Raw genomic sequence first — 129,393 nt, forward strand, 5'->3', positions numbered from 1 at the left:
GTTGATCAGTGGAACACTAATGGTTTCTTATTTCAATAAATTTTTAGAGAGGATAACAAAGCTCATGAGACACCGCTGTGAGGTGAGCAGGGATAACCTTCTCCACAGTGAAAGGCAGGGAATGTTGGGATGGGATATTTAAGCTGAACCTTTATATACAGCACTCCTTTATAAAGGGCAAAATTCTGTAAAACCTTTTAGAAAGAAATTACTTTATTCAGGAAGAAATACAGTACCATGGGGAAAGAAAAGGAACAAGCAAACAAATGGCTTTTGATCTTCTCCAACACTTCCTAAGAGGCTTAACTGAAAATTTCTAAACATATTTTTCTCAGTATATATCCTCTTCATTTTCTATTGTCTCTGATAAGATTAATTTCTCATTCAAGGATTCCAGCAGCCTCCTTGACTAGTTTTGCCTATTTAACAAATATTTTCATCCCACACCATGGCTGTATTTAACACCTTCATGCAAGTCTGGGCTGAATAGCCACAATGCATTTAGAAACCAAGAGTGCCTATAAAAACTTCACTGTGTAAGATCTGAAATTTCAGGGAAATCCCCCAACTTCAGAGGTCACTTGTAGTCATTCATGACTTAAATTTTGCAACCTTGTCTTTGAATCTTGGTCTTGTACTGAGGGGCAAGATAGCAATGACAAGAGTGAAACAGTTTTACTCACAAAGATATAATTTTTAGTTCCTCAGTCACAAATGTATGGAAATCACTTTGAATACATAGAACGGTTCTTCCTTCTTCAGTCTTGGCTTTAAATATCTCTTACTGGTCTTTCCAGGAGATAAATATTATGTCAGATGGACCTTTGTTCTGACCTAGTACAAAACCTACATGGTTGTAGGACCAAGACTTAGCTTTCCAAAATCTTCCAGGTTTGGAAGCACTGAAAAATAGAAAAGGAAAAGAAAAAGGAATGTCATCAATCTAGTAACAGTTTTAAGTTTTGGTGGGTGTTACTATTATTAATATTATCCCCTGCACTATTCATAATAACCAGGAAAGTATTAAGTAGTTACAGGGTGACAAGAAGAAAAACAAAGGAAAAGAAAGAAATCCCCAGCCACTTATTTTTTTTCCCACAAGTCAAAAAGAGATGAAATGAGTATTAAATTTATCTTAAGAAGTGCAAAGAAATGCTAAAAATGATTAGCTAAAACAAAATGCTGCTTCCTTTCAAATCTGCAAGAGAAAAACGTCTATTTTTAAAAAGTATGAATTATTAATTAAATTAATCCCATTCATTCATGAAGTAACCTCTTCATTTCAGTTTAACCTCTCTGCATCAGAGTGCCGGATGAAGAGGATGTGGAGGGAAAAGAAGAGGGAGCTTCCTGGAGTGCTTTGTGCTGAGCCTATTTTGGGTTGCGTAGCAGCTGATGGGCACTGTGGGCAGCATCCATGAGCTATGGCAACGCTTGGGGGGATGGTGGCAGCTGTGCCAGCCCTTGGATCAGTCCCCAAGCCCAGAATGCAAAGACATCATGAAGCTGTTTTCCTCCCTTGTCTTGTGTTGAGCCTCCTGCGAGGCACGAGACAAAACCTGGCACTGGTGTCCTTCTTGATCTCTGCCAGCCAGAGCTTCCACACCCAGACACATCCAGCCCACAGAATTGGACCAATGCGTGTCAGAGAGCTCCTCTCACAGTCAGGACCACAACAAATTCCACATGGACATCAGCTCTTGGAATAACTGCTGGAACCAAACTGGTAGGCAGGAAGTTTTAGGCCAATAAAGCCTGGCTTTCAAACCCGGAGAAGTTTGATAGCAGTATTCCTGTAGTTTGCTGCAGAAGATCCCTTTTGCTAAATTTAGGCACTAAACAGCATTGTTGACCTATTCTCTTTGTAGGATGCCTGGCATGGTGCAAAAGAACTTTCTAGAATAATCTGTTCAACACAGCTCCACAGCTGCTGCGCACACTCAAGGATACACCACGAGCTGGTACTTGTGCAATCACTGACATTTGCTCTTGAGCCAATTTGTATTGTCAGTGTAAATATAAAGGTGAACAGGTTCTGGGAGGTACAATGCAAAGTCAGCACCACTGGTACCAGAGCAGGCAGCACAGGCCCATGACAGGCAGCAAACGTGCATTTCAGCACAGCCCCTGCTGGAGAGAGAGGAATGCAACCATCAGTCCCTGGCTTCTGGCTAACTAAACACAAAATACTTGTCAACAAAAAAACCAACAAAATCAATCTGGTTTTTAAATGGCTACCAAACCTGATGTAGCCAAAACATCAAGCAGGTGAAAGATGCTGCATTTTCCCCTGCAAATTTCTGCCCACAGAGAGCACTTGGACACAGATCTCCCCAGATTAACAAGGTCAGCAGGTCCCATCAAAGAGCAGTCTTTGCTCTGCAGCTGCAGCCTGATACCTGTCAGCTTAATCAGCTGGATTTGAAACCTTCCCCAAACCCACCACCTCCATCTGGGAGCAGGCAGCCCAAGTTGAGTTCAGGCTGGACTCACTCAGAGCCCAAGGCTGATTGATAAATGTGTTTCCTTCCACTGGCATCTGCCATCTGGCACCTACACTGAAGGGACACAGCACTTTGCTGATATGTCACAGGTCTGCTCCAAGGGCTCTCTGTTACTGCCACCACCCTGGGAGGTGACAACAGCGGCCAGGAGAACCAGTGAGCCTCAGCAGCAAAGCCCCTGCCATGCCTGCCATGGAGCTCTGGCCAGGTAGAATCATGGTGAGGCTGGAATTTGAGTTCTCATGGCAAAGCACCTGGGGTGAAATGACCTCACTGGAGACTTAGTACAGGATTTCTGGGTGATGCAGTAAAGCTGATTGTAATGCTAATTGTCTTACACACCTGAGCATGATGGTTGCAGGATCTGTCCCCTCCCCTTCAGGGAATTTGCATCCTGCTTTAAGTCATCAGTTAAAGTAGGATTTCACTAATTCCCGGTTGATTGTCACAGGAGTGTTACACACACACACACACACACACACACACACACACACACACACACAGAGCATCTTCTCCAGAGAGAGCTAGAGCAAGGATTTTGGGGCTATGAGGAGGTTTGGGGGGCAGCTTGTGATGGCTTTAGCATTGGCTGCTGCAGTTACAGAATCACAGAACAGTCTGAGTTGGAAAGGACCCAGAAGGATCATTGAGTCCCACTCTTAAGAGAATGGCCCACACAGGGATCGAGTCTGTGACCTTTTTAGCACCATGCTCTAACCAAGGGTGCTAATCTCAGTTTTGCTCAGCTCTTATAAATTCTTATAATTCTTATAAATGCTCTCATAATAAGCATAGTCCCCTCATCCCATGGCAAAGGTAAATGATGCTTCCAAAATAACCTTAAATGCAGCAGGTTGAATGTGGCTGGGCTGTCTGGAGCTTTTGCAGTATCGTATGCAATAGGACAATGCTCTTGCTTCAGTCTTTTGATTGACACTGGACTGTTGAAAATACAAAGAGGAAATGGAAATTTCATTTTTTCACCCCTGCTTTGGAAAGACAGGAAATGAAGACTTCATTTCCATCAAGAGCTTCACTTCCCATTAAAGCCAAATTAAAGCATGCTTCCACAGTTGTCATTCTGAAATCAGAACACCTGAACAGTCAACAAGCAAAGAGCCGTGCAGCCAGTTCTGCTCTTGTCCCTGGGATTGTCCAGGGATGTGGAGCAGGGACACTTGCCTCCCAAGACCCAGCTGCCACTGTTCTCCCTGGACAGCAGGACACAAAGTCACCAGTCTGGACCGCAGGTGCTTCACAGTACAGTATCCCTACAACCTTCAAATGGACATCTCTAGTCCTCTGGAGCCTCTCAGTTCATTCCCTTTTCTTGTTTTAAGCAATGAGAAAATGGTGGAAAATGGATTTTTCCTAAGAGGCAGAACTAAAGCTTGTTCCATATTGTTAAGCTGATTTTTAATTGTCTGGGAGCTACTGAGAAGAATTTTCATGGTGTTTTGTGGTTGGAGGATGAAAAGTGTTCCTGTCTTGAAATATTTTGTCTAAGCTTAGTTTCTTTGTCTAAATAGATCAGTAAACTAATGTGTGACCCAAACATAATGACTTCCTTTTTAGATCTGTAAAAACTTCAAAGGAACACGTTCACTGCAGACTACAAACCTGTCCTAGAATATTCACTGAGATACTCTGCATCAGGAAACATATACATATTCATTAGCAGCTTTTATTTATCTTCAAAACACTACAGTCCTGAAAAAACAAATCAAACAGAAGTCTAAAAAGCCTTTGTGTTCAGCCAAGACTACTTGGGAAATGATTAGTATTACTGCAGTTGTACTGAGTAGACAGGGTTATTAATTAAGACATACTGGTTTGCTCTGGCTCACTCTATCCTCAGCAGAAGATCTGTCAAGTTACTGTGGTTTGTACAAAAGTTTTCTACACATACCATTTCTCATGTTTTCTAAAATAAAAACAACTACAGTCCTCATGCTTTCAAATTTCTCAGGGCTCGATTCACTGAAAGCAATGTCAAAAATCTTACCCACCACAATCCTAATAGACTCAATTTAGAAATGTATTTGCTACAATTTAAAAGTATCTTTCTGTTCTCTCAGTAAATAACCCCATAATTTGTTTTATGGGCCTTCAAGTCTGGGAACAACTGCCAGCAGTCTGTGTTCTGTGGAACAACAATCTTCTGGAGATTTGTGTTTGATTCGCCACAGAAATGAAATCTAACCTCCTAAGAGGGGAACAATGACCCAATAGTCCTGTATGAGGCTGAGAATTAGGGCAGAGGAATTCAGTTTTGCCATAACATCAAACTTGTGTGATCTTGGACAACATCCTTGTGAAGGTCCATGCTGCTGTGCCTGGGAAGCAGCGTGACTGTGATGAATTGGTGTATCTGGAGCTGCACGTCACTGCTCTGCTCCTGGCTCCTGAGCCAGGTCCAAACAGCCATGCTGGTATCCCTACACTGACTGCATGGTAGCCCTGGGAGTATCTGTGGTCACAGACCCGAGAAGTCTAGAAAATGAGCTTTGATTCCTGTGACATTAGGCTTCAGCAATTTCTGACATAGCTCATATGTCTCTATAGACCCTTAATTCTCCTGTAGCATTTTATTCTTAATTTTAAAATGGTAATAATAGTAGTGAGGAGAAGAGCCTGGCCACCCTCTTCTGGGGGTAACAAGAGTTCAGTGAGCTGGACCATTCATCCTGGGGACCAGAGGGTGACTTCTGATGTCGTCTCTTTACAGACATAGGTGTAGCCATTCTCTTAATATAATGACTCATTTGCTTTTTAAATAATGGTCCTGTGGTGAGTGGTGTGACCTGAGATTGTGCTGACTGAATAAATGGCCTGGGAATATGTCATAATAACACAGTACTGATGTCTAACAGAAGGAAATCTGTATTTTCCCTAAACCAAACTGCAAAGAAATATAAGCAAATTTGATCCAGACTTCAATAAAAGGCAGTACACAAAATATTTCTTCTGTTCCTTGAGCTAATTTTGCTGGTAGCTGCTCAAAGTAGAACTGCATACTGATTCCTTATCTTCCTCAAGTTCTGACCAAAGTGATGCTCTTTTTAGATCTTTGTGTTTCTTTCTCCTATTGAGATTAGGATCTGCCTTCTAGCTTTTGTGGGCGTCCCCACCTCAAAGAACTCACAGACTAAACATACAAAGTAATAAGAACACACAGTAACAAGGATCATAAAGGATCAGAGGGGCAACTATGGGAAGTGAAATGGCCACTGTCACAGCACACCAACTCCACAGAAAGCAAATTGTATGGTTAATGTCCTACAGTAGGCACAGCCACCTGAGCATTGCATGAAGGTGCTCTGAGATAAGCACAGCAACTCTTTACCCCTCACACACTCAACACACAGTCCAAGGCTGCAGAATGCACTGGCACGAGCCTCTTTTTTCAACTCCTATTCAAACTGGCCTTTCTTAAAAAGTATTCCACCTGGAAATTTAAGAGATAATACTTTGTCTGAAAAAAATCATCAAATGCCTTCTGGAGATGGATTTTTTCATTCTTCCCTCAAAGTTAAGAAGAACATTTCAGTCTCAATGAAATTTCAAAAGGTTTCATTGATATTCTTATCTTTTCTCTGACAAGTAGACATTACTGGATTCAGCCCAAATCCCTGTGTCCAGCAAAGCCTGAATTATCATCAGCAACCTGACATGACTATCTATTGTTTAAGTTCTGATGTGCTTAGCTGGGGATACATTTTCTTCTTTTTACAGGTTTTATAGTTCCTTACCTTTTTTATTTTTCAATTCCTTACTCCACAAGTCCTTCAACTGCTTTTGCTTCGGTCAGGTTCTCTGTAAGAGACTTCTCATGCCCTACATTAGGACATACACAAAAGTGATACACCTTCAGCTTCTCTGAGTCTGGAAGTTCCCTCTGCAATACAGGTCATCTCTGAATGTGAAAGCTTTAGCCTAGATGGATGCTGTCAAATACTCCATGGAAAATCCTATGACTATTCCAATTAAGATGGGTAGTTTTCATACACCATCTAGCAGATGGAGCAAGACCCGATCTTTGAATTTACCAAAAGGCTCTTGGCAAACATTAGTGGATTGTCTGTGCTGAGATAACATGAAATTCTTCTACTTCAGTGGATTTGGGGTTAAGCTGTCAAAGCAAAGCAACCATGTGGAGCCCACCACAGAGCTTCCTACAGTGAGCAGCTCGTTGGTTTCTTCAGGAGTCTACCAGGTGAGATGTTAAAGGTGCTAAAGATTTGTGCACACACACACACATACACACAAATCAGTGCTTTGAAACAATGAAAGCATTTAAAATTCCTTTGGATGGTAATATTATGAAGAGTACACAACATACACATGGAGGATGGGAAGAAAATAAAAGCAGAGGAAGGTGTCATATCTTGAGGAAGATCATGGAAAAGGCTGGTAGCAAGACTCAGAACACAAAGGAGATGTTCTGGCTGGGGTATTTGTTACAAGAAAAGACTGCCTCTCTTCTGATAGGGATCCCTCATCTTAGCATAATGCTGCAATAACTGCTGCAGGGATCCCACAAACACAAGCAGCAGCCAGCCACCTTTTCCAGAACATAAACTCTAAGAAATTTTGGTAGGTATCAAATGATCTCTTCCCCAGAACTCAGCACCAGCATATGGCTGTGACACATCATTGTATGTGTATCATGGCATTGTATCAGCAATACCTGGCAATGCTCTTTGAAAAAAATCTCTGGCATTAGATGGCCCATTCAGATGCACACAACTTAAAAACCAGTAATAACAAAGGTAACAGCTGTAGAGTCACCCCTGGTGGACTGGACATTTCTATCAGAACTGTTTTACCTGCAGGCATGTTTTTCCTTCAATTCTTGTTTAAAGATTAAAGGACTTTTTCTTCCTTGTTTTCTCACATTATACAAGGTATTCTAATTACTGTTGGATGATGACTGTAATGTTAACAATATATAATTAACAAAATTTATGCCCATATTGACACCAAAATAAAACCTGAGATTGCATCACAGTTCTGTGGTTTTATTATACTGTAAGTACAGTTTCAAACATAATAGGATTTATTCATTGCATATTTACTCTGCTGAAGTGAGCATAAATATGTAAATATCTAAGGCTTAAACTGGGAATTGCATACTGCTGCTTTCAAGTCATGCAGCACTCTCTGCACTCTAAATACAGGCTGACAGCAGAAACAGCAGAACTGTACTTCCAAGGAAAGTATTACAGATGGATCAACCTTGCATATCATTACCTTACCCCTGACTTCTAACACAGAATGACAGTGGACACACAGTTGTAGCTTTCACACTACTTTAATGGAACAACTACAGAGAGAAAGAGAGCACACTTTGCTGATTGGGGCAGCTCCTGCTGGAGTGTGATTTCAAGGAAGAAATATCCATTTTTATAAGATACCATTCAAATGTACTAAGCAAAATAATTTTCATTTTTAAATACATGTAAGTGAAGGAGTGTTGGATTTGTTCCCACGTTGTCAGGGAAGAAGAGGACAGCAGAAATGCCTGTGAGCAACACTCAGACAAAATCTTTTTCTGAATGAAATAAACATTAAGTGTGTGGTGGGAAAGTTATTCTGCTGAAGCCAGTGGATGCAGCTTCATTGGCTTCTCTGGAGTGTGAGGCAGCAAAAACCTGTTTCAAAGACTTGAGGTTACACCAACATGAAGGAACTCCATGTGGGGTATATTAAAATGAAGGGACCCTACTTATAGCTTTCTCAGAGGCAGAAAGCTCAATCAGTTTTCAAAGCTGCAAATAAATAAATAAAAATACACAGCAGAATTGCTCATGGGGCAACTACTGGAGGGTAGTTGGAGTGACAGCTTTGCAGCTGGAATTTCAGATCTAAGCAAATACCTGAGTGATCATATTTAGCCATGTACATATTTTAATTCACACCTTTCCACTCACTTATTGCCTCTGTGCCAGACAGTTTTTAAGAATGGGAATCAATTGCCCAGAAAAGGTGTCATATTGTCAACAATGGAAATGAAATCCCCTGGTTCCTGAACAAACAGGCTCAAAGCACCACTACAAACTTCTGCTCACCGCTGAGGCAATTTGCCTCTCGTGTAACCTGGAGGGTATCTCTCATTATAATTGCTACTCAGTCCTGGCTTGAATTGCTCCAAGCTCTTCTAATACAATCTGATCCCTTCAGACTCTGCTTTACTGCCCTTGTTCAAGCATGAAGAATTCAAGCTGGAACAGGTGCAGAGCAGGATGATTAACAATCTGGGGAACAGGGGGTCTTTCACAAGCAGAGCTGCCAACACTATCAATTTATGTGGTAGACAACTGCTTTGGGCAGTAACCTACTGGATTTCCAGTATGTGGCAGCTTAGGTTCTTGGATGCCTGGAAATTCAGGAGAATTTCACAGAGCATACACAAAGCAACTTGAGGTGGAACAAACAGTGAGTCTGATACGTCCCTGGTCCCAGAAGGGGCACAGAGTCAATTGGTGGTTGTCACTTCTGGACCAGCAAGGACAGAATGGTCCAAGGTACTCTGTTCATGTACTGTGGTAAAGGCTAACTGATGTCTGGGCTTACATGGGGATGGGAATGAAAAACACTGGGAAGGAAGACTTGTCACCATGTTAAAAGATAGCATCAGCAGGGAAGAAAAAACAAGTATGGACCAGCCAGGGATACAGTCATACTGTAAACTGGAAGGTGCCAGGTAATTATGAGTGTACGGATGTTGCTCAACAGCCTTCCTCCAAGGAGGGGAGGCAACAGCCCAGCTACTCCCAAAAAGAGCTTGAGCCTTTATGAAACAATTCTATTTAAAAAGTGTCTGTAACATTAGGGATTAAATCAGCTAAATCCAAAGATCCTGTCCTGTTTTCAACCATGCAGTGGCCCTTATGTGCGCCTTTCTCATAAAAAACATATGCTCCTCTCTCCTTTCTCTGGAATTTACTCTGTGTTTTTCTCTACTGAGCATTAGAAGTAGTATTATTTTGTGTTTTCCAGGGTGTTATTTTCCAGTGGTATTATTTGTGTGTTTCCAGTGCCAGTTCTTTGCATTAGCTTTAATTTCTTTATATGTTTTCTGCTTACATATCTTTACATCACATAGGTAAAGGACTAGCCATCATGACAACACAATCATTAAAAGAACTGTCTTTAAATTGTTTTTCTTCCATTTTTGTCTATTGTGAAATCACAATTTTTTTCTAAACTTCACAACATAATCACAATTACGACTCTCTGAAATTGTCAATGAATTAATCTTTTTTATGGCCATGGGATCATGAAGTCACTGGAAAATCTCCTGGAAATCAGAGGCTGAATTTCTACTTAATCTGGGAGCTGGTACCTAGTGAATAAAAATGACATAAATCCTATTAATTTCACACAGTGAAGGCAATTGGTAACATTCCTCCCTAATACAACCTCTCTTACAAAAATCCATCTGAATCTTTAATACTAAGTAATGAAGAAAAACAACCTAGAACTTAAAAAAAAAAGGTCTTTTCAATTAAAGATTTAAAAGTAGAAGGCACCTTATGTACCTTTTTCTTATCTTTCAGATAAAGACCTCTTGGGTAAGCTTGGTAAATCCTTATCTGCTAGATAAAGGGCCACTATGATGGGTCTTATCGCTTAATTAAATCCTAGTACTATGTACAGTGAAGTCAATAATTTGTTATACAAGATAGCACTTCAACCTGTGCATTGGATAATGCATCTCTATAGGTTCCCTGTACCTCAGCCCACTGTAATGGGTCATGTTCCATAACCTGCTCCTGGGCTGCCAGGAATTCATTACAAAAAGGGGACCCAGCTTAACATGGACAGGCTGTGATAAATAAATCTGTTAGATCAACTAGATAAATTAAAGTTCCCAAATCAGACTGATTTGATACGTAAGCCCTAATTCTATCATTCTTCCTTGTAAGGAATTCAGCTGAATGTAAAAAATTTGTGGATTTTGGACCAAATAAAATACTGGTTCTGCTAATGAATGTATTGGAAAAAATAGTATAACCAAAATTAATGTTAGAAAGTGTTGCAAAACCTGTGGACCAAATGTAGCTACTGAAAGAAAAACATGATAAGGTCTAAATCCTGAGCATCTTTGTGTTCATTAAGGCTCACATCACTCATTACATTTGAATCCACACATATCAGGATGAAAAGAGAAACTGATCAATAACAGCTATAGCAACTATCACCACATATCATACTGGCAAGGTCTTCCTGAATGTAAAACCCAGTTCAAATGATTCTATTTTCCACACAAACATATTTGCATAAAGCAGTCTAATACTTGCAATGCTTCATTTCACTAATTGGCTTATTAGTAATGTGCTAGAGTGATTTGTTCCTGAGTCTGTTTGGCAACAACACTTTTGTACATATGGAAAACCCATAAAATCAGGTGCATTGTATCTCTGAGTCTTTGAAGGACCCCATTATAGCCTAAACCCATTACCCATTAGGCCCAGTAAACACAGAAATGGCATGGTTCTATAATACACTGAAGCTCTCCAAGCCAGGAGTCTTGCCCTGGTAAATGTGGAAAATGTTGGAAAATCTGCTACAGCACTAACCTTGCTCAGTTCTGTAAAAATTGAGACTCTGTGGCTAGGATTTATTCCCCTTCACTTTGACCAAGAGAGGTCTCCCACAGCTAAGAGGCACCATTCAGCCCATCTAATATAACTGAGTGAAGGAGGTTACACAACAAGCCTAGCTCTGACCTTTACACAGCCAGAGGCAGAGAACATTTATCCTCCTCTTAGAAAAAAGCCCTGAGGAGCATCTGATCATGGAGCTATACCAGGCCTACAAGGCAAGATGTGTGTCCATGAAGGATGGGACATTAAAATTCTCAGGTGCACAGTAAGACAAAAGGTCCAGATGAGGACGTGGTTCATGCTGAAGATGCTGAGAGCTTTGGAGTGTATCTTTACTAATTCATGTCAATGATGTGCTCAGACCTGCACTCTCAATGTTAAGCAGAGACAATTCCTAGCCACTGGGATAAACCATAAACCAACTCTTGATTATGCCACTCCAAATCACCCCTATTAGAATTATTCTGTATATTTAGCATCTCCATACATTTGCAGGGTTTATTGCTATCACATTCTGCTTTCATAAAGCTGAGGGTGCAAAAACTGCTTCCAGGAACCGCTGGTATTGACGCCAGGCTAAATATGCTCTAAGTTGCTTGAGCTGTGTGCAGGAGTTCCTGGATTTCACAGCTGGCTACTTCTAGCAAATTGTACTCCTTTCTGCGCATAGTCCCAGAGGATTTACCCATAAATGCATAGACCTAGTTCTTGCATGTCTGGCAAACTCTTCTTGTATGCTTGCCAAGTTTTAAAGGGCAAAGAATCAACAGCTGATAATTTATGCCAGGAACCTACAATGATCCAAACTCACCCCTCGTGTAATTCTGGTAAAGACAGCAGAGTTCCAGGGGAGAAGTTGTTGGCTTAGCAAAGCAAATTTTCACTGACATTTGAGGAATACACAGTATCAATTAAAGCAGAGCTAATTATTGCTACTATTATTTGCATTGCAGCAGTTCCCAGAGGCTTTTAATGGGATTATAGCCTTCTGGCACGAGGAGTTCTTAGGAACATGAGCTCGTATCTGGAAGTTCGTACACGACTGCTGACATTTGGTACCTGTGCACAATGTTCAGTGGGGCTCCACAGAGCACTGTGCTTTGCTCACAGGTATGGGTCACAGGAATCTGAGCCACAGGAGCTCCTTGTGATGCCCTGAGGTTTGCCTAGAGCCATCACATGTCCTTCTGCTCTTTTACAGCCTGGCCTGTGTCCAGAGAAAGCAAGCTCTTCCCAAAGCTCTGCACTTGGGGAAGGCCAACAATGCTGTACATTGGCTCCTTGTCAGGAAGTCTTGGGAATCACTCCTAACCTTGATTTATTCTGATGTGTTTATCATGGGGTACCCCTCCCTTTACCTAAGAATGGGGGATCTTAGACATTATCCACTACATTGAGTTATTCTTGAAAGGAAGGACTCCCCTACATTTGTCAACTTCACCCATCTAACACCAGATGGAATCCTGGTGAAATCAAGCAAAGCTTAGTAAGATTTCCAGCATCCAGCATCCAGCATCTTATCGTGGGGCTTTTTTTGAAAAAAAAAAAAAAAAAAATTAGAAATAAACCACTGTGAAACATTTAACACTTGGATTTCCTTGGGGTTTCTTGATTTCTTTTTACTAGATTCCTAAAATATATTGCAAACACTGGGGTCCAGAGCACTACCCAGGCTTCTGAGTGCTGCTCTCTGTTCAGAACCCAAAGTACAGCCCAAACCTCCCTGCAGCCAGTTGGAGCTGGTAAAAATGTATATATTTTACACTACAACAAGGTATGTGTTCTGTTGAGATTTTGATCTTTGGTGGTTGACCAGCTCTCTAGGGACTCCACACATGACACATCAATAACACACTTGACACGTTGCTTGCTCAGGCCATTTCTCAGCCCACAAGCTCTCCTGTTCTCCACCCTTGCAGCTGCTTAAGGGATCACAGGGTCATATTGCTCTGAAGAAATTACAGTTGAAATAAGATGCATCAAGTGGGTTGCAGACTACAAGGCAGATAAACTGCAACATGGGGATAAATATGTATCAAGAAGGCAGGAGGGAACAGAAAGAAAAATGACAGTGAAACCAAAATTGGATACACATCCACACTGCCCACAGCTCTGAAACTACAGCTAGTCATGGGACTATAACACGCTCAGAAATGTTTCTGTTCAAAGTTTATCACCAGTGTTTTTCATATATTTTGTTTTAATCCTCATACTGCTCTCTTCCCTTAAGTAAGACATTTATTAGTTTTTAAGTCTTTGCAATTTCCTAATCTGCTTTTGCCCTTCCAGGGATTGGCCCAAAGGGAAAGCACCTTTCACCTGTGTCTCTCTTTCAAGAGGTACTGCTGCCTCCTATGATTGCTGTCACTGCCAACAGGTCATAGATCAGGACTAGTGACACCTAATAGAGAGCAAATTTGCTTTTGCACCCCTCATTTGTACATTTTAAATAAAAAATTTCCTGTCAGGTGCGACAGAACATTTGCTGCATCACAGGATATTTCTGAAATAACCCAAGGACTGTTAAGTGTCTGGTTTGGAGGATTTCACCCAAAGACAGGTTTAACTTTGGATGGAAGATGTCAGATGTCACTGAGAGGTTCAGCACAAGGAGGTTATGAGCCAAACCCAGACTGGATCATCCATCTGGCCCAGTCTGCCATGCTATGAAAACTCAGTCTGGTTTTGCCAGACTAGAAAGCAAGCACACAAAGAGGTAACTGTGGTTCAAAAGTAAGTTAAAACTATATTTTGTCTATGGAATTATGAACCATTTGCTGTTGATAACACTGTTCCAAATGCCCTCATATTAATTCCAAGTGTTTAATGGAATTAAACTTGGAAGGTTGCTGAACTGGATTTCTGACTGATTTTTAACTATTCTAGAGTCAAAAATAAATAATGATTTAAATATTAAAAGATTTTTTAAAAAGATTATGTCTCCAGAAAAAAAGATTAAGGCTCCAGAAATAAGTTACAAATTATTTTGAAAAGAAAATGTTAACATCCAAACCCACTGTAAATAAAAGTGATAATGACTATTACTGCAGAAATGGGTTAATGTAGAGAAGTTAGGACACAACAATTTTTACTGAAAGGTTTAAAAGAAATCCGAGGCAGGAAATGCAAAGCAACCTGCTCCAGTAATGCAGTGAATGCAGAACCAGGATTATTGGATCTTGAATTCTCTCTCTGTCATTTACTTCATCCCCTTGCAAGACAAGCTGTTGCATTCCTGACTGCAATAGGATTTGCTTGAAAGATGCACAGGCAAATATGCTATTTATGCAGAACTTCCAAAAGTATTCTTTAAACTGATGATGATTAATTCACATACAATAATTTTAATTCATGGGTTCTAGAAGCTGTATGTTAACTAACTCACTGAAAAGACACGAGCACATTTGCATTTATAGCATGGTGTAGGTAGTGCATAGGAAAAGTTGGAGCTTTTTATACAGAATCTAGATAGTTCCTGGAATTTGAAAATTCATACAAAGTTCTGAGTGAAGATGAGTAGAGTCACCACACCTGTCTCTGTCATTACAATTTAGGTCCCTGTTTCACACCTGCAGAAGTTCAGAATGGCCACTTGGGAATGGCCACTTTTTTGTACCAGAGCTGTGCAAAGTGGCTAAAGTGTTTATATATGACCAAAATAATAGATAAGTGTTCTGTTATTCTTCTTTAACATTGAACTGGTCTGTTAAGAAAATGGTAAATTGGTTTCTGTTTGGACTGTCAGTCAAAAACATTTGCTATTAAAATGGGCAAAAATATAGAGCATAAAATATCCATAAAATGCACTCTTCTACATATCTGAATTCCACAAAGCTGCCCATTGTGAACACTGCTAATGTTTAACAATTTCCCACCATCAAACAAAAGATATACAGATAATTTTGACAGGAGAGCTGTGAATTGTAACAGGCTGCAGCAGAGCCTGGCTGAGTTGCCCCACCCAGCCTTTAAAGGGTCCAGGAAACTCCTTCCCTTGCCAGGAAACCCTTTTGTACTGCAAACCAGCTTCAGGAAAGAAAGATCAGTACCAAGAAGCAATTGGTGAACTCCTGGCCCCTCACTGAAATCCTCGTGGGTTTTTACCATTGGTAGTTGTTGTATTCACTTATCACCCCCATGTCAGGCAGTCAGAGCTGGACTGACGAACTACACATTAAATTATCAGCAAGCATCACCTACTGATGGCCTGTTTCCCACATTAAAGCAGAATCTGGCAGTGAGTTTGTAGGAATACATAAAGAATAAACCTCTATCTGTATGGTTGTGAAGAAAACCTGAAAAATGAGATCAAATGCAATGTAGAGACAAGTCTGCGGGGAGCACAGAACAAAGTGACATGAGAACTTCCCTATTCTCCTAGCGAGGGTTTAATCAGATAATGCTGATAATTTAAATACTAACATTGTTAATTATTTCCATGAGGACTTGTCCACCTGGGAAAGTTTTGCCGTTTACTTGAACTAGTCTTGTTATAGTAGGCTCCATTAAATTGTTTTAGGTCAGATTTGGTTTCCTTATGAGTAGTATAACCTAGAAGTTTGTTTTATAACATGGCATAATTTTATATTGCATTTAACCTGGCCTGTGCAAAAGTCTGGATTTCCCTGCTAAAACTTGGAGAAGTCAGGAAGGAAAAGTCAAAAGGAAAACTTTTTGGTAATTACTTTTCTGATCAGTGATCCAAACTGATATACTCAGCAGCCACAGTGAGTCCTTTGAAAATGAGAGGGGGGCAAGCAGCCAAGCAGCCAGGAGGGCAGTGCTTGGAGTGCCAGCAGGAAGGGATTTGCAGCTTGCAGTGAACTAAACTGAGCGTGTTGTAACTGTGAACCATAAAGGGAGATGAACTCAGGTAAGGTTTGAGTGGGGAATCACAAACCACATGATCTGAACTTCTTCACTTCAATTAATACATGTGTTAACTTCCCTGCATGCTCAAGCCTTGAAAGATGGGGGACCACAGATCTACCTAACACACCTGGAGCCATCCCTTTCATGGTGTATTTAACTCATTAACTCATGAGGATTTTTGTCACCCAACAGGCAGCTGAACTCGGTGGTTCAAGCTGGACCTGTGACTCCTAAAGCCTCAATACAGCCCCATGTGTGCAGCTCTGGGACCCTCCACTCAGGAAGGACATTGGACCTGCTGGAGCGGACCACAGAAAGGAAACGGAGCCGGTGCAGGGTCTGGAGCACAAGAATGACAAGGAGCAGCTGAGGGAGCTGGGGGTGTTCAGCCTGGAGAAAAGGAGACCTAGGGGGACTTTATCACTCTTTACAACCACCTGAAAGGAGGGTGTGATCAGCGGAGAGCTGATCTCATTTCTAAAGCAATCTGCGATAGGACAAGAGGAAGTAGTCTTGAGCTGCACCAGGGGAAGTTTAGGTGGACAAAATGTGCGATTAGAGATTGGAATGGGCTGCCCAGGGTGGTGGAGGAGTGGAGGAGTCACCGTTCCTGGAAACGTTTAAGGAAAGACTGGACGTGGCGCTCAGTGCCGGGCTGTAATTGCTATGCTGCTGTTCCGTCATGGGCTGGCCCCGATGATCTCAGAGGTCTTTCCCAACCTAACTGAGCCCGTGATTCAGTGCGGGCCGCGCATTTCAGCGGTGGTACGAGGAGTCACCCACGTCCGCAAGAGACACGTACAAACCCCCATGAAGGAGTCTCTCCCTCCCATTCCCCCTGTTTGAGCAGCCCAGGGAAGCCTGCACCAGCACCGGCTCAGCCGCCCCGCACGCAGCCGAGACATCTAACCCTGCCCGTGTCGTGGCGTGCCCCGCCCCGGCCGCCATTCCGCCCTCACGCCGCCCCCGCGCACGCGCCCCGCCCGCCGCGCACGCGCACCGCCCTCCCGCCCCGCGCACGCGCGGGGGGCGCCGGCGTGACCAACCAGCGGCGCGCGCTGCCCGCCCGCCCCCGCCGCGGAGGGAGGGCCCGAGGTCCGCCGCCGTCCCAGCATGCAGCGCGGCGGCGACAGCGGTGGTGGCCGCCATGTCGTGCTAGTTTGTTGTTCTCCGGCGGCGGGAGCGGGGCCCGCCGGGCGCTGAATCCGAGCCCTTCCTGGCCCCTTGCCCGTGTCCTTCGCCGCGGTACCGGCACCCGCCGCTCCGGCGGGCGGCACCGCGGCGCTGTCGCGACCCGCCGCCGCCTGGGCCGGGCGAAGAGCCATGGCTGCCGCGCTGGGAGGAGGCGCAGGTGGGTGCTCGGGGCCGCGCCCGGGGGAGCGGGGCCGGCTCGGGGCGGCGCGGCCGACGGGCTGCGGGGACCGCGGGCTCCTGAGGGGCCCGCCCGGGGAGGAGGCGCCGCCGCTGCCGCGGGACCGGCTGGGGGCGGCGCGTCCCGCGTGGTCGGGGCTGGGGGGCGCGGATCGGGGGAGCGGGAGCGGCCCCGGCACCGCGGAGTCCCGGGAGCGCCGCTCCGGTCCTGGGGGCCGGCGATGGGAGGGAGGGAGGGGCTGCGGCCGCTCGGCGGGGCAAGGCCCGTAGGGACAGCGGCCTCGCCGCGGGTGCGGGGCCTTCGGGGGACGTGGGTGGGTTTTTCTGAAACACATTCACAGGATCACCAGGATCACAGGATCAGTTAGGTTGGAAAACATCTCTTAGACCATCCAGTCTAACCTAGGGCCGCACACCACAGTATCAGCTAAACCACGGTACTAAGTGCCACGTCCAGTCTTTCTCTAAACACCTCTAGGGATGGTTGGTATTTTTTCGCATAGTTTTTACAGGTACAGGTGTGTGGCTTGAGTAGCACGTCTTTAATCTGCGATGTAGTTATAATTTATTTCATAGACTATCTAGAAGTAGAGGATCTCACTTGAGAAGTGTAAAATGAAGTCAGTGTTTGACTCCAAGACTCTCAGGTGTTTGTTTCACTGTGCTTCTGCATGAATTCGGATACTTCTACATGCAGAATTTTAATCGACAGCTCTGTAGTTCTGATTAAGCAAACTTTAAAATGGAATATTTGGTTGGGTGATTGAAAGAGTCTTTCAGGGCTCTCTCTGGAGTCTTCAGGAGAGATACAGTTAAAAAGACTTGTGTGTTTCTGTACTTGCTTTCATTAGGAGTAGCAGTTTTTATAAAGACTGATCAGAGTGGTCAGTTGACCCACTTGTCCTTGTCTGTACAAAAGTTTTTGGTGATTTAGTCTCTGTAAGTTGTTGTCTAGGAGGAGAGGGGTGGTTGGTTCAGTACTCACTCAACTGAGGGGTCTGAATGTGCTCCATGGTTGATTTGATGGGTAACAAGGTGTATAACCATAATTACATTTTTATGTGAAGTCTTGCCATACATAAAGGTAAATGTTACAAAGAAATTCCCAAATTTAGGAGTTGAGTTTGGGAAGAAGGCTTGGAAGGACAGCACTACTGGTAAAACAGCAAATAGTTTAATACCTTGAACATTGTTAGAATACTGTTAAATATTCTGCGATATTGGAGTTACTTTTCAAAAGTCTTTGTGCTAATTTCTGTGGTTCAGGCCAGTGGTTCCACTTGTGATGTGGAAGTAAGGTTGCCATTCATGTACTAGATGGAAGTTTTAGTTTTTGTGGTATTGTGAGGATAGAGTAATTAAAGGAAAGTTTCCCGTTTGAAGCATTTTGGTTCTCATGTTTAAAACCAATTCAAGTTGAATGAGCGTGCTTTCATGTGCTGCAGCAGACAGCCTTCAACAAAGAGGTGAAACTGCCATTTCAAGGCTGATTTTTGTTGTTGTGGAGTTCCATTTGTGTCCAAGGGTGAATTGGGATCCCTTTGTTTTAAGTGGGTACAAGCAGTTGTTTGTTCAGCGTTCACACTGTGCTCATCAGTAAATGGTGGCCACTTAAATATGATCCCTGCCCCATATAGACAGTGTTTGTTTACTCTTGGTGCAACACTTGCTGAATGGAGGAACCCACAGGTCACACACTTATGTGGTCCATGTGACTACTCAGGGAAAATTCCTGGTTGGGGTTGTTAAATACACTTTTAAAACCCAGTCAAGAAAGTTTAGAACTTAAAGAAATGGAATATCCAGCTGTTTTTGGGAGGGGACTGCAATCTAAAGTCAGTGGTGGTAGCATGTGAAAGAAGCCCCAAACAAAGTGATTTTGGTCATTTAAAATTTTAACTGTAGAAGCTAATTTTTGGGATTTAGTTTTTGAATTTTTGGGGTGAGGAAAAGACTTTAAAATATGGGCATAACAGCACCCCACTGTTTTCTTAAAAAAAAAAAAGACTAATGATTGGTAAAATAGTACAAAGTAAGTATTAGGAGTATAAATTAGTGTTAATTTGACATTGTATCATAACAGCTAACAAAATTAGATAGCTTTGGTTTTGAGGATGCAGATTAAAGTTCAGCTCCTCTGTAAGGGTATGTTACAGGACTGAGAATGAAATGTGGAATGTCTGTGTTGGCCGAACATTTAAATGTTTTTGATGGAAGGAAGGTGATGTGTCTTTTGGACAGCATTTATGGATTCTTCGCTCATTTATAGTTTTTAAAGCTTTGGGGAAATACTGGTGTGATTCTTTAGAATAAATCACTCACAAGTACTTTTGTGACCAGATGTGTTGGTGCAGCAAAGCTTTCTAAGGATGAAGGTTAAGGCTCTTTTGGTGTTGGGTTTCACAAACTAGAAAATTTTGAAGTGATGGTCTGTGAGGTCTCTTGGAGTAATTAACAGTTTCATAATAGTTTGCAAATTCTTTAGCTAATCAGCCTGATCCAACCTGCTTGAAGTTGTAGAATGGCTGCATGTTGAAACATGAAAAGTTGAGGTGGGTGTGCTAGTGATGAGGGACCTTGAGGGCTCCTAGTTGCTCATTGATAAGGCGCTGGTTCCCAAACTTTGTTCCAATTTTACATACAAAAACAGAACCAGAGAAAAGACTGGATATTGAGTAACATGATCGTAAACAGTGAGTACAGAGAGGATGGAGGCTTTCTCTTCACAAGGATCCATGCAGAGCAGGCAAAGGACAATGGCTACAAATTGTACCAGGAGAGGCTTTACTTGCTGCAAGAAAGACTCTTTTAACAGGGAGGATAATCAGTCACTGGAAAAATTTCCAAAGGGACGTGATGGAACCTCTGTTTCTGGAGGCTTTTGGGATATGTTTGGACAAGGTGCTAGGTAAATTATCTCCTCTAGGCTCCCTTTTTCATGGGAGATCAGGTGGTGTTGGAGGGTCCCTTCAAACCTGGACTATTACATGGTTTAATGATCATATAAGGTAACAACCATTTTGTATAAATGCTGACTTTTTTTCTTGATATTTATCTTGATATTTCTGGAGTCAGTGTGCAGCTAGATATTAGTCTCATTTAGGGAGAGATGGTTACAGGTTAAACAACAAACCATGTTCAAAACAAAGCAAGGAGAATCTTTTCAGTGTCTGCCATACTGCAGTAAGGGAAAATTATTGTAAATTGTCTTTTTGGATTAGTTTACTTCTGATGAACATCAGTGGCCTGGAAGACTTTGGGTGGAGATGTGTTGGGGTTGTGAGTCATGACATGGGATGGGGTGGAGGAGGAGTTGGAGAGGGTCCTATTGACAGATGTGTCCCTTCCTGCTGGAAGTCCTGCATGGAGAGTAGCAGAATGAGTGTTTCTTTACCTCTGTGGCTGTCAGCAGCTTCATTTCATTTGAGCATGTCTGAGGTCTGCTGTTGCACTCTCAGCGATGTCAGGGCTTTAAAAGCCTCTTGTGAAGCAGTTGACAAAAAGTGGAGCAAAGCTGATCTTGCTAGCACAGCATGTGTGGTACATTCTGTGTGTGGTGGATCACGGTCCAAGGATGCAGTAGAAATCGTCCAGGGTGACAAATTCAGTTGAACTTGTGCTTCAGGCTATTCAGCAGTGGCCTCCAGGGACTGGAAATAGATTCTACATTTGTGCCTGGGTGATGCACACATTAAAACTTCTCAAAGTCTTAGAGGTCTAAAGAGTTTACAGTTCATTAAATAACATGCTCAGGGTGTACCAAGAACCAGTGCACTTGTGTTGTATGTAGCATTGTACTAAGAGCTAGCGCCAAAAAACAGTCCTACTTCAGTGTGCTTGAGGCAGGGAGATGTCCTTTAAACACAGCAATGTTTAATCTCTGCTTTTTTGACAAGGTCTCACTCTTCTGAATGTCTTCTCTTTTCAGGTCAACTGAAATAAACATAGCCTTAGTATCAGTTGTTTTTACAAAAGCCAGGCCAAACTTTTTTGTATCAAATACTAAACCTCAGATTTTAGATCACATAGAATTTGTTGTCACATTATTTAAGAGGATGGCTGTCACAGTTTTGACCAAAAAAACTCCAAGTGACATGATTCATCCTGTTATGTTGTGCTGTAATGCAGCCTCAGTTTTAACTATAACTTTTGCTTGCTGTGAAAGATACTGGAGAGTTTCTGGAGAGTTGCAGTTTCTCATCAGTGTCCAAATCCATTTGGGAGCCAAGCTCATGTGGATTTCATTTAAGATCTCAGTTTTCCTTCACTGTTCAGCTTTTTTAATACAAAGACTATGGCACTTTTGGTTTTCCAAAGGAAATTTATTTTCTAGTTAATCAGACTTTAAAAGTTGTTGGGTTTTTTTTTTTTTTTTTTTGTGACTTGATGGTTTTGGGTTTAGATATAGTTTATTAATTTAAAAAGAAAAGGAAGAAGAGGCCCTGTTTCTTTTAAGCATTGATTAGAAAATTTCAATTCCAGACAGCATAGCATAATTAGTTCTGATCTTACATACTGCTAGTGACTTGCTTTGCATGCAAACTCTATTAAAAAAAAGTTGATTATAAGAAGATAAAAATAATTTCTCTCCTAGAACTTTCTTTTTGGTTTATTTATTTGAGGAAGCTAAATTTTGTCTACAGAAATAATTGGGAAACAAAACATGAAGTACACTAATTGAGGAACATGTTAGGCAGTTATTAGGTTCTTATACTTAGTCACCAAGTACTTAAAGCTTCTATGAGTAATTGTTTACCAATATCAAGGCTGTCTGGTGTCTGTCCCTGAACAGATAAACTAAACTGTTTGTGTTTGAGTGTGATGTATTTGTGCATAATGTGGTAGTAAGACTGAACGTGGTTTTTGTCATCGTGTAGAAATGTTGATTATTTTGTAGTAAGTGGAACTGAATTTGTAGTGGGCTTCATGAAGTGTTGGGTTTGTGGCATGCAGTTGGATTCGGAAATTCCTGTTGACCTCATGTTTTTTTTCCTGCCAGATGCTGTCAGGATTTGTTACCAGAAGTTTTTGTTAAACTGTTGCTTATAGTACAGTTACATTGCCAGATGTGCTGCAGGCACAGAGGTTGCTCATGAAACCTGTTATTTTGTGTTGCATGGCAAGAGATACCAAAATTCAGTTCACTGTTTAGCTGTTTTTACATGGTGTACTCAGGTGTGGAAAATCAAGTTTTTACAATTCCTATGTGTTGAGTAACCTTTAACAATGAAATATGAAGAAAAATATTTTGTAGAAATATGTTATTACATAAAGACAATCTGGTAAAATGTTTTTAAGCTGGAGTCTTGCTCTTGAAATGTTGCCAAGTTGTCATGTTTAGTGTTTTGAATGGGATAGAGCAAGATGGCCTTGTTATATTCAGTATTATTTGAAGAACAGAGAAATGGTGTTTTTCATGTGGTAAATGACCTTTTCTCCTCCAATTTTCTGTTATTTTCTTTTTTTTTTTTTCTTTTACTAGCTCCCTTACCTATCAAAGAATCATGCTGGGTTTATATTTATTTTGTCCCAAAGCAGTGAGTTTTAGTTACTTCATTGAGAGACCTGTTGGATAGAGTATGTAGGACTTTTTTATCCATTGAGTTATTGGATCATTGTGGCATCTCCATCTTGTTTTCAATCAGGAGAAGTCTTCAGTGACTAAAACTACAATAATAATCTTTGTGTTCGTGAAAGTGTAATGCTGAAGCAAACCAGAACACAGAATTTTGAAGTGTTCAGGTTTGTGAGACAGCACCTGGTTAGTGTTCCAGAAAGCTTTTAGGTGTAGGTCTGGGAGGACTAAAAATGCAGTTGTCGAATGTTTTCCTTACTCCAGAAGTCTTGGCCATGTCACTGCAGTAAAATACTCCATCGTAGCAACAGTTGCTATGTGTGACTACCTTTTTAGGCTCTTAGTACCATTTTAAGATGTTAAGAGCTCTGCAGTATTCTGCTGATTCACTTCCTACGCTTGTGAGACTTGACTGTGCAGCTTAAGACTTCCATTTTACACAAAAAAATTAGTGAGGACTTTATTGAAGGGGTATCCACAGAGTTAGAAACTGCCATCAGCACAGCCAGAGAAGAAATGAAGCTTGTATTTTGTGGATTTCTGGTGTGGATGATCTGTTCTCGTAGAACAGGAAAAAAGATACCAGTTTTGACCATATAACCTAAAACCAGAACATAATCTGTATAGAACAACTTGCATCACTGCTGGTGCAGCACCAGAGTAAATATCAACAAAATAGGAACCTTTTAGTGTGGGGCCTCTTGTATTTGCTGGGAGATGCCTCGACGAAGGCAGGAATGGAGGATTTGACTCCATGTTCTCAGAAGGCTAATTTATTACTTTATAATGCTATATTATATTAAAGAATATTATACTAAACTATACTAAAGAAGGGATACTTACTAGGTGCTAAAAAAATGATAATGAAAACTTGTGACTCTTTCCAGAGTCTCGACACAGCTTGGCCCTGATTGGCCAAAGAGTGAAAACAACTCACTCCAGAGTCCAATGAAACAATCACCTGTGGGTAAACAATCTCCAAACACATTCCATATGTGAGCACAACACAAGAGAAGCAAGTGAGATAAGAATTGTTTTCCTTTTCTGTGAGGTTCCTCAGCTTCCCAGGAGAAAAATCCTGGGCGAAGGGATTTTTCAGAGAATGTGGATGCCACGGGGGCCCAAGTATGTTTGTGTTTATTGTGCTTCATAGCTGGCCTTGCATGGCAGGCTGGTCTGACAAATCAGGCAGCATTAGTCCATCTCTGCAGCATCCTGAAACTTCCCTGCCACCTTAGGAAGAGCCAAGTGGTGAATTGCTTTGGTTTTCCCCTCTATAACTGGCCTGTTCTGCTTCCTTACTCAGTTACTGCTTTTTTTGGTGTTCAATAGGTCTCTCTTGGTTTGCTCTGGGTTTTTTTTTTTTTTTTTTTTTGTTTTATTACTAGTTTTGCCTGGAAATCGGAGGGGGCTTAATGTGTTTAGTGATCACCTATCAGCATCTTCCAGCTGGTACCCAGCTGATGCACAAACATCATCTTGGTGAGCTTTGCTGGAGGAGGAACCCTGGCCAGTGCCTGGCGTGTCTTAGCAACAGTTGCTGTGTACGACTGCTGGAAGAGATACAGAACTTCTTCCCTACCATAGGGGTTTGAATGCTTTAAAACCTTATTCTCATGGATTTCTACCATCTATTTTTTTCCTACTATCTTCCACACAGTAATACTGAGAATTATACAAAAAAAAAAAAAATTAAACTTTGGCTGTTGCTCTCAGTGGTTGTGAACTCTGCTGGTGCTGAATGGTTTTATTTCTGTACAAGTTAATGTTTTACAGGCATTTAACCACCCATGACGCAAACATTGACTTAGAAGTTTCTCAAGGAGAAGCAGCTATAAATGTTACATTGATTGTTGTTTACTGGTATTTTACAATGTTATTGCTTAGGTCAAAGAAAAATAAATGTCTGTGTGGTTTCAGAAATGGAGAGAAAATGATGAGAACTGTTAGGTATCACAGCACATTGCAGGTGCTAGGCCTGAGTCCATTTCAGAGCTGCTGTCTCACAAATAAAGCTGGCACAGAAGGTTGTTTGTAGGTGTGTAACTGTTGTGACCTCCTTTTTTAAACGAAAGCTACAACGTGCTCTGGGCTCTGACAGTCCTTAATGTCAAAATGGCATAATTTGTGACGCTCCTTGTCAGCGTCAGCTGTCACAGAACAAATAAGCATGAAGAAGGAAAGCTGTCTCCTTCTGTCCCAAAGATCTTTATATCATGTGTGTTGGGATGGGGAGAGAAGAGATGAGAACAGGGAGGTGAAGGGGATGTGTGGAGCAGTTCTTGCAAGGTGTGATCACTACAGGCAAATGAACCAGTAATTTTTGAAGATTTTGTGTGCATCTTGCTAGAGGGCACTTGGGAAAAGAGCTTTGCTGGATGTGATTCAGCTCTGAGTTTTGGTAGAAGTTACTCATAAGTAAGGAATGAGATGTGAGAAATTTGGAGGGCTTGGAAGGGCTGGAGCATGGAGGTTCATGATGCTGGCTGAGTGGTGAGAGAGAGTTCAGGTCCACACTTGCCAGGTTCAGAAACTTGGGCTATCTTTTGCTATAATTTCTTCACTAGCAGCAGTAATAGGTTGAAACATTTTTATGGCTGTGAAACTTTGATGTCTGAGTTGGAAAAGTCAACCATGAGTTGTATCAAAAAGTGTTTCACTGTGCTGTGGAGAGATTATATGTGGACAGAAGAAGGGTTTGGTGTGTAATTTTGTGTTGTCTAGATTTAAACCTGGCTGATGTGAAGGTCCACCTCTGGAAGGATTGTGTGCTAAAAGCTCAGATCTTCAATTCTGGTTTATAATGCAACTCTAGTGCTAAAGGGGTGCCTGAAATGAAAAAAATATATCTGTCTTGCAAGCAGGCATAGCTTAAAAAGAATTTACAGTCTTCCTGATGGTCGTCATTTTCTTGAGCTGCGTTAGGCAATATGTGGACACTTGTTATTTAGGTTGCTGCCAAGCCAGTTATTTTACCTTAAAAAATAATCTTTGGTGGTGGTTACATCAAGTCAGTGTATTAATGTAATCCAGCTGTAAGAATAGTGTCACTGTAGGATATTTGTGCCCTTAAAATGTCAGTGCACTAAGACAGGCATTGCAGCATGGTTTTGAATGACCATAAAGAGAGCAATGCGGTCTTTTTTTTCTTTTCCCCCAGAGACCACAGAATTATTTAATTTAGTGTTCAAGAGGAAGATGAGAAATACTTGTGTATTTGTTTGGTTTGCCTCTGTGAATGAAATAGGAATTGGAATAGGAGGTTGCAATATGTAGATGTTTGAGCAGAGAAATGTAAAACAACTGTTTTCAATGGTTTTAGCTTATGCAAGTCAGTTAAAATATAAAGGATAAATTTAAATATAGACATATCTGTTGATAGTAAAGGAGAGAAGCTCATCAAGGAAAATTATTTCTAGCTGCTATTTCAAAATAAAAGAGATGCTACACTTGCCTCATGTTGTATCATAATTCTTACTGAGCCCTCTTTCTTTCATAGCTATTTATGCTTGAAATTTCTGGTTTGAATATTCTTAATATAGTGATGTTGCAAGATCTGGATTTTCTCTTTTTAATGTTTTTATCTTCTTTTAAACTTCCATCAGTCACCAACACTGATATTTTGATAAGATGAAGTGAGGAGTGAATAGATTTGTCATTGCATATGGGAAATATTCACTTAAGGATACTGGGTTGAGTTTAAAAAGCTGAAGACAGATATGGTTTTGGAGATTTTTTAAAGAAACCAACCAAACAAGAAACACAGTTCAATAAAACAGTTGTTCCTTGGCAGTGTACTTGGTCAGAGAGTTGAATGCAAATAGACTCAGAAGGGTAAGTGGATTTATGGCATTTTAGCAGTCCCAGTTCAGTGTCAGACTGCAAGGACTGCATTGCTTGACCTGCTGTATTTTGGAGGGCATTCCACTGCAGCAGGTTTCCCTCCATGTTGAGCATAGCTTTTGTCCGCTTGTTTGATTCTTACCCAAGCTGTTAAAATGTGTGAACAGAGAGTGAGTCCAGGTGTGCATTCTCTGTTGATCTGTAGTCAGAGAAGGGAGTGGAGGTTGAGTGTATGTGAGGGTATGTGCTTCCAGTTTCCTGGTGACAAGACATGATGTCTGAACAGAGCAAGTGACCTTTGCATATTCTTGCAGGGAAATGGAAGTTTTTACATTTTTAAGTAGCAAAATTGTCATTTGCGAACTAAGCTATGCAAGAGGAAGTGGTGGGCTAAATTAGGGTATTTATTGAGAGAAATATGGAGCAGCAGTTGTTTCTTGGAAGGCAAGTGCATGTTTAGGTACAGAGTGTAATCTGCTTCAGTGGCTTCTGGTGGTTTTACTGCCCCAGTTGAGGAGTGATAGTTTTTCCATCTGACTTCTCTATTGTGCTGCATTGCTGCTGCTGACCTGCCCTGATGTTTACTCCTATTTTCAGAGTGCCTTTGCAGGCTCAGTGTTAGTGGTTGAGCTTGTGGCCTCCAAGGCAAGCAAAGATCCAGCAGATGATGTTACCTCCATCTCAGTTCCATGCATTTCTGGGGAGCTGCTGTTTCTGGAATGACCTTCACTGGCAGATTTTGCCGGTGATTTAGCTCATGCTCTCTTTCCCTCAGGAGATCCTTGTCACAACAGTGAGAAGAGGCAAAGCTGTGTAGTACATTCTGGGCTTTTTTTATTGTTGAAGCATGGAGATGTCAGTTGGTAGTGGCTGACCATGAGCCAGAAGTGTGCCCAGGTGGCCAAGAAGGCCATCTTGGTTTGTGTGTGTGGCCAGCAAGGCAAAGGCTGTGATCATCCCTTTTTCCTTGATACTGGTGACCCACACCTCAAATCTAGTGTTTAGTTTTGAGCCTCTCACTACAGGAAAGACACTGAGGTGCTGGAGTGTGTCCAGAGGAAGGCAGGGAAGTTGCTGCAGGGTCTGGAGCACAAGTCTGTCAAGGATCAGCTGAGGGAGCTGGGGAGTCAGCCTGGAGAAAAGGAGACTTAGGGGACCTTATCTCTCTGAGAGGAGGCTGTAGCTAGGTGGGTCTGTCTCTTCCCCCAGGTAACAAGGGACAGGATGAGAGGAAAAGTTCTGCCAAGGGAGGTTTAGACTGCATGTTTGAAAGGAGTGTAAAGCTTAGGAGCAGGCAGAAGTGAAGTCATCTTCCCTGGAAGGGTTCCAAAAACATATGGATATGGGCACTTGAGGACATGGTTTAATGGTGAACATGGTGGGGGAGCTGAGTTGGTGGTTGAACTTGACAATCTTACAGGTCTTTTCCAACCTTAATGATTCTATAATTTTATGCTGGTATTTGTCTGTTTTCTTCATGCTAATTGAGGAGTAGAAAAAGGTTTTTTGCATCTTCTAAATAACGTGCACACTCCTACACCCACCCAGAAAATGCCATCTGTGTGGTTGCTTTGGCAACCTTTCATTTTGAATCAAAGGTTTAAAGAAACTGAAAGAGTTAAGAGTTTAGCTGGATTTAGTTAGGAGGATAAAAACAATTTATAATGATTAAGAGTATACCAAGAAGAGTAGAATTAATGGGGAATAGTTAATTATTAGCAGATAGAGTAGTTAAGGCTAAGATATAAATCACTTACTTGTCTTAGTGTGTTTGAAGAAGCAGGATAAATATTTGGAGCTATTGTGAAAATGAAGAAACTGACCCTGCAGCTGGGCCCTGAAACTTGAGCTATAGCCAAGGGGTCCAAAGCCTGCCAACAAGGCAGAAGTAAAAGGTCACTGTGATCTCAGAAGACCACAGACCCATTTGGAAGCCCACTGACTTAATTCAACCAAGAGACAGGTGTAAAAAGAGCTTTGGACTCCTTTTAATCCATTTTAATAGGAAACAGGGCTGGGGGGGGTAGGTAATGTATTTGTATTGGTGTATTGGGTAATTATATGAATTTATAAGACTTTTGTGAATGAATGAAGAGCCAGAACGCTGAATTTTTCACATCTTTGGGAGGTTACTCCCCAAGTGTGCCCAGTGCTGTCAGTGAACACACCACTTTCTAACTATTTGGAGAGTTCTGTTCTGTGCTTCAGTTTCAGTAAGAATTATTTAATGTAGTCACATTTTTTTTTTTACAGATGATGACTTTGATCAGTTTGATAAGCCTGGTGCAGAAAGGTCTTGGAGAAGAAGAGCTGGAGATGATGACTGGGACAGGTAGGTAGAATATTTCCATGTTCAGTTCTGTATGCTGAATTGCATTGTTCTATGTTCCCATTCTGGCATTTTGTACTCTAACATTCAGAGCAGTGCACATTTAGATTCTAATGAAGATGTTGGTTGTTTTGCATGTGTCAGCCAATGTTAGATCGTGCCAAACATGTGCTTGCCTTGAGGAATATAGAGCATTGTGAAGAGATGCCTTTTAAAATTGGATAAATACAAAGTATTTGTGGTGTGTAATTTTGCAATTAATGTTTTGGTTTTGCTTTTAAATATTTAGTAGACCTAGGTGGTTTAAATGTAATTTGCTAGTACTTGAATTTGCCCAACTTAATTTTTAAAATCTTTCTTACTTAATGTTTAAATTCCTATCCTCCAAGTTCTACTTCAGTTTTAAATTTGGGAAGAGCAGGAGAGCTTAGACATTGGCTTCTTTAACAGTATGACTGTTCTAAAGGTAGAGAAGTGTGTGTGCTCTGGGTTATTTTGAGGGAGAATGTGTGCTCTTTTATGAGACAGAAATCAAGCTGCTAGCTACACTGATATGCTCTTTCTGGGAGAAAAGATTTCACTTATTTCTGTTATTTTTCTATGATTCCTTTTTAGAAATAGACTTGTTCAGACTTTGCCAGTGGTTTTTTTACTCAAAAAGGGAGAAAAAAATATTCCAAGTAGATTTCTGTCTTCTCTAATAATCACTCAAGTGATTGTAGTAAACAAATTTTACTGTAAGTAGTTTTCCACTGAGCTGAGCCATTGGAGTAAATTAACTGCTCTACTGTAATTTCAGAGGCATTAGTTTCCTCTTCCTTGGTGTTCTGCTAGGTTGAGTGGGTAGTTTTCATTGCTGCAGGAGTGTGTGACTGAGGAATTTGGGCAGTAGCTCTGGTGTGCAGGGTGTTCTGCTGTTTGCTGATGAGCAGTGTCTGCTCTCTGTCAGGCCGGTGCAGCTGTTGGAGGGTTGGATGCTGAGGTACACCAAGGAGCTGCTCTGCTTTGAGAGTGTAGTTAAAATAACTTGCTCAGTCTGGGTCCCTTTTGTGCTGCCTCCTGTCCCCAGGATTGGCTATTCAGAAACCTTACAATCAGTATTGCAGGCAGAATGTTTTGTATTAGAATATTTTCTGAACTTTTGGCCTTTGTTGCATAACTGGGTAGGCTCTTAGCTGCTGACTGGTCACATTCAGGTTTAGCTGCCCTACTCATCGCTTGATAAGATCTGAAAGAGTCAAGCAGCTGTTACATCAGAAGTTGGAAGCTTTTGCCCAGTGGTAAACTGCTTCTGCAAAGCTGGTTTTAATAGGGCTTGACAGTAGTTTTAGAGTATTTTCACTGAGCTGAGACTTTGAAGTATAAAAGCATTTAGTTTTAGAAAAAAGTTTTAATTTCTGTGTTTATTATTAGCTGTATTTAATTAAAGAGAGATTATCAAAAATTCAGTAGTGAAATTGTGAGGGAAGTGGTTTCAGTTGCAGAGCAGAAGATTCTAGAGTTTCATCTTGCTGATAATTTCAGAAATCTTATTTTACAACCGTATCTAATAGAATACTGTTTGTATGTGTTGGAATTTTTTTTTTGGTTAATATTATTCTCTTTGAATTGCAAAGCTCTCTTTGTAAGTGTTGAGTTCTGTGGGTGTCTTGGCAATTATAAATGCTGTACCTGGATATGTTGCTAATGTAATTGCTTGGGGGTTTTACCTACTGGCCTAATTCAGTGTAGGACTTGAATAGTTTCTTGACGATGGGAAAAAGGCTGGATGAACACAGTAATCTTGGTTTTAATCCTTCATGTGTTGTTTTCAATTGAAGCATCATTTGGGAGGGGGAGATGAAGGAGTTCTGATAGTCACACATCTTCATCAACCATCAGCTCCTACTGTGTTGTTACTTGTCTGAGTCCCATCCCCCAGTCACTTAAAAAATTAAAATAATAAGATTTTGGATATAGAAGTAATAGATTTATTAGTAGTATATTTATTTTATATATTATTAAATGTTGAATTTTCAGATCTCTGTCCTTTCTCAGACCCTGGAGGGTGTTAACTGAGAGCTGGAAGGCCCCAGTTATTTAAAAGTACAGATGTAACATTGTTCTTGGAGACTTTTCCCCATTTTTTCCAAGTTCTTTTCCTGAAACATTTGTGTCCTTGCTATTGCTCATGTTTAATGAAGCATGCTTATGAAATTGGAGACTTGAAAGGGCCAGTCTGACGTCTTTATCATGTTAATTTGTACATTTATCTCATTAAGTAGCCCAGAGCTTGGGTTTGGGAAAAACCTGCATTTCTGGTGCTCTCCTTCAAGATGACAGGGCAGATTTAGTAGCTGATTTTTGTTGAAATTCATTTGTTCAGACCCTTCTTTGAGATTACTGATTTCCCTATGCTGGCTGAAAACTTTCCACTTTTTATTGTCTGCTCTTTTTTTGTTATTTTTTCGTATTTGAGAAGGCTGAATTTATTCAGTGAGGGAAATATTGGGTATTGGGAGTTGAGGAAGGGGAGGAAAATCTGTCTCTTTCTTGTGAGAGCAGCAAACACAAAATTATCTTAAATCAATATTTCCTGATATTGTGGTTTTGGAAAGACTTGTGTCTTGATGATAGCAAGGGTGAGATGCTTTTGGAACTAGCATAGGTGTGTACTTTTATTCCAGTTTATGTTGATTTATGTGATATCAAATTGCAACCATTCATTTTTGTCTATTTCTCTCAGCTGGCCTAAGATCTCTTAGTGTCAGAGGGTTTTCTGTTTGCTTTCTTGGTGGTTCTTTTGTTTGTTTGCTTTGTTCTTTAATGGTCAGATTTAGTCCTTGTGGTCCCTCTTTTTTCTATAGACAATTTCAGATTTGGCTGCTTATAAAGGAGCTTGAGATAGTTCCACTTTACTGTGCAGGTTTTTCACTGTTACTTTGCTTACTCAAAAAGTTACTCATGGTCATTTTTCTTCTAATTTGTCAATGAAAATACTGAATGATGAATATTTTAATAGGTTTTGAAGGGCACCCTCTGAACTACTTTTTGCTTCTGATACAAACTTCATTTATATCCTAGTGTTAATTTTTTTAACTGTCAAGCAATAGGTCAGAGTTTCTGAAAATCTAGAATATGTTTGTAGTTAATTCTAGAGATCAAATGTTAATTTTTTTCTAAACAATCACATCAAGGATGCATTTTAGTAATGTGGTAATTAGGCCTAGGTATGTTTAGATAATTAAATTATTCTTTCACTTTCTTTTGCATTCCTTTCCTTAATCTGAATTTCTTGCTGCCAAACTTGGTTTTTATCTCTGAATGCTGCTGCAACATATGCTCTTGCCGTCTCTTGGAATTTCTCTAGTGCAGTTTTATTAAAAGCTGTCAATGGTGGGCCATAGTGCTGGAAATATTTTCAAATATTTTGGTGCATTTGTCAGATTACTGACAGTTGAAAAGATTAGTGGTTTTTTTTTTTTTTAGAGACAAAGTTGAAGTAGGAAATTCTTCTTCAACTGTTTCTGTTCCATAGAGTCTCCTGTCTCTGAAAGAAGAGGCTGAAATTCTAGTCAGTTTGGTTTTTGGAATGTGTGATATGTCTTATCTCCCAATTTTTGTTTAATATTACATTGAGCACAAAACAGTTGCTATTTGTTAATGTTCAGTCATTCCTGGAACTATTTGAGATCAGTAACAGTGGATAAATTCTGTGTACCGATGTTAATGTCCTATTTAGGGCTTATTTGGTGTATCATTTGTTCTTTCCTAGCCCACAAGAGTTTTATAACCCTCACTACCCCTTCCCTCCCTTGTTGTCTGTACAGTAATTGGCTCTGAAAGAGATTGATCCATCTGAAAACCATCTGATCTACATTTTGGGATTGTCTCCCCATTTTCAAGCATTTGCCATGTAGTTCTAAGGAGCTCTTACACAAATTCTTTTTCAGTTCATATAGGCTATTCTCACTTGGGATGATTTGGTTTTTATGTACTCCCTGAGGTGCAATGGGTTTTGTTTCTCTTTGTTTTTTTTAAGGTGTGCAGGTAGAAATAGTCTCCTCTGAAAGTACAGCTCATATTTCAAATCACTGGCATCTCATTTTAGTATTGATATGCATGTTCTAATACATGTTTTTGTCTGTAACAAGTATTTGTTACTGAAGGGGAATCTGGTCATCCCTGTCACTAAATAATTCTTTCACTGAAGGAGGAATGAAATTGAGCAGTTTTTCTGAAGTTTAGCTCACCTTGAATGTACTTCCTTGCACTGAATTGTATTTATGGGGCAGTTGCACTGTGATGGCAGAAGTGTTGTAAGCCAGTATTTCTGTGCTTCCTGAATTCTTGGGCACAAATACAGAACTGATGAAACATGCATTTGATTTTGTCACCCTACAAATGTGTGTTTGACCTTACCCTCAACTTGAGGAGGAGGAAATAAAGTATTTATAAAAGATCAAGGCCTAAGCCTGGCTTTCAGGACCAGGTCCAGGCTCCCAAACCAGCCAGCTTCCCAGCCTCCCAGCTCCTTGCTGAGTGCAGCTCGGGCCACATGGGGACCTGTAGACTGAGTCTTGGCCTCAGGACATTCCTGTCTCATGTCCTCGCTGGGGAGCTGGAAATCAGCAATTTGGAGTTTGGACAATATGTCTAAACAGCCTTGGAGTGAAGGATCTAGGATGGCTGTGTTTTGGCTGGCTGTGGCCTTGGCTAGGTTCCTATGTTGTGTTTAGTTGAGGGAATATGGAAAGGAGAGCATTAGGAATGAAATGCCTGTGCAATAGCAGACTTATTTAATATGTGTGATGTGTTGTTTCACTGAAAAGTAAAAACTTTTTATTCCCTGAATGCTTTGCTAAAATAGGCTTTGTGCTGGCTTGGCAACAAATCTCCTTGAGGCAGTTTTTTAAGGCATATGCCCTGTAAGGTTTTTGGTTTTATTTTGTAAAGTTCAGTTTCTTAAATTTGTTACTGTTTTACAGTGAACTTGATGATGACTTGCTTGGAGAGGATTTGCTAACTGGAAAAAAGGTAAGAGATGTGCATTAAAGTGAATTGTTGCAAATATTAAAATGTGCATGTTGTTCGCCTTAGACAGTTCAGGTGTTTGGTTTGACTTCATGTATTTTATAGTCACCTCCCCAAAGCCTGACAGCCACAGATTCCTGAGGTCTGCCTTACTGACAGAGCATTCTGCACCCAATGCTTTGTTTCCTGTTGTGAAATACCTCCAAATGTGGCTTTTAAAAGTAAAACTTAGAGAAAAATTTGTTTTCAACCCAGTTAGGTCTCCTGAATGCTAATTAGCATGATGGAAAATTTAATCCAAGTGCCACTTTCCTGGCTTTTAAAAATCACTTGTCAAAATACCAGCAGTATTTACCAGAGAGGAAATAAAAAAGCAGTCATTGTGTGTGAAAGTTCACACTCAGTGTGCATGATCTGCTACCTCATTGTTGATGAATAAACAGAGGATTTCCCCTTTTAAAGTGAGGGGAAAAATATGGTAGCAGCTAAAACTGGGGCACATCAACAAGTTTTCCTCATGTCTGCTATAGACTCTCCTGCTGGTACCTATTTCCAGGATTGAACTCTGGGAAAAGAGCTAAATGTATCTTTGGATTTGCCAGGTATCAGTAGGAGAAGACAGGGTTTAAGTTTGAGATGTCAGATTGACTGGTCACCTCTTTCTATATTTTATCTTCTAAATGAACTAATTTTTAAGGTAGTTTTTGAAGTTTTAGTTGGAGATCAATAGATTGTTAAGAAACCTAGCTCTATTAAGAGTTGAATTTTATTTGTTGTATTTTTTTATAACCATCCTCTAAGTGTTGGAAATTAAGCTTCTTGAAATTATTACAGCTTCTGTAACCATTTCCTATTAAAGATAGGAAGTTCCTTATTCTTATGTGCTGGTTTCAAGAGAATAAAATTCCAGGAGGATAATGACTGCAGATGTTTGTTACACAGTTACCAAAACCAGAAGCAGTTAACATTGAATGGAGGTGATAAAGTTACTTACTTATATTTAAAAATGATATGTGTGAATACTAACAAGTACTTGATTCTTCAGTGTATTATCATTTTTTGTGCTTTTTCTATTCTTCTTTTTAATTTGCCATGTTATAGGGCAGTATCTGTGGGTATGGACTCATGTGATGGGGTAATAACGGATTTCTCAGAAAGTTATTCCTGAGTTACTTAGGCTAAACTTCCTTCTACTTAATCTCATCCCAGTACTTTTAGATAAATCTATCTTTGTGTAACCTTTCTGGCCTTACTTTGGAGGTTGGAAATGTTGCTCAGCGGAACTGAAGTTCTCTCTCCCTAGAGGGTAATTATTTAAAACAAAAAAAAACCCAAAAAAACAACCAAAAGTTGTTTATTTGAGAGACAAACTAGGTGACACAGTATTTTCTTATGTTTTTTTTTCTTCTCTTACAAAGTAATAATGATTTTTCAGTTTTCTTTACCATATCCTTTTCTCCAGTCTCCTATCTCTTCTCTCTAGAAATTGCAATTCATTTGTTTTCTTGACTTGTCTAATGCATCAAGGTCACAAGGCTGTGTGCAAGAGCTAACCTTCCTTCCTTCCTGGTCTGTCTTAAGTGAGGTGTCACCTTTGGCTGTTGGGAATGCATCAGTGAAAAAGCAGCTTTGATAGGCAAATTTGAGTTCTGCAAATTTCCTTAGGATTGTCAAAGATGTATTTTAAGATTTGTGATCTTGTGTGTCATTGAATTATGTAATTTCTTTGAAGATATGTTCTTAGTTTGGGATGTATTATTCATAAAAAATATTTAGCCTTCAGTACTTAGTCAAGTTTGTATCTTTTTTGTTCATGATTGACTTTTTTTTAAACCTAGAATCAGTCAGACTTGTCAGATGAAGAGCTGAATGATGATCTTCTGCAAAGTGACAATGAAGAGGAACAAGAATTTCGGTATTTCTTTTTTGAATCTTGTCTTGGATAACTCAAAGCTATGAATGACTCCTATTACTGATAACTAATAACTAACCTAAAGTTATTGGTATAAACTTAAAATAGTTTTCTTTTTACCTAGCCAGCCTACCTAGTGATTAGTAGCATTGTCAACATTTCAGTAAAATTATTTTTTGTTTATTTTGATCTAATAAATTTATTCAAATATCTTAAAAGCTTATAAGAAGAAATAGTGTCAGCTGCTGTGCATATAGAGTTAATTATAAGCACTTAGAGCTTTCTTTACTGCTTCAGTACTGCTTACTGTGGTAAGCTTCCTTCTCCTGATGCCAGATGATTTTTTTGCCTTTTCTTTTATATATCTTATCGCTTTTATGTGTCCTCAGTACGCTTAGCATGCATTCTTGTAATTCCTTAAATCTGATAATTTATCATAGTCCTAGTGTTGTGTTAGGCCAGGAGACCAAACATCCTAAAGGCCTTGTAGTAGGAGGCTGGAAAACCCTACACTATCTTGGAAAGCCAAGGTCCTCTCTCGAATTCATCCTGTAAATTGGAGATTGGGCCCAGCCAGGGGGGAATTCCTCGGGGTGGGAGGATATCACACTATTCATTCAAGCCTCTCATTGGGGCATCTTTGTTAGATATGCTGATCTGTAAGGTCTATAAATTGTATATGGGATCTATCATGTGTTGTGTGCATTTTGGTACATTCCACCTTGGTGAAGTGGTGCACCATAAGGATCCTTATTAAATACCAAGGTAAAAACCCTTTATCTCTTAACTGTGTATTCTTGCTCTTAATTTTTAGGACCAAAGGCATGGACATCACTCCATATAGTCCTTTTCTGCCATCTTTCTTCTAAAAAAAAATCTATCTTACCTCCTAAGACTCCGAGGAGGGGAATTTGTGACTTAAATATTTGTCTACAATCACATAGCAGAAAATTCTGAACAGACTTAATAGGATTAAGATATTTCCACGGGAGTTTACTGAGGATCCTGCCCTGTGAATACCCTGTGGCAATACAGTTTCTCAGCTGAATTATGGGCATTGCAAGTCAAAATGAATGTCTTGTTGCTTTTACTTTTCAAGCTGGACTGAAGTAGGAGAAAAGTTGTTTATAAGGCCAGAGTGATGCAGTGCCATTGCTGCTTTTACTGGCCTGTTTTTCCAGCTTTCCCTTATTGCATGCTGTGCAGGGCATGTCATCTGGAGGTCTATCAATATATGTATAACATACATAGGTGTATCTCCATCTCTGAGATCTCCTGTATTAGCTGTAATTAAGATAAGGACTCCTGTCCTTATGTTGGACTGATGAGGGTGTGATAAAATGTTCCACCATCAATCTCTTCATTGGCTGCCATTTTCTTCCCTAGGGGAGTGAGGGTTGGACTGTTCCTTCAAGAAGGGGAATCCCAGTTTTGCTGTATGTTCTTGAGACACCTGAGTAGCAGGGATGGCTGTGTGACCAAACACAGTGGTGATAAAACATCTCAAATGTGATGATAGTGCTCAGTGGAAGCAGGTTTCCTGTAGACAAGTTGTGCATTTTTAGCAGTTTTCTTGCCAGAGAGAGCCTTTCCCTTCCCCTTATGTTTCCAGTCAACCTTGTGTTTCTGTGGTTGTGAGGATAATGATAATCCTGCATAATGTCTTCACTTTTGTGTTAAATCTTCTCTCTCTTACAGGTGCAAATAGCTCAAAGCTGCCTGGGTCTTGTTCCCCCAAACTTAGGAAAATAGAGAATAATAGGAATGTTATTTAAATAGAAAAATCCTTTGTGTTCCTTATACACAGAGCTCTCAAATCAAGAACTAGTCTGCTGTTGATTAGTTGCTTTTTTGTGTTGATGGCACTGGCTTTTGTAAACAGTAAACCATGAGCTTTGCATTGCCTGCCTGCAGATTATAAACTTGCCAGGTTTTTCTATTGATTGGTTTTTTTCAGTGTCTGTGCTAGTTAAGAATGTCTTAATCATTTACATTACAGTTTGACTGTTTGTTTTATATTAATTAGAACATTGAATCTATCATAAAAATTCAAGTTCGAATTCAAGATAATCAAGAATGAACAATGTTAATACATTTAGTAAAAAGTATTTTACTTCTATATTCTGAAAGGTTGGGAAAACAGATGCAGTTATAGTCATGTTGTGTGGGTTTTTTGTTAGTCTTGGAATTAAAATTGAATCTGGTCTGCTTTGGTTACCAAGCAGGACTTTGCCAGTTTGAGCTGCTAAACCATCTGGTTGGTTTGATTCCCTTGGTCAAATAGCCTGCAGCTGGTGATAAGCTGCATTTTAGTATGCATTATGAGAACATGGCATGGAGTCAAATAGTGTATGGGATATAATTCTGTCCACCAACTTGGAGATTTTACGTTTGCTGGCTTTGTTTTGCTGAATCTTTGTGAGTAGTTGCCAGTTAGACTTCAGCCTCTGAATTGTCCCCCTATCCCACAGCTCTCCAGGTGTCACAGTGAGCCTCAATGCCACATCTGGCATCCTGACATCGTACGAGTCCATCAACGATCCCTCACTGGAACACGAGTCTGAGTATGACCAAGGGGAAGATGAAATTGGTTATGACAAATCTGAAGCACCTGAAGAGTATGCATCAGAGTATGCAGAGGAAGGACATTATGAAGGCAATGATCCTGAACTGACAGAAGACCAAATAGAATATGGGGAAGAGCCTGGAGAAGAAGATGAAGTGCTAGACCTTGAAATCAATGAACCCCTAGATGAATTTCCAGTGAGTTTCCTTCTATTGTATCTTCAAAGATAACATTGCTTCACGTGCATGGGGTTTTAGACTGATTTAAAATCTGTTTACCTCCCTGGGGAGGAGGGGAAATTAGACCTATTATCACTGTCTGCCAGTTTCTTTATCTAGGCTGTGACAAAGTTTGTGTTGACAGCTTGTTTGGCGGTAGGTAATGCTCCTTTGTCATGCTGGAAAGCAGTTGAGAATCATGACCTTGAGGGTTGTATCCTTAAGGAAGAAAACTGCTTTGTGTGGTGGAGATACACTGCCAATTGTTAGAAGTACTTAATGCAAAAGCTTTTATCCAGGCTTTAGACAAGATCTGATAAAGTCCTTCCAAGGTGAAAAGATTATTGACCTGCTAAAGACATCTTTAAGGTGCTAATATCCCAAAGTGATTGATGTCCTGCTTGTTCATCCTTTTTGTAACTGAGAGCTGTCTAAACCTGAATAAAGAGATTGGAGGTTAGTTCAGAAAATGTCACCTGCATAATTCAATATAATTTAAGCAGCGTATTAGAGAACATGCACTGACTTTAATTGTTAATGAAATGATTTAATCAAAACTGTATGTGATCAGTGAGGTGTTTGAAAATACAAGCAAACTTAAGCAAGATTTTGCTTTTGTTCTAATGTTTATAATTTTTCAGAGTTGAACCCACTCATATGTAAGCCCTTGCAGAATGCTTTAAGAATGTTTATATTTGATGGGGTGAAATCTGATGTTAATGTATATGTGCTATGGCCAGAAAGTCCTGCAGTGTTTGCTTTGTGAATTTGTAATCAGTTAATGCAGATGTATAGAAGTAGTTGGGACAAACAGTATTAAATTGGATATTTATGATGACATTGCTGTGATATGAATGGAAACTGTTTTGGTTTTGAGAATTTTGGAATCACTGTCTAGTTAAAAGCCTTGCTAATTATGCTGTATGTGTGCCACATCACTTATAGTTGACTGTTCCCAGAGATGCAGTACTTCTCTTCCACTCTGGAAGCTGCAGCAGTGCAGCCAGAGCCCACCTCTTCATTGGCCTTGTGTCTTTTCACCTTCCTATTTACTGCTTTAGGATGAAGATTACATGCAATCATATAATGAGCAAGCAATGGAAGAACAAGGAGAGTATGCAGCTGATGAGGAGTTGGAAGAATCCCAGACAATGGCTAATGAATCAGAAGAGGTATGTCATGAATTTAATGGAAATTTTAAGTAACTAGTTCTGTAACAATTTTGTAGAATTGTACATACTGTTGGGTAAGAATTGATGCAGCATTTCCACTGTTGAATTATTGGTGGTAGTATGGTAGTACTCTGAATAAAATTAATTGTGATAACATCTATATTGTCAGATACATCAGATCCCCTCTACCCCTTTGGATTAGAATCATAAGGGAATGGCAAAAATGTGCATATTTAGTTTTGGCTTCAACATTAGAAATTTCTGGGGCCCATTTGGGTAGGAAATGACAGTAATACTGCACAGTCTGTTAAATCTCCAAGAGCTGTGGTGCTTCCCTTTCCAGATGGGTCATTATTGCTGTTGGGATGTACATGCAGTTCTTGGGTATCATCCTTTGAGGAGGAGTGTAAGCATGGAAGGTTTGGTATTTTAGACAAAGAGATGGTTGTTTTGAAAGTTGTGTTGAGACTGAAATTCCTGTGAGTTTTTATCTTCTTCAGTGGGGAAAATTGAGAGTTCCTTCTTTTGCAATAAGAAAGCTTATGCTAAAGTCTGCCAAGTATGCATTCACTAATTATAGCCTGGTAGTGATGCCTAGAAGTTTTTTAGCTTTTTATATATTTTTCATACATCTACAGCCTTGTAGATTTTTAATACATATCTGTGTTGGTTCTAGTATTTTCCCTGCCCTCCCTCACAGTTAAACAAACCTTTACTATGCAGTCTTGAAATTCTGTTTAGTCTTATTCTTAAGAAGAGAATTCCTGACAAGGACATCTTATGTTCTACCAGAACCTAAGAGACATAACAAGAAAAAAGGGAAAGAAGCCCCTGGACCAACTGAACCCAGGGCTGGGTTACTGGAGTAACTGATTTCTTATTGGATGTACTGGCTAGATAAACTGATTAATTAACCTTGCAAAAATTACAGGAGTCCTGTATCATGCATGTGCAGTGTCATATTTTGTGCACCTGCAAGCTTTCATAAAATAATTGGTTTTTTATCTTACCACTTCAACTGTGTGGCAAGGTTTTTCCTTTTGTTATTAGGCAAGAGTATCACAACCATTTTTAATTTACAGCAAGTTTTTGATGTAGGATTTTTTTTTCCTTTCCCCACCCGGAATCTGCTTTAATATTACTTTTATTCCAGTTCTTAATTAAATAGGATTGAATGGATTACCTGCTGAGAAGTGTAGTCAGAGTATATTTCCTCTTTGGAGCTTTAACTCATCAGGAAATTAATTCCTCAAAGACACAGCAGCATTACTGTATGAAGTTCTCACAACTGGGTGTGCTGTGATGCTCCAGTTGTATGAAACCTATCTTGGTAAAACAACATTTCTTGGTAGGTGGAGATCTGCATTGAAAGGGACCACCTGCATCCTTCAGCCTCCACTGCTGCAAGCATAACATCTTGTACCAAATACACATTCCTGTCATTAATTTCCTACTTCCCAAGTGTTAAAATCTGCCCTTCAAAAGAACTGTGAAATTCTTGAATGCTTTTTATTCCTTCAGTGGATTGATGATACACACTTTGTTTTGTTGTTTTGGAGGTGAACTGATGCGTTTGTGGTGTCTGCAGCCACAGTCTGAGATTATGGACACAATGCACATCATGTAAAGTTAAATACATAGCTGGGACTCCCTGCCAAACTTATTGCTGTAAAAAAACACAGCTTCATTTTGGGAGTATGAACTTCAGAGTGAGAATTCTCTAAAAATCAAATTGTCTAAATTTGTCAAATTCAGAATTAAATTAGTGTCATTCAAGAGGTACCATCAATGCAAGTTTTAAATTTGTTTTGTAAAGGAAGCTTTTATGGAATTTGTTCATCATATATGGTGAATGTTTTGGCCATACCTTCAGTTACTCTACATTTTGGCTTTATTCTGATGGTTGGTAGATTTTCCAAAACGGTACTATCTTTTTGTTCCTTCATGATTTTGTATGGATCTTACTTCCATTTGGCAGTAGGCTCACAGTTGCACTCTCCAAACAATACCACCATGGGAGAGAACCTTTGTAGAGTATTCACTTCTGTTCATTGCGTGGTTAGATACCTGCCTCCAGCTCTGAAGAGTTTTGTTCTTCATTCAAGTGTTATTTAACAGCATTTTTCCTTAAATCTCATAACATTCAGTGCTTGTAAACAGGGGTAAGGGTTGGCATTCTCCTGCAACACAAGAGTGGAGCAGTAATGGATGTGGTACAAAGAAAGAGCATTATTATCTCTTGGTTGAAATTTGGCATCTGAATAGCAGAGAAGGATGTTGGGTGGTGTTTTGTTTTAAACAGTTACTGCATTAAAACCAGCTAAAGCCCCTTAATATATTGCATGAAGAAATCTTTTTGTAAACTAAGAGAAAAGCTGACTTGATGGGGAATTGAAACATGACGGGGGGAAACAAGTGAATAAGGGAGTTGAGACAATTGTTACAAGTGGCACTCAGGTGGGAGAAGTGAGGAATAGGCAGGTAAACTTTGTTTTTGAAACAGTGCTTAAAATTTGAGAACTTGAATTAATAAATAAACAACATTCTGTGTGGTTTCCTTGAAAAATGTAGCAGTGCTTCAGAAAAGTTTTTTGCCTTCCTGAGGTATAAAGCAAAACCCAACACCCAGAAGTTTCAGCAGCAAATAGGTGTGACAGAGCAGCCATATGATGTATCATGTCCTAAATATTTTAGAGGGAAAATAACACTAATTACTTCCGTGAAGTGTTCATAAAAATTAAATCTCAATAAATTAGAATTCATAATGTCTTTGTTTTATATTGAAAGTAATCTGTGAAGTCAATGATAGAGGATTTATGATTGCATAATTTAAACTGTGTCTTGGGTTATGCTGATAAGAAGTGAAGAGTACTTTAGTCAAGAAAGCATTTCATGAAGAAGTGCTGCATACTGCTTTTATTTTGATAGAGTAAAGGCTTGGGAAAAAAAGACCACTTTGTCTGATGTGTTGCATCTGTGCTTAGCCACAACTTCTGCATTTTAGTTCTGTTGTTCAGGTTTGAAAACATGACCTGGCAGCCTAGAGGAAAGTGGTGAAAAGAGTGCAAATCAAAACAGCCAATTTTTAAACATATTTTAAGGCACTTAGATTTGTTTTTTGGTTCCACTTTTCATCTGTGGAATTGAGGTGCCCTTGGAATAGGTATAATCTCCTCCTATCTGCTCTGTTATTTCTTGATCCCTGGGATTGAACAGTTGCAGCTTCTTCAGTGTTAACCTTTAGCAGATGTCTCCACTTCCTTTTTTTATGGCTTGTTAGTTAAAGTTCTTTGTCTCACCATTAATTTAGTTGTTTTTGCACATCTTCTGAATGTCTGGCACAGAGCTCTCCTGGACCGTGTCTGGGAGGGTCCCATGTCTTGGGGGGATCATGCTGTCAGTGTTTCTGCAGCTTCCCTTGGGCTGTGTCTGTTACCATTCCTGCAGCTGTCTGTAAGCTGCTCAGGGCAGGAGCACTCAGCCCTTCTCCACAGCCATAACCCAGGGTGAGGAGTCCTGCTCAGTGGCTGGGGTTTAGGGCATAGTTATTGAATGAGGATGGCAGGAGCCCCTGACCTCGTGGCAGAAGAAAGGTCATTCTGTTTCTATGCAAGGGTCAGCAAAGCTCTTTGGTAGCTTTGTGCAAGGTGTCATAGTGGGAAATGTAAAGCTCCCTTTGGGAAGCCTGGGCTGGTGAGTCCAATCCAGTGACCTCGAGTGGCCATTCAAGGACTGTTAATATCTGTGCAGAGATATTCATGATTAGCAGGTATTAAAGCAAATCCTGTAAGTAATAATATGGCTTAATTCTGTGTCTGCAGTTGTGTCTTTTAGAAACATAGAATCCATTCATGCTGTAATCTTGGCAAAACAGCTTCTTCTGTTCAGCTGGAAGGTGGAAAAGATCATGTAGGAATCTTGCATTTTCCAGCTGCAGAACAAACTGCAGGGGAAGGGTGTGTGCTCCTAACCTGCTCAGCCAATCTTTCCTGGAGCTGTGTGGAAAGAACATATGGGTGACTGTCAGACATGTTTGTGTCTCCATTGCATAAATCCCTCAATAAAAGGTGTAATCAGATTTGGACATGGGTCAGTTACCATTCTCCAGCACTGCCTTGTCTTGGTGCCTGCTTTTTCATTAGCTCCTTTGATTCTTTTTTTGTCTTTGATATTTAATGCTTGTATGGCTGTTGCTGGTTTATGGGTGGCATGAGCATTATGCTGATGAATAAAGTGAGTCAGACCAAGACTTCAGAATTGGTATAAGTGGGTAAGAGTAGAATAATGCTAGTCTAGAAAAGTTTGGAATTTTTTTTATTGTTCTGTGAGTAAGTAGTTGTGCGATAGTCTGTCAGAAATTGGGATGTTTTCTTTTTAGAATGGATTTTTTTTTTCCCAGAATGAATAATTGTCAAAATGCAACAGAGTTTCAGGGTTTTGTAACAGCATTTAATTAAAACAGCAGAAATTTTCAGGACAGCGAAAATTGTCATTACCCTTTCTAGTTCTGATTCTGAAGTTTGAGCTACACATAGAGCCTTGCATGATTAAGTTTAGCACTCACAGATGTGATTACATGACTGAGACTAGTCTTTGATTAATAAAAACCAGAATTCCGATGTAGATTTTAAGGGCCTGGATGTGTCTGGGGTTTTGTGCTTTAGAGTAAAGCAGGAGGCTCAGTGTAGAGTAAGCATGTCTTGCAGAACAGCTGCTCCAGTTCTGACTTCCAAATCCTGATCCTGAAGGAAAGGTTTCTGAAAAGAAGAAGGGAGACGGTAAAATTGTGGGGTTTGTGATATTTATGAAAACACAGATTTAATAGAGATATTGCTACTCCTTGCTCTTTTGGGAGTCCCTCTTTTCAAAGTAAAATGCCAGCCCTGTCTTTCTCTTGGTGTTGTTTGTTTTCATTAAACCATGTTAGCTTCTCTTTCCTTGCTAACATCCCTCCTCTGTTCCACAAGTATCAAATGCTTGCCCTCAAAGGTATTTTGATTGTATGTGGATATGTTAATTAGACCAGTTGTGCTCAGTTGGGTTTGCTTTTGAGGTTTGGATTTCTTTCAGTCTTGTTGAAGGTGGTTTTTTTGTCCTGCTTTCCCTGTTGTTTTTACCTGCTTTTTTTTTAATATGATGAAGTTGTTACACCAAAATAAATATATTTATAATGTGAAAGCCTTAAAACCTTTTGTAAAATTTGACGTTCTTTTAGCTATATATCTTAAAGCAGTTTTGTGAGGTCACGAAATGGAGTGCTTAAAAGTTTCTCTGGAATGGATAACACACAACTTGGGATCAGTAGCCCATTAAAGCCCTGTAACTAAGTCTACAGATCATTTATTCACCTGGCCAAAGCTGGAGTAGATTGGAGCTTGAGTTCTTCAGGATTGCTGTCTTTTTTAAAGCAGAAACTGTTTTGCCAGGTCACCGTCTCTGATCTTGCTTCACACATTTTTATTTTGGTTATGGATGAAGTTAGGCTGCTGGATAGGGAAATTTGCAATTTCTTGCACAATTATGGCATTAATTCTTTCTTGATTTGTGATTTAAAATCTGTCTGCCTGACTTTCACACTTGCTGTGCCTTTCTCTATAAAAATTTCTGCACTGATCTGGTTAATTAGAAGATTAAACCATTTCTACATGTTAGATTTGGCTCATTTTTTAACTGTCTTCAAGCAGCATTAAATTTATGATGTGTTTAGTAGCTTTGCATTGAATTAAAATGCATGTGCATTTTAATTTAACAGGCTCTAAGAAATTAACAAGTAGTCTTGTACGAGAAATAATCAAATACACAGTAACCAACATTTTTTATGTGACACTGGCATTTTCACCAGGCCTACATGTGAAAATGGAAATTTTTTTTAGTTTCTCTTCATTTGAAGGAGAGGGACCCATTTTCATGTGGATCATTGTTTTATTTAAATAAATGTTTTCTGTTTTAGAGAGAACTGGAAAATAAATTCTAGAAGCATTCCAATAGCATCCAGAATACAAATATAGTATTTTCAAATTTATCCAATCCTATTCTTATTCTCCTCATCAGTTACTGAATTGAAACTGGGAAGTATTTGAGGAGCAAAGTAAAGGCACACATACCTAGAGGAATGGGATTGAGATACAAGGTTATCTTTGTTGTTGGTTGGTTGGGTTTTTTTAACAGCATGGTACTGACAGTTGTTAAAAGATGAAAAAAAAAATAGGATTTTGCTGTTCTTTTTATTTGAATTTGGTAGTAACCAAGGTTTGCATCATAGTCAATTCAGTGATAAAAATCTGTGTGCAGAAGTACCTACTAATCAGATGGAGGTTCTAACTGGACTTTGAATAATCCCTTAAATATTACAGCAAATTTATTTTCTAAATATATTTTACTTTATTGCTTATTATGTAGTACATATATTTTTATTAAAAAAAAATTACCCTCTCTTAAATGTTCACAGAATTCTGTATGAGCACCATGTATAGTGTCAGCCAAATTTGTAAAAGGGGCCTTTTAAAGAAAGCTTTGCTTTTGATACTGTTTACAAGAGACTTGGTTTTTTGAGGCTGCATGTCCTCTGGTTTTTGTGATTTAGGCAGCTATTGGGTCTCTGGAACTTCAAGAAGAAACAAAAGAAGAGTCTGATGAGGAGGAGGATGATGATGAAGAGTCTGGACGATTACGTTTCAAAACCGAACGGAAAGAAGGAACGATCATCAGGCTCTCAGATGTGACAAGAGAAAGGAGAAACATTCCAGAAACTCTGGGTGAGGTTTTGTGGCATTGGATTGTTTTGCAGAGCTGTAATGAATGGTAGTGAAAGCAAAGGGTGTTTTAGCTGAGGTGCATTCCAAATGTGTTTGCAACCGTAAGACCATGTTTCTACAAACCACATAGAGACTGCATCTTGTTTATACAAAAGGTGGCTTGACAAAACAGAATATTTTTGGAACAAGAGTGCACTGGAATAACTAAATTTCTGCACATAATTGCAAGGTAAAGGACAATTGCATTTGTTTTCATCTATCTGTGGGTTTATTCTTTAGTTTAATATAAAAACAAGACCAGCCAATAAGGAGAAAACCTTATAGTGGAGCTTGACTGTTAAAGGAACAGTGATTTGAATTAGACTTTTAAATGTAATTCTAAATGATCTGGGATGCAGCTCTGAGACATAAAGAAAAGATGAGTGCACATGTAGATGATTCTATAAAGAGGTTTTTAAACTAATGTTTGGCAAAACCACAATATTGCTGTTGTGAAATGGTTTCTATTCATACTAGTTTTTCTTAATAATTTGTTGATAGAGACCAGATAACTGACCATGTGGTAGAAGGTTAAACCACAAAAAATTCTGTTTGCATCTATAAATATCTGATTCCTTTAAAGATTATAGAGCAAATTTTTGCAGCTGCTATGGTTTAAAAATGAAATTTCATTGCAGACCTACATCTCCTTACTCTAAAATATGAACATAGTTCAGAAAACACTTAAAGTGGAATTAACATTTCAGTTGAAGTTACAAACGTAATTTCCATCCTGTCACATTTTGGTGACCTTTTGTGACAGCTTGTCTCTATTGGAGGAGTGCATTCTTACTTACTGATTAAAGATGTCATTTGAAACCATTTTATTACCAGCAATAGTGAAATTAATCTTGACACTTAGAGACACTAGAAAAATAATTGCTGATTCACTGCATTAACTGTGTGTGAGAATTGTACGGTCAAGATGAGACCAAGTTTGTGCTGGTAAAAAAGCTGTAAAAATACGGTGTTCTCAGTAATTTTGCTAAGATATTTCCTAAACATTTCTTCGTCCAAGATAATGTAAAGAATGGATTTTCAAAGTTCAGAAGATGGGTGTTGTAGGACAGCCCTGCAATTGATTTCTAGCAATACCAAGTTTGTCACCTTTGATAAGAAGTACATATCTTCTTTCAGTGCCTGTAGATGAAGCCTTCTCAGAGTGGGAATTGTTGTTAATCTCTGGATGTAGTTAGATCTTAAAGAATGTGAAGAGGAAAAATGTCTTTGGTATTACCAAACTAAAGTATTCCCTTTCTAGCTATTAAAAAATACACAATTCAAACCCTTAGACTTCTCCAGAACCAATTGCAAAGTGCTAACAAAGGTCATTTGACTGTGGCAGTACTTCTTGTTATTCCCTGCTTAGTTGGCTTATGTTCACTGTGATGCCTCATGTCTGAGATTTCAGGCAGGGCTGGGAAATTGAAGTGAGTGTTCTAAATTTGTCCACTTACTCTGTGTCCAGAATCACAGAGTAAAATCAGTTTGCAGATCTGGATGATGAGGAGACATGACAACATACTGCATATATATGTAAATTAATATGTGCTTGTAGTTGTGCACGAGTTCTCAGCCAGAGAGGAGCTGTATTCATGACTGAATACCTGCCTGTGCTTGGAAGAGCCCAGAGAAGGAAAGAGAATCTCTTCCTCTGCTCATCCCCTCTTTTCTTGAGCAGTCTGAGGTTGCTTTCAGGGAAGCAGGGACTGTTTCTGTTGCTTCCCTCCTTGCAAAACCATCTCCCATGCCTTCTCTGCTTGATCTCTGTGTGTGGGACACAGTGCTCTCAAATTCAATATGCAGCCCCCTTCATAGTAGAGCTGATTATATTTTGCTGTGTGGTGATGTGTGGCTACGTGCAGCACTTGAGGTGCTTATGGCATCAGTCTTCTGCAAGAGGGTTCTGAACCTGCACTTATGTGTCTAAGCAGAATTCTTCACAAGTTGGACAGTTGCCCTCATAGGCATGTTGTGGAGGAAGTATGCTTGATGTAATCTTATTTTTAAAATCCAGTGGTTATATTATACTTCTGTGGTCATAGATGTAGAATGAATGTGAATTTGTGTGTGGTTTTGTTTGGAATTTTTTCCCAAAGTTGGTCCCTACTCTGGCTGAAAAACTGAGGGTGTGGACTGTGCCTTTAAGGACATGGCCTTAAAAATTTGAGAAATTTTGTGTAAAGTGAGGAGAAAAACAATTGATGTATTTTAAAGAGAGTGATGTTCCACATCCAAGATTGACAGACTTGACTTTGCATGGATGCTGTCATCCCTTCCCCAAGCTTAATCAGCAGTGTTCTGAACTAATTGTGTTTGGAGTGGCCCATCCTTTGTTGGATGCTCAACAGGCTGAGAGACTTGGCCATAGTCTTGCTTTTTAGGAAGCCTAGATCTGTTCCCAGGTTCATTAAAAATTGCTTTCCTCACATATGATCTAAGCTATTTAATAGGGACTTGCTTCTTATTTTGCTTGACCATCATTGGTAGGTACTTCTTGCACTGACTGAACTTTATTTTCCAGACTACAGCCTTGCTGAGTTCAGGGTTGTAGTGTGGAAAATGTCAGAGAAATTACCCTTCCTGTTCTATTCCTGGGAAAACAAAACAACTGTCCAAGCAGCAGAACACCCAGGATGCCCTGCAGGACTTGGATAATTTCTGGATAAGGGATGGAGAGTTACTCATTTGCAGGGGATGGAGAGTTCCTCTTTTGCAGCATAGTGGCACTATTTTCCCCCTTGGGTGTATGGAGAGTAGGGGTCTGTCTTTCAGGCAGGTCAGGTCAAAGCCCACATTTGCCCTTCAATGTTTGTGGGTTTCTGAAGAAACACAACTTGTTTCAGGTGTGGAGAGGAAGAAGACTTGAAATAAAAGCCTGGATGGTTTTTCCCATTTAACCAACATTTTTGATCCCTGGCAGCCAAAGATGGCTATGGCAGATCTTTTACTTGAATCTAATGCTTTTAATTGCTTTGGGCAAGAGTACATTTCTCTTAATTTTTGCCAGAAATGCACATTTCATACTAAGACTTGAGGGACTGTGGTTCCTTCCCTCATTCTAAGCATTCTGTAATATTTTCCTGATAAAGCCTGATTGTCTTGGGCTCTGCTTTGCCTTGAGGGCAAAGGCAGCATTTCATAAGAGTATTTGTTAAGGCTTTATGCCATTCAATTGTGGTGTCAGAGTGGAGACAAAAGGAGGTAGAGAAACTTGTCTCATCACCAATGTGCAAAAATGAAACAGGAAACTCGGGCAGATCCTGGGCTTTTAGAAGTCTGTCATGTTTGCTGTGTTCTTACAGGCCATAAGTAAGTTCAGAACTTTTAAAAATTGAAAAGCTCCTGCTTTGGAGGTGCTGAATACTTCTGAAAACTGGGACGTGCAAATTTACAATCTTTGCAGCTTGGTCATGCGGGTAGTTTTTGTAGCAAAGTAAGAACAACTGCTGCAGAGGGAATGCTCAGTGCTCACCCTTTTCTGCCCTACTGTCAATCCTCAACTTCAAAGACTAAGTGAGATTACTTATGAAGATGTTTAAGATGGTGGTGGTTTAAGTAGCTTTGGCCTTTAGACTCACAAGAAATTGTTAGAGTTTTCTAATTGATTTAGTTATGTATTCTTGGGAGAGGATATCTCGTTGTGTGGAGACAGAGTAGTAATGTCTCCTGCCAGATACTAATTACTTTAATTCTGATAATATGGCCACTGTGTGTAGTATTGACAAGTAAATACCATATTAATTCAAAATATGCTTTTATTTGTCACGAGTGTGTTTGGTTTTAGTAATTTAATTTTGCGTTGTTAGAGGCAGCAATCAATACTAGGGGTAACAAAGGATCTGACTAGCACATGGCAAAAGATTCAGCTGCATGTTTGATTTAAAGTTTATGTAAGTGAGTGAAACCTGGTGAGTGGTTCTGCTTATGCTTTCATGGTGCGTTTTCTGAAGTCTGTTGTAGACCTTTTCTGTGTTTTCAAGTGATTTCATTACCTGGGTCTATTACTGCATCATTTCTTATTAATGTTGTCAGCATTTGTCCAAGCAAATTTGGACAAATTTGTCATCTTTGCTGAGTACCATGTGTTTTCTGGTGTTTACCTGTGTTGTGAGTTGGGTGGGTGTTACCAGCAGCCATGGGTTTGACTAGACCTGAGCACAGATTTTAATGTGTGCTCTCTCTTCAGTGGAATTACCACTTGTGAAGTACAGTTGGTTCTTGAACCACGTAAAGTAAAACAAAAATTAAGTAGTTATGTACTAGAAACACTTCAGCAAGCAGAAATTCCTTCTTTGGAATAGACTAATGTGCAGAAGAGTCTGGTGCATAAAATCTGTTTATATGGAAGGCTCAACAGATACTTTACTGTAAAGTTTACTGCAGATTCATTGTCTTGCATGACATCTGCAGATAAGTGAGATGTTAAAGATAACAATACTTTGAGGGGAGCCACAGCCTCCTCTTAGAGCATAAGGCAGACTTCAATACCATCTTGAAAAGGAAAACAACCAAACCTTTTTGTTCCTGTTTGTTTCGTTTATCTGCTGCTTTTTGCCTGTGCAGAGGACAGAAGTATCTGTGCTTTTTCCTTTTAAAGATGTCTTTAACAAATTGTTAACATGCCACCTAAAGGAGATCAAAGTGCCTGCAAATTTTATGTTAGTTGCAGGGATTCTTCTGTAGTTCTAGCAGTGTTTTATTTGTCATTGTGTTTTCCACATTTTCAGCACAAAGCTAAAATAATTTTCCCCATTTCTTTCTTGACAGAGCTTTCTGCAGAAGCCCAGGCAGCACTACGTGAGTTCGAAGAGAGGGAAAGGCAGCTTAAGCAGGGGCGATACGGCTCCAGGAGAGGAGGGAGAAGAGGAGGCTCAGTTATGTGCCATGGAATGGGAGAACAAAGGAGAGACAATAATGATAGGGGAAGAATGAAGGATCACAGGCCTGCACTGCTGCCAAACCAGCCATCAATGGTACCTTTCAATCCTTAGTATTCTTTGAGCATCCTTACAGGAAGTTGTGGAGAAATGCATTTTAAATCACGAATCTTTGCAAAAATGGAATGTATATTCCAGTGTAGACCTGCTTTTTCAGGGCACTCTTAGGCAGTATGGGCTTTGTGTGACATGATGATTGTAAAGTATGTGCTAAGTCCTGTTACTGGCTTCACCTTGAGCAATCTTAAGACCTCTAAATGAAAAGTGCTTTTTGACTGATGAATCATAGTCAGACTTATCTGCTGGTTTGCATGAGGATGGAGGAAAAACTGAATTCCTCTGAGAAGTCTGCATACAACATGGAAACATGTTCAGTCAGTATTATTTATAATGCAGTTTAAAAAAAACGATTCTGAAAAATACTTCTTGGGTTCTGTCAGGGTAATATTTTTGCTGATACTTCTTTAAAAAATGTATTTGCATATAAGCTATGTTACTGTGGAGGTAAATAAAACCTAAGGACAGTAATCAGCACTTCACTACTAGATAAATTATTATTTTTGGATTTCAAATGAAATTTAGCTTTTTTACTACTTTCTATTTCTCTGCTGTGCTTTGTATCATGATATTAAAACTTTACTTTTTCCATCAAAAAAACCTTAAAAAAACCAAAACCATCTCCAGCAAGTGATCAAGAGGTCAACACTTATTTTTGTTCACTGTCATAAAATATACTGGAAGCTGAGATTGTAGAGCAAAGTCTTTATATATCTTTGCAGGACAAGGTCATCTGTGTTAAACAAAGGTGATTTTTTCTAACAGCAGTAAGTAGGTGCTGGTCACTGCAGGAGTCAGTGGATATCTCAGTGCTTGGGAGCCCTGCAGTAGTAAATTTTGTGCTTTTTAAGCAGTGAAAGTTGAATATTTTTTTTCTGTTTTGCTACAGTCCTTGCAAGCTCTTTTGATTTTAAATGTAAATATTTTTGTGTTCATCACAGTGTCTTGTGCATACTATGTAGCTGCTTTGCTTTATGTATACTGAAAGAAACAAGAAACAGTCTGTTACACCTTTTGTTGCTAAAAGGTTGCCTCTTTGGGTCTCTTCTTGCACTGCCCCTTGGAAGTTGCTGGTCTAGGACTGAGCTCCGTTAACAGTGACTTGAGAGGCAGAAGAACGTCACTGAGAAGAGACACTATTATTTTTTTTATTAGCACTGATTTTGGCCATTTGATTCTGAGAGTTGAGCAGCAAGAGACTTTTCTGTGTTTGGAAGGATACCTTTGAAAGATATCTTCAGATGAGTTTTTTCTTCAAGCAGTATGGATAGGTGTGCTGCACTGATATTGAATAGTATTTAATTTGTGCTGCACTGATATCTGAATTTGTATTTTGACTCTTGTTGCTAGTTTTAGGTCTGTTATCTGAGAGAGGCTCTTGTATACATGAGACAAAAGGTAGTGGATTAGTTTTGGTACTAGCACTCAGGTTTATGTGGAGATCACTAGAAATCTTATTGCAGTTAATAACACTGACATATGCAGAGCCCTGACTATGTATGAAACTAGTCAGTTTCACTGTTAAAAATGAGTGAATGTGTCTGCATTCCCTGTGCTTCTTTGCTCTTTGTTGCTTTCTCTTTCACATGAATGTTTTTGATTGCTCCTTTGCTTTCCTGTGCTGATGGTTTTTAGTGGATCCAGTTGATTATAAGGAAAAGAAGTTTCTCTGTTCATAATTGGCCTTAATTGTTCTCCAGAGATGTCTTGGTTTTGTACTCATTTATGTCAGGATATTTTAACTTTAAAGCCTAGTGACTTTGTTCTTTTGTCTGACTTTAGACTCACTCACAGAGGTTAATTCCAACACACCAGCAACCTGTTATGAGTCTGTTCCAGCAGCAACAGCAGCAGCAGCAACAACAACAACAGCAGCAACAGCAGCAGCAACAACAGCAGCAGCAGCAACAGTTACAATCTCTGCTTCCTTTACAGCATCAGCATCATTCTTCTCCTCCTCCAGGGCTACATATGCCCCCTCAGATAGAAACACCTCGAATAATGATGACTCCCCCTCCAGTGACCCCTCAGCAGCCGAAGAACATCCACATCAATCCGCATTTCAAGGGGACGGTGGTGACGCCTGTACAAGGTGAGCTTTCTGAACACCTTGCCAGTCATGCAAGTGTGACTCATCTCATTCTTTGCCAGAGATGGAACAATTTGTTTGTTTATCACTTCATGGAAATGTGCTTCAGGCTGCTGGTTTTTTTCTTGAAGCTTGAAACAAATGTTTTGCCTGAAGTAAGACATAATGTTGTTGGACTGTGGCCAACTGAACAAGCAAAGCCTTTTCAGCTTTTACCATCTTTGCTATTCTAATGTAAAGCCTGAGAAGAGCAGGAAAAATGGAAACTGAAAAGGGATTGTGCTTTTCAAAAAACAATAAATGTCATTTTTCAAAACTAGGAAAGTACTGCAATTTGTAAATTTCCCAGGACTGTCTACAGTTTCAGTGAGAGGGTACTGAGGCATTCCTTGCAATGTAATTGGCCTGTGAAAGATACCAGTTGCTGTCCTTTCTTGACAAGATACATGCCCTCAATTCTTTCACAGAAGCACATCTCTAATTGTTTTGATTTGCAGACAGGTGTTTTCTCTAAGTTAACACAAACATTTGGGCTGTGCTTCTTAGGGTAGCTCTCAGCAAAGCTGTTCATGGTACTGCTTATATAGGAAGTGTTTAATCCCAAAGAGGGTTAAAAAAGATACCTGCATAGCACTGATTTTTGATTACGTTGGGACACGACAGACTAAAGAAATACATAAATATTTATACATATTTGCCATTAGGTTTTCAGTCTTTCCCCTCCCCCCCCTTCACATCAGCAGAACTCCAAGCCAGTGCTATCTTTGCTTCATTGATTTGACCAGTGAAAAGCAGGAATTTGGCAGGGAAGAATATTGCTAGTGTATGGAGGTCTGTTTTGCTGCTCACATATGGCTTTGTCAGAGAATTTATTTTGCTTTTCCCTGTGGTGCTTCCCACAAAATTATGCATCAGGACAGATTATCTGGAAACACTCCAAAAGAATCTTTACTTTTGCATTTGTACCTTCTGTGCAGTTTTCTAGCACCACCAAAGAAAGTTACTGTTTAATGAGAAGCAAAAATCGCTTTTAGACTATTCTAGATGCCTTTTCTTTGTCCCTATGAAACAATATCAGATCTTTTCTATCTAGGTAAGCAATAATGTGATCATAATCCTGGGAATGGCTGCTGAGGGTTTGTGCATTTGTCTAATGTCAGAAGTATCCCAGTGTATTTTCTTCCTTTGTCTGAGGAGTCCTTTTTTCACATTGCTGGGCAGCTTCAGGCTCTTCTCAGCTTTACCACTATGTCTGTGGCACTGTAGCTTGCAGGTCTCTTGCTTGATCTTGTTCACAGTCTGTTTTTCAGTCTTTATGCACATCCTCATTTCCAGAAAGTTGTGTACCTCCTGCAGGTTAGGAGATCTTCAGTATTGGATTTGTAAAGGGGAGGGTGTTCCTGGGTTTTTTTTGAGATCTTGCATCTACCGACTTTATGTGCACATTCATTTATTGGCTTGTAAATGTTCAGGTGTTCTCTTAGACTGAGCAGCCCTGGAGAGTGAGTGATCAGTTGTTGAATGGTGTTAAAACCTGCGTTCAATAAGGACATTCTTTGCTCTGTATTGATGGCAGCTGCTTCTTATGAAATCCCTTTGTGCCATTCCTTTTACTGAAAGAGTCCTTGGCAAGACTACTGAATTTTTCTGCTAATAGGTATGCAGAGTACTATTAAATACGATCTTTTAAGTCACTGTAGAAATTTCATCTTCTTGATTAGCGAGCATGTATTGGAAGCTGAGTTTCCTGCAGTGACTGAGAGTAGTGGCCATCTCAGTCTCAATTTGTAGCAGTACAGTTCTGTTGCATGAAAGTAAACACTTGCACACGTTAGGAAAATGTGAAAATGTGTTGGAAATTAGGAGCTTTCTGTAGATAAATGAGCATAATTCTAACATCTTCAGTGGTTTTTGCATTTAAGGTAAATTTTAAAGCAGTCACTGCAGGCAAATGGTAGATAGAAATTCCAGTGTAAGAAGTGCTGTTCCAAGCTTCCTCTTAAAAAGTCTTCCTTTAATCCATCTACTTGAAGCCCCAGTAGGCAGAGACTGGTGGTTGGCAACAAAAGGATGCGTTTCACTTGCAGCATCTTTCTTTCAGGCTCATGGGAAGGATGAGAGATCAGATTAACTTTGTGTTCTTGATGATGGCCTGCCCCTTCTTGGCTGAACATATTTCCAGATACATGAGGGGCTTTACACATTGGAGAATACAGTCAGATAGGTGCAAAGTTTATTGGGATTCTCTTGTTGAAAATGTGATGCCTGGAAGCTAAAAATGCCATGTCTGGAAGTGCATGATATGCATACTTAGGTTCTGGTAATTTTAATGGTGTGCTGTCATGTTTTAGTGTAGACTGGCATTTTTTCCTCTCTAATTTTATGGCAGGATAAAGCTCACGCACTTCTAATTGTCAGCACCAGGGACACTTCCTAACTGCAGATCATAGAAATACACTTTTTAAACATCTTTTTGGTTTGAGTTAGTCTTGAAATGCATCGACTGTATCAGTATTTTCTAAACCTCCTGTAAATTGTTATGAAATTTTCATGTGAATAAAATACCATGTATAAGAGCTCTGAGTAGACAGCTACTTCAGCCTGAAAAGGAGTGGAAATACTGTTGAAGAATCCTATCATTGGCTTATTCCTTTGATGTTTCAAAGGCACATCTCTTTACAGTGGCCACCATCTCCCTGCCCAGCCTTGAATCCTGATTTCAAAAAAGTAGTTACTTTCAAGTCAGTTTTGTTTCAAGTGGATTGGTACTATTTTTAGTCTTTAAAGCTTCATAAATGATTAAGGACTTGGTCTATCAAACCCCTAAAAGATGAGTCTCCTTGGATACCTGCTGCAGGTACTGTGCAGTTGGTGTTCAGCTGTGCCTCCTGTGGCATTTGAATCCCATATATTTTAACTTGTCTCATAGTTTTATCTTTTCTTCCTGTCCTATTCTGCAAATTATTTTTGAGTTGTAGGTAGTAATTTTTGCTGAATGTGTGTCCAAACTTGAGTGTGATCAATTTATTAGTGCAGGAGAACTGTACATAGATGCACTGTGAAGTACTGATTTAACCTGTGATAATAGGTGTTGCATTTTTCCCCTTAAATGTTTATACCACAAGTAGCTATTTCAGGGATCCTGTGGTGCTGCCAAAATTGACATGAACTAATGAGCAGTTTATGGCAGCTCACTTTGCCATTTACCTTTTGAAAACTGTTTGGTGTCTTGGGAACAATCACATTGTAACTCTCCTGAATAATCAGTGTGGGAATTGCTTCTTCATCTTTTCCAGTATAGTGTTGGAATTTATAGCAAGAAGCAATTTAATCTTCTTAAAATAGTGTCTTACAACATGCTGTGTATTATTTTTGAAACATACTTTTCACACCGATGGAATATTTGACATCAAGAAAATGAGGGCTTGAGACTTCTTTACTGCTTGAGCAAGTGTCCAAGGATTGAAAGGGCACAGAGTTTGAACTGCTATCTTTCATGAGTATTAAATTAATTTGTTGAAAATATATAAATATATGAATTTATATGCTACTGCTGGAGGCAGGATACTGAAATAGACTCCAGTTGACATTTCTCTACATTTCCCACCTTATGCTATTTTTCTCAGTGCCTCTTTGACCTGTAATACCTGAACTATTTCAGGACTAGGTCTGTCAAGAGCATCTTACCAATTTTTTTCTGTGTGGCCATGGCTGTTTGATACTGACAGATGTTCATTAGAAGCCAGGATGAAAATATTCCAGTCATTTTCTGGTGTAATGTGATACAAAGCTTGCACACAGTCCTCCCGTGCTGAAAGATTGCTGCAATTAGTTTACCCCATCAGTCTCTGAACCAGCAAACCACAAGTTCTTAATGAAAGTGGATAGAAGCCAGACATGGACATGAACTGAAAAAAACCCCACTAATGCATTAGTTCTTGTGCCTTGGTTACCAAGGGAAAAGGGATTTTTGAGGCATCTTAGCCAACTTCTGTGTTGGGAAATGCACCCAACTACTCTCTCAAACTAGAAGCATTTCTTAATATCTTTCCTGCTCTGAAGTGTGACACAGTAGCTGTCTGCAAAGTCAGTGTTTAACCCTGCCTTGGAAATGTTTCCCTCTCACTTTCTGAAGTGCTCAAAACAAACTGGAGAGGAATCTTACTAAAAGCTTTTGGTAAATGAGCAAACACATTGTGTGGTTGAAAATGCTTTATTGAACTTCTCTTGGCCTTTCATTTAGCATGGAAATGTTTGCATCTTTAACCACTTACACAACTGTGAGAGGAAATAAAAAGTGCTCTGGAAAATAGCAGAGCTGTTGTTACACTTTGTATTGAGATTGGAGTATAAGTTCAGTTCCCAAGATGATCCAGCTGTAGCACTTTGTGCATTTTGCTGTAACATTGAGTAAATGTTTTGGGAAATAGCTTTTTGTGACTAGCATTTCAAAGTGCAGTTGTAAGGACAAATCATCCATGTTAATCCCCCTGAAATACTAGTTTTAGAGGTTATTTTTTCAGGAAAAGGTCTCTTGATTCTTCTTGGTATCCCTATGCAATCACTGTCTTTCATCTGAGATCAGCAGTTCTGTGATCACAGTTGCACACACCACTGTCTTGGCAAGGCCAGACAGACTAAGTAGTTTTTGTCTGCTGTTAATTGCAGCTGCCTGCCTCATTTTACCCTCATGAGCAGTGATTTTTACCAGTTAGTGTCTCTCATGTCCATGCTTCTTGTGGTAGTTTGGTGGTGAGACTGGGAGATGCCTAGGAAATGTTGAGTGGCATGAAGTTGAGAAGGCAAATTAATCATGTATCCTTCTATTTGAAACGTGAAATTATTGTTAGTGTCTCTGTCAGCTTTGTCTAAGGGATGTCTTTGGCTGAATAACTATTCTAGTTTGCCTTCCTGCAACAAGGAGCAATTTAATTCTGGAAAAAGCAGAACTAAATTATGTAAATTAACTAGGAGAATCCTAATTGCCCTGTTGCATGTTGTAGGGGAGGGAACGGTTGGTTAAAGTTAATTGTAGGAACTGTGACATGTGAGAGTAAAAGTAGCAGATTTTAATCATGGCTTTTTATTGCAAATGCTTTTGGAAATAACTACAACAGCTCTTAGGTAAAACAAATGGTGTTAAAAGGTGCCTTCTTGTTTCAGTGCCCTTGCTGCCAGTTCCTGCCCAGCCAAGACCTGCTGTAGGACCCCAGAGATTTCCTGTGAGTAGCAGCTGTTTCTTCTTCTCTGATATGGATAAGCATACATTTGCAAGGAAATATTAATATAGCAAATAAAAGCTGTTCTAGTGAAATATAATTTTAAGGATTTGTAAATATTGACAATACACTCTGCAGTTGAAAATGTTTGTTAAAAGCTTAAGGTCAATGGATTTTTGAGAATAGAATTAATTCTGTTTAACTGTAAAATTGTTGAACCAGTCTCTCCAGTGGGAAAGGCATGAATGCATCTTGTCTTAAGGAATATGGGCTTCATTTTATTACTTGACTCTTTCTGTATAAATAGAATCCTTATTTTATTTGATATAATAAAAGGCTATTTGAAATAATCCCTAAGCTTAAAAAGCAGTAATATGTATTTATTGTAAAATGCAGCAGTCATTTTTATCATTACTAAAGGTATTTCAACACTCTCATGTTTTTTTATATAAAAGAATAGAACTGGCATTGCATGACTTTGCTTTCTTTTATGTTTCTAATTTTGAAAACAAATCAGACACTTAGCTGCTTCACTAGGCTAAATACACTTCATAATTTTTTTTAAACTCTATAAATGGAAAGAGTATATGCTTCTAGAACTTATCTCATCATTTCAGTTTTGTTATACTAAATTTCTAGTTGAAATGGTTAGCATGGTATCAAAATAAGCAAAAGACCTAGGTTGCAATATTACCTAAAGTATTTTCAGGTAAAAACCTGTGTATTATACTTCCCAAATATATAAAACACACAAAAAATGTGTTGATGTGTGCAGTGCTGAAGGAGAAAAATAGATGTCTGAGCATCTGTGTAGTATCTCTGGCATGGAGATCAGATGTGCTGGAAAGAAGTGTATTTCAGAAACCTGCTGTGACTTTTGATTGCCCAGTGCAGACTTGGTTGTTTTTAATGCAGAATACTTTTCATACAGGACTTATGGCTGAGGAATTGTGATATCTGTATTTTGCAGAGAAACAGTCTTTACACTGCTGCATTTCTTCTATGAAGTCTTAAAAAATTAAGTTGTAAACCTGCTGTTTAATTAAGTATATTCATGTTATATCTTCAAGAAAATATTTTTGAGCTTTTTAAAAAATATTGTGGTTTTCAGAGGAAATAGTTTCTTCAGCAGTCTTAAGTATTATGGGGAGACCTTATTTACATTTTGAAAGTAGTTTTAATTGTTATTTTTATGAAAACAAGTGTCTTGCATTTGTTTTTCTTTGATACTAAGTTGATTTGCCAGTAAACACAATTTGGGATGGAAAATAAATTGGAGGATAAGGAATATCTGTAAAGGCATTGTAATTGGCATCTTTGAAGTGTGTTTACATCAGCGTAGAAAAATTGGAAATTAATTTTTATTTAAATTGAGTGTGAAATTAGATTTTAGTTCTGTTCACTTTTGGGGTTGCAAGTTGAGAAGTATTGCAAACCTAACTAATCTAAATACAGCAGTTTTTAAAAGGGAATAAAGTAAACTGAACATTTTTTGGTTGGATTCTTGCTCCTTTAGCCTGCAGGAAAAACTTGACTGCTTGCTGTCTTTTTATTTATATAAGCAGTGCACCAGAAAAGAGTCAGTGTAATTAAATTTTCATGAGGAGGAGGGCTGACTTAACTGCAAGGGTCTGGCATTGTCACTTGGTTGCCTTGTTTTTTTTCTACTTCAGCAGTAACATGCTGCATGACCCTGAGAAAGTTGCTCCATCTTTCCATGGCTCACTGACTTATACAGTGGACTTCCCCTATGAAGTACTTTATAAATTTTGCATGGGTTATCAGTCATATTAGGATTAGGAATTAAGTGTCACTGTGTACATATCTCATGTTTGTTTTATTAAATGTAGTATGTTAGCTCTTGAGCTGAAGACAAATTTACTTTCTGACTAACGTTTTATCTTGCAGAACTACCTTTTTTGCTGTTACATGTCAGATGCCTTTGTGCTATTATAATTCACTTGTTTATGTATAAATGTTGACTTAAAGCAATGCAGCAGTGGTTAGACAATTTTGACAAGCCATTTGAAAAAGATCAAAGACTTACTCCTGACTATGTACAGTTCATTCAGCCTTTTCTTCTACCTATAAAGAATCTCGGGATATGTAATAACTGAATTTGCTCTTGTTTTTAAGATTGCATAATCAAATGATAATAGTTAACTGATTTTTCTGATTGCTTTGCTTCTAAAAGATAGTGGGGTTAGAATTAAATATTTGCAGTCTGCTTTCCCCTTGAACTTTGAACTGGATGGTTTCTTTTCATTGAATGTGACAGAGGTGGAAACATGCAGAGTAATTAAATTCTTGCAAGAAGAGACCAGAAGTGGGCAATGCCATAACTGAAGGAAAAATTTGTCTCTGAGTTTCTGTCTTATCTAGGAGAGAAACCTCTCAGTGCAGAGAGACTGTGTGCTCCAAATATGGGAAGAGCTTCAATCAGAGCTAATCAATTGCCAGTCCTAAATCTATTGGAAACCAGGTGTTGTTAATTTAGAGCTGATGAAATGACTTTGTAACCATGTAATGGTTAATTCTTACAACCTTCTGCAGAAGGATGTAATTGAAGGGTTGAACAAAGTTGTAATGAGCGTGTTAACATATGGTGTGAGACCTAAATTGTAGGAAATAATGTAGGGCTGTGTCAGGCAAGTGTTGATCAAGACTAAACCTGCTTAGAGTGGGGGCTGATTAAATTCCCTTAATCTTGAATCTCAATTTTAGTATTTCAAGGTAGAGCTCATTGTTCAGTTATTTCTTTCTTAAAACTTAACTCCTGGAATGTTTGGAGTACTGGAAAAGATAAAAGAGAATGAATCTGTGTTGTGTACAAAGAGTTATTTTAACACTTACAGTAATGTTGAATCAAGCAATCAATTTGTCTTACCTGTTACTCTATAAGCATTTGAGGTGACTTGGTGTGAATGGTGTTTGAGAGCTATTTATAACTGACAGGGACTGAATAAATGGTGCATCTGAGGTGTGTAACAGCTGAGAAACACAGTGCACTTGTGGGATCTGGGAGTTAAGGGTGTGAATTCTGTTTGTCTGAATTGAGCAGTCGTGGCTGTAGTTCATAGTAATCCTGTCTAAAAGCATGGTTTGAATTAACCTGGACCTAAGCAAGTGCCAACTATATATTTTCTTTAAACAGTTGAAAGAATAGGTTAAATAACCTCTTTGGCAGAGTCCTTCTGAAGGTCTGGCTTTATCTTCTGCCTTTGCTTTAAAGTGGTTAAGAGGCCTTTTCCAGAGTTCCTGTCCCAGTGTCACAATTGGTATTTCACAAACTGCAGTCTACTTTGCAGACTGGTCCATTTACAGAAAGATCACAGAAGACTTTATCCACAGACTGCTCATATGCCTCTTCTGAACTTTTCATGCGTTTTCTGAGCAATTTACTAATTCTTGTGGATGCCCCAGTGCAGAGGAAGGAGCCTGGAGGGTTTTATATTACACAAGAGGGACCACTGTGATTTCTGTCCTTCATCCAGTGTTTGTTATCTTGGCTAATTTCTCTTTTAATTCCTGTGTTCTGTGAAGAAAGATGGGGTATAACAAGGGAAAAGGAGATTAAATAGAAAATGGAAGAGGTATTTCAAAACATTTTATATAAAGGCTGCTGCTAACTGACTATTACAGAGGCCAGAGCATTAGTGAGTGTGAAGCTGGAAGTTAAGGGATGAAAAAATCTGGACCATCAGCTTATCTGAGTCCACCAGCACATTCCATGTCTGAAATATTTCAGTGTTTGCCTGAAGAAAAATGTATAGAAGCTTTTGGCTTCAGACATCATTTATTTAAGTTATGGACACCGAAGTAATAATACTACATGACACATATGTGCAGTATTTTATGGACATACAGAAGTGAAAGAAGTGTTGTCATGCCCACTTTGGGATGGAATGTGGCAGAGGGAGGGTGTCAGTGTTCTTCAGCCAGAAATTGTGAGGTATCCCTAGCATCCAGATTTGTGGCTGGAGTGTGGGGCCTTTGGAGAGAAGAGGGAGCTGGGGAGAGCCTGCCTCTCACTGCTGAAGGCAGAAGAGAGGGATTCCTCTGGTCTGAGGCCATTCCCCCTCTGTCCATGACCTGGATCCTCCTCTGCAGCTGCTGCAGAGAGAGCAGAGCCTGTTAATGGAGCTGTGTGCCTTTGGCCAGGAAAGCTCTCAGGAACTTGGGATGAATTCTCATTCAGCTGTTGTCCTTAAGCTGTCACCCTGGGTGTGGTGTGAGCTGGGCAGGTGCTCAGCCCACAGACACCTTTGGTCCGTTTTGGTCAACTTGAGTTTCAGAGCTGAAGTTGGGAACAGTCTGAAGTGATACCAAGCACAAGATGAAGTGGCACCAGTGTCTACCCGACTCATTTGTGCCAGGAATGCTTTGCTATTTTTTAGTGCACAAAGCTTTTCTCTTTTGATAAAAGCCCTTAGTGCACTGGGTGGGTGTCTTTCAGATAACTCTTGGATTCATGTCTGAAGAAGCTGAATTGTAAAGCATAAATGTTTTATTTAGTATTTTTAAGACTAAAAATACTCAAATGGATGGTGTCTCAAATGGATGCTGTGAAGGGTAGTTGAATTACCTTGCTGGGATGGTAGTTTTGGTTAATTTTTCCATAATTTCTGGAATCATTAGTTTGATCTCTGAGTTTTCAAGTGTTGTTTGTGTTCCAGACACTGTTTTTAAACACTTCTTTTATTGATTTCATCTGTGAGAGGTTTTTAAACATGTGACTAGTCATTGCTCAGAACAGAAGTTGCTGTCCTTCATAGTCAGTTGTTTGAAACATTTCTTTTAAAAAAGCAATATATTAGTGCTATACAAATTAATTATAAAAGGTACATTACTTATTTTTTTCCCCAGGTGATCCTTGGACTGACATGTATCACCCCACCATCATTTTAGCAAACATGGGTTGGCTTAGTGGTATTACAGTGGACCTGGGTCTGTAGCTGCACCACCTCTTACAGGATTTAGGGGCAGAAATTTGCAGTGCTTTTGAAAACAAAACTCATTGCAAACGTCTTTGTAGTGTGTTGTGGGAAATGCAAATAGGGACGGAATTTTTTCCCCATTTTTTCAAATTCAGTCATGAGTTGCTACACGTGAGTAAAGGTTTTTTAGCAATTGTTATTAATGTGGACTCATAGTCCACATAGTAAGGACTAATTATAAAGAGTCCTGCATCTGACCATGGGCAGTCATTTAACTGATATTTAGTACATGTTTGCAGCAGTATGTGTGTAGGAGACAAACTGTTAGTGGAAATAAAAAGCCACTTGTGTAAAAGATTCTCTTACTTCCTCACAATTATTTTGCTTTAGCTATGGCTTCACTTTAATGAGTAACAGTAAATGAAATTTTCCCTCTATTGCTGTGTAGTAGTGGCAGATCACAGGTAGTGTAGAAAGCATTTTGTTTCCATTTAACAGAATACATGGTATCAGGTGGTGTTGATTGACATTTCTTGGATACTGCTTTACACAGCATTTCATGCAAATCATGTTTGAATGAGACTGCTGCATCAAATTACATTTCTTTCAGATTATAGCCCTTGCAGATGTGAGACAGAGCTTGTTCAGCAGCTAGCAAAAGGCTTTGGCTTTTAACAGGTACAGGTAACTTGACTGCAAAGCTCTGTAATTACAACACTTGAGATAGTGAAGGAATGATGGGCACTTTCTCTTATCAGATCTATAAGTAGTAGCAAGCAAATGCAGCATGAGATCTCTCCAGCTGTCAAGTATTGTCAGGCTGCCATGGAGGGAAAGCAGTTTAAAATGCAGGTGACATAATACCCAACATCCTCCATTTGCTAGTGGGCTTCTGATTAATCACGATTACCATACATTATCATACCATCAAATTTAATCATATCAATGAATTCCCATCTGCAGGACGAGCAGCAGCAGCTAAACATGATGGTAACAGCTATTAAATAAGAGAGAAATAGCTAGTTTCTAAATGCAGTAACCCTTTAACTTGTCATGTTGGCTCCAGTGTGCACGTGCTCTGTAGGCAGTAAAGTGGAGCAGAAAACTTGTGCATTTATATTTTACTGTCATTTATCTTTCTGTAAGGTGATTGCTGTTTAGCACAGCCAAGAAAAAGCAGTGTTGTTGATTTTTTTTTCCCCTGTGTTCATGATGGTAGATTTTCTTCAATCTCAGCTTTAGTACCTGCTAAACACAGAGTCACAGGATGGCTGAGGTTGACAGGGACCTCTGGAGGTCACCTGGTCCATCCCCCTGCTCAGGCAGGGCCACCTGAAGCCAGTTGCCCAGGATCATATGTGGATGGCTTTTGAGTATCTCCAAGGAAGGTGCAAGTGCTCAGGTGCCCTTACAGTAAAAAAGTTTTTGTTTATCTGGATATATAGGTTGTACTTTGGTTTTTGTATATTTCTGTGAATGAAATGTGAAACTTTTAAAAAAGCCTTTGTAAACAAAGCACAAACTTTTATCAGTGCAAAGAGGGAAAAGTGGTATGCATGTGCTGTTTTGCCATTAATTAGACACAGTTAGAGTTACTTTGCAGAAATCAGGACTTATAAAGCAATCCAATTAAAATATACAGTCTGCTGGGTACAATACAGTAAGAGTAATCTAGAGCTTAAACACTGAATAGAGAACTAAAATGTATCTATTGTAGTACTACAGAGTATGACATGATAGTATACTTACCTTAAGCTATTTCACTGAGATGAATAAATGTCCTTCTAAAAGAACTCAGTACCTTTGTGTCATCATAATATGAAAAAGAGTAAATCTGTAAACTGTTGTTCACCTTCTGTGCCTTCAGTTCTTGCTAATTCTTTAGAAAGTTAAAAGGAAAGTGCTTCATTTTATTATGAAGCAGTAAGTCACTACTGTTACACTAAAGTAAGGCCATTCAGAGAGATATTATGGGTTGACTTTAAAATGATGAAAATATTCAGGTCTTCTTACCCAATGCATGAATAGTACTTGCAGGCATATTGGGAGCTCTGAGTATGTAAAGTTCTCACATCAGTGTGTTTGTAAGGTCAGAGATGTGCAGAACATCTCAAAAATGAGATTTCCTAACAGAACTAAAAACCATCAATCCATTAATTTGATTACTAACTAATCAGGTCCTTTTCAAAGTCCAGGTTAGCAGCAATTCTCATTTTTGTTTTCTGGAAGGCTGCCTGCTTCTTGACTTTTTTTGTAGCAACCTGACAATTTTAGTTAAAGAGAGAAGCATCTTCCCCAAGTCCCATTGAAGTTCTGAGATTGTTTTTAAGTAAATTGTAACTGCAACTTCAAGCTTGGAGTGTAATGTAGAAATTTTGAATTGATATTCATAATACAGTTTAATTTTAGCCTAAAGTTGTTCTGATTGTTAGTGACTTGCAGGCCACCAAGATACGTGTAAATACCATGATAATATTTTGGAATAGTTTCTGCAAAGTCCGAGGGAAAGATCTTATCTCATTAGTTCTGACAACAGGAGGGGGTTCCTAATTCTTTACACATCCATAAACTGTTAGCTGTCAGCACAAAATGTGTGCAGAAGGATTTTACTGTCTTTTACTAAATGATGATGAAATCCTCATCTTTCAAGGAAGGGTTCATTGTTCTGAATGACATTGTCTCTTACACTCTTTCCCCAATTTGTTCTGTTGTACTTAACCTTAAAAGTTAGAGGGTACCAAACAAAAATTATCATGGACTCTTCTACACCCCACTCCAGCAGAGGATTGCAAACTTAAGTGAAACAGAATCTTCCAGATTAATTAGTTTAACAATGTAGTGTTGAAGAACTTCCTTGGGTTTGTGGGTTTGAGAGGTTTGGGTTTAGTCTTCCCTTCAGTCTGTGCAAGTCGCAGCAGCTTGTCTGTCACACTATTTCTCATTATGGCCTGTCTCTGCTGGGGGCACTCTTCCTTCATCCATACCAAGTAGGTGGATGGGAGTGTGGTTTTTTTGCACATCAGCACTTTAAATTAGGAATTTAAATCTAGAGTTGGGATCTTGTTACCAGTACATTTTCTCTGTCTGTATTTCATTTAGGAGTCTCTGAAGCAGAAATTCTCCTTTGGAGAAGTGGTTGCTAATGGGCCCATCTGCTTTGGTGCTTCTCTTAGAAACACATTGAAGTTGGAAGTGGTTTTGTCTGCATTTGCAACATGAATCTCTTCCTGCTGGATGTATTGCAGGGATGCCCTGAAACTTGCTGAAAAGGGACAGTTATTAGTATATAATACAGTTATTAGTATATAATAGTTCTAATTTTTAGGTTTAGTCTCCTGAACCTGTTAGGGATTGTCAGTCTGCTGGGAATACCCATCTCTGTCTGCATTGCCTGTGTTACTTATTTTAGCTATTTGATCATGAGTTGGCTTAAATAACAGGGGATTCCATGCCTCTCTCTCCTTGCTTGTACTGGTTTACCATGTTGGCTGACATGGTAATTCTACTTTGAGACCCTAAACAGTGAAATAGAGCATTGGTGATTTTTCTTACAGATGACCTGGACTTCTGCCTCAGCCTCCTAACGCTCTTTCTGATCTCTTGGAGTTGTGTAGTGTCAGAGAGGAGCTTATCCAAGTTGTGTGGTACATTTTAATATTAAAAATTACTTTTAGCTCAGTTGAAAATACCAACCCATTCTCTCTGACTCAATCTGCCTGTAATGCCAGGATCTGTGCAGACTACAGACTTGAACCAATGCTTGGCTATCTCCATATGTTTTCCCCTCAGAAAACATATTCCAGAAACTTTGAAAATATTCATATATGGGTAGCATAAAACTGTTGTCTGGACTTTTATGGGCACCTGAACTTTTTCTGTCCATGATTGGGATCAATTCAAGGTGTATCTTTCATATTAGGTGATGTTTTCCTAAGTCTTTTGAGAAAACCGTGGTGCTTGTTAGGTTTTATTTCACCTTGATGGACTTACATGATTGTCATAGACATCAGAAGAAAAATACTGAACCATTGAAACTGTATTTAAAAAGTATCAAAATTATTTTATAATAAAAATTTTCCATGAGTCATTCCTTTCTGTATGCTGTGCAAACTAAAAGAAAATACTGTGAAACTTGAAGACCCATATTTCCTGGAAGATACGGATACATATTTCTTCTTGGAAATTTTTGAACCATATCCAAGATATATGAGCAGGGTTTCCTACACAAGAGGATAAAAAGTCAGTTTCTTGCACAGGAGGTAGGCAGTTTAGGAAAGCTTTTCAAAAAGTCTGGGGGCTGCTGAAATAAGAGGATTAACATCTTGTGACAGATGGCTATAGTTTTAATTGTCATAGGTTATAGTGGTCATTATTCTTTGCATTTAAACCATATAAGAAGAATTAACTGTGTGGCCCTGCTTAACTGTCAATGGGGTTCTCCTAGCTCTTTGCATTTTAAGTGAGATTAATAAGTGAAAACATGTTGTACAGGCAGGGTGTATTTTATTGAAAGATTCATGACGTTTCAATGACATTGTTAAGGTATTTAATTAGTCTCATGAAGAAAGTGGACTGACCCTTTTAGAGAAGCTGATAAATCATATAATAGCTGTTAGATCCTCTTTATTCCTTGCTTTATAAGATTAACTTTGTGCTAAGCAATTTATGCTAAGTTTTCTCTTTTATTGGTAACCAAAGTTATCTGTGCTTCATGAATAGATTATTGGAGATAACATCATGTAATTAACAAGAGATGCAGAAAAGTAAAAGTACAATTTGTGTAAGAATTGTATGAGAGAAAATGTTAATTTCTTAACTAGGAAGGATATTTAAAGGGATAAAAGGAAGGCAAAATAGTGCAGTTCTTTGAAAGGATTAAAGTAACCTTATCTCGTGTTCTTTCAGAAGGTGGGATTGCATGAGTGTGTGAAAGTCATGTTCAATGAGCTATTCACAACTCTAATGAATTGTAGACACAAGTTTGCATTGCCTTTTTTTTTTCCAAAAGTGATTGATAAGGTGTAGGTTATGCCTTAGCTATACTGAATAATTGAAATTAGTAAAAGGGGAAATTGTACAACATGCAGTTATTCAGAACTGTATAAAAATGTCAGTCTGAAGTGCAGTAAATTATGGTGTGTGTGGGAGAAAGAGTGGGTACATTTTTTGGTAAGAGCAAACATCACCAAATCAAAGATTTAAGACAAAATACCTGTCAGTAGCACTTCACTGTGGTGTTATCTTCTCTTTTGAAGTATTTCTGAAATGTCTGTGATGGTGTTCTCTTAAGAAATCTTTACAGAATCCTATTTCCAGTGTAATTTCCTTCTAGACCTCAGGTCTTCTATTCTTAAGCACCACCTTTTTTCTTCTTGAATTTTCAAAATAAAATTGCATGAGGATAAATTAAATTACGGAGTTCAGAGATTTCCTTAAAAACAGGAGAAGATGCAGTTGTCAGCTGGGTCATTCTTATGGACATTTGGTAGCTGTCATGGTAACCATTTCTGTATGAATGTGAACCTACATAGTGGGATCTCACTGGGAAGGCACATAAATTTTTGTCCTTTCCCTCAGTGTTAGAGTTGGCCCCAGTGTTGGACTGAGATGTAGAACCTTGGCGCCCTGGCTGATTGTATGAATTTGCAATTTTCTTTTTTAAGTTGGAACCTGTTAGCTTAAAAATAGGTGTTCTGAACACTGAATAAGGAAGTTTCCTGAAAGGTTTAATAATGGTGAAGTAATAGTTAAAATGTTTTTTGCAGGGACTCCTGCTGATGTGTGTACTGAATACTTGGGTGTAATTTGAAACTGTCCGGATAGCAAAACCATGAAAAATGGGAGTAACTACTGTGCATATAAAGATTTATTATGCATCTATGTTACAGTATGCTTATTTTATCAAAAAATAGACCATTATGAAACCTGGCTTTTGCACCTGCTCTTCATTAATTTTTGAAGTTAAATAGCTCTGAGTGGTCTTTTCCACCAAATACCAGAGGGCACTTGGGGGTTATTAGCCACAAATACTTGGTGAATGTAGAGTTTAACATTAATGGTAAAATAATCCACTACTAAAATTGTAGTTTAACTACTGTTAACCCCCCCCCCAAAAAAAAAACACCAAAAAATAAGCCCACACTCAAAAGCTTTAAATAATGGAGAACTGTTATATTACTTTTTAGGACAATTTGAATTTGACATAAGTAAAAGTGGAAGTGGTAGTGCTGTTGTATTTCTATTGAATTGGAAAAAAACATAATGCCATGTGAGAATAATAGACAAAGACCTCATAATTAGAAAAATACCCATCATAGTTTGTGTATTTTCTTTTTTAAAAAGAGTAATGTGTGTCTGGAAGTAGTTGAATGTTAGAGTTTTCACATGGAGTGTGTGATATGAATCAATTGCACAACTGAATTCCTATTGGAATTATCCTGGGAGCTTTTTCAGAAGAAAAATCTCGGCAATGTAAGATATGAAAATAAAAGCTTCCCCCTCCCTGTTTATACTGTTATTTAGCAGAGAAGTTTTTATCTTTAGGGATATCGAAGCAAAGCTGGTTTAGGAAAGAAGTGGAGGTCAGTCTGTCATGTCTGTAAGAAGGGAAAGAATCAACCTAATTTTGATTTTTTTTTTTAGAAGCAAACATTTGTAATTCATTTTTCAGCAAATAACAAATGTCTTTGCAATTAATTTTGCGTGATTGGCCTTTGGTTATCAGCCAAGAAATGTGATCAGTCATAATTTAGTAGTTTTTCAAAATGTCAGACGCAAAGTTAAAATCTGCTCAGCAATCAAATAAGTAGATATTTGTTAGTGAATCTGGAATTTTAAAAAGTGGAAAAAGCCCCAGAGTTCTTCACTGCTAGGGACAGAAAAAAAGAGAGGCCAATAGGAAGAGTTCCAAATTTCAGATATTTCCTTCTTGTTCTTTCTTGGACTGTTTTAAGATTTATTTTGACCCAAACTTATGTTGTGTCATGTACTTATATGACATATACTGCTACCTAGAGGAAAAAATTCTTAATCTATCTTAGTGAGCATTTTTGGGGATTTTTTGATACCAGCTTTTGGATAACAGTTGGATACCTGTTATTTTGTGTTAAATCAATGCAGATATTTAGAGGACACTAAATGTTTTGATTCTTGAAATCTGCTTTGATTCTTGTTTAAGCTCCCTGTGATATTCTGTACCAAAGGCTGGACACCTGTGGTACAGAAGATTTACAAGGAGCTTGAAATCAGTATTGCTACTATTTTTAATAGTAAAATGTCTTGCTGGTTATTGGTTTGTGGGTTTTTGGGGTTTTTTTGGGGTTTTTGGTTTTGTTTTTTTTTTTTTTTTTTTTTTTTTTAAAGTGTGAGCTTCTTTGGACTTAAAATGACCTTGTATTACTCAGTTCTAAAATTTACCTAAAGCTTATTTCATAAAGGTTTGTTTCTTTATGAAAGAAATAAAAAGCTGCTCTCAGTGTGTGTAATACTAACAGACTTTGGTGGCTTAAAGCAAGATGTTGTGCTGGTTGCTGGCCTCATTTTGAATCATTTTGGTTGAAATTTTCCGAATATACTTTCATTCCAAAACTGAAATGGTGAAAAAATACTTTCGTGCCCATGTGAGTTATTTAGAAATGTTTTATTGTTGCTCATTTTCCAAGGAAGAAAACTGAGTTTTGCTGCACTGAGGATGTTTCAGTACATAAGGGCTGTGTGAAATTCAACGGGACTTTCCATGCATTTGCAATTCAGGGGCTGCCTTAGGAGGAGACAAATCTGGGCATAATAATGAGGGTACAGGTTGGCAGGAGAGGGAAGGCTGGTACAAAGAATTGTTTATTTAAAATAAACATACTGGATTTTTTTTCAACCTGTGCCTGCTGCTTCCCTGGCAGGAAAAAGAGAGGAGATGGCCTGGTGTAAGTGTACAGACAAGGAAATCAGGGGCTAAGTGGGGCAAGTAGGAGCTCTTGACCAGCTGCCACAACACAAGACCACCAGCTTGGAGTCTGGTAGCTGGGATCTGGATCCATGCTGGGATTAGGAGCCAGTGGCCAGAGTGAAAGACGTGATGGGGATGAGAGAATGTATCTGAAGGAGTGAGCAGGTTTAGGAGAACAAAAAGGCAGATTGGGCAAAGGAATTAATATTGAGGAAGATGCTTGAGACCAGCTTACAAATGTGGTTGAGAAGCAGGATGGTGCTTAGTTTGTAGCCTAAGCCTCTTGCCTTTCAGCCTAGCACTTAATCTGAAGTCTGGGAGTGAGAGACTGATAAGGATCTGTTACCTCAACCAGGGCAGAATACATGGAGTTTGGAAGAAGCAGGTAGAGGAGACGATGATCACTGCTCTGCCATTTGGTGCTTGGAACCAAGCCCAGACAGATCATTGCTGCTGCCAGTTCTTCAGCTCGGGTGGCAGATATGTGACACTTAAAATTTATTAGCCCAGGTTTCAGTAAGTTTCCACGTAATTTGTTTTTTGCTGGCTGTTTTACAAATTACTAAGATATGTGTAGGCATATGTCTAGAGAAAACTATGAGGAATTTGAGAGCTTCTGAGTCAAGCTCTCTGAAAATGGGGAAAAGAGGTTGTCAAGACCATGCTCTGTTCTGAGATGCAAGATGAGCATGTGACTACGTGCTGTAAATCAGATGCAAGGTTAAAACCATTTTGGGTGCAAGTGCCCTGTTGAGCTGGGTTCTCCCACGCTCCTGTTGCAATGACCTTAGGCATTATCCACTGGTAAACTAATAGCTAAACAGCTAAATTATAAATAGCTAAAAATGAGTGGGTCTGCTGGGTGCCTCCCTCAAGGATGTGCAGCATGTGGAAGGGCTGTGTGTGTATTGCCTGGGATTGCTGTAAGAGCAAAACTTTGAGAAATAGGCTTTTGTCACCAAAGCTTCTGAGCTGAGGGAATGCATCTAACCTTATTTTGAAAGTAGCTCTGGCAGCTCCTATGTGCAGTGATGCTGGAGGTGTGGTTTGGGATCGAAGGGTCAGGATCCTCAAGGTTTGTGTTCAGCTGATCTTTTGGCAGGCAGCCAGTGCTGTCCTGCTCAACACCAGGGAAGGGCAAAGCAGTTCAACATCCTTGTTCAGCTAAACCTGAAGGTTTTTATGGAACAAATAAATGTCACCTTTTTCCATCCCAAACAGCTCTATTTTGCTTCAACTGCTGTTGTTTGCAGACAGTCTGTGAAATTCAAAGGCAGTAGTCAGTTCCAAGGTGGCAGGAATATTGTGTGTTGTGACTGTTCACTTGCAGAAGTGTAGAGCTCCACCTACAAACAGTGTGTATGTTATGAGGACTGTCATGCTTGAGTGTAATTTAATGTTTTTTCACTGAATGAAATACCCACAGGAGACTGGCTGACTGGAAACAAGGGGATATAGACCCTTTAATCTCTAGGAATGATAATGTATTTACAGTTGATGGCTGTATAATGACATAAGTAGTCACAGTCTTGGTCCCAAATAAGAGGTTTCAGTATCTCACATATCCCCATTCAGGTGTTTCAGGAAGGCCAGAGATTTAAAATAATGGATCTGATCCTTGGTGCTTCTCATCTACTTATTTGGGCCTTGCCAATCCCAGTTGTATTGTGCTGGTAGAAGGCTGTAAAAGCAGCTCTGTCTTGTGCTGCATTGATAGTGAGTATGCTCCAGGGCCATTGTTGCTGTGTGAGAAATTCTTATCCTAAAATTCCAGTCTTTGTGCAGTACAAATATGATGGGGTGAGACTGTGCATACCCTTGGTGAGGTCAACTCAAGAGATGAAAGATAAGCTGTTGCAGCTTAGTTGCTTGGCCCTTTCCTGATGACAATACTTCAGTCTAGCAGGGAGCTTTCGGTCTGGAATCTGTTTTGAAAAGCTTGTCTTCAGCAATGCAAGTTTTAAGCCTCAAGGTGAGCATCACATGTAGACAGAACAGATCCCACCACTGATTTCAGAATCTTTATAGAAAGCAAGGATGTTCACAGATTATTTTCATTACTTACTTGATTTATTCACATAATAAGGAAATGGTTGAGAATATAATTTATGCGAAGCAAAGCTTACTCTGTATATCACAGGTTGTCAAGGTATTTTGTCAACTTTTGGTATCAAAGGAAAAAAATTATAATGTGAATTACTCAATTAAATGTGTCTTCTGCAGAGTTACGGTTTTGTATTTACATACTGTTTCCTGCAATATGCAAAGGCATTAAATAAAAGAAAAAAAAATCCAGTGCCTTACTGGAAGAAAGAAAATTTTGTACTCTTTTCTTAAAGGGTTCAGATGCTAAATAGCCAGAAATGTTACTCTCTTCTTAATTCTTTTAGAAAGATGATTTCTTTAATTTTCTGCATGTCATAAATTGTCCTTCCCCCTCTTTTTTTTTAAGTAAATCTGCTCCCTCCTGTAGCTTACATTGTGCTAAATTGACGATGAAGAATAGTATGGTTTATGAAGATAAATGTCAGGAATGTCTTCTAAAGTAGACAGTCAGATTTTTTTGGATTAATGGGAAAGAAGGTCAATAATAATTGCATGGATTTCAATAAGCTTGAGAAGAAATGGCATTCCTGTGGTGCTAGTGATTATTAAAACATTGTGAATTCATTTCAAGATACTGTACTCAGGTTTAATATATCTTCCATTGTGAAGGAATGACTCAGTAAGGGCTGTCAATTTGTACAGGTGATAGGAGATAATTCATACAGGAATTGTATTTTTGAGAGAAAAAAAAGTTATAGCAGACAATACATAAATTTCTGGATGGTAGCCTTAATTTTAATTCTGCCTTATTAAATAGGGCCCTCCAGACTTCCAACAGCATACACCTGGACCAGTTCCTACCAACTTCTCCCAAGCCCCGAGGCTTCCAATCCAGGACCAGTGGAGAGGGCCACCCCCACCACCTCCACCACTCCCTCCTCCACCTCCTCAGGACAGAGATCCTTTCTTCTTAGCAGGTGAGCATTTTTAATCCCATTAACAATTAATACCCACCTGTTGTAAAGTGGCTGCACTGTGACTGCATGTCCCGCAACATGAAGTGTTCAGAAGAACCTGAAGGCTGGAAGATCCCATTTGATGTAGTCAAACTAGACCATGCCAGAAATTCTGGTTGTCTAGTATATTTTTACTTCTTTTGATGTGGATTTTTACTTTTTTTTAATATGTCTTCACCTGTAACTGCCATGAATCCAGATATTTATATAGACACAAAAATAATATCTATGTGAATTTGGATAACAAGTACTCTCCATACACTTGGGTTTCTTGTAACTCTTTAAACTGCCGGGACCGTGTGTGTTATACCACATACATGTAATTTGCGTGTATATATATATATATATATATATATATATATATATATACACAATATTTTGCAAATATTTTACACATGTACAGTACGTAAAAATGTGCTAAATACCTGGTCAGCAAATGGTGTCCATGCTTTATGAGTTCTTCTGTGGTTTAAACTGTAATCACTGGAATCCTTCATTGATTTTATTAAAGAAGAATTTCCAAAAGGTTTTGCTGATTCCAGCAGAGTACCAGTTGTGCTGGTCTTTCAAGGATCGATTCCTTTTATACACAAATGACAGGAACAAGAGAAATATAACCTTGAGGGTAGCTGTTTTAATTAAAACATCCCATAGAGTTTTGCATTCTGCAAATTTCAGGTTACTTTCCAAATCAGACTAGAGCTTTATGTTTCCGAAATGTTTGTGTCTCCGGAAGGTTGGGCAAGGAATTAATATTGAGGAAGATGCTTGAGACCAGGTTGGATAATTGAATCAATCCTCTCATTCCCACAGATCCGAGGTTCCCGGGTCATCCCTTGTTTGAGCAGCGCAGCCCCCCACCGCCACCGCCTCCCCCGCTTCTGAACAGCGCCCATCCCGTTCCTACGCAGAGCCCGATGCCGTTCAGCCCGCCCGGGCCCGCCTTTAACCAGCCGGGACAGCAGCCGGTGTATCCCCGGGAGCGGCCGGTGCGGCCCAGCATGCAGCCCCAGGGCCCGGTGGGGATCCTGCACTTCAACCAGCCGGGCTCTGCCACCCCGCGGCCCTTCATCCCCCCGCGGCAGCAGTTCCTGCAGGCGCCGGGACAGCCCTTCCTGTCCCCGCACACGCAGCCCAGCATGCAGGTACAGGGCTGGGGGAGTAACGGAGCCGAAGCGTTGCAGCTCCGAGGGGGATGGCCCTGCAGTGCCATCGCTGCTGTGCGTGGGGAGTGATGGATCTTCTGGATCTTCTCCCCGCCGTCGTGTCCGGTCTCGCTCTGTGCCGGCCCGGGGCAGCGCGGGGCGGCAGCGCCCTCTGCCGGGCGCGGAGCCGGGCCGTGGGGCTGCGGCCGCTGGAAGCGGGGCAGCGCTTCGGGGATGTGCAGGGGGCCGCGATGAACCTCATTAGAAAACAGGGGAGAGGACAGCAACCCTTGAATTCGTCTTTTTCTTTTTACTTCAGCTATTGTCTTACACAGGTTTAAGAGTAGAACGACCAGACACCTCTTCAGTCGGTCTGTTCTTTCCTTTGTATGATTTTAGTATAGCCTGCTTCATAGCTGCTTACAGTTCTAAGAGAGACTGGAGCTGCTTTTCTGGAGTTTATTACCTTGAAACTAAAATATTTTTTTTTCGTGTGAAGGGTCCCATGCATCCTCCATTACAGCCTCAGCCACAACCTCAGCCTCATCAGCAGCATCACCAGCAGCAACAGCAGCACCATCACCAGCAGCAGCAGCAACATCACCATCTCCAAGGGCCTCCACAGCCCTTGATGCCCATGAACCAGCCACAGTTCAGGCCTCACATGCAAGCCACACAGCAGCAGCCAAATAACAACAGGATGCAGTGTCAGCCACGACAGGGTCCAATGAAGCCAAGGCATGTAAGTACCACGTACAACAGTGTCCTCCGTGAGTAAGCACAGGTTTCAAAACTCACTAACGTGGGTTTTCAATTCTGTTTATTCCTATCCTGCTCTTTCCCCTCCTTTTACCATTTCTTGCTCATTTTCTGCCTTGATCATTTTGTAAGCAACATTAAAAAATACCATGTGTATCTTTCTTTTCTCCTCTGGTCTTCATTGTTTTTTTTTATTTGGTCCAATAGGAGATGTTGCAGTTGCCCAAGAACTAGCAATGAAGGGGTGGTGAAGGAGAAGTTTGCTTTATAAGGCTTTACAACTGCTGGTAGTCTGTGATTGTGTGGGAGGCCACTTTTGTGACACTCTTTTGATTTGAAGGCCTCTCTGTACCGCTGGTGATCAGTTTTCTGGTTCAGATTATGCCTCTCCTGTCTTGTGAGTTTCCTCCAATGCAACATATTCTGCTGCTTGGGAGGTTGGGTAGGACAACAGCCTGGAGCAGTGCTCAAGACAATATAACTATAGTTTAGCATAATTGCTTTGATTAGGAAAGGAAATCACACAGTGAATCCAGTTTCTGAGAATGGTGTTAAACAAGTGAGATTAAGTTTTGCTTTTAATTAGAAAGAAAGGTTATTAAAATATTCTCATTTCTCCTGACATTAAAAATATTGTGCCTTTTCACAAAGCTTATTTTCCTAAGCTGAACTAAATCAGGAAAATGTGAAACCAGAATCACGTCAGCCTGGTTTGTGCTGGAAGTCAGTAATTCTTTTCCTTTGTTCATTTCAGAGTACCCCATCCCAGAATATTGTCAAGCGTTCCAATCAGCAGCTGCAGTCGGCCGCTCCCAGGAACAGCAACCTGCGCGAGCTGCCCATCGCCCCGGCCCACGCCATGGACATGGGCAGCGCCCGCCGCAGCTCCGCCCCTGCTGCCCAGGTCAAACCCATTCCCAGCACCCTGCCTGCCACCAAGCCTGGCACTGCTGCTGCCAACTCCCAGGGAAGGCCTGAGATGAAAGCTAAAGCAATCACCCCAGTGGGCCAGGCAAAGTCGGAAGGAAAATGTGAACCAGAGGTAAGGGATTTTTTGTTCTGGTTAAACAAAAGTGTTGGGGAAGATGAAATAGGAAAGCCTTATTAATATGATTGCCTGGCAAAAGATTTTGAGAATACAGAAACTATAAGCGAGATTGACATGAAAGCAAGCTTTGAGATACCTTAGTTACTGAACCACTGGAAAACAATGGTGTGGCTGGCTGAAGGTAATCCCCTTTTGATGAAACAATACCCTCTGCTTGCAGACAAGTCCAAAGGTCAGAGCAGACCCTACTAGCCTAGCAGAAGGAGTCCAAAAAGTAGTTTTTAGAGTTTAAAATGTAACACAGTATAGTAATGTAATGATTCTGATAAGCTGTATGTAAATGCCATGAGATTTGTATATTGTACTAAATTAGTTAGTGAGAATTAAAATATTCCACACAGAAGATTTATTGTATTGTAAAGAGAACCTCGCTCTCTTACACTCTTATCCTCTCATCCTCTCTCTTTCTCTTATCCTCTTTACCACTCTCTTCTCTCGGGCCTGCTCCGAGCTGTGGCTGGCAGCTCCCAGCAGGGCCCCTGCATCCACACCCTTTACAATAAACCACAAGTTCCACGACCTGGCTTCAGAAATCTGTCTCTCCATCCATCCTTGACGCTCCTACACAAAAGGTATAAAAACCAAGCAACGAGAAACAAGGCTCCCACCACAAAGTTCCCACCTTTAAAAGACGTTTCTAGTCTGATTTATGAATTGAAAGCACACTTAATGTATTATCCACCAAATATTTTAGGTGCCACTAGAGGCCTCCCTTCTGAATTGCACTTGTATTTTTTATTGTAACAGCAGAAATAGTCTCCAATGACATAAAAGGTCTGGAAGGTTGGCAAGGCTGTGGTGAATTTGTTTTGTGGGAGAAGGAGTCATTTCTACTAGGAAAAGGCAGAATTTGAGTAAAGGTGATCAGTGATACAAGTCTCTGAAATACTCATTTTGCCCATTTTCATCTTTGGGAATTATAATTTATTTTCAGGTGATCATATTCTTCTAAGTCTGAAAGCCTCTTCTCTGTTGTTTTGTATGATGCTGTATAGCTCAAAGGAAAAAAGAAGGCTATTTGGAGAGCTGTCTTCCTCATGCTGTTTTCCTTTAGGCAGTTCAGTCTCTACTAGGCCTTGAGCATTCATGCAGGGGATCATAGCTGTGCTGTCCATGGGAGCTTCTTGCTCTTGAAAAAGACCATCTCTTTTTTATGAAACCTTTTCATGTAAGGGAAAAGTGGAGATGCTTTTAAGTTTTCCATTTTGGAGAAATTGATGCTGTTTGCTCTGCTGGTATTCTGCACAATTGGAAAAATCAGATGCCAGTATTTTCAGCTCCACTGGATCGTGTCATGTGAACAGATGACCTGCACAGATCTCCTGGAAGCTAGAGAAGACTCTCCAAGAGCTCTGTTACTTTGAGAGAGAGGGTGGGATTGGAATGATGGTGCTCTTTAGATCCTGAGCATAATGGCTAAATGCATCCTGTGTGCTTTGTCAGGCTATTTTGTGAAGAACTGTAAATCTTCATAGTTATAGTTAACCATGAATCTTGTCTCAAGGACCAGGTTTTCTTCAACAGCCATTGAAAGCTTTAATTGTGATAATACTGTCTTCCTTTTAAGCTGCTCATGATTAGCTTTTCATCTTGTTCTTGAATTAGGGATGGTCATAACTAATTTCCATAAATGAGGCACAAAAGAAACCTAAAGCTATTAGTGTTTGACCTCCTGTGCACTTGCTTTTCAATGGAAATGGAAAAAAAATCCTTTTTTAGCTTTTAATTTTCACCTTTTTTGGAAAAAATATTTAAGTAATCTCTTTCCCCTCAATTCAGTCTCTTGGAATAATCTGAGTCATAGAAAATGCAGAATGCAGTGCTTCATAGAGAAGCCTTGTCTTTCAGGCCATTAGTAAGGTAAGTCTTGAAAAATCAGCCACAGGCCTCCCCATCTAAAACATCTTGAAGTGATTCTGTAGTGTGGCCATATAAAAATTAAGGCATTAGTTCCGAAGTATCTCTGGCAGTATTTAGAAAAAAGATAAGAATTTTAAAAATTTCTTTTAATTAAATAGAAAACTAAACAAACAAACAACCCCAAAGCAGTCAACATGTCTCCATTTTAAACATGCTCTAGTTGGTTATCAAATCACCTAATCTTACCTGTGTGAATTCTAGATGTATTAGAAATAAAACTTTATTTTTATTTCTCTGTCAAAACTGTCATTGATGAAATTCTGATCCCTGTTTTATGCAAGTTTTTGCAAAGCAGGATAAAAAACCAGGGTTGTCTTGGAACCAATGAAGTCTCCTAGTAAAGCCCTTGTAGTTATACTTGGCAGGCATTAGGAGAGTGTGGCTGTGTGCTCACAGAGCTTTGTCCTTCCAAAGCACACCTGGAACAGAGCCTGGTGCTGCAAACAGTGTAGTAGCAGTTGTCCCATTTCTGCTGTGCCACTGCAGTGGTCTTGGTCACTGCTGCTGCTTATTGTCACTTACAGATGGGAATGCTGTACTAAAATTGTTCATTTACAAGCATTTAATAATTTCCTTCACTGTTTTTGTAATGTTGGTTATTGCATACCTCTCCTTAGGCAAATTGTAATGTTTTGCAGTCTTTTTTGTGTGTTTTTCTTGTAATTAGCTGACTTCATCCTGTTCTTTTGCTTTTGATGATGAGAAAGAGTTAAGTTCTGTCACCTTTTCTAGCTGTATGGCACATAACTGAATTGGGCAGGTTATTTTGCAAGTGTCTTCAACTGGAAAATTAAGACTTTTCTTTGCATCTTTCTTCCTAAAGAGTCAGTGGCTGTATTTATGAGTGGCCTATCATTGAGGATGCACCAAAAAAATAGCAATAGTGGCTGTTAGAGGTTTTGCTCACCCTAAATATAGATATTTGAAAGGTTTGCAATGTGAGCGAATGGAAGATTAAAAACTGTATATTGATGGAATGCTTGTGTTCCTCTTCCTGTGAGGCTGCAAAATACTCACCTTAAATGCCTGTTCAGAATAGCTTTTACTCCCCAGGATTTAAATTGTATATCCTTAGTCTGAAACATTTTGTCATTGAAATAGGAAAGTCTGGATGATGTGGGCCTAATTCTGCTCCTGTTGAAGTCAGCTTAGGATTAGAGGAATTAAGGCAGTATTAAGCATTTTTGAGTTTAAAGAAGAGGGAGAATGGAGAGAGGTGATGTGTCTGTAGGAGAAATGGATATTGGAGCTCGGAACTGGAGGGAAATTAGTAGAGTACTGTGTAGTCATCAGTGTATTGATGTTAGTACTTACACTGGGGATCATGTCCTTGATGTGCTGAAAGAAAACCTTTGTACTCCTTCTTCCAAATCCAATAAATTGTAAATTTTGTTGGATTTTACACTGCTGTCTTTTCTAACAAGGCTTGCAATATTCTCTTCCAGATTTTTGTAATGGTGCCTCCTGTCTTGTGCTTGTAAGAGTCTTATCACAGTTGGAAGTTAGCAAGAGGGCAGTGTGCTTCCTGGAGTAACTTGTAACCTTGTTCTTCACCCTCTCCCTGTTTGTCCAAGATGTACAGCACCTCTGCTTTGTAGGGTGTCTCATACCTTCCTTGGGTTTAGGAGCTGATGGTACCAGCAATGTGAAATGTACAGTGTGTATATGTAGGTATCCTTTAATTCAGATATTTTGTGGATTTGAACACAAGCATCCAAATGATGCAGTTTGAATCTGACTATGCCTTTTGCAAACAATTGGTATGAATTTTTAGACAAATTATTCTAGTTTCTTATGTTTTTAATGTTACAGATTAAAAAAATAAAGACAAGCGTGCTGAATAGGTTTGGTTATGCCACAGATCAAATCATTTTGATTGCTCTGTTCTTGCACCCATTTTACTGAGACACATAAGTGATCCTGGTTGCATGATTCCTTTTTTGTTCCTTGGGAGCTAAGCAGAACATTAACAGTGTCTGGTTCTTATGACTCAGCATTTAGTTCTATTAATTGGCAATTAATCCTGCAGACTTCTGAAAAGGTACGGGTCTATTTCTTTGTAATTCACTACATTGTGAAAAGCAAGCTACTGGTACTAGGACTTAAATTTCAGTAGAAAGTTTAATCTCTTGATTTAGAGTGTGTCCTTGCTGTCTTTTCCTAAGTCAACAGTGCCATTCCAGGATCCCCAGAAGGATGTGGGACTGCTGCTTCTCTTTCTTGCTGGTGCTCTTCAGCTAGATTCAGGAAAGCAGCCTGTAATGTTTTCTTTTGGTGCTTCCCATCAAAACTGCCTTGGATCTTAAGGGAGAAAAAAAACCTGCAGCTAAGGCTCAGTCTTCCCTCAAACCTCAGTGAAATGCATTGTGTTAAAGCTGTTCAAAGATGGATGAGAATTTCCATTTTAAAAAGAAAGAAAACAAACTCAAAGCCTGGCAGAAGAAAGCCATCCCCACAAAACCAAGTGCATGTCTGGCCTTTTGTACTCTGCAGCCTCCTGTAAAAGGAGGAGCCATATACGTGTACAGGGTACCATTTCTTCATGTTGGGGAGTTTTCTACCCAAAACATGTGAAGCTTAATAGTTATCTAGGGAAAAGGCTGCTCCACGTTTTTCTGCTTTTTTACCTACAGATAATGTTGCTTCCAGTCACAGGATGTGAAAGTTACAGTGGTTTGAACTTTGGAGGATATGTACTTTCTCCCAGTTGATTCTGTAGGCAAAATGTTTCCTTGCCTTGCCTATTTCTTTTTTTCCTGGGCAGTGCTGTTGCTTGTTGGAGAAATCTATACTGAGCTTACTAAACTAATGGGATGGAAGTCATTAGCAATAGGCTTTGTGTCCTGTGTTCTTCTTGAACCTGTCTTGCCTGTTCCATATGCTGAATGTCCTTATTACATACTCTAGGTCATTTATATGTACTATACATCTCATATATACCCCCAGTCTCTAGAATGGTGTATACAAGGTGCTCTTAAAGCTGAGGAGAAGGGGATTTAACTGCCCCTGTTTTCATCCTGAGGAGGAGTTTGCTGTCCTTCTCAATCGGTACTGTCGGGCCATTGTACAACTAAATTGAGTTAAAGCTGATTTCTAATGGAGATATTCTGTTAATCATCACAGGGTCTTTATATTATCTTCCTTCAGCTGTGGGGGTATTTTGTTTAGAATTTAACAGTAGTAGTAGTACCTTGCTTTTGAAGGATTTAGGTCTACCTCTAGCCTGTTAACAGACTGATCTGCAGTTGTCATATAACCTCAGTGCTCCTGATGCTTGATTTTAACCTTTAAGAAGGGATTGACTTCCTAGGATCATTACTAATTTCCTTAGTCTAGTTCCTGAAAGGAAAGTTTCAGATTATTTTTGAGGTCAAAATGCCTGAATATTCTACTAGGCATTCTTTGAACTGCATGTGTGTTGGTAATAGAGTTTATGTCTAGTTTATGTCAGACATCTTTCTGTGTTTAATTCTGGCATAGCTGGAATCAGGGCATGGTGTATCTGTCCAAGGGCTGTTGCAGGGATGTATTAGTCAGAGTCCCTTGGGATGTTCATTCCTTGTGTGCTGGCAGGACTCATTTGAGTGTGCTGCAAAGCACACATCTCTGTGCTATGTGCAACCTTTGAGTTGGTGTTCTGAGCCTGCTGCATTGTGATCTCTGTCTCCCAAGGCCTTCAGAACTTGTTAGGTGATAAAATGAGCAGGCAAATCCCTCATAATAAAGGGCACTGGTAGAAGTGGTGGTCTCCTGAAGACTCATGCTGCAATGTTCCAATTGAACATAAAGGAAAAAAAAATTACAGGACTGCCTCCAAAAGTTAACTTGGTATTGGTTTATGGCATCCATCAGGCTTGTTTAGATAAATTGTAGAATATTACAATCTAAACCAAAGCAGGTGAATAAACTAATTCATTAAGTGAAACAAGTTTTCCCTCTGAACAACTGTGGTAATTGTGATACTTAGCATCTTTGAAAATTACTGAAAAGTTTATTAATTGCATCAGGATCTGCATAACAACACATCCTCCTCCTAGCAGGAGCTTATGTGTTTTCCCATCCTTTGCAAACTATTCTTAAGGGTCTTAATCTTTCCCTGTATTTCATAAGGGAATCCAGCATTTCCAGTAGTCAATACAAGATGAGGTATCTGAGTTTCCTCTAGAAGTATGTTTCTGTACCATCTATCATCATAGAGCTTTAATTTAGTTGTCACAGTGATTATTAATGACCACTATCATGTTCCACAAGTATAAAGATATGAACTTTGGGGTGGATGTAGCATTCTCATGCAAAGAACTGTTTGATCTCACCCCTGAACTACAACTACAATTAAAAAATAAATACAGATTTCAAAAATGCAATTTGGTTAGTCTTATTTAGCCACTGTTTTGGCTTCTAATTAGATTGCTAATTAGATGCTTGTAATTGGACTTGTGATTTGAGACAATGAGCTGGTTTTTAGTAACTGTGAGAATAATCCATGTCAATACCTGCTCAGGGAAGAAGCAGCTACAGCTGAAGGAAACAAACATTCAGGATTTGTCCATCTGGGTGCTGTGATTGCAAATCTGACTCTGCTGGGCTCTCACATCCATGAATCAACATTATGGCTGAATCTGTTCTGCTGGGTTTTTTCTTGTGTTGGGAAGGATTCTAGGTGCACTAGGATTAAAAGCTCTTAAAAAATCCCAGACCTTCAAGTCACACATTTGGGTCACATGTTCAAAAAATGATTGTGTCAAAACCAGTTTGTACCCAGTTGATGCAAGATACATAAAGGTTTGTCACAGATTCCCAGTTTTTAAGAAATATTTTAGCACTCTTTATGCATTAATTTACCAGCATGCAAAGTATCATTACTTGAAGAGGCTGTTGTTTGGAGTCATTGATACATCTTGAGTAGAATGTTGTGCTCATTACCATTTGTAAGCATTCTCTATAAGTCTAACTTAATATTTCAAATGGTTAAAAAAAGAGAAATAATATAATAAAAAGGTATGCTTCCTAATTTTGAAAAATATATGTGATTTTATTGCAAGAGCCATTTGATTTCTTTTCCAGGATGATGAGAATCTGCATTTCCTTGACTCTTGTCCATTTTTATACAGCTTTTTATAAGAACCCATTCTGCCAGAGTTGAAGAATCTTTAGGAAGGTTATTTGATGGTGTGTAGTACTTTCAATCAGAGAGGCCCAGGGCTGGAATATTAAAGGCATTCTCTATATACCATTAATATTCCAACACTGCATTTGGCAACATTTTGATTCTGAAGAGAGTGCATGAGTTCAAGGTCAGAGAGATTGACTTGTGCTGTTCATTATAACCAATTATTGTGTGACAAATGAGTTTGAGATCAGGCTTAAAATTCTGTGAGAAAAATCAATAGTTCTAATCAGGGCCTTTCAGGTCATTTACCACCCTACCTTTTGTTACTTTGTCAGAAAAGAGCAAGATAAAACCTGTGTGACAGTGGGTTGCCTCTGTATTGTTACCTTCCATTTGAAACATATTTTGATATCTTGAATTATATTAATAGTTTAATTGGTTTTGGAAACTTTTAAATTAATTCCAATTTGTCAAACTTTTTTTATTAATTTTTTTTTGTGTTCTGATCAGATTTCTCAAGTGGTATTAAAGCTTTTCTGTCTAGGAAGTAGTATATCTAAGTCCTAAACCAGATTTGAGCTGTTTGTCTGTAATGAATAGCAAATAAACCCTAGCAGCAGATACCAAAGCAAGGCTATTAGTGGAGTGTATGAGGGAAAGTTTAAAATGCTCTACATCTGAAACAATTTTGTGTTGTTTTGAGCAAGCTGGGCATCTGTTTAGAATTTTATAAATTCATTTGGTTTTTCCTTTGTAGTACCCAGATGAAGATGAAGAAACTCGGTTGTACCGTTTGAAGATAGAAGAGCAGAAGCGCCTGAGAGAGGAGATCCTGAAGCAGAAGGAGCTGAGACGGCAGCAGCAGGCTGGGGCCCGGAAGAGAGAGTTGCTGGAGAGACTTGCCCAGCAGCAGCAGCAGCAGCAGCAGCCCGGCTCCCAGCAGTCCTACATGCAGCACGAGGAGGACTCCTCCGAGTTCCCCACCAACGGCAGCCCCTACATCCCCCACTCCGGCTTGCAGACCAGGCACAACGTGAAAAGCAGACTCCTTGTTAGAAAGCAAGACGCGGTAGTCGCAAACATCCACCCCAAACCCACAGACTTCCCCCAGGGCGCAGGGGACGGGCAGTACCAAGGACAGCAGATGAAGCCAGTGAAGCAGCTGAGGCAAACTAGAACGATCCCTGCGAGTCAGCCTCAGGCAGCCCAGAAAGTGTTACAGAGCAAAGCGGCCGCGGCGGCGCTGCCCACGGCGCAGGCGGCGCGCGCGGCCTCGGTCCCCGGCAGGCCCCAGGAGCAGAAGCCGGGGGTGAAAAGGACTGTGATGCAGCGGACAAACAGTGCTAGTGATGGGCCCCATGGCGGCAGCAAAGTCAGGGTGATTAAGTTGTCAGGAGGGGTAAGTGTACAAGGCTCATCTCATCTCTGTGTCTCCTCGTGGTTTGTTTCTGTGTGGTTGACTCTGTGTAATCCCGAAATAAAAGATGGGCCTGAGCTGGTGAGGGAAGTAACAGGTTTAGCATACCTAATAGTCCATATATTTTATTTTCAGAACTGTAATTTATTAGCAGTTATTAAACAGTTAGTGTTTCCTGTAATGCTTTACTGCCAGGCAGTTACCAATGAAATCATATTGAAATACTCCTTTCTTTTAAGTTGTAACTTGGAGTCTGAAATCTGAAAGAGTGCTGAGTTGAGCTCCTTTTGCTTAAGGTTGATAGGTCTGATAATTGCTCAGAGAAAAGAATGTAGGTGACTTAACTATTAATTATTAAGGTTTGGTTAAAAAGGACCTGCATATTTGGTAAGTGAGGCCACCTGATTTAGTTGTGTGCAGTTGCTGGTCTAGTATGGTTTCTACTCAGTGGAAGGTGGTTTTTATTTTCTGAGGAGGGATGTTATGAAACTAATTGAAGCAGTGTGTTGGAGGGGGCTGTTTTCTGTTACAGGCTGGGTTTAAAATGTTACCATTTCACTTCTGCATCTAAATGAGATTTCCTTATCTCTTGATGAGGGGTCTTTTATCTGCAGTGTGTCCCTTGAGCACTGGTGTGGAGGACTCACAATGATGGTCTTGAGGACAGTGTGCCTATTTAAAATCTGGGGGTTTTTTTGTGAGAAAGTCTCTCAATCAAATTTCTTCTGTCTTAATGAAAAGACAAGTTAACTGTTAGGGCTCTAAAGAAACTAAGATGAGGGGACATGGAGATCATGTTGTCAGTGTCTGAAGTCTGTCCTTGGGTTTATGCTGAGGAGGAAAGAATGATGTGATGTAGCAGTACATTGGAGGTGTTTTTCTGGAAGAATGCTTTTAAATTATTTGGAGAAGTTTATAGGGAAAACAAAACAGTGTGTAACAGGGACTGAGCAAGGCCTTGGAGTCTAGGCTTTATTCTGTAGAAATGGGGAGGAAGTTAAATGACAGAGTCTTAACTACTTTTTATGAATGTTTTTCTACAGTTCATAAAACTTAATTGTACTCAGAGTTGTGAGTTGCACAATGACTGTATGGTCTTTCCAAATATTAACATACTGGGCATTATTGACTACATAGACATCCTGCATGTCAGGTTGTTGTCAATTCTAATTCCTCAGACATGGTAACTTAAGTACAGAAGAATAAAGTACAGGAAACTGAAAGGAATTAACTCTGTTGAGCTAAAAATATTTATATATAAGTATGTCTGCAGGAATCCCAGTGGCCTGGAAGAGGTACGACAGGTTTGTGATTCATGCATAATTGAATAAAGCAGTCATGCACAACTTTTTATTATGTGATGAAACAAAACAATGCCAGTCACAACTGTATACAGCTCCTCATAACAAATAGTTATCAGTGCCCACAGCAGCATTCACAATGAAATTGGTTTTATCACATGCTCTATTTCAGAAGACCATTAATGATTTGTTTCCGATAAGTGTCATGGTAAGCAAGAGCAATTAGCTTAATTAAATGCATGTGTAACTCCTCTTTAATTGTGTACAGAAGCAGATTTACTTTGTCCTCCTTCACTCTCAGATACTGAGGTTTCAGCAAGGTGAAGCAGGTTCTTTACATGTAGCCTTTGTCACTGTTTTCATGTTCTTCTTAAGTTTCCTTCCAGCTGTGGGAGAGTGAAAGCAAGCATTGCAATTAGCTGTTAACACTGATCAATATAATTGATTAATTTTTAATCAGTTAGTGACAAACTGAATCGGTGACTTTCTTTCTTTGACCACACAAGGAAAAAAAATATAAGTTGAACAGCAGGACAGACAATCATCTAGTCAGTTTTTGACAGGATTTAAAATAAGAGTTAAAAGGTGCTTGGGCTCCAATTACTACCACAGTTGAAGATCATACTTAGTTTCCACTGCTTTAGTCCTGCCACATGCTTAATTTGTTTTCACAACTTTTGCCTGAGCATTAAATACAAAAGCCAAATCTAATTTTCCCTAGCCATTCTCCTTAGCATGTAATAGTGCTTCTTCTTACTCCTTGCCTTTGACCAAAGGGTTGCTGGTATCTCTTATCTGTATGCACTGGCTCTATCCTGCAGCTAAGCATCCCTGGCCTTGCTCTTTAATTCCTTGTACTCTTCTCCTTTCCTGGGCTCTTTTGTGCAGAGATGTTTTGAATATACTTGTACAAGTGAGATGGCTCATGATCAGACAGAATGCAGGTTCCCTTTTGGAGCTTCCTGGGTTCAAGTAAAGGCCTGGCAAGTCTCTCCTGTTGCACAGCACCACCGGGGAGCTCTCAGCTGAAGGAGCTGCTCCAGCCCAGAGGTGTTCCAACTCACTCTCTCTAGACTAAGCTGGCCTAAACCAGAACCAGGTAACAAGGACTGTTACTAATTCAGTAGGGCCATCTGTAGAACCAGGATTCAGTGGTTTGGTGTTGCTGCTGATGTTTTTTTGTGCAACATTTAAGCAGTGTGGTGTGTTGGTGAGAACTGTGGAGTACAGACACTGTCAGAAGAGAATGGCTTCTTTTCCTGAGGGCAGTGTCTTTACTAGGCTGAGCTTTTGTCTGTTTGTGTTGCTGGGCACAGCAGTGCTCCTGAAGATCTCTGACTTGCAGGTAGAAATAACCCTTGGGTCTTTAGAAGATAAAATGGTCTTTCATGTTTCCCCAGTATTCTTTTGTGAGGTTTTACTTTTGGAATTTTAAGAACTACCATATAAATTCCAAGAATATTTTAACTTGTTCAGCTTTTCTGATACATAAGATGCCTTAATTTACAATATCTCTTCTTCAGGAAAATGAAAGTAGAAAATGATTCAGCATTTTCAGTATGTCAGACTAAGTCTCTGTATCAAGGTGACACGTTAGGTACTGTCACTAATGATTTTGTCTGTTAATGCTTTTTTATTTTTTAAATAAATCCCACCCTTCACCTCCCCCCCAGTACTTTGCCCATCCCTTTCTAATATGCATATAATTTATACAGGAATGGCAGTAAAGTGAATAGTTTTCCATTTTAATTACTCCTGTAAATGTTATGTTCCTGGAAAAATAGGCAGTGTTTAGCACATGGACTTAGAATATTTTTGTTGCTGGTTTGGTTTTGGATTGGGTTTTTTTTGGGGCGGGGGGGAGAGTGAGTTTTGGGGATTTTTGAGGGTTTTTTTTTTTTAGTTGTTGTTGCTTTGGTTTTGTTCTTGATTTTATTTTTTCCAAGGAGGCCCAGATATTTTTCAATTAATCCTGTGTGCTTTGTTTTTGTGGCATTTCCTCAGAGCTGTCCTTTTCAGATACAAGAGCTCAGTGTATTCACTGAGTATTCATACTTGTAAATTTTACTGATAAAGCATCTGAGACTTGCTGGGCTTGCTGAGGAGCCTGAAGGCAATCCTAAAGTTACTTGTAAGTATAAAGTCAGTGAGAGTGTAGGAAAGAAACACTCTAATAAATTACTTGAAAATGTGATCATAAAATTATAGAAAATAAGGGTGAAAAGACTGTTGAAGTAATTTGTCTTGAAAGGAGGGGATGAGCTCTGTAGTATTCCTGACAGATTTGTCCAACATTTTTCTGAGATCTTATTATTGCAGATTTCCTAGGTCATCTCTTCCAATATCAAATGTGTATATTTAGAAGAATTTTCTTAGTGACCAAATTACATTTTCTTGCTATAATTTTGAATTTCTGACTATTTGTATTCTACTTGAAGAGAGATGGGGAAGAATTTCTCCTTTTTCAGGATATCTTAACTGTTTCTGAGCTCTAATATCTTTCATTCTCTCTTGATGAGTCATGTTTTTTAACACCTTGGCTGTTTGTGGTGCTCTTTGGGCTCTCTGTTATCAGTCTGTCTGTTAAGAATTCTAGTACCAAACGTAAATGAATTCCTTACGTCAGTATATTCAGAGTTGTTTTAGTCCTGGAAGAGCAGGTTTGTACCAGCTATAACCTTAGATATCTAAAGATCATATGAAATATGTACTGAACACGTTTTATATTTAGTTGGAGGTTCTGTGGTAAATTACAATATCATAAAATCTCTGTGTTATTGTCATCTTATGTTGTTGTTGGATGATTTCTCTCTTAGCCAGAAAATGTCCTGCCATGCTCAGAGAGCTGTGTGTCTGTCCCAAAGACCTGAAAATGCTGGTTCTTATGCTGCACCAAGAACACACCAATCTTTGTCTCTGTGGAAAGCTGCACAATGAGGGTTTTTTCATAAATACATATATAGATAAAAATACGTTAAAATCTTGGTTTTCCCTGTTGCATTACAAGCAGTATCTTGTAAGTGATCCTAATTCCTGAAAACCTGAAATGCTTCGTATGAAGAGCTTGAAAAAAGAGCTGGCAAGTTCTTCTGTTTGAAAAGCCTGTCACAAAAAAATGTCCTTGGATTGCAAAAACAAGATGGAAATGGAAGATAGACAACTTCAGTCATGTTTCAAGCAACTGGGAAGTGTGAGATGAATATGGAGTTCTAAATATGGAAAAAAAATTCTGATTGAGATGATTGTTGTTTGATAATGTAACCTTATCAACCAACTTTGCTTAATGTTTGTACTTGTTTCTACTTGCATGTATGTGTTCAAGTTTAATTAAAAATATTTGACTTGAAAGCTCTTTAGCGCCTTTCATCTAAATATGTCAGGAATTACAAACACAAGAATTGTGGCATTTGTGTGGGAAGTTCATGAAGCCCTTTCCCCAACCCTTGACAAAGGAACTCTTGCCCTGTATGGTCCTTTTTAAGAAACGGAGAATGACTTTGGTGTTCATTTGTATCCCAGAGTTTGAAGGAGGCATGGATAGAGCCCACCTAGGAGTGGGCTGGGGGAGCTGCAGGAGCCATATCTGAGTGCCCAGGTACCATGGCAAAATGAGCAAGGCCTCTGAAGCAGCATTAATGTCAGTGCTGTTGAAGAAGGACGCTGCCTGCCATCACCTGCAAGATTTCACTCTGGAAATGTTTCACAAGTGGACATTAATTTCTTGGTTGAAAGGAATTGTTGATATGTGTCCAGAGGAGGCCACAAAGTTGGTAAGGGGACTGGAGCACCTCCCTTCTGAAGACAGGCTGAGAAAGTTGGGGCTGTTCTGCCTGGAGAAGAGAAGGCTCCAAGGAGACCTTACAGAACCTTCCTAAAGGGGCTGCAAGAGAGCTGGAGAGGGACTTGTTACAAGGGCATGGAGTGACAGGACAAGGGCAATGACTTCACACTGAAGAAGGGTTGATTTATATTGGATATTAGGAAGAATTTTTTTCCTGTGAGTATGGTGAGGAACTGGAACAGGGTGCCCAGAGAAGTTGTGGATGCCCGGTCCTAGAAGTGCTGAAGGCCAGATTGAACAGGGCTTTGAGCAATTTGGTCTAGGAAGGTGTCCCTGCCCATGGCAGGAAGATTTGAAATTGAGTAATAAGATGTGTGCTCCCAGACCTCCAGTGAAGATGGTCCCTGTAGAGACAGAGTCTCTTATTTCATGCATTGGGGTCAGGAGGTGGGCTGTGCTCTACTCTTTAGGACATATTCCATTACTGGGAAAAGGAAATAAAGGGACATGTGTGGGCACACTTAGAATGTGAGAATTGAGGTGACAGCCAAACCAGACACAGATAATACATTTTATGGACTTCCCATAAATTGTGTGAAAGGGGGAAGAGATACTTACCTAAATTGAATCTGACTTTGCTATTCATAACATGGATCTAAAGTGCAGTAAAGTATTTTCTGCTGTAGACTGCAGAACAGGTTTCTCCTTTTCCTCAGGAGACTTTTAAATTGTATGTTGAAGAAGAGTGCAGCTTGCTCCTGAACACCCAGAAAGCAGAGCTTTGTTGCTTGTCACTCTTGTTAAGTCTCAAAGGAGAGTTTCTCTGCCATGGTAAATGTTACAGTGCAGAATTCATGTCTGTGTTACAGAGTGTCTTGGTGTTACAGAGTGTCTTGGAGCCCAGTTTCCTGATAAAGATAGCTGTGACACCACTGAAGTGCTTTACAAAGAGAAAGTCAGATTTCATATAAAAATGCAGTCTCAACTTGGGAGGCAAGCTTGCAGAGTTGTAGAGTTTAATATTTTGAGAAGTCGCATCCCTCTGTCGAGAAGTTGGACCACTTGGAATAGGCCTTTAGGGCAGAGGTTTGGCTCTTTGAGTCAGGAGTGTTTAGGGTGGGAGGGAGTGGGGGTTGTCTTTATTAAGACTTACCAGGAGCTTCAGGGAGGACACAAGAGGAATTTGACTTGCCAGTAGTTTCAAGGAACATGAACTAGAAAGGCCAGACACAGCACAAGAAGGGAAGTTCTAATTGTACAGGTTTCTGATATCCAGTACTGGCTTTCTTTGCCAGAGCTGCTGTCCAGCTGGGAAGTGCTCCTCTTGGAGCTTTGGGCCATCACAAGTTTTGTATCATTGATGTTTTCCAACAGAAGCTTTTTCTCTTGGTCTTTCTCTGCATGTCCTGTGTTTGCTAAAATTCCCAGTTCAAAAACCTCTCAGACTGGCAGCTGAAAAGTGAACCAGGAAACCTTGCTTAAAACATTGTTTAGCTTTGTCATATATCTTGCAGATGACACATAAAACTGAAGGTATTTCTGAGAGTATTAGACATGTCCATTCAGAACCTTGATTTTGCTCTAGGTTTGACATACAGTTTTTTCTTTTTTTTTTTTCATAATGAGCAGGTGGGTACTTTAACTAAAAACCATGTAGTTGTGATTTAACACTGATTTGATGTGACAAAAGCTGTGCTTTTGCACTCCCAGTGAAACTTCATGCAGCATGGGTGTATGGCTGGGTCTCTCTTTGGCCAGTCCTTCTCCATGCCTTAGTTCTTCTTTCAGGTGGATGAGAGGCTACTTCAGTTAAGAATTGTGTTAGTACATGGGATTAAGTGGAATTAGCTGCATTTTCTGCAAGACGTTTCTTCTTCCTGTTCTGGCTTTTCATACACCATTAGGCACAGAAGATGCTCATCACATCATGGCTCACTGAAGCAGTGTAGCAGTGTCTTTTTATCACAGGAAGGGAGCTATTTCTGCATTATAGTTGTTTATTGCTTAGTCTGGGTGCTCTCGATTGGGTCAAGTTCAGCCTATACAAAAATTTTCAGTTGGGAAAAATAACTGAATCACTGACCAGCATCAGAAGTGTCTTTTTTCTCTGGTGTGAACTGGGAATGATTTGGCTCTTTCATCACTTCGGTAGTCTGATGTAGCTTATTGCTGTGTGTACTTCGAGTCAAAACTAGCCCATTAATATGTCTTAAACCAGTTGTTAATGATGAGTTGTCTATTGATAGAGTGGCATTTTCTAGCCTAGTGGGAGAGCAGTTTTCATAACTACTGCTATTCTTAAGGAAAAAAAAAGAACCTTTTAAAGGTCCTAGAATGCCTGGGAAAAAAAGAAAAGGTCTCCAGGTGTTTCTCATTGGCATTTGACAGATTGAAAACAGATCGTCAAGTGTTCAGAAACAGTGCTTGGTCATGTCACTCGGTTGTGGGATATTTGGCAAGTGATTAGGCTTCCTATTCCCAGGTCCCCAGTCTGTCAGCCAGCTGTATCAAAGTGGTAAAGCATTTGGAGCAACAGTCAAAGAGAAATAGCTCATTATTAGGAGTTTGCTTCTAATATGTGTTCCTGATAATTATAGTGAAAAAATACTTGTATATATTGGATGAAAGTCGCTGTTGTTCTGTGTGGTTTTTGCCTTACTTTTCTTTCTCTTTGTTATGTGGAGATCACAGCTGTCTTTGTAGATGTCTGTTTCATTACAGTCAGTTGAAGTATCAGTAAAATTCAAGTTTACCTATGCAAACCTATGTAGCTCTTCTCCTGAAAGTAAAGATGAATTTAATAACCAAAAGGATGTTTTCCTTCCCCAACGACTGTGATACTTTAAAGGTGCTAATTTCTAGAAATACTGACTTAAACTGGTAACAGATGAGGGGTTTCTCCTTTCTTACAAGAAATCAATCACAGTACAGTTTTGGACTGAGATTTCCCTACAAGATTTAAGTCTTCATCGTGCTATAGAGAATTTGAGTTGTAAAGCATCTCAGAAAAGCTGACAACATTTTGCTTCTCTGTGTTATTTTTACACAAATCAACCAGAGTTTATTTATTCCCTTATCCAGCATGCACATCCCTTTGCTATTGGACGATTTTGAATTAGCTTTACAAAGATTACATGGATAGAGCCAGCATTGTGGTGGTTAATAGAAACCTGTGCAGTGAGGTCTGTGGGCTGCAAGATCACTAACAGTGCCAATGACAGTGAAGTATGGCCTTATCGAAAGGAGAATTCATAAGAGGCTGCCCTGGGACACTGCACCACTGTCCTTCTGTGTATCCTGACAATGTTATCTGTCCTCTCAGTACGGAGTATCAAATGTCTGTCACGAGTACAGAAATTAATTTAATGTCACCTGAAGACATGCAATTAATCTTTTAGAGGTTTTCATAATACCTTTACAGAAAGAGTTGCCAGTTTGGCGGATTTGGATTTTGGGGTTTAGCAGAAGATAAGGAAAATTAATTTTTCATCAGGGTTAATACAAGCTAGCAGGGCCACAAAGGCTGAGAAAAATGGTTTGGGAATTTGTCAAGTGTTGTCACTCTAGAATAATGCTGCTTAACGTCTGATAGGTGTAATCAAGAGTTGAGATTTCTATAGAGGGGGATTAATCAATTTGCTCACTACAGAATGCAAGTTGGTGATACCATTCCTTCTTGGGGTTTAAGAATGAAAATAAGATTTGATCTGTCAAATTGCAAGCAGCTCTGACAGTATCAATAGGCATTTTTATCAGTACATTTTAAAGCATTTGTTATAAATAAATTTGTCCTGCTAATGTTGGTGGCAAATAAACTTCATCATAAAACTGTCATAATGATTATGACAGAGGCTCCAGCTTGCTAAATTCAAGCAGTCCTTCATCGAATTCTGCTTTTAGAATTTGTGATCTCATATTTGACAGAATTCTTTCTAAGTTGCTCAAAACACAACACTGACTATATATAGATCTGTCTAGTGAGAGGCTGATGAAAAACAGCCTTGATAGGTATCAGTGGATTGGTTCTAAAAGTCATGGCCATTGAATGGCATCAGTTCTTTTTGTTAGTCTAGTTTTAGGTCAAACTGCAGATTCTTCCAGAGCAGAGGTTTGAAAAGCATTCACCATGTAAACAAATCCTTTTATCTCAATCTTTTGAGCTTTGTTTATATACACACAGTATTTGATATTAACTTGTTTTGGTGCTGCTCACAATCTTCAGTACTTGAAATTTGAATGATACTTTCTATACCTTCCCCTGAACAGAACTCCTGCAACTTAAAAAAAAGGTGTTTTCATTACTCCAGCTTTAATTGAATAATAGAAAAGTTTCTTTCTCATTGAAGAGAACAATTTCCTGACCAGATCATAGGAAGGCAGGCCCTTTGTAAAACTTCAAAATTTGGAGCTCGAAACTCTGGATGATTTATAATCTAGAAATTAGGAGTAAACAATAAGAGGAAAGCATTCTTCCGTCATTTATTTGCAGACAAAGAATGAAAATTCATTTTCTGCTCAGGACTTTAGAGGAAATTTGAAGTATAAAATCAGAGCTTGTATCAATCAGTCCGTGGTCTGTGTGGTCGACTGAGGTGTTCTACCTGGGGTCAGCATTTTGTACATCAAATTGTGTGAGACAGGCCATGATGATGAATAGATGCATCTCTGAAAAATTTAGTGCAGCCCTGTACAATGTGAAATACTCTAGGAAAGAAAGTGTATATTGACATGAGAAGGCTTAAAACTTTAATACCTCCCTCTGTTGCTGCATATTTAAATCTGGGGAAGGCAGTGATGTAAGCTGATGAAAAATAACAATACAGGAATTGTCTTCAGGAAAACCAAAAATTGATTTAGGATAATCTAGACTTGAGACATTTTTAGTAGAAGAGATGTTAGCAATTTGGTTTCTGTGATTTAGATGTCATTTGTGGTAGCTGCTGCAGTACAGCTTTAGTGGGCTTACCTGCTTGCCTGTAATTTGCTGTGTGGAGGGAACATCAGGAGTCAGCATATGTACAGTCATCTTTACAGCTCTATGTCCTTTCCTCCAAAATGTTAGTGTACTCCTATGAGCAGGTGACCTGTCCATAATGTTCTGAGGTTTTGTAGCTTTAAGTCCAGAAGTTAAAAAGCTTTTTTCAGGTGTTTTGCTTGACTTGGTTCTTAATTGTTGTACCTGGAAAGGCCACTTCTTGTTGTCTTGCATAGAAGTGTAAAGAATGGTGGTGGTGAGAGTAATTCACCACGACATGGTACTACACAGGTTGTTCATTTTGGCTGGGACAGTGTTTGTCTTTGCACAGTTCTGTCTTTAACCAGTGCAAAAGGAATTACTGCTAAATGCTTCTTCTGGGTCGTTTTGCTTGTTGGCACATGTCACTTAGCAGTCACATTTGGGTTTTATTTCTTAAGAAAACCACCAGGTTTTTATCTTCAATTGAAGCCTGACTGCCTGGAACAGGAATTAATGTTTTGCTGACTTGCTCAGTTTTGTTAGACCTGGGGTACCATGTCTGACTCACAGACCTCTCTGGAGAAGCAGTGCTGCAGTTTTGTCTCTGCTTCCCCTCTTCAAGTCATCTCAAAACCAGTAAATGTTCAGAGCAGTAATATTAAAAAAGGGATTGGTTGGTCCAGTTGTCTTTCCTTTCATTCTTTTTGCAGGAACAAGCAAAACTCGTTCCATCCCTTTTCTTTATTGTTTTCTGTAGGTTTTCTTATTTCTGAAATGGATCAAATAATTAAAAAGTCCAGAGCTTTCCACCTTTTCAGGCTCATAGAAGCATCTTGGTAGCAGCAAAGACCAATGGTGGCATTTGAGACCCCAGCAGGGAGCAAACCCTATCAGATTTTTCATCAGTGCAAACCAATGTGGTGTGCTAATGCCTCTGTTCGGTTTATACAGTTTTATTTGGTGATAATTGAGCTTGGTAGTTAAATATTGGGTGGTTGTTGGCCATCCTAGACTTTTATGTGAAATGATTGTTTGCTTTTGAAGTTTCAGTAATGAGCATGTTGGATGTGTTTTGTACCTGAGGGCTTTGCTCTCAGATGTTCTTCTGATGTGCTGGGATCCTTTTTTGGTTTGGAAAGAAATGGTTGCAAATATTTATGGTTCTCACAGCAGGCATTTAGCAGAGATTAGATTTTAACTCCCAGTTATTGCATTTAAATTCCTCCTAGAATTTTTTTTGTTCCTTTTAGTTTCATCATCTTCTAGCTACTGTGGGGTTGAATAAAAGAAATTATCTGATCAAGCCATAGAGTTTATGGTGATGCTGATATCAGAACTAATATTAAAACAAGGATTTAATGCTGGTAAGGTTTTGTGCATGTGTTTGGGTTTTTCAGGAGTGCTCTTGCTTTTGTGTTTTTGAGTACAAGTTGAAGAAAAACTGAAGGGAAACTTTGTAATTTCTCACTAATTGCTGCTCTCAAAGGTTTATATACCAAACTTTCCATGAAGACTTGGTGCCATTCAGTTCAGCAGAGAAAAAAACTGTTTGTGATTAGAGGTGGAAAAGACAGATGCACATTTCTGTTGCTTTCTTCTTTGGACACTGTGGACAAATGCCATGATGAGCTTTAGGATTTTCCCTGTGGTGAATTGTGCTTTTGAGTTGTAGTGCAAGGAGGTTTGAAGCTCGTTTGTCTGGGATTTGAGTTCTTGAGAAATTGTAGCCTGCATATACTATATCATGCAGAGGCCTTGATTTTGAGGTGTAAATTCTGAACTACTGAACTATCAAACATGAGACAGGCCCACATACCACAGATTATTTCTTACCAAATCTTAACTGAGGCTTAGTAAACAGTCCTCACTAGATAATTTTTTTTGCTTTTCCTTAATGGAGAGATACTAATTTGTATTCTCAATGAAAATTATCTTGCTATTGTGTTGTTGTGTTTTGTCTCCTTATCCTCAAGAAATGTGCCAGTTAGCATGAAACCCTCTGGTTCATGATGTGTTACAGGTGCAAAAGGAGTTTTGGCTTGTGAATATTTAAGGGAAGGGGAAAAGAAAATCCTTGGTAAATAAAGGTGCTTTCATAATATTTTACTTTTTTCCCCTTAGACATGCATTCTATTTGAGAGCTTTCATGGGGTTACCAGAGGTTAGTTAGGGAGTTAGTCAGAGCCTTCCTCCTGCAGATAAAATGTTCATTAGTATTTGAGGTCTAAAGTTGAAGTCCTGTCAAGGTATAGATACTGCTGTTGAAACCATGCAGTAATACAATGCAGGTCATGGATGCAAAAGTACCTGATATTTTGTCAGACTCTGCTGGTTCTTGCTCCTTGGAATTTTCAGTGATTGTTCTAATCTGGACAGGCAGACATAGGTTTTACTGTGCCTGATTGCACCAAGAGATGTTATGGCAAGAGTTATCTTGGATGAGAGAGACACTGAGATGGTGTTTCACTGTGTTTATGATTACAAATACAAGAGCTTTGTAAGGCAAACAAAAAAACACCTTGAGAAACTGTTCCAAGTACAGACAGTGTCCAAGGAAAGGGACTGCTTAAAAAGCTGGTGGTATAGAAGTTGGAGAAGGAGTGTGCACTTCAAAATAGGTTTTTAACTAAAGAGGGTTGGAGGCTTAATGATGAGCAGAGCATTTTCCTGACTCTTCTAGTTCAGGAACTTCTTCACAGTTCTTTGCTCCTCATTCTGCAATGTGTATGTCTCTAGTTATATTTAAAAAAAAAAGAAAAAAAAAAAGTAATAAAAATACAACACACACCGTAGTTCGCATGTAACCTGGAAGGAAGAATGATTTGGGAAGAGAAGTGAAAACATCTTGTTGCTTTGTATATGAAAAGACATGATTGACCATTATAGTTATAATAAAACCTGAACAAAGTAAACTGTTCTTCAGCTAGCATGGTTTTATTGTAGGCTGAAGTGCAATTTCCTTTGCACACGCCTGCCACAGCCACCAGTTTGCTTTAGCAGGCAAAGCCCTGGACACTCTCTGAATGAGCTGAATGTGGCAGGAGTCTGCTCAGGGCAAGGGTGTGCAGTGCCTGGACACTGAGCCGCTGTTGTGTTGTTGATTTCAGCAGGGGGGAGAGGATGCTGGCTTTTTTCACCCAGAGGGCCAACCCCAGCGGCCTCAGCAACCCCCGGAGCCGAAACAGCCGCCAGTGCGGAAGGTCACATTGACAAAGGGAATGCAGCAGCACCAACAGCAGCAGCAGGCACAGATCCATTCACCAGCTCCTCAAGGAGTCAAAAACATCCAGGGAATCCATCAACCTAAAAAGGTGATTTTTAGATGCATATTGGTGCTAGAAGTTTCACTGTCTAGCTGTGTTGCTCTATTAATAACCAGCATTCTGTTTGTCAATTGCTAGCGCAGGGCTGCATGACCCAGGAGATGCATAATTGCATATAAAGCTTTTAATCTAGAGAGACTTGTTTGTACCCAGCACAGACTGGCAGTGCCTGCAGGTTGCTTCATCTGCTGATGTTCTGGCCAACTCAGCACTCCCTGGGGAAGTGCATGTGTCCCAAGACAGCTACTGGAGGAGATGGTAACCAACGTGCTTTTTAGCTTTAAAACCAAGTGGGTTTTTAAAGTTGTGCTTAAGATTTTATTTTGGCAGTTTCCTGCTTATGTAGGAGCACACAATAACTGTTTCAGGATGCTCTTTGCGGATCCCCAAAGTTGGTACCACTAAAATGGTAGGTGATCTTGTAACTTGATTTTTGCCCTGACCACGCACTGGTAGGAGGCAGGGAAGGGTCAGGGTGGCAGCAGTGTGTGCCTTCTCTGCATTCGCAAGCTGACACACTCCTTGAAGGTAGCTGGCATTTTGGCTTTTAAGTTAGTTCTTGGTTTTGAACTGTTGGCCATAATCTTTCTGCTTCATATAAGGATAAAGTTTTGTTGCAGATGTTGAAGGGCATGGAAAGTTACCACCCATCATAGGCTTTCAAAGTAGGAATCAAGAAACTTGTTGAATGTTGACTCAGTGTTAAGTGTTAACTCTGTTAAATGTTTGTTACTCTGTGTCATTGTTATTTTTCCACTCTCTCACTGTTCAACTTTTAATTTGCAAGAATTAAATCCATGCATTTTCTGCTTCAGAGTACAGGGGAGAGAAACTTTGAAAATAGTTATTTAAAAGTTATTTAGCCTTATGCAATAAAACCAAGAGTTGGTAGCAGTAGAGATTGAAGGTGCTTGAAGCACTTTGCTGATCTTGTGAGTTCCTTAGATTGAACTATGGGTTAAGAATAGAAGAAGGAGAGGGATCACCTGTTGGGTTTTTTTGTCCATACTCAAAATGTGGAAGCTGAACACATGCTGCTGATGTGATCAGTGTTGAAAACTAGGTTATATATTTTTGTCTGAGATCCTCCACTGTGTGATTGATCAATCTGTGCTAGAGCTGAGGCTTCTAGGATGAATGCAGTATATATAACTCAATATATAACTTGTTATCCTGCTAAAAGAGGTTTGTATAAGCAGTGGAGGAATATGTTAGTAAGTGGCCTTTCAAATTTGCAAACAGCAACAAGCTGTTTTAAATCAAGACTTTAATCAAGTCTTCAAGTAAATAGCCAACTTTTATATCCTCTGTCAAGTGCAGCACACAAGAGTCAGTGGGTAAGTAAATCAAAATACTGTTACTTTTGTTGTTGGCAGGTCATTATGCACGGCAGAGGCAGAGGAGTAGCAGGCCAGATGGGCCGAGGACGCTTGATGCCAAATAAACAGAACCTGCGAGTGGTGGAGTGCAAACCTCAGCCCTGTGTTGTGTCAGTTGAAGGGCTTTCTTCATCAACTACTGATGTCCAACTGAAAAACCTGCTGATGTCAGTGGGACCCATTCAGGTAGGTCAACCTTGGTTTATCATTTTTGTGCCAAAAGGCTTTCATTCTGGAAAGCTCAATTAATTCCCTGACACTAAATACAATGCGTGTTTATTGGTAATTTATGTTTGAAGGCACCCCCACCCACCAAGCTACACCTGGTAGCAAAGGCAAGCACGTGATGATACTGCAGCGCAGGAGGCACAGTAGGATTTTGCTAAGCATCACATTCCTGCTGCAAAATCCTTCATTTTGGAGTTTGTGTGCTATCTGTGTTGTTTTTGTAGGCAATACAAGCCTGTCCATTCCGTGAGGTTGTTAGAGCCAGATGGTCATATCAAAGCAGATGTATTTTGGGTGCTGTCCTTGGTTATTGTTGACTTGCACCTACTCTCCTTTTTTGACATTTTCCTTTTCCTGTCACTGCAGTCTGGGGGTACAAGCACCTAATGACCCAGAGGACATTTCATACTGTGTAGCATCCTTTCCTTTTTCAGTCTTCTTTGGAGGAATTTACTGATCCTTAATTTTTTAGAAGGTTCTCTTTGGTAGGGGCCTGTGGGCAAGGTTATGACATGCACACACTTGTATCTGCTGTGCAGCTTCTGTTCACAAACTGCCTCCTGGAACTGATGTGTCAGTTAAATGACTGGAGGAAAGCAGGAGGTTTTCAAAGCAGTGAAAGGCTTAGGAGGCCCTCTCTCACTTATTTTTACTGCATTTAAAAATATCAGTCAATGAATAATGAAAAATACAGGTGAGAAATTTCTTTCCTTTTGACAGGAACAACGTTTTCAGACAAATGTAATGCATGAATTGGAGGTGTTCTGTGAGAATTCTTTATTACTGGGATCATCTCTCTGTTGCAAAACAGACTGCTCTCCTAAAAATGAGCACTCTGCCTCACTTGTTCCTAATTTAGTAAATGGAATAATGTTGAATTATTTACGTCATCAATTCAGAGAGGTTTAATTTGTTTGGGAAAGCAAAACTACCCTCACAAAATACTTTGTGCCTTTGTGTTCTGTAGTACTCTAGGAAATTATTCAGTGTTTACTTGCTAAATCTTGCATGAGAATATTAGAAGGAGATTAATAGAAACCCTGCAATGAAATCTCACAACTGAGAGAAGTTATTGAGAATGTGCTAAAAAATTTATTCAGTACTTGCTGTTTCATAGCAAACTCCAAACCCTGGTCTCTCAATTCAATGTCACAGACCAATTGAGGAGGATGTACTTACAGGAGAAAAAACAATGACTAATTTTCTAGTGGGATTTGATGCATATCTGTTCCCTCCAGAACTTGTATTCTTGCAACAGCATCAACTGTACCTTTGGAAATTATGCTTTCTGAATCATCATCCATTTTCTTTACAAGAAATCTAGAAGCAGTGCTTGAACAAGATGCTTGAATTTGGCTAATGATGCAGAATGCTCTTGTGCTAATTCTGCACTTGAATTTCAAGTCTGACTTGCAGAAGGCTAGAAATTTCCTGGCTTGTGTGAGACTAAATGATGTTTCACAAATACAGATGGTGAGATATGCAGGAAAAAAAATGATGCTTTTGTAGGAAGAATATGAAACTGGTTCCACCATTTGTAATATTTAGCTTTTTGATTTTTTTTTTTAATGGTATACAAGTGGCACCACAGAAGTGTTCATGCACCAAATGAGGAGATGCTGTAACAATTTTAAGTGACTTGGAGGACAAGAATGGAAAACAGAATGTTTGAAAATCTGCATTGTTGCTGCCCACAGCAATTAGTTTTATACAGCTGGTGCTAGATTTTTAAAGAGGTCAATATCCTGAATTACAAAAGTAGATTTTCTCCTGGTTGTAAATTAATATTTTAACTCTTGCTTGTGCTCAGTGCTGCACAAAATCCCCTGCAGCTGGGAGGGTCAGGAGGCTCTGATAGCAAAGGGAGACTCAATTATTTCCTCATTCTTCCTTTAATATATGTTTCATATAAGGGACATTGCAGGGAGCTGCTGAAGAGAGCCCAGCAGTGGCTGGAAGGGCTCATCCCATGGCCTGGACTCTTCCCAGGCTTTGGGGGTTCCTGTGGGAGGCATGGACCACAGCAAACAGATCTTGGGTAGTGCAGAGCTCTGGTCCCCTAAGATGAAGTGTTGCAGCTTGATGAACTAAAATAGGAGGGATTTGGGGAGATGGCAGTGTTGAGAAGACAGCAAGGTGTGAAATTCTAGCTGCTTTTTTTGAAATTAGGCCAAGATGCCCAGGTTTTTAGCTGGTTTCTGAAGGAGCTGAAGAAATAGTAAGGGAGGGGAAAGGAGAGTCAGTTCTATCTGACTCAGTCTTTGAGGTGTAGAATATCCTGTCTTCAGCTGTTGACTATATTCACCAAAATTTTGCTTAAGGAACTGAACTCTTTTGAGATCAAGATTTTTCATTTTATTTGTCTCCAGGGGAAATAAGGGTGTTGAACTCATGCTTATTTTTTGCAATTGTAAAGGAAATTTAAATCTGAATCAAAACTTAGGGAGTTCTCTTCATGCCTGGATAGTGTCTTGAAATGACACATATCCACCTGGTTAAAGGTAAGGATTCACAAACTGTGGGACATGGTTAAACAAGCACCTCTGATGTTAAACAAGCACTTTGCTTTAAAGCAGCATGCAGACACAGCTCAGAAATCTGAGTATCTCGTGTATCAATTTCTGCTGCAGTCAAGATTTGAAGGTGGGAGTGGCTGAGACAGAGCTCCCAGAGGGGAGGAAGAAATCCAAGGAGCTCCTTGCTCTTTTCCAAGAAGAACAGATCACGAGCACTTGTCCCATCTGGTAGAGGACCTCTGCTTCATCTTCACCTGCCATGCTGGGACATCTGTAAAGCAACTGAGCCCACACCAGCTCTTGGTTCCAAATATCCTGAATTTGTTACAGTGTGATCATCCTGTGTGTTTTTCCTCAGAAAGTGAATCTTTGCTGGCATAACAGATTTAAGTTGTGGAAAAAGTCTATAATCTATCAATGGAGTTAACAGGGAGGAAGAGATTACTTTGCTTTTCTGGGTCCAAAAGGCTTGGGGTTTTATTTTTAGCTTTTTCTTGTCAGTATCATTCTCAAGGTACAAGCACCTTGCACAAAGCTTGGGAAGGGAAGTTAAAAACTTCCCTCAGTTTATGATGTTCAGTGCTCCCAGCTTTGCCATCAGCTTTCATTGAGGCGTCAGTGAGTCACAGTTTGGGAATAACTGGGCATGCATAAGACAGGATGGGGGGATATTTAGAGCTGAAGTTGGAAATCTGGCATTTTTCCCTTCCCATACCCTAGAAATGGGAGAAAATTATCTTTTCTCATGTATAACCTCTGAAATACCTTCTGTTGCCTAATCACTGGAAACTCTCTAATTCTCATCCCCACTTCACTAAAGGTTCTCTATTATTAACATAGGAAAAAAAAATACCATTAAGATTCTGAAGACATTGATTATAAGAAAATCTTTGGGGCTTCAGGAACATCCCCTTTGTTACAGCTGCCTTTTACAACTCAAACATGGTGAAATTAGCAGAAGTGCTTCCTTCCAGCATACACTCTGATGTCATACTCTTTCTGGAGAGGATGAGCTTTCAGAAGCAAATAATGTACCTGCAGTAAAATTTCGTTGCTGATTCTAAAATAATTACGTTTTACAAATAAAATTATGTATTCCAAAATGAATGGAAGGAAATTACAGGAGATTTCTGTGCACATCACCAAACTAAAGCCTCCTGAGGATGGTGGTGGAGCAGTGACATTGAATGCACATCCATCCAGAACCTCTTGATAAAGTAGGTTACTAATAAGTAGCAGAGGTCATGAGAAACAGCACTTACATTTTTATTTTTTTGTGCTCTTGAATTCAGGTTTAATGTTTATATTGTCTAAAGAGAGTTGTGTTCAGCTAGTTATTGCCACCCTCAGATGAATTGAGGTTTTTTTGGATGGTGGCAGGTAGAATAGACTGTTTTCTAGATCTTCAGATAATTTGAGTACTGGGGGAATTGTTCTATGGAGGTATTCCATCATCATCATAATCTTTAATCATGTTTTCTTACATGCAAACATAAAGCATCAGTGCAAAATCTCAGTATTTGAAGATTTAAGATTATAATTTCTGTTGCTTACAAAAAGAGGAAATGGGAAAGCACCTCTGTTGTGTATCAGAGGTGAGGAGAATGTTGGGATTATAGGTGTACTTTGAGTAGTTCTACAAATGAGGGTTTTGCTCTGCTAACACTGTCATTTCTGCTCTGGAAAAGCAATTGCAGTGCTGATGTGCCTGGTTTTGCTTTCTTGGAGTGACAGTGCTACCTAGTGCTGGGCTGCTGTAAAGGCAGCCCCAGCCAGCCCTGCCCTGCCTGCATTCCCAGGGTTTATCTGAGTACACAGAGGCATCAGGGGAAATGCCATGGGTGCACACACCCAGAACGAGGGTGCTCCTGCAGGGCAGCAGGGGGTTCTGCTCTGACAGAAGGTGCTCAGCCTGACCAGGGGACCACTGCAGTCTTTCTGCTTGTGAAAACATTTTCAGCTGTTGCAGAAGCTATGGGGGAAGATGTGGCCAGTCCTGCTCCATCCTTGGGGCTGGGGGAAAAGAAGGGCAGGTCTATCATGAACCTGTCCAGTTCAGCCTTGATGGAGAGCTGTGTGGGAGTGACAGATGCCCAGCTCAGGGACAGAACAGCCTTTCCCCTCATGACACCTTGCATATGGAAAAAGAAAGCTGAGTACTTTTAAGGGCAAATAGTAGGAAGTCAAAGGTGTCAGAAAAGCAGAAAGGAGGAACAGAAGGTAGAAGAGATCAATTGCAACAGCTGAGGGTGAAATAAATACATTCTGTCCCAGCCTCTGTGCCTGCTGGTAGTGGCTGGAAAGTGTCACTGCCAGGAAAGATGCTTCAGGTATCAGGAGACTGTGAGGACAATAAAAACATGTCTGCATTTATTGATGGGAGGGAAGCAAAAATAGAATCTGGTTGTTCTGTTCAGAAAGTGCCTGCTGTGCTGCTATTTGACTTGGTGCAGAACAGCTTGGATCACACACTAGAGATGATGTTGGTTGGGGAAGTTTGCTTTCTTTTTGCACAGACGTGGTTTTTAGCAGCTTTGTATGAACTGGCACCCCTAATCCCAAACCCAGTGGTGAACTGAATGTGTGGTATGGTGGGCAGTGCATTTACTTCGTGAGAGAAATTAAGTGAAGGAGGAAACTTTCATTTCCTATGTGTCTCCTATGGTTGAAACAAGTGCTTGCTCCAGTCTCATTCCCACCTGCTTGGTTTCCATCTCCCAGTGCTCTGTTATCTCACTTTTCACTTCTTACTCTCTGTGTAACCTCTGGGAGTTCTGGTGTCCAAGGTGTTTGCATCCTGCAGTCTATTGCTTTGTACTTGAGGATGTCCTGCTGTTTGTCTCAAGGCCCTTGGTTTTGCAGTGAAGCTTTACTAAACCTTAATGTGCTGCTCTGGTCATACTGTGGCTATTTCAGTATTGTACAGGTAAGTGCAAATTTAATTACAGAGCTTGGATAGAGGAGAACTTGAGGGCAGTGTAGATCTTCAGGCCTAAGGAAATACCTTCAGAGAAGGAGTGCTCCTTTTATGATATTCATGCTTTAGTCACTGGTAGTAGTTCAGTTGCAGAAAAAGCCAGAGTTGCTGATTGTTTTTTAAGTTTTTGAGTCAAATAGTGTGTTTTAAAACAGCTTGTAAGCAAGCTCTCAATCAAAAGTATGATTATGAAATACTGAGCTTCTTGAATTTTCCATTCAGCCTAAGATCTGCATCTTTCCATTCCAGTTCCTCAGCAGAAAAAGAAGACAATCAAGATCAATATGAGCTCTGTGCTTCCTAAATCCCTTCCATGTAAAATACTCTTCCTCACTCTAAACTAGCTTCTTATTTTTAATGCTAGAAATATGTCAGAATGTAATCTCTGTCCTCCAGAGTCAAACATGCTCAGAATACCTGTGACCTCAGGCTGCTATCAGGAGCTGCTGCACAGTAGATCTGTACAGCCAAATCTGTGAAGTAACCAGTCATTTGAAATCCCTTGGAAGTTATTGTGTGAATTGTCAATCCTTTCCACCTGAGTGGGTCCCAGAAGAGGTTTTCATCCTCTGGTGAACATCTGACTAGGTCAACTTAGAGAAGATGTGAATGAAGTTGTTTTCTCAGAGCTGTGACGTTTGGGAGGATTGTGGTATTTCAGTCTAGGGGCTCATGATAGGAGGTTCTGGTGTTGCAGTAGAGAAGTCTCCTGTGGAGGAAGAGTGGGGGCCCTCCCAGTAAATCAAGCAATGCTCACTAGAACCAGCTGGTCTCCAGAGGCAGAGCTGCATCCTCCCCTGCCTCCCACCACTGGCCTTTCAAAATCTGTAGGTCACAGAATAATACCAAACTCAGATCAAATTCCTACTGAGGTATCATCCTTTGGGAAACAGAACCATGTGTTTTGTCATTACAATGGAGATCATAAGACCAAGGATTGCTGTAGGAATGTTTGTTCTTTGAAAAGGAGAGAGCAGCTGGCATTAGTCGTGTGTGGTGCTGCCTCAGGTCTAAGAACAGCACACTAAGTTGCTTTTTGAGAAATGGGTGTTGGATTTGCATGGCTGTGTTTTTGTACTGGGGGTGGATTCTGTGAGAAGCTGCCTGAAGGTTCCCCTGTGTCTGATTGAGGCAATACCACCCAACTCCAGGATGGACCCACCACTGGCTGAGCCTGAGCCCATCAGCAGTGGTATTTGTGCCTCTGTGTTTTCAAATAATAATGTGTTTTTAGAAGGGGCGAGGGGCTATTGAATGTTATCACTGAAAAAAAAACCAGAACAGCTGCCAAATTATTCAAAAAGGACGAAGTGTAAGTGTGTTAAACTAGCAAGGTAACATGATTAAGATTTGTAAAATGAATTAATTTTTGGATGTATTTTCCTAGCTTGTTTGTTTGGAATCAACAAAAGCAGAAGCTGATGGAGTAAGTCTTTGAGATAATGCCTTGAATATTTTGGGGTAATAAAATACCACAGGGTACACAAGGAATGTTTTCTTCTGACTGTAGCTGTTCACATCTTCCAAATGTAGGAACAGCTCTAAACTGCAAATCACCCCAAATTCAAAAAGACAGAAATAATCCAGTAGGATAAGCATGCAATAATTTTACTTCAGGTTTCTGCTGAAGTGGAACTGCTAATTTCTATGCCCAGCCCATAGCCTGTCTGCTCAGGATGGAATGGCAGCAGCTCAGGCCCTGCACCTATGATAAATGTGTTGTGTGTTTTATCATCAGTGTTCTTAAAACATAAAGCTCAGGGCTTAGGTACTGAAGTGAGTAAGAAGGTATTGTCCCAAAATCAGAACATAAATAAATCTTTGTTAGCTGGGTGCATAATGTTCACACTTGCAAGTCATGATAGATGAGGATTTGTTTGAAAACACAGCAGAGATGGTGGCATTTCAGACTCTGGTCACATCTTCAGAGTAACTTAACTTAGTAATTGTCTCTTGTTGAAACAGAACCAGAAGGGTTTTTTATCTATACCCAAGGAAGGTGTATATACCTCATATACCTTAACAAACATGAAGTGATTATGCATCATTTTTGCTGACATAGTCTGAGTGCAGCAGAGGCTGAGAATTTTAATCAAACCCATTTAAATTAATATTTTTCATACAGTTTCCAACTGGAGCAGTATTGTTTGTGCAGCATTAGTTTATCCCTTGTTTTGCAGTCCTTAATTCTCTGTCTTAAATCTAGGCATTTGTAACTGCAGCATTAGATGCTGCTGCCTTACCCCAGGCTGGGTGATGGGTCATGTTTAGGCAGTTCAGTGAAGGATCAGGTGGGTGGTTTTTTGTTTCCATAGTTGTATTGACCAGTAAAATTAAATCTGATAAAGATGCTTTTCAGTAAACTTAGCCAAGAACTGATGCCTTGTTGCAAAAGCAGTTGAGTATTAAAATGCATGTAGTGTTTTGATTGCTTTTGGGGGTTTTTTTGCTTTGGAAAATAAAGCAGTAATACAGTGTAAGAACACAGTACCCAAACTAGTCAGTTAATAAGCTTATTAATTCATAAGAAAGTATAAATAAGTTATCTATAATAATATTTAGATGCTTTGCCTAATTTTGTTAATAAGTCTGTGTTACACCAGAATGTCTTCCTTTAGTCAATTTTTTACATGCCTAATTACTGAGGAACTTGTTAATAATTCATCATCATGCTTGTATAAACTGCAAAATCAAATTTTACTTTTGCACCTCTCAAGAATATTAATGCAATAATGTCTCAGTTCTTGTGGGAAAAGTCACCAAAAGCAGCTTCTCTTCCTCAGTTGATCACAACAGGGGTCTGGAGCATAAAGCATTGGGAGAATCTGCTGTGCTAGTTGAGTGAGACCTGACATTGTGGGGAGGATCAGTTGGCAGCAGGACATGCAGGGTGCATCCCTGGGTTCTTGTAAGCTCCTCTTGTTGAACTGTTCACTGAAGTATTCATCCTTTCAGTGATTTAGACAGGTTTTTCTCTTGTTAAAAGTGTTGACTTCTTTGAACAGAACATGTTTTCTGTTTGTTTGTTTTTAGTTGTAAATCAGATACTTTTGTTGGCAACTCTTAAAGTTGGTTCTTTCCAAAGCTTATTTAAGGGCTGTGTTTAAGTTTTAGTCATCAAAGCACAGTCCTCAGTGATAGGACTTACTTAGTTCATGGTTCTTTCTTTTTTAGCAAGAAAATGGTGTCAAGAAACCATGTGTTAAGATCTAGTTCTATAAATCATAAAAAAGTGAGATCAGTAAGGGAGGAGAACACAGACTTCAGCATCTCTGTCGCTTATTCCTGCAGATAAACCTGCAGGTGAATTCAGCTTTATCCAGGGTCTTTCACCACTGCGTTTTGCAGCATGACTTCATTCTTGCTGGTAAAATGTGCTTAACTGTGTCAAGAGCATTCTGATTTAAAAAGAAATAAAGGTCATCCTCTGAGTGGTTTTTATTTAAGCTAAATCCTATTTCTACCAGCAGTGACTTAGCTATACCTTTTCATCATAGTAGCTTTCCAAAAACTATTAAATGAAAATTAACCTACTGATGCTTATCAGATTTGCTGAATCCTTTAACTTTTACTCAGCTTTCACTTTGAAATCACAGGCTGGTGGAAATACTAAACATCTGTGATTTTCCTGGAGAGAGGAAAGTTTCCTGTCAGTTAGAAGAAGGTGCAAAATTAATTGCTTCAAAATCACAGATAGGTAAGTTACAGAAAGTGGCAAAGCTGAATTGTCAGGCTTACATGCAAAGAAATAGGACTTTATCTGGTGCCATGGCTCTTGTTAAATACACATTTACCAAGAGAGTCTTATGTGTTCAAAAAAGATAGAAGTAGACAATTTTAATAACAAATTTCCTCTAGGCATATGACATCTTGCTTAAAATGCTCCATTAGGTTGAATGAACAGGGAACAGCTTAGTGGGATTAAAAATTCTTTCACTAAGATACCAAAGTGTGTCGCCCTCAAAATGTGTTGAGTGGGGTTGTATGTTTTTTCCCAAGGAATCCTTGCTTTCTCCAAAGATCTGTGGTACTTTTTTAACAGTCTAGATGGTGATACAGAATTTTTGAAGGTAAAGTTTAAAATCCTGAAGACTGACCATCATGGGGCTGGAATCATCCAAGTGTGGGGGATGCAGCTGAGTTCCAGGCAAAATGCTGGAACAAAGAATTTTGTTTATATTATCCATCAGGAAGTGACAATCTAGAAAAGTTTTAAGGTGTCCATATACATGCATTTGTCTCTGTGTGTGTGTGTGTATATCTCAGTGTAAAACTGTATTGCCATTCTGTAGAAACTCAGAGAAAAGTAGAATGTTAATAATTCTTTATTCTGCATCCAAAGCTGTAAGAACAACTGGAAGCTGAATCAGAAAAATTCTGTCTTTAATGTGCTGCAGCATAGGCTATTAAACATCCAGAACTTTCTGTGAGATGTTGGAATCACTGTGGTACTGTGAAATTTCGATTGAAGCCTTCAGATCTGTTTTAACCTCATTACTCTGAAATCTCTGGCCTGTGTTCACAGGCAGCAGGATTTCAGGATCATATTTCCATCCTGAGTATTCTATGATGCTGAATACTTGCTGGTTGTTCTCACTGGTTGTTGGATATGTAGCTATTTAATGTGTAAAGCTTCATCTTCTTGAATTTCTCAAGTGTCTTTTGGAAAATTATTCTGTTATAACTGAGTGCTAACTCAAAGCATAAGCTTTAATCTTCATCAGTGTGATAACACCTCATAGCCAAGGCCACAGGACTGCTCTCTGGGGTCAGCCTGACCTGCTGCAAGCAGGGAATCAGGACATGACTTCTCCAGAGTCCTGGCTGAGGTGTGCTGTAGTTTTGGAGGGCTCAGTAATGTGTAGGGGGTTTGTCACAGCCAAAGCTTTGTGAGCTGCTGCTCTCATGGTATGGGAGGCAGGTGTCAGATGGACTTGTCTGGGGAGATGTGTGTTGTGTGGAGGACTTGGATGTGGTGACCTAACCCGTCTCAGTGGGGTTTTGTGGTGGTGTCTGCCAAAAGCTGGCCACTTGTTTTATAAAAACAGCATGAGGATGTGCAGCTGAGAGAACTTAACACTTTTTTCTGTTCCTGCCCTGCTTAACCTGTGGAAAGCCCTGATCTCTTAATGTATATCAGGTAAATGACTCCAGGTGTTTGTGTGGGCAGTTGAGCCCTGACCAGCTGAATGCTTCTTACTTGGTGGGAGTTTGGCTGTGGGGTTTGGCTCATCTGCCTGGATTGAAGAGTTGTCACCTTTGCTTAACAAGTGATGATAGTCTGGGTTTTCCAGGTGGTACAGTCTGGGTTTTCCAGGTGGTACAGTTGCTTAAAACACCAAGTCAAACACCATCAGCTGGGACCCTGACTGCAGTCTCAGAAGTCTCTTTCCAGTCCATTCTTTTATTGCAACAAATAAGAGAACAGAAATCTGTTTCTGAATAAAGAATACCGCAAAATTTCAGTTGGTTTCATGCAAAATAAGGGGCTGTTGTGAAGTAGATCTCTTGAATATTAAAAATATGTTTTGGCTTTTTTGTCTCTGCAGAGTTTACAGATGCTTCCTCAGCAACGGAAAGCCATAGCAAAGTTCAAGGAGCCAGCACATGCTTTAGCATTTCAACAGAAATTCCACAGGTAAATAATTAAGCACTGCTGCCACCATGGTTCCTTCCCTCCTTTCAGAAGATAAAATCAGTCTCCTCTGGCTCAGTGTTTCTTTAATCCAATAAAGCATCTGTTGATTAGTGACCTTCATGGAAGCTCCATGCCTGAATCACTGAGCACCACATTTAACTTTCTTTTAACTTTTAACAGGCACATGATAGATCTGTCCCACATCAACGTGGCACTGATTGTGGAGTGATGTCTGCAGAGAAGTCCCTGCACCAGCCTCAGTGTACTGTGGAGCTACAGACTCACAGAGGAAAATCCATTGGGTTGGGAACCCTGTCAGCTCAGTCCGTAACTGCTCTGATGAACTCCAGAAAGCACCAAGGTGACCTCCAGGAGAGGTGAATTCAAGAGGATCTGCAAAGGTGGAATTTCTCTTCAGTTTCCTCACATTCTGTTGTAACCACATGGAATTATAGAGGTTTTTTTTTTCCAAAATGCTTTTGATGCATGTAGACATTGTTCTTCAGGATCCTACTGTGTGACCACAGTGACTTGAGAGAGAACGGTTACAGCGAAAGATTTGAAAAACTTTCAAAGAATAGCAAAGAATATTTGATAATGGTTGCTCTTATCTTCAGTGCAAGGTATTTGAATGAAAACTCATTTTTCTAAACAAATTAGTTGCATTGTATACCTGAGAGCACAGAAGGTATTCTTGCATAGATTTGAACATGGTCTGCTTTGCTGAATAGCAGTTTGCTGAGAAGCTTTGGAGGTGACACTGGAAAATTGTAGTTTTGATCTTTGTAAATAAGTCTGTGCATTTTTCTATTTCAACATAGACTTCCATTTTCTCTTTCCAACTCCACTTATTCCATAAAACCCTGTGTAGGAGGAATAACACTGCTGTATTTTCCCTTGGTTTTTAAAAACAAGGATCTTCGCCCTTCAGTAGCATCGTGGGGTAGTGAACTCTGAGTTGTAATTAGGTTGTTTTAAATAACTGCCAGATGCAAGGAAAAATAAGTATTTGGTGGGTCACTTCAAAAATGTTATGCAGGAAGAGTGGTGCATTCCTGATAGTTCTTCTGGCCTAGTGTTTCATGGTTGCCTCATGTTTTATTTTGATCAGGTTTTTTCTTTGAGATTTATTTTGTCATTAATGCTGAACCGTAAGAAACCCATAACTGAAGGGACTTGTTTTGATGTGGTGTTCCTGATACATAAAGGACTATAGGACATTGTGAATCTCCTGATGAATGTGTCAGTTCCCAAAAATGCCATGCAAACATTAAGGAGCTTATCTTTTATTCAAAGTAAAATTCATAATATTTCCTTTTGGTTGAAACCATCCAGATGAGGTTGCCAAAGTAACAATTTTTTTCAGTTACTTCTGAATAAACTTATTAAAGTGTCATCTTTATATTGGATTCCAGTTTTTATGAATATTTCCTTAGTTTTTAGACCATGATGTTTTGCTTCATGCTTTATTTTAGGAATACTCTTAAGCACTCCACCTACTTTTTGAAGCGGGGGACTTGCAGAAATGTAGGTTTGTTACCTGAGTAACTGCAGAAGAACACTATGGGTGTGAAATAAAAGAGTTGCAAATGGGGTCCAAAATAGGCATGCCAAGCTGGAAGGAATGAGCTAAGCAAATTTATAGTACCTTTTTTTAATAATATCTTTTTTTTTTTTTTTTGGATGATTTTATGGCACAGATACCTAATTGGCTTTCTTCCACTTTTGATCCCAATTTTCAATTAAGTAAAAGTTACCAAAGCTAATGAGGGAATAAGTACTGTCAAAAAACTTCTAGGTAGACCTGCTCTCTGTTCATTTAAATAATATTGAATAACATGGTGCTTAGGAAATATTCTTTAAGTCCATTTGAAACTTAGTGACAAGACACCGTAACAGAATGAGAATCTTTTCGTTGAGGCGGGGTTTACACCCACCTGTATAAAAAAATTCATGCGTAATGTTTAATGACAGCCACAGTTGCTGGACAGAAAGTGCTGTTAGTGCTTCAGGGTAGAGCCAAGCCCAGGACAAAGCTGCAGGTAGGAAGTGCCCAGTGGGACCAACCTCAAAGACCTGCAGAGTGATCAGCTCCAGGCTGTTTAACTCCTCTCTCCATTAGCTCTGGGACCCCCACACTGCCTCCTCAGGTTATGTCACTTTTATTCCTAAGAAATAACTGGTGATCTTGAAACCAAGGCATTAAACAGTTGCTCATCCCACTGTTAGGGAGCAGCTTCTCTGCAGTGAGCAGGACAAGGAGACATCTCTGGAGTTACAGTAGTGCGTGCCTGGAAATCTGGGGTAGATGCAAACTCCAGACAGGCCAGCAGCTGAGTTCAGCAGTAGGAACATCTGCAGTTGATCAGCTGTCCTGTCAGAAGCAAACATTATTGGGGTTAGAGGGTTTCCTGGAGCCTAAGAATATGGGTTTGATTCAAAAGTCAAAGAAGTTTGTAGAAACACTCCTGCTTTGGGTTTTGAATCCATCCCAAAGAGCCTGAGGTTCAGCCAACTTAAGTTTTAAAAATTTTTATTCACTTGGGTTTTTAAATTTTTTTTTTTTTTGAGACAAATGTGTGGCTTTGGAATAAAGACACGAAATGGCCTCATATCTATTTAAATGAAGGAGTGACGTGAGCAATGCCTGTTTAATGAGTAGATGCATCCTCTTTAACAGTAGTTGCAGGAGATTTATGCTTGTGCATAGACAGGGTATGGGTGGATTGCTGGGGATTAATTCAGCTGCTTACTGCAGTACCTGGGTACCTTCCTACATGTAAACCTACCATATGTATGTATGTCTATATTTGTTTTATTATACACATACATACATACTCACACCTTGTGTTGTCACCATATCGCTCTAATCTCCTAAAAAACTCAGTAGCAAAAGTAGCAATTAGGTGAGTCATTTCTTAAAATGTTTGTGTTCTCTTATTTCTCAAATAATAAGAAAAGTGGATCTCTTGGCATTGATTGGTTTGGATAATACAGCTCCTTTAGATCCATTTGTTGTCTCCTCCCAAAAAAACCCAGAGGAAGTAGAGGTAAAGCTAGACAGACGTGTTCTTGATGTGTTCTCTTCCAGCACAGAGTTAAATCTGAGCATTTTAAGTTAACTTTCTTGGAAGATCTGTTGCAACCATTATCTTGTTCTTTCTTTGTAGTAAATTCACAATACAATGCAAAATGGAAAAAAAAGAGAAGGCATTTAATGTAGTATGTAAATATTGACCTTTTAAAATTAAAATGCTACTCAAAGTGCTTACAGTCAACCACATCTTAGCTATTTGTTAGTTTTTTGTGTTGTCTTATCTAAATTTAAATGGATATGGTTCCATAAATGTTGATGTGTTTTTGTGTATATCTTCAAATTTTTATAAAGATGCTAGTAAGTCAATACATATATCCTGATCTGTGTATTATTTGTTCAGTTTTTATTAGCATAATTTTATAATTATTTAAATAGGCAACTCCAGTAGGTGGTTATATGAAGTCAGCTTTTTTTTTTTTTTCAAATTATTTCATTTCCATCTTGTACCACTGGAAAATTCAGTTTATAACTATTCATATTTTGCCTTGACTAAAATATTGAAGTACCCATATGATCTGTGGTATTTTAGTTGAATGCTCTACTTTTTTTTTTTTTTTTTTTAATTAAAAAAAACCCTAAAACAACTCTGTCCTTTAACTCCTGAGGGGAAACACTGTCAGACCGAGGCATGGGGTCTCTCTGGGTTTGTTCCATTGTGCTGTTGGCAGGTACAAATTAGGTCTGTGGTGTAATACTGTCCTCAAAAGTTGGGTAGTTTTGGTTTCACACTTTGGGTTTCACATGTGGGGCAGGTTGGTGGCACATTGGTGCATCCCAGTGTTATCAGTGCCACACCTTATCAGTGCCACACCAGCCTCTGGTGTGCTGCTGAGGACACTCAGGGTCTTTGCAGCAGGCAGGGGGACCAGGACAGGTCTGTAGCATCTCCATAGCCAGGGGGATGCTGTCCTCAGCCCACACATGTCCAGTGTGACTTAGGGAAGGAGGAGTGGATCCAGGCACCCCCTCTGCATGGTATCCCTGGATATCCAGTTTATCCCCCCTGTTTAAATCTGAAGATTTGCTTCAGGTTTCTGATTTTCTGTAAAGAAGTCCTTCTAGCCTTTAAAATGCCAAGCAGACTGAGCATTTTAATTCACTAATGTTAGGTTTCCTCTGCAAGGACACAGAGGAGAGTAAAACTGAAGGTTATTTCAGAATAACCTTGGAGGTCCTCAAAGTTGGTTTTATTTAACATCAGCTACTGGGGACAAGAAAAAACCTTTTACTTGGTGCTGTATTTTTTATCTTTTTTGAAGCATAGTATTTTTTATCTGTGTTGCTTGACACGACGCAGTTCCCCTGGAAGCTGCTGCAGGCTCTTCCTGCACTCATTAACTGTGTGGCTGTTTGTGTGTGTGGGTGTGTCACCCTTGTACCTGGGCTGAGAGGGGGGCGGGAGGCTCTGGGGGCTCTTTTGAGAGTTTTTTTGGCCTGGTTTTTTCTTTTTTTGGGGTTTTTTTGGGGGGTTTTTTTTTGGTTGTTTTTTTGGTGTTTTTTTTTTTTGGTCTGCTTGGGAGATACCCTGGATTTGTTCTCTGGCATAGTATTGTGCTTTTCCTGTCCTTTGTGTAGTACTGTGTCTGTGATTCAAGTCAAGGTACTTGAAGGTAGAAATCTGTGTCACCTGTTCACTGTCAAAAAGGCATTTTTGTTCAGAGAGACATAAACTTTTTTTTTTAATGCATTTTTTGTGCTTTTTTTTTGTTTCTTTTTTAGCATCATGATAGATGAGATATTAAATGTAAAGGAAACGAATCCTAAACAGATTGCAGAAAGTTAGCTGTATTATGAAGGTCATTTAGGGTAACATAGAGCTTTTAATTCAGTGTTACCTTAAATCATGCCTTGTCCTCTAATTAATTCATAAACATAATACTTGAAAGTATTTTATCTTAAATTAGTAACAAATCCTAAGGATTTTCTGTAAGGTTTTTTGTAACCTGATTTTTAAGCATGGAGATAACTTACTGTCCACATGAGCACAGGGGCTTGTGTACAAAACCAGATTCATATTGGATCCTTGCGTATGCCAACTTCTGGTATCATATGGTTGGGAAGGATCATTTTGTTCTTTATAATGCTGCTTTTGGCAGGGTTGGGTTTTTTAATTTCAAACAAACAAACTCCCTTTTCTACTTCTCTACTTTGGTGGAAAGTGTGGTCCTTATTGCACTAAAGAAAACCTCGAGGGGAAGGTTAATCTCACGGGTCTTTTAGGTGCCTGTGTTGCTCTTTGCTTTCTGGGTTCACTGATTTTTCTAACTAACTGGAAATGGGTTTTATAGATACACTTTTTCAACAGGTTACACTGCCTTTATTTTATGTAACAGCACTTGTGTTCAGTGGTTTTTAGCATCTAAACTTCAAACAGTATTGCAGATTAAAAATACTTTTGTGAAAGAACCTGTGTACAGTTAAATGTAGCTGTATTGCAATGTTGTGTGTAGTCACATGGAAGATCACAGTTTCAAACACTTCTGTACTGATGTTGTGTTTGTTCAGGATTTTCTTTGTGTACATCTAATGGATTTTAATATGCATGGTATTTTTTTCCTAGTGTCTGTCAGGCTGAGATTGGAACCTTACAGTTTTATCTCTATTTTGAGAATAACAAAACCATTTGTTTGCAGGTTTTCTTTTTCAGATGATGAAACTTCTTTCAGGAGTTTAACTTCTAATTAATAGACATTTTTACTTACAGATCCAGCAGAGACCAGATGCTAACCCTTATTTATTCACAGCTGATCTTCTGCACCATTGCATATAATTTTATTTATAAAGGAGTCCTTGGATTAAGTCGACCTTCTTTTTTTCTTGTGGTACCCTTTGCCTCTCTACTATGCTTTTTCTCATTTTCATCTCATTTGCCCTCATTTTTCCATTTCCATTTGTATCCTTGTTATGTTCCTGCCCTTTTCACTCCCTGTTCATCTCTCTGCTTTTTTTCCTGCGTGCATTGCATTCAATCTTTTGCTCTGTTTTCTGTTCTTCCAGCTCTTTAGAGGGTCCTTGAACCCAAGATGTCCTGCCCTGAAATCCACCCTACCATACTTTCCTTTGCAGACTCTGGTGCCTGAAGTTGAGGTTGCTTTGGTACAGGTGTCACCCCTTAGGCCGTGCTGCCCGTCCCAGAGCACTGGAGAAGCACCACTTAACACTTTTGCTTTGCAGTTTTACCCATGCTGGGGAATGTAGACATTTCCTTTACATGCTTGAGCATTTAGCCAGGCTAAACAGGATTAACAACTGTTTTATCCTTTTCACTTTTTCAGGAGCTCTGTTCTTGAATTCAGTGATAGTAATAGCCCTTTTTGTTATTGCCACGTAGAAATACCAACACTGTCGACACGATTCTACCTCCTATTACTATTACTGAATGTGATCCTTCCTAACCTGTAAAGTCCTAAGCAGTGTGTGTATGTATATACATACATATTTATCTGTATCTGGGTGTTTGGAGAATCATTTCAAATGTACTGCTCTAATCTGGATTGCAGAGTTTGTTTATTAGCAGTTCAGGATATAAATTCAGCAGCCGACTGTATCATACTGACTGCACTGGGAGTGCATCTGCCTCGTGTTTCCTACAGCATCATCTGCACCAGGTGTGCACTGCTGATTGCTTGAGTGTAATACTGGACTATACCAAATCCTCCAAAGATAAGAGATCTTTGTCGTACCTGTTTGGGTGAATGTAAAAATGGAAACACAAAGATGATCTCGTGTACAAGTTTTTTTACATGTATTTCCATGTTTGAAATGTGAACATGTAAATATATTTATTGTATCTAAAATATGTCAATAAAACCTGATCTTTATCATTTCCTGCTTGTCGTTGCTTGATGTACAACTTCAAACTTGTCAAAAAAGGTTTCACACACTGGATTGTTTTACCATTTTTATTATGGTGTCATCTCTAGGCTTACTTTTACATCAGCAGTGTAGCACAGGGTTCTTCACCAGCTGTGCAAAGGTGCCCCAGATGGAAACAAAAGTGGCTGAGGGTAAAAGGAACTTGTGCTTGTGTGGCTGGTTCAAAGGGTCTGGAAGATAAGAGGGGTCTCTTTTTAAAGAGCTAACATACATACAGGAGGAAAGCCTGTGAGTGTTTAAGCTTTTCTGGTGCTTTTTAGCCATACTGACATGTCTAATGAAAGATCTCTACTTTCAAATATTGCCTATCTTAATTCATGCCATAAAGAGGAGCTCTCGGCAAGCTGAGTTTGGTAACCATCAGTAACTTCCTGAACACAATTATATCAACATAAATGGAGGCTAATTCCACTGGTCTGCTGTAGATCAAGAAAAGAGGTCAGAATCAGCTGTTTTACACTTCATAGGGGTTTTTTAGTAGTCTGTTAACATTATTCACAAAGTTAAATGTAAAAATCCTGGCATCACTGCAAGTGGCACTCGTGATGCAGTGTGTACATTTCCAGGGAAGCTTTGCTAGCTTGTCACGTAATCACTGGGGTGCATCTCAGGAGAACCTCGTTATGTGGGCAGACTAATGACACCCCAAGTTAGCCTGATGGGGGGCACCAGCAACCAGCAACACAGTGACCTCAGGAGGCTCATCAGGGTTAAAAAATTGCCTTTGATTCAGTGATTTAAATCGGGAATTCAGAATTAATGCATAAGAATAGCCACCTTTGTGAGCAAAGTTACAGCTTTGCTCACAGCAAAGCTCACAGCTTTGCTTACAGTTTTCAGCCTGTGATTTTGTCATGTATGAACAGTAGGGGCACACTGTAAATACCTGACTGCAGCATCACCTCTTCCACATCTCCTCCTTTGGACAAGGCTCCAAACCTAAGTAAACCTCACCAAAATCCTTCAAAACCCCAAACTTAATGAGTCCTATCTCCTCTCTTCCTTGGACCACCTTTCCCTGCCCCTATCAGTCTGCAGTCTTGGGGCAGGAATTTGTGTTTTAGTAAAGCACCACTGAGCATTGACTCCAGTCCACTCCTGCCCTTAACTGAATGGATTGAACATTGCAGAGCACAGGGGAAGAACAAGCTCCCTTTACAAGAGGGCAGGTGAGGATTGGGCATAGAAGTCTGTTGGTCTTCAGAAGTTAAAATGTTCTGCTGTTTAATTTGTGATTTTGTAGGAGTGCAGGATTCATGCCGGGTTGACAAGGCTGACAGCCAGGGAGAGAGGGATGAAATCAGCGTGGCTAAAAAATGCTTACTGAGGGGATGAAAAGGGAGTGACCAAGGGAGGTGCAAACAAACCTTTAAAATCAAATCTTGAGATGCCTAGTTGTGTGCTTCAGAAATTGGTCTTGATTGACCTTAATTAATTTGTAATGATTTGGGCAGGACGAGCTGGAGCGTGCTCACCAAGCGTGTTGGGAGGCAGATGAGGGAGGGCTCAGCTGAGGAGGAGGATCAGAGTAGCTTAGAGGAATTGGATGAGCTGGAGAATTAGAACAATAGAGGTGAGCTTAAATTTAATCTTGCAAAGTGCAAAGCTATGCACTCTGGTATTAATAAATAAGGATTTTTGCTGTAAGAGTCACTGGGAGAGGAGGAAGAGCAGTGAATTATTGCAGACATCTGAGCTATAGATGGGGTGATCTGTGAGGAAAAAGGATACTGCCTGTTTAGGCTGTATGCATCAGGCACTTCCAGAATTCAGTTATTAGCATGTGTATGTGTGGCATGAAGATTTAATGCTGGACTTCAAAAACTGCTGCCCAATCAACCACCTCCCTACTGCCCTAAGTAGTAACACCCTGTGAATATTTATTTTGAGAAGATTTTTTGAATGCTTCATCTATCAAAGATTTCCTCTGCTTTTGCTCTACACATTCAGCCTTTCAAAGACCAGGGCTTAAGCTAGAGAAAACATCTTTAGCTGGATTCAATGAGAATTGACTGGTCACACAGTTCCACTGCTCCTTGGTGTCAGATGTCAATTCTGGTAACTGCTGAATACACATTAAATATTTTCACCCATCTGTGCTATTCTGAAAAGATCCCAGGGGAATGTGTGCCTTCAACTGGTGAAAGATTAAAGATGCTGCCCAGGAAAATTGTTCTGTGGAGATGCTGTTGGCATTGGGGATGCTTTGGGGAGAGCATGGCAGTTAAGCATTTCTGTTTCTTCTGATTCTTCAGACCTGTATGCCACTGATTGTTACCTAATTAACAATCTTTTAATTAAATTACTGATGAGGGTATTCTCATTTGATAAGAAGGATTTGTAGACTGCATGAGGATGGACTGAATAGCCCCACAGCCTTTTCCAATCCTGTTTTCTAGGGTATAGATTGTTTTCTAGGGTCTCAAACAAATTAGGCTGTGCCTTCTGTAACTGTGGTGCTCCAGTGCAGCAGCACACAGTCTTTACTTGCAGTAAGAGCAGAGGGAGGGGGGTTGGGAGACTTTTTCCTACATTTATCCATTCAGTGAGTCAGGTGCCTTCCACAGCCTTCATCACCATGGATCCCCCTGCAGGACTTGAGAAATGGGGAAATACCTAAAAACTTCAAAGGAAAAAAATGGAAGGCAGCTCTTTCATTTGTTTTGATAAGATTCAAAAGGTTTGCAGGGGTTTGGGATGCCTGGCTGCTCTTTCAGCCCTCAGTCACTTCTTCATCACTTTTTAAAATTTGCTTCTTAAAAAAAAAGATTATTGCTATCATTATTAACATTATTATTGAAACTGGCACTTCTGCAGACAGTAGCTGGATGCAAAATCTGAGTCATGGGGACTGGATACATCTGAGAACCCTGGCACTGTAAATATGTCCTTTTCTCTTTCTAGCCTGGACTTTTATGTGACAAAACCAGTCCTGGAAGCCAAATCCCAATTAACTGATGAGAAAATAATTTCTCTATATAGTCTCCATCTTAAATATTGCCACACAAGGGCCTCTCTGCCAAGTGATACCCATGGTGCTTCCTGCCTTAAACCTTTCAGACTGTTTAAAGGTGCTGGCTTATTGCAAAGGGCTTGTGTCCATTAATTTGGGTCAGGACAATTCAAGGGTTGCATCAAAATGGGGAAGATGTGGCTGTTTCCAAGCCTTCCCTGTGCCACTGTTAATCAGCCCTATCCAGAGGGAGGATGCACACTGCTTTTAATGGGGGTGAGGGGCAGGGGGAATGTAATCATCCCTCATCAGGCAGCCCCTCAATCACTGCACTTGAAACAGCTGGGGGTACATAACCTCATCTTCATTTGAAAATTTTAGTACCTTTTCTCTTAGCTGCCTCCATTTTATGCTTTTTTTTTTTCCCTCATAAATTTTTATGATTTTTTTTTTTTTTAAAAGAAGAATTTATGGGCGGAATGGCAGAGCCCGTGTGAAATGTGGGAGAGCTAAAAGGCCATCAGGGTGGTAAATGAGGCTAAATGGTTCTCTGCCACCAGCTGTGGGGAGTTCAGTGATTGAGTCTGAGTGACAAGAAATAATTACCCCCTCTCAGGGAGGTGAAATGGGTCCTCACACTGTGAATGCTGCTGATGAAGGGGCTGTCCCAGAGCGGGCAGGATCCTTTCTGGCAGTTTTTGTGGCACATCTTGGCAGCTTGAGCCCCGTGCCAGCATCCTGCTCCGGGGATTTCTTGCACGGGGTGATGTCCTTCAGTGACTCAGCACGTCCCTCCTGCCCTTCTGCTCCCGGGGAGGTTCAAAACCCTGACACAACTTCTTGCAGGGATGAGTCCAGAGTGAAGATATTCCCTGCATCATTGATTAAAACTGGCACGTGACTCTCAGCCTGTTTTATTTCAAAGCAAGAGAATCTCTCGTTGCAGAGATGGGCATTAAGATCTAAAACCACCTGCCTTTTCTTAATTCTTGTCCAATCAATTGCAAGGAACAAATATGATGAGTGCATTTGTTTGAAAGCTGGAGAGGGGGGAAAGGGAAGGGAAGGGAAGGGAAGGGAAGGGAAGGGAAGGGAAGGGAAGGGAAGGGAAGGGAAGGGAAGGGAAGGGAAGGGAAGGGAAGGGAAGGGAAGGGAAGGGAAGGGAAGGGAAGGGAAGGGAAGGGAAGGGAAGGGAAGGGAAGGGAAGGGAAGGGAAGGGAAGGGAAGGGAAGGGAAGGGAAGGGAAGGGAAGGGAAGGGAAGGGAAGGGAAGGGAAGGGAAGGGAAGGGAAGGGAAGGGAAGGGAAGGGAAGGGAAGGGAAGGGAAGGGAAGGGAAGGGAAGGGAAGGGAAGGGAAGGGAAGGGAAGGGAAGGGAAGGGAAGGGAAGGGAAGGGAAGGGAGCTTGTGGTGCTCCAGTCCTAAACCTGCATCCTCACGGATTGTGCTGGAACCTTAAAAAACACACACAAACCAAACCCAAAATATTTTGAATATGCAAGAAACATGAAGTCAAACACAAGAGCATGATGGGGATGGCTTGAATGCCTCTATATTTCCCTGGCTTTATTAGCTCTGTCACTGGTTTGATGACAATACAAACACTCTGGATAGATTGAAAATGATGTATCTGAAATTCTAATTAATTGTTATTGTGCAAGAGCCCATCCAGGGTTGTGCTGTGCTGCCTGAGGGAAACAGGTTCCATCTCAGGGCAGCTCAGGAGGGTGGGAAGAGGCTCTGCTGGCAGCCTGAGAGCTCTCTGTCCCTGCATTGCCATCCCTCACCTGTCTGTAGAAGGTGATGACTGCGGGCACCAAATGGCTGCTGTGAGTCACCGAGGTGCAAGCAGGGCTTGGTGGAGCCTCAGCAGTGAGGGAGCAGCTCAGTGAGGCTCTGCATCAGTCTCTGTTTCATTGCTCCTCTTTCCTGTGCCTGTTTCTGGTGAGGCTCTGCCTTTGAGATGAGAATTTAACCCATGAAGTGTCGAGGTGCTGTGGGCTGTGAGTGCAAGGTGCCACCAGTTTGGGCTCCTCCTGCTCAGAGGTGCTGCCTTCTTGACTTCTCCCCCTCGGTTTGGCCTCAGAAGGAGATGGGGTGGTCTCGGGTGTCTGTGGTTTAGATGACCCCCGAGGTGTTAGAAAGTCTTTTTTTTTCCCAGTCCTGCGACTAAAGAAGAAGTGGAGATTCCTCAGTTCTGCTTTTCAAGGCTGTTTGTTTTCTCTTAGCTCATACATTCTTTCTCTGACCTGCTGAGGTCTGTCCAGCAGGTTCATGGCACACTGACTGCCCTTGGGGTGGTGTTAACTTTTTATACTAAAACCTACATGTACTTTATTTACAATAATTTTCCAATACCTATCACCCATGTAAGGCAGTCTGTCTCTACTCTAAACCAATCCAGAAGTGCCACCATCACAGCAGAAGATGGGGGACAAGAAGAAGGAGAAAAAGGACAGGACACACCCAGATCCCTCCATCTTGCCTCTTGAACCCCCGTTCTAAATCCCCAAAATTCAACTTTTTCACCCTGTGACAAATTCACTGTCATTCTACTCAAACCCTTGTGGCTTGTAACTCCTCACACAAAGTTGGTAATTGTTTCCATGGGCTAAAATCAAAGACACAGGTGTCTTTCACTCCATGCCAAGGTCTCTGAACCCCCTGCCAGGGTCTTGAGCCACCCAGGGCAGCCAGAGGAGTGTCCTGGGTCCCGACAGGGTGGGCACACAAGGCAGGGTGTAGGAGATTGCTGTGCCCCAGAGGCAGCATCCCCTGAGCACCCCATAGCTGCTGCATCCTCCCTTTCCCCTCTTCTCATGTCTCTTTAATGAAGCAGGTGATTTACTGAGCACAGAAGTACTTGTCTTACCAAAATAGCGTCAAGAAATACCCCCAAAATCCTAAAAATACCCTAAAAGAACCTAAAAACCCCTCAAGAAAACCCAGCAAACCCATCAAATGAAAAGACCCAGCCAGGAAAGGCCTCTGTCTTCCCACCCACCATCAGTTCCTCACAAGCTCCTGGTCACCAGCGTGGCCCAGCAGCTCTCCCAGCTTCACTGTGTGCTGAAACATGAGCACTGAGGACAGGATTTCCCCTGTGAGCCCACAGTGGTGGTGCCTGGTGAGTGTATCACTCCCTAAATGCCTCTCAGTGGCACCCAGTATAACCTTCCCCATAACTTTTCCAGGAACTGATGTTGGTCTCAGAGTCTGTAGCTACCTGGTTCTTCCCTCAGACACCTTTTTCATACTGAGTGGCTCCATCAGGAGAGACTTCCAGGACTTTTGGTAGGTGAAGGGTCCTGCCATAACATCTGGCAGCTCCTTCAGAACTCCAGGATGAATCCCAGCAGGTCCCATGGACTTGGGAGCATTCAGCAGCTGATCCTTTTTCACGGAGGAGACAAACCTGGATCTCCATCCAAGGGGGCTTGGCAGGAGGGTGAGGGAGGTGAAGCTGAAGGTGAAGCTCACCCCAAGGATCAGAAGGAGACCTGAGGGAGGGTGAGGAGGCCTTCCAGGCCATGGGGCCAAGGGATTGAAGGCAAGCATTTTTGAAACATCAGAATCATCAAAACAAATGTAAAAAATGCTGGCACGTTCTAGTCAAATCTGCTGGCTTTGATTTAAAAGTGCAGAGAGGGCACAATGGATGGGAAGCTTCTCCATGAAGGTGGTGTTGATTTACAAGATTTTGGGGTTGCTTCCTGAGTGGAGGTGTGAAGTTACCCATGACAAGATACATGAAAGCCAAGTGCCACAAAAGTCCTCAGATATTTTAGGTTTCTTTATGTTGGTGAGTGAATCTTGAGGAGGATGGGCCAGTGTGACACAGTGAACAGCTGTTGCCAGCTCTGTGATATTTTTGGCCCTGGTTACCAGAACTCATGCTGGGCATGAAGGCACAAGGGCTTTTCTTCTTTCTCAGCCTCATAAAATTAAATAAGTCTGGTGCACGTCCTTCAACCACACCTTTGCCCATCCCCAGGCCAGCAATCCATGATGAAATTCCCTGAGAAATCTTCCCCAGGACCTCCCAGTCCCCTCCCTGACCCTCTACCTGACCTGGGCTGCCTCTTCCAGCCCAGCCACGAGGATGGGAGAGCCTGGACCCACCTCAGAAGGGAACCAGGAAGAGCCTGTGCCCAGCTCTAGTCCCTGTTACGGGTTAGAGATCCATTGGTAGGGCTCACCTTCCCCTTCCTCCTCCTGTCTCCAGTAGTATTTGATGATGGAGGGACATGGACCCACATGGGAGAGTGGGGTGGGCAAAAGCACTGGGGAGGAGGGATTTGAACGAGGTGTTGGTTGTGCTGGAGTTTTGGCTGCTCATGCCAAGCCCAGAAGTGCCAGGAGAGGTGCCTGGTGTGCTGGGAGCTGTGCAGGGGTGGATGAGCTGCCCAGCTTCCCAGGGGAGCAGAGGGTAGGGACAGCAAAATCACATTTCCCACAGGAATATGGTCCTTGTGCCATGATTTGAAACACCCTAAGGAAAAACAAAAAAAAACCCAAAAACCCAAAGAACACCTTGTTGCAGTTTTACATCGAATTGTTTACACCAAATGTCCCAGGATATTCCCAGAGAACCAGTTTTAACATGTGATTTTGGAAAGGGCATGAAAAAATCTTACATCAGACTGAGCCAGAGACATAACCAGACTGAAACCCATTTACAGGAACTAGTTACCAGGGGTTTGGGTAGGGTTTTTTTTTAATTTTTCCCTCCTGGCATTCCCAACAGTCTTTAGACAGGAGCAGAATGAACAGGGAAGGAAACTGCAGCTCTGGAAAGGCAGCCTGCTGCAGTCTGGGCTGCTGGGAGGGCACTCCCTGCAGGACACAGCTCCTGCCACACTCATGTGCCATGCCAGCCCTCTCCTGGTGTAATTCAAAGTGTCACAGAGCCACAGAATGGCTTAGGTTGGAAACGACCCCCGAGATGCTGAGTCCAGGTGTTAACCCAGCACTAAACCATGTCCCCAGGTGCCACATCTACACTCCATGTGGTATAAACACCTCCAGGGATGGGGACTTCACCACTGCCATGGGCAGCCTGTGCCAGTGCTTGACAGCCCTCTCTGTGAAGCAATTCTTTCCTAAAATCCAGTATAAATCTTCCCTGGTGGAACTGGGAGGAACTGGAGGCCACTTCCCCTTGTCCTACCACTTGCTCCTTGGGAGGAGAATGACTCCCACCTGGCTGTGACCTCCTTTCAGGTGGTTGTAGAGAGTGATAAGGTCTCTCCTGAGCCTCCTTTCCTCCAGATTCAGGAGATCAGGTAGAAAACAATAGTTTATCTCCAGTGTCTTGCTCAGTTGCAGCATTTGAGGGATGCCAGGGTCCTCTGTGGCAGAGCAGGAGATCAATGCAGGGAGAGGTGGGAGGAGCAGGAGGAGACTGCTGCCACTGAAACTCCTTTACCTGCAGTCAGAGGGCAGCAAAAACCATAACACACCACAAGCTGGGTCCACTGACACTGATTCTTCTTTGTATTTCACAGAACCAAAACTCACCAGGCCCTTGTGCTGTGTGAGACATTTTAGGACCAACGTGGTCAGCTGGTGCTGAGTGAAGTCCTGACTCATACTAACCTGGAAAAGGGGATTTGGATTGTGGTGGGAAAGAGGGGCAATACCTGCAATGTGCTCTCCACACTGCTGGCTGCTCTCTAAATGAGCTTCATTATACACATAATTAAAGGAAGAAGGTTGAATGCTACTTAGCCATGTTTTAGGGGTGTTAATTTCAAGATTAAGGGCACCTGGAGATTAAATGAATTAACTCACAACCAAATCAGGTTAATTGTCAGTTTCTTTACCTGGAATGAAGCTGGAAAAAGGGAAGGTTTTAGTTCAATAATAACTGTGGATATATTAAGGAGCAGATTCCTGAACTGAAGGAAAATTGCTATAAGAAACAGTGAATTGGGCACCAAACTGGACAAGGGAAAAACTGGGTGTGGGCTTCAAGTTTGGCTGGGCAAAAGTTCCTTCAACATACTGGGAAGAAACTGGGCTCTGGCTCTGAGCTGTGCACTCTGTTTGTCCATGCAGGAGCTGCCCAAAATTGGACCCTGACCAAGGGCTGCCCTGTGCACCCTTCTGTGCTGGGGTGATGCTCCTGGGCAGGAGCAGAGCTGGCCTGAGGCTGGCCTCAGCAGCCCACACTGGCTGAGGTCTCAGCTCCACTTGCTGCCCACATCACACCAGCCCTGAGTGCAGTCTCCAAAAACACCACCAGCCATAAGTGAGAGTTCCCAGGCACCTCACCTGGACAGCCCATCCAGGTGTGCACATCTGTCCTGGGGCTCTTTCCTGCCAAACCCCTGTCCCCCAGGCTGGACATGCCTGATTTACCAGAGCTTGGGTTGGGATGGGTATTGCAGTGTCACCCTGGCCTCTGCCCATCTCCTGCCTGCTGCTCCAACACCCTTAGGTCAGGCTGGTCAGCCCTGGAAACCTCTCCTGACATGGAAGTGCAAGTTAAACACTGCTTTAAATAACAAGTAATTAGCTGTAGAGATATGTGTGAAACCTGTTGAAATTCCTGGAGAGATGTGATGTGTTGCTGAATGTTTGTTTTTCCATGGGTGGTGTGACTGACCAGTGTAAATGTACACAAAGGATGAGCAACCTTCCAGCAGAGGGCCCATCTCTAACCCTTCCTCTTTCAGAGCACACAACCCCCTGACTTCCTTCCTACATCTCCATCAGCATCAGACTCACTCAAATCCTAAGCAAAGCAATTCAACTTCAAAACCCCTTTGTTCTTGTTCCTATGTGCTTCTTCCCAAAGCTTTCCCCCCAGCTCTGGTGGAAATGCCTCACCTGATACCTCCTACCATCATGCTGGATTTTTGCACAGGCATGCTACATTC

The 129,393-nt window shown here is 40.2% G+C and overlaps 1 protein-coding gene across 5 annotated transcripts; it reads left to right on the forward strand.

The window, feature by feature from the left end:
* Nucleotides 1-17,106: 17,106 nt before the first annotated feature.
* On the forward strand, nucleotides 17,107-115,995 carry RBM33 (RNA binding motif protein 33). Of its 5 annotated transcripts, none has more exons than XM_059839600.1 (19): nucleotides 17,107-17,339; nucleotides 29,031-29,109; nucleotides 34,074-34,122; nucleotides 35,958-36,034; nucleotides 38,503-38,794; nucleotides 39,877-39,987; nucleotides 46,571-46,742; nucleotides 51,552-51,757; nucleotides 53,561-53,870; nucleotides 59,031-59,089; nucleotides 74,829-74,988; nucleotides 75,841-76,172; nucleotides 76,672-76,914; nucleotides 77,686-77,973; nucleotides 85,827-86,468; nucleotides 99,633-99,836; nucleotides 101,225-101,413; nucleotides 112,498-112,586; nucleotides 112,767-115,995. In XM_059839600.1, exons 1-19 carry the CDS (start codon nucleotides 17,312-17,314, stop codon nucleotides 112,813-112,815), a joined length of 3,579 nt encoding a protein of 1,192 aa, XP_059695583.1. In that variant the 5' UTR covers nucleotides 17,107-17,311; the 3' UTR covers nucleotides 112,816-115,995. The 5 variants fall into 5 exon arrangements, with proteins under 5 accessions (XP_059695583.1, XP_059695593.1, XP_059695602.1 ...); XM_059839610.1 differs by having other exon boundaries at nucleotides 99,636-99,836; XM_059839619.1 differs by having other exon boundaries at nucleotides 17,108-17,339; nucleotides 53,714-53,870.
* The last annotated feature ends 13,398 nt before the right edge of the window (nucleotides 115,996-129,393 follow it).

The sequence above is a fragment of the Haemorhous mexicanus genome, chromosome 1, assembly GCF_027477595.1.
Source record: "Haemorhous mexicanus isolate bHaeMex1 chromosome 1, bHaeMex1.pri, whole genome shotgun sequence".
NCBI classification, from domain to species: Eukaryota; Metazoa; Chordata; class Aves; order Passeriformes; family Fringillidae; genus Haemorhous; species Haemorhous mexicanus.

Excerpts from the sequence above, each read along its gene's own strand:
- RBM33 (XM_059839600.1), top strand. The coding sequence starts at position 17,312 with ATGGCTGCCGCGCTGGGAGGAGGCGCAG. Across the intron at positions 76,915-77,685 it reads GTCCAATGAAGCCAAGGCAT|AGTACCCCATCCCAGAATAT; the intron begins GTAAGTACCACG and ends TGTTCATTTCAG. Across the intron at positions 101,414-112,497 it reads TGTCAGTGGGACCCATTCAG|AGTTTACAGATGCTTCCTCA; the intron begins GTAGGTCAACCT and ends TTGTCTCTGCAG.